The sequence below is a fragment of the Chelon labrosus genome, assembly GCF_963514085.1.
Source record: "Chelon labrosus genome assembly, chromosome: 8".
Classification (NCBI taxonomy): Eukaryota; Metazoa; Chordata; class Actinopteri; order Mugiliformes; family Mugilidae; genus Chelon; species Chelon labrosus.
In genome coordinates, this window is record NC_140358.1 from 27,846,913 (window position 1) to 27,976,491 (window position 129,579).

The following is a 129,579-nucleotide window of genomic DNA, read 5'->3' on the forward strand; positions in this document are numbered from 1 at the left end:
CTGTCTGGATGGCTGGTTAGTTAGTTAGGTGGTTGGTTGGTCAATTGATGGATTGGTTGGTTGATTGATTGATTGGTTGATTAATGCATTGGTTGATTGATTAATTGATGTATGAATTGATCAGTTGGTCCAATATAACTTGTTGTATTTAATCATATAATCTGTAAAATTGTGCCTCTCTACATCATCCATGTTTGTTTACTCTCCGTTGCTTTTGTGATTCTGTGTTTCAGAGTCGGCTCTGAGGTTTGACGAGAAGTCCTACCTGAAGTATCTCCACGGGATGGACGAGGACACCCAGGAGTTCAAACTCTCACTGAGGTTCAGGACCTTCCAGCAGCAGAGCCTCATCATGTCCACAAACAGTACCAATGACTTTGGAACTTTGCAGGTATTTATCTCTCTGTGGCTGGTTTAAAAAGAGGAATATCCAGTTGGATACAGAGGTTTTATTCTCTGTACCGGTTGAAACATACTGTAATGAAACCCAGATGGAGTGTTACCAGAAAAATACGGTTTGTTGTTTTTTACATAAAGATGAAACATAAATATAAACTACTGCGTCAATAGTTGATTTAACTTTACTGAATAATGAAGGTGAAGTCTTCAGAGCACCACTGGTAACAACACATCAGCTCACATTTTGAGTTAATGAAGTTGTTTTTCTGGTGATTATTCAGCGCTGCAGCATTCATTTAAAACCGCTCCAAGGGGAAAAACCAGGAAACAAAAGACTTTGCATTTGAGGATTTGATGGACTCACTGGAGAAATACACCTCTTTGTCTGCTGGTTGGAAATGTCACAACGGCTCAGGCAGACAGAACGAGAGCGAGAAATCATTTTCCTTCATTTCTAGGAAGTGTAAATATTTGCTTTGCTGTTTTCTGTCCCCTGAGCTCAGAGCTAATTTATTTTGCTCTTCAAGTACTGCTGCCGTGGAGAGATTAAATCTTTGCTTAATTTTCATAAACTGTTGTGGTAATATTGTTGTTTGACCCCCTTTTTTACGACTGTAATGATAAAAACTAATTGATTTAATCTGAAGGAGGTCTCACCGGGAAACGCTAATGACAGACTTCAACGTTTCTAGCTGATATCATCTTAAATGCCAGCGTTTGATTTCCCTCTCTGTGCCAGCAGTCATGTTACCAGCGCTGGTGTCGTGTTGTGTTTTTTGTTGTTTTTTTCTAGCGAGCCGTTTGCCGTTCACGTTTTGTTTTTCTCGTTGCTTGTCCTTTTCTGTGTTTACCACAAACACGGATCCCAGAATAGCGAGACTCTGTGTGCTGCGTATCTGGGTCAGCGCCGTCACAATCGCACGGCACCTGTTGACACCCTGAAACTTGGCAAACAGAATCAACTTGATTTTAAATTTGCTCTCTCGTGACAAACGCTGACATTTTCGACGGCGTGGCCTTCTAAGCTGTGAATTAACCAGCCGTGTCCTGGGCCGCTTCACGCTCCCTGTGCATGAGGGCTTTTTTTTTTTAGTCTGTCCCCATCGTACCATCTCAATCCTGCAGATGATCACGTGTTAGAGCATATCCATCATCGTTTTATCTCCGCGCTGCTTCGTGTGTTTTTGTGCCAAATGCCTCTGATTGAATATCAGACGCGCTGCTGAACTCCCAACCCGCACGCATCTGAAGCTCCACATCGGATTACGAGCCCGGCGATACAGGTCCGGCTTATTATTCTCCCCATTCCCAGCATTTAATCAGCTCATCAGTGCCCTTTTAACTCAACTTGTATCGACGGCACGTGAGCCGCATGTTTCCCTTTTTCCCCTTAAAATGCTCCAGAGCAAACCCAATAAAAACCTTCACGGTTTATTGATTGTGTTTTTTTTTTGCGAAACTGTCTGGAGGGAAAGGAAGATTCATCCTGGTGCTACGATACAAGGTCTACTCTACCATATTAAATCAACTCGCTGAAAGAGAATAATGAATTGTGTTCTTTGAGAGGCATGAATAATTCTCTAAACAGATAAAGAAAATAACAAAAAAAAAAAAAAAAAGGCTTGATATGGACTTGAAATGCTGCGCGATGCTTCCCCTCGTGGGCCCGTCTAATTTATGTGACATCCGTGTGCTTCCCAGGCTGAATATGCAATCATTCTGATTCTGGGAAAACTTCAAAAAGCAGCGTTCAGTCTTTCCCAAGGTTCCACCTCTTGGGTTTTGGATCTTGGCTCGAGCACACGCAAGAACGGGTCCCTGCCTAATTCACTGTGAGCAGAAAATGGCTTCAAATGGAATTTCATAATGTGGTCATCGGAGAGAGAGAGAGAGAGAGAGAATCCATCGGTCGGGTTTTGTGATGACTTGAGAGAAACTTCTCGGCGGAGACAAGATGCTGTTTGCGCGCCACGTTCCCCCCGGAGAATCTCGGTGGATTCTTACAAACGATCTGGTCTCATCAGTATGCTCCGTCGAGAGCCTCACCTCTGGAAAAACTGAAGTTCAGGCCTATTTGCTGCTGCCAGTTCCCTTTTATGTCTGCACACATTGTACTCCAGATCGTCACCTTTGAAATGGTAATTCTGCCTGCTCCAATGAGAAGCTGCTTTGCTAAGCTGTGTAGAACGAGTAAAGGTGACTCAGCGGAGGAGGGAAACCGTTGTCCTTGATGAGGAGTGACAGCAGAGCGGTCGGCACGCTCGACACTGAGCCAGGATGTGAATGCACGATGGGGTAGAATCAGGATCATAATTATCCTCAAAACTTAAATAACTTGTTTATAATAATAATAATAATAATGCATTTTATTTATAGGCGCCTTTCTTGGCACTCAAGGACACCGTACATACATTCATAAAAGAAACAGCAATTCATAAAAAGAAACAGTAATTCATAAAAGAAACAGCAATTCATAAAACGAAACAGCAATTCATAAAAGAAACAGCAGAGAATAAAATATGGGGGGGGGGGGCAGAGTAATTGTCATCAAGTGGCGTAGGCAGTTTTAAACAGATATGTTTTGAGTTGAGATTTGAAATGGGGAAATGAATCAATATTTCTGAGTTGGGGTGGTAGTGAATTCCAGAGACGGGGAGCAGAGCGGCTGAATGCTCTGCTCCCCATGGTGGGGAGCAGAGCATTCACTAACCAGTGAATATCTACGATGATCTCAGCGTCTATACCGTTCTTCCCAGAAAACCTTATACGCCTTTATGTGGATGTTACTCTTGGTACATCCCATCACCTGAACATGGACCACCTTCTTCCATGTCTCCATCGTCCTGGTCTGATGTGTCCATTATAGGAGCTTTCATCAAAGGTCAGAGGTCAGCGTGGACCCCCTGACTGTTCTGCAGCTACACAGCCCCATTCAAAACAAACTGAGACCTACTGAGTGTTCTGACTCTGTCTTTCTATCAGAACCAGCATCAACTCCTTCAATGTGTTGAGCTCCAGTAGCTCGTCTGTTGGATCAGAACCACTCAGGTCAGCCTCCTCAATGGTTTTTTTCTTCCTTGGATCACTTTCGGGCGTTACTGACCCCTTGTCGACCAGGAACATCCCACAAGAGCTGCAGGAGATGGAGATGTTCTGACCCCATCGCCAAAGTCGCTCAAATCTGTCACATCAGCTTGAAGTGCATGATATTATCCATGTTATTTTGATTATAACTGGAACTGTCAATAGATTAAAGTATTTGATCACAATTAACCACCTAATTTGCCTGGAAAGGATGTCTTTCTACTTGGAATTACTCTCATCAATATCTTAGCTGCTCAGAAACCTCCCTGCTCGGCATCGACAGTAAATGCAGATAACTGTCTTAAAAGGAAACTGCTCATTTGTTTGTTTGACGCTTCTTAAGGGATTCTATTGGCAGTTTTGACCCTGAGGGTAAAATGATTTACTACGTCTGCACTTCAGATTCTGCTTGCTTTCCACTGTGTTCCTGCTGCATCGATCGCTTCCTGATTTCCCAAACTACGGTTTAGACCAAAGACATGGTGTTTGGGACAAATTTGCTCGTTTTGACAGCCTTAATTAAAACGGGTCATAATGTTATGGCTTTAAGGGTATAATTCAGCTTTGTGTGTGTACAAAAGTAGCCACAAACGACGACTCTATCTCCACGTTGCCCAGTTTTCCATCGAACCAAGTGGCCACTCTCACTGAGGTGCAGCTTCCTGCATACACAGCATATGCCAGCAGAATCCATGAGTGTCACAGCTGCTGTTGCACGCTGAACTTTGCCCCGCAGCATTCAAGCTCCCCGGCAGGAAGCTTACAGCGTTTGTGTCGGCTCTCGAGGGGGGGGGGGGTCTGTGATTTATGGAGCCATGAAGCACTGATGCTGTGGAGCTTCTGTCCCCGTGGAGTTGAAGTTGACTCGGTGCCCGTGCAGCGTCGGCTGTGCTGGTACTGTAAGAAAAAAATAAAACTCGTCGCTCTACAAATATCCCCCATAAATCACTCCAGAAGTCACGGCAAGTCATGTAAAATAGATTAGAAGACAAGCGACAGTGTTTTCACTTGTTCCTCTGCCAGCGCTTCTGCTTCTTCTCGTGATAAACCAAAGCCCTCGTCTCCCTCTGCCTTTTCCCTGTGCTCTGTCATTGATCCATGAAAGGAATTTTTCTGGTTCATTCCCATAAAAATGAATCATTCCTGTTTGTTTTTCACCGTCCCAGCCACGGGGAATCGAACTGTATCTCTGGCACACGAGAGAACGCAAACAGGCATCACCTCTCCCAGAGAAGCGAGAAGAAATAAAAACAGAGAAACAAGCTCATCGTCCTGCGCTAATTTAAGAAGCAGAGGCCGAGCAGTATCAATAATGCATCGGGGGGGCCTTTGGCGTCCGATGCATTGGGAAGGGGATGCTCGGCAATTTGCAAAATACACACTCCTATCTGTATATTTAATAGAGGGGATATGAGGAGCATCCTGATACATAAAGAAAACATGAGTAGATAAAAGGTGCCGGGAGGGAGGAGGGAAAAAAGCTGCTGCCTCGTTTCTTTTTGGGAACGCTGAGCGTGCAGTAAAAAGCTAAGAGGCTCCCGCTGATGTTGATGAAATGCTGAGTAAATGTGGGACTCTGCCGCTCGCTCGCAGCAAGGGAGCCCGACGGCAACGCCTGGTTTTATTTGTAACACAGAACGCTTGTCAACGGAATAAACCGCCTTAACATCTGCAGTCTGCAACAGGCTGCACGATGTAAACACTGTTTTTGATGTGTGCTGTTTCACTTGAAAGCTCTGTTGCGTTTGCTTTACATGATTCTCTTCTCCCAGAAATCCAAAATAAATCTAGTTTTGTTCGAGTGAATTTAAAGTGAAGCATCGATGAGACGTCTAGACGTCCGTTGACCTGCAAAACCACAAAATCAATCCTTCCGTTTGAAGATTAGCGCCAGCAACAATTACAATAATTAAACACAGCAATCAATTTAACAAGCAAGGAAACATGACATAACCAAAAAATGTCAATTGCTGTTTGTTGTTAAATGTCAAACAGACCTAAACTGTGAGTTCCTGTTAACGTCCATTTTGTTTTGGTCTTTGAGAGAATGACATTTGATTCGGTTATTTCTAAACTCAGATATCCATAAAGAACATACCCCTCCTGGGCACAACTGGCATAGCCTTAAGTGTAGGGTTCATGGTTGGTCTGAGACGCGTTTTGAACACACTACTATTTTTAAAAGTGATCACCTGAAAAGGAAATAGCACCATGAGTGATGTCTGTTCATTCTGATCTTCTTTCCTCAGCTGAACAACGGGGAGCTGCAGTTCAGGTTCAGATGTGGAAACACCTCCCCTGACTCTTTGCTGATCAGATCTCACCTGGTGTCAAACGGCCGCTGGCACAGCGTCCTGCTGGAGGTCAACTCCACCTTCCTGAGACTGACCGTGGACGAGCAGCATCCAGCCTCCGTCGCCCTGACCGAGCCGTGCCGGATGATGAGCTCCCACGGCGCCTTGCTCTTCGCTTCTCTCGCTCGGGACGGCGCTCCGCAGTTCCGCAGGCGTCCGAGTAACTTCACCGGCTGCCTAGAGGGCCTGGAGCTCAACGGGGAGCCAATCAGAGCGGACAGCGACGCGGCGGCCGAGTGGACGGGGTCAGGGAGCAGGAGGGTGTTTGGGGTGTACCAGTGCTGCAGAAAGGTAGAAGCCTGCAACAGCAGCCCCTGTCAGAACGGAGGGACCTGCGAGGAGGACGCTGACGGAGGTGAGTGTTACGATTCTAATGGAGCATTTCCTTCTTGTCTCTGTTTTATATGATCTCTGGACAAAAGCAAAGCCGTATGCAAGATGTGTCAACTACAGATAAAATATTATGGAAATACCACAAATCTCTGGAACAAATGACAACTTTAATTTTGTGAAAAGCTCTTTCATAACTCAGTAAAACTATTTCACAACTAGAATATCTCCAAATTACATGAATAAAATCTAATCAAATCAGAAAATCCGTAGTCACACCCAGCCCTGCTAACAAAACAGGCTTATTTGCACCAAAGAGGTTTAGTTCCAGCCTAGTAGACGCTGATAAATGTTAACACTAGGGCTTTCAATAGAATATTTAGTGCACTTACGTCATGCGCCAACTTTGATTTGACCCTCGTCCCTACTTCTAGTTTGGGAAGCAAACGGCTCCTGAACCGAAAGAAACTAGTCCTTGAGTTACCACTGGAGTACGTAGAGTCTCAGACACTTCTCCAAAGGTGAAAACATGTCTTAGCTCTGAGATAGCCCAGAGTTTTAGGCCATAAAAAGACCAAGGCCGTCATCCCTGCAACAATTTCTTTACAATGACAAGACTAAAACTAACCAGAAACCATGAAAAAACACGTTTCTTCATCACGCCGTGGTCAAATTCGAGTCAATGCGCCATCAGAAGGCTCACGTTATCACATATGGATCCAACCGGCTTTCAAAACAGTTCAGCAACAATCACTGAGCCTTTTCAGGATACCAAACTCTTATCTGTGAGTCTTCTATTAAAGATGTGACTCTTCAGTTGGAACCTGAATTTAGTTTTTTGACTAGAGTGTAAATAATGAATATTCTGAACCTTTGCACATCAGTAATCAGTTTTTATTAGAGGTAGAAAATGTATTGTTGTAAAAAGTTCAACCCTCAGTCAAGGACAACAGAACCAACTCTAAAAAGATTTATCCGACACCCTCATCTGACTCTTGGCCCTCCTTTTATCCATTTAGGTTACCGCTAATTGGACGCATGCGTCACTTCTGGGAAAGATGAAAGCTTTTTAGCGGAGAGGTTTTCAGGGTCTTGTTTTTAATATGGAGTATCACAAAAGAGGCCAGTTTGTTCTCTACGTGAATACCTGGACCAGCAGCTGATAAGCACTCCTGCAATTTTACAGATAAAAGACCAGAAGCTTTTAAATATTACGCTCGTGAGAGTGTGGCACGGAGTGAACTTCTTTTTCTAGCGAGGTGGATGTGAAGCCAAACATGAAGCTGGAGGAGATGCGTATCTGTGTGAACGAACGAACCCTAGAGCCGTTATCAAAAAACCTGCAGCCTGATGTGATTTCTGTACCGACGGTTTACCTGTTGGGTCATATAATTTTCTTATCCTCCTTTTAGTACATTAAATAAAATGTCCACAATGTCTCTTTGGACTCAGGACAGAAGGTTTTTACCTGGTATTACTTTTCCCAGGACTTTATTCATCGTCATGTCACATCACATTTCAGTTAGGCTTCAGGCACCGAATAAATTTTATTTCCCCAAAAAGAACCTCCCAGGTCGAGCAAATGTAATCAGACAGGCGGTAAAAAAAAAAATAGTGTAGACTCAGGATGTTTCTTTCTTTTTTCTTTAACTGCAGAATGTGCAGCCGTTCCCCCGCTGTTTTACCGATCCTTCGGTTTAGTTTGCTTCCTGAGATCATAACAAAGGGATGTGGAGTAAAAAGTGAATACCAAGGCGGATGGAAATAGCTGAATTTAACTTGTTTTTCTTCTTCTTCTTCTACCAGTTTCAGCCTTTTAAGTCCTTGGTTTATTATGTCAAAGATACACGACTTACTAAAAGGAGATCAACGCAACAGGAAAACATGAATTCGTTTTAGTTTAGCAGTTGAAAGCAGTGTCATTGTTGGATTAATCTACATTTCTCAAACGTTTCCCTGAGTTTTTTTTAAGAAAATAGGTGGATGTGAGGCTTTAAATCTTAACTTAGACTATCTCTAATATAGTCTGATAGCAGCCCATTTGGTTGAGTCCATTAAAAGTCAGTAACTGGAGATTTAACCATCCTCAAATGATAAAACCTTACATACCCAAGGTAGAGTAAATGGTAGAACATCTAAGCTGGTGGTGCATCTTGGACGTATCTGAAGGTGCTTCAATCCCCAGTCCTTCATGTCAAGTCATACTTGGCCAAGACTCTGAATCCCAAGCTGCTAAAAATGTTTGTGTATGTGAGTTTAAAAACAAGGAAACTCACAAAAGCTTCTGCCAAATGACAGTGATATGACAATATTAATAACTAACTTCACTCTAAACCAAGTTATTTCCTGCTTCTGTGGTTGTAGAACTTCCTTGCTTCTTCTTCTGTGGTTCTTCTTCTGAACTGACCAGCTCCAGATAGGGGCGACTGATAAAACGTGATGTTTTTGTGTTTTCGGTGAAACCGCTATCAGACTTCATTTGTAGCCTCTGGTCTTGCCGTCACGTGTTGTATACTCAGCCAGAGAGAAGAAAAACAAAAAACAGAAGAAGCCGTTAAATTGTGTGTGTTTTTTGGGGGCTGATTTTTATCCCTTTAAATACCAAACACACTCCCGTGTTCTCTGGCTACATCAGGTTGACCTTTGCTGTGATTATTTTCTGCCCGTAGGGGAAGCTCTGCGTTGCTTTGATCAGTTGCTCTTGTCTCAGATGTCTGGGTGTGTTTTATTTACTCTGCAGAGCCGCGCTGCAGGTGTGCAGGACTCTTCCACGGCGCCCGATGCGAGCTGGCCGACAACCCGTGCACCTCTCAGCCATGTGCCGACGGCAGGGTGTGCATACCCAAGGATCAAGGCTACATGTGCAACTGCTCGCAGGAGAACACCGAAGCAAGGTAGACACAGATCACAGAGCTGGACATGTGTTGAGCTGTCCTTCATTTAGGGATAAAAACATTTCATTAGTCTGACTTCTCTTTGAAAGTGGCCTTGAAGTATAAACATGTTAAATATTCATAATTCCAATCAATAACACTAGCTAATTGACGTAATCAAATATGACAACACGTCGTTGCAGCCCTACATCATTAATGTATATATTTGTGGCAGCAGAACAAGCTTAAAACAAAGGAAGGTAAAGATTATTGCCGTATAAAGTTGACATTTGAGGACAGCGTTGTGTGCTGGAGCTGCAACGATGGACAACCATTAGCCATGGCTAGCCAATGCTAATGGTAATCCATTAGCAATACCTTTCCAATGGATTTACAAGTAGCAAGTTGTTTTTTTTAGCACATATACACCTATAATGGCTAGCCAATGCTAATGGATATCCATTAGCATTACCATAGTGCTTTCTGATGGATTTACAAGTTGCACGTAGTTTGTTTTTTTCACATATAGGGCTATAAAACTAAACACTGTAGATTTCCGTTAATGCCATTAGCGTTATCCATGGCTAGTCAGTGCTAATGGATATCCATTAGCATTACCATGATGCTTTCTAAGCAACCCGTTTACACTAAAGTTATGCGGCAAGTTATCGTAAGCAGATCAATAATACAGCTATGTTTCCAAAACTTAAAATGACAGTACGCAGTAAACAACACGTTTCTTATTTAGGTCGACACTGACTGACTTTTGTTGAATGGTATCAGTTGGTTTGAATACGGGTCCTTCATTCACAGATTTCATGTTTAAAATATGTTACTGAAGCTGAAGTTGAGGAAGTTATGTTTACTATTTAGCAATTAATCAGACCAGAATCAATAGAATAGCCCCACTGTAACATTTTAATCAAAAAATCCAATTAGTGGATTAATTTTATCAGATAACAGCAATAATCAGCAACTGTATCTTATTCTTTTTAAACCGTGAGTCAAAAATAAATTAATAAATGGTCCAACAAATGAGAACAAACAACAAAAAAAGTAATCAGTGATGGAGATAATTACCTGCAGCAGTAACTCTCCAGATGTATTGTTGTCAAACTGACGGATAAGATACCCTGAGGTTTTATCACGACTTCAGCAACCAGCGCAACCCTCATTATATGCAACGCCACTTGCGCTGCATTCCAAAAAAACAAACAAAAAAAAAACAACCAGCGACATGCATGTCCTTGAATGTTCACGTAGATGTGACTGAACTCAACAACACGCACGTCGCCCCTCGACCAGCTCGTTGCATTCCACTCACACCACCAACAGCCGCCCATACGAAATTACAGCCGCATTTGCATATTCCCGCTTTCATTAAAGCCGCCTGTGCAGTTGCGTGGCTCCTTGCGGCTATTAGCAGCCGTACACATTTGCAGGTGGGTGGTTGGGTGGGGGGTTGATTAACGGCGTGAATGAAAAATGACCGCGGCTGGATCACAACTGAGGGAGAGCTGCTGTGTGACTTGTTAAACATACTAGGATGTTTTTATCATGCTGTGATGCAGCTTGTGGTAATCAGTCAGTGCAGTGGACCACAGCACATAGAGGGGGAATGTATATTTATGATGTTCATGGAGAAGTTTGATTAAATACCGTCCACAGGGGCAGATATCCACTGAAATATAAAGAAAGATACAGGGCTTGGTCTCTGTTTATCAAAAAAAACTACTTTTTCTCTCCCCAAATCCCAAAATATGAAAACATATTAAGTGCAGTATTTTGCCCCCTAAAGTGCCGTTGGGCTATACTTTCAGTGAAGCACAGCTGGGGAATTTAGCGCCTGGGAAATGAGAGGGTAAAGCTGAAAACCAGACAGTTTTATGTAAAACCAAATGATAGGTTTTGTCAGTATTGCAGCACCGGCACTTAGCAATCAGGGCTCTGCCAGTAGGTCCTCGGGGTGGTGTTCGGTGCCTGCGCCTGGAAGATGGAGGACCACGGAGAAGCTTTTTAGTATCGTCGGCCAAATTTAGTCTTCACTCCCGGGGGGCAAGGTGGCAGCCTTTGTGTGCCTCTTCCCATTGTAGCGCTCTTGTTCGCACTCCATACTGACAGCCTCAGCGGCCCACAGCAGTTGGGTTTTTAAAACCTTTTGAAGAGAAAACTCTTGACTTTTGACCACGGTTCTGGCAATTTCACGAGAAGCACAACACAAGTGAATGCTTTCTGATGCATTTCCGAGTCGCAAGTAGAGATTGCTTTAGCCATGGCTAGCCAATGCTAATGGATAGCCATTAGCATCACCATGAGGATTTCCGATGCATTCACAAGTTAGTTAGTAGTTTGGTTTTGCCTATATAGGCCTATAAAACTAAACATATATTTCCATTAACGCCATTAGCATTTGCCACGGCTAGCCAATGCTAATGGATAGCCATTAGCGTCATCATGATGCTTTCTGATGCATCAACAATTTGCAAGTCGTTTGTTTATGCACATATAGACCAATAAAACCAAACAACGTTGATTACCATTAATGACAATCACATCAGCCATGGCTAGCAAATGCTAATGGCTAACCATTAGCATTGCCATGATGTTGTTCTTTTTAGCACATAGAGACCTTTAAAACAAAACAACTTGGATATCCGTTAATGTTACGCTCAAAGTTATCGTAAGCAACCTTTAGCAGATTAATAAAACAGTTATGTTTCCAAAACTTAACACATACTCAACACTACGTATGCTAATTAATGACGGTAAATAACACATTTCTTATTTAGGTAACGTTTAAAAAAAACTTCCTTTCATCACAGACTTCATGTAAAATGATTTTACTGTGAAAAAAATATTTAAATAAAAGTTAACAAGTTTAATTGGAGAAGTTAAACTTAAATCAAAGATTAGTTTGGTCAATGTTTTCATGTTTTCAGCATTAAGTGATTCACGACTAAATGATTAATAAAATAATCCAGTTAGTGGATTAATTACATTACAGATTATTAATCAGCAACTCAGAAAACACTTGATTTTTAGCCGCTACTTTGGCAATTTCACAAGTAGCACAACACAAGTGAGAGGAAAGGCCACATGTAATTTGACGTTTTGTAATATTTCAATCTTGTTTTATTAAGATTTAGAAAAACGACTTAATTCTTCATTATTTAAAGCGGTCACATTCATTATTTTTAAACCTTACCTGCTAAAAGTGCCGCACGAAGTCAGACTGATAGTTGTTTATTGTTCGCTGGCTTTAACATGCATAAGCAGTGGTACACGCTGCATCTCATTTACTGAACTTCATTATGCTGCACTGCAAAAGCCATCAAAATAGCGTGGTAAATGCTGCATCCTAAATGCATGTCATGCATCTCAACGACTGTGGGCGTCGGCGCATTAGCATACTTACATTATTATTATTCAGATCCGAGCTCTGCTCCAACCCTCGGTGCAGCAGAGGCAGCGTTAAGAACTGACAAAAGCAAGAGTGACAATGTAGTCCGTGATGTCTGAACTCTAAAATGACCACAGTACTAAAGGGAACGACATTTCATTTGGTGTCGCCCTCAGGCCACAACTTTTAATAATTAAAACCCAGAATAATTTGGGGTTTCAGTGACGTTTTTTCCTCTCAGAGCCTTTATATGTGTCTTTCTTTTAATCATTTAGGTGCCATAATATGCTTGAAGGCTGTTCTCCCAATCCATGTCCTGAAGGGTTCGACTGTAAAGTGACCGGCGGCTCCATCCTCTGTCACCCGCTACCTCAGGTCAGTGGGAACAACAAGAATTAATTTAATTTCTATTTATCTTCTCGTTTAGTTCTGTTTTTTTGCAGGACGTTATCTTAACCACTCTCAATCTGTCACTGTCAGGTGTCACCACTGATCAGCTACGTGGAAATCATGCAGATCGGTGCCAGTGTGCTCGGGCTGCTCCTCTTAGTCGGCATCTTCGTTTGCGTCAGGAAACGATACGTTCAGCAGAAGAAGAAGAAGAAGCCAGTTTGTGTCCAGGACTCCAATGGGTAAGAGTTTCTAGTCTTAAAATCAAACAGCATCCGCTCTTTTAGACGGCAGGTCTTGCGGGATGCTACGTCAACTATAAAATGTTTAAAATCTTAACAAATCTGGAGTTGAAACTATTTATCAGGAGCCGATTTTGAACTAAAACTCTTTTCCAACAGCAACACAAATATCAGAAACTGTCCTGCACCTTTCTTGACTTCTTTCCGTACTGTATTTTTTATAAAGCTCATGCGCATTTAATGAAAAGCTAAGGGGAATAAGGGAAAGTAAATTCTTTTAAATTTTAAAACTGTGAACTTGTACAGACACTTCAGCAGAAACTCACAATTCTAGCCACTAGACCTGGCTAAAAAAATCAATCTGCTCATGTTTTGTTTTTCACTTCTTTCCACCAGCCTGCACATCTCCAACCGTGCTTAAAGTGGAATTCATAATTATTTGGCCACCAGGGGGCCTTAAAGCTCTAACATACTGTAAAACAAACAAACAAACAAACAAACAACGTTATGTCCGTTTGTTGGTCCACTAACTCACGCTGGTGCAACCACATCTCCTTTGACACCCACAGCTATTTCCAACCCAGCCTGGCCAAGGGTCTCAAAGCCGACTCCCAGGAGGTCAACCCCATCGAGATGAGCTCGCTGGTCGGCCCCACCAACGACCTCGACCACACCCCGTTCAGGTCGCTCCGGCCACACAGCCAGATCGGCTCGTCCGGGGGCCGGTCTCCGAAGACGCAGAGGCCGGTCGTGTGCAGCGTGGCCCCCAACCTTCCCGCCAGGCCACCGTCGAGCTCCGACAACGACTCCATCAGGAAGAACCACTGGGACATGGACTATGAAGGTGAGTGTTTGTAGATAGGGTTGACTGAAGTTTTGGTTAGTCGCCAGAAGAATGATTCAACCCTGGGTCCGTGTCATTTTTGGTATTTCAAGTTGTTTTTGGATTAAAAAAAATAAGTGAAAAAAATAAAAAAGTTTACATCTCTAGTTTTAAAAAGAAACTTAAAATACCAAAAAAATGCACGGACCAACCCTGGAGAGTCTGAATTCAGTCCAGTGAGTGAGGTATACAATTTCACACTGGATTAGACTTCGCTTGGTGCATACAGACGAAGAGTGGACATGAAGAAGAATACTATCCCACAGCTCATCGTTAATTTCTCCACCCGTATCTCGGTTTTAAGAGCCAGTAATGAAGAAAAGATCCTTTCATATCCACATGAGATGATGCTTAATAAAAAGGGTTTGCAAATATCTAGAGAAATGTCTTCATGCCGAGATTGAAGCAAACTGAGAAAAGCTCCATCCTCAAGAGAAGCAGGGATGAAATGTTTTAGCCAACTTAAATATTCTTGTACAGTAAACCACCATCTAATGTTGCCTGCTGTCTGTCCAGTCCAGATGTTCAAACTGAGCCGTGAGCAGAAAGGAAACGCTTTTAAAAAATGTTAGCAGGTGATATTATGGACCCTAACAACTGCTGCTAACAACCCAGCTGTTGTGGAGCTGGGAAAATACAGCATGTGGCTGGTCTATTTCACTTTTTTTTAAAATAACAGACAATTTTATAGAAAGTGTGAAAAAACGTCGACTACATTAAAGGAACAAAAACGTCACTGGGCTGTAAACCCAACGTTCACCGTTACGACACTAAAGGTCAGAGCAGGATGAAGCTTTCGGTCATTCGAGGTCTCGATGTGAAGTGTTAAATTGTGATGCAGGGTGGTGCATCATGGGAAACGCCGGACCGTCCGCGGAGAGTCTCGTCTGTCAATACACAAAGCTGATTAAACTCTGGGAGATGAAACATTCACAGATGAGCGCGGCGGGACGCGATAACATCAGGAAACAAAGTGATTTCTCCGTTTCATCGCCGCACGTCTTTTTATTTTCCGCTTTCTCTTCCTGTGATTGCTTCTCTCTCTCATCTTTCACGTCTCCCCTTCTTCCTGTGCGGCTTTGTTCTCTCATTCTCTTTCTCTTTCTTATACGATTCCCTTTCTTGTTTCGTCGTCTTTTGCTCTTTTGTCCTGTCAGTCTCTTTAAATCTTTCCATTTCCCGTCTCTTGTCATTTCCTCTCCACTCAGTTTTGCCCTTTGTGGCGTGTTTTTTTATTTTTTTGTTCTCAGTCTCTCTCTCATATTTTCTCCTGCACTTTTCTTCTGTCATCTCCTTTTTCAGAGGCCGACACATTAATGCAACCAGTGTCAAAAAACAACGGTGATAATGAACTGTTATGTCGATTCTCAGACCGTTGTTTGACTCACAATCCGATACCGACCTTTAAATATTGAGTATCAGCCGATCTGAGTCCTGATCAGATCTTAAATAAACTAAAGTTCATCCATTGTACATTCTTAAAGTCTTTAATGTAGTGTAAAGTTAATGTAGTGTGGAGAGGGTAGCTGGTACCTTGTGTTCTCTACTCCAGAAATGTTCTGGTCATCCAACGCTGCCATAAACTCCCTAACCCTCTCTGGAAGATGTTTCTCCTTGACGCTGTCTCCAGGAAACTTTTCTCTTCTTTTAAACGTTCAGTGTTTGTTGTTGTTGTTTGGGTGCAGCCTTTGTAGAAAACCTTGAGGATGCTGGGGGGGGGGTATCCAACAGATACTTGATCCGTTTGGGATCTAGTGAATTTGGAGGCCAGGTCAACACCTTGTTCTGTTCTTCATGTTTTTTTTGAGTTGTTGCTAAAGAGTTTTGTGGCTGCATCCTGCTGGGGATGGCTGCTGCCATCAAGGAGTGTCATTGCTATGGGGTGGGGGTGCCTGGTCTGGTCTAGGTGGGTGCTACATGTCTAAGTAACATCCACACCAATGAATGCCAGGTCCAGAAGTTTCCCAGCGGAACACTGAATTCTCACAACTGGTATTCTCCTGTCAGTGGTCATAATGTTGTGGCTGACTGGTGTATATATTATTTACACACCAAGGCTCAGGACTTTATTTTGGTACAGACGTGTTTTATAAAACGTTTGAGCAGTCATGAGAATTTTCTGAATCTTTTTTCTTAGATTATTGATTTAGTCTTTTTATCTCCACGTCCTCTTTACTTTCATTCTGTCTTCATTTATCCCTCCATTGATCCTCGTTGGTCTCTCTCTCCTCTTGTTTGCAGGTTTTCTTATTTTTTTTTTATATACATGCACCAGATCAATACCACTGAGCCATGACTCATACCTCCACTCGTATGGTCTTGAGACGGATGAGGGGAGGCAGATCAGGCGTTCTCCATGCCATCGCTCCCCCGGCAACGGCGGGTTGGCAGGTCATTCATCTGCTTGACCTTACGAGGGAGAATAAAGGACACGTTCATGTACTACTTCACTGGTTATCCACCGCATGAAAGGCAGCGGCGTCTGAATCCTCAACAGTCTGTTCACGATTTGAACTTTGACCCCGAGCGCTCAATAAGGCGTCTGTTAGTGTATTGATTTACAAGCCACCATTAAACTGTCAGCCTTCTTCATTAGTAAAATATGAAAAGCTCAGTTTATATGCCTCCGAATTTGAATTGATGCTTACGGACGACAAAAGGAGGCTACTTTCACAATACTGTGTGTTTACGATACCTAATCAGGAATGTTAAGGTTGAGGTTTGCAAAAAGTTGTAAAGCATTTAGTTCAGGTTGTCTGTCCACCTTTGGAAAGCTCCATATTTGTCCGATTATTTCCTCAGTCATGTCTCTACTTAGTTGCAAGTTGCCTGGAATATTGCTGCGTGAGCTGGTCCGTTTTACCTTTTTATAAATCCACGGTGGTTTTATTTCCGTACTGCACAGAGAGCAGATGGCTAGAGATGGTAAATAATGGCTCACTCCAGCTTTAAAGTCCTGATAGAAGACAAAGAAAACCCAATCAAACTTAAATATTATACTTGTGCATTTGTTTATTCAAAACAGTTAATCATTTGTTCATATCTGCGAGTTGCAGAAGTATGTGAACCCTTGTTTTCAGCAATGACATCAACTAAATGTTTCCGGTAACTGCTGATCAGTGGTCTACAGCAGCTTGGAGGAATTTTAGCCCGTTCCTCAGAACAGAACCACTTCAGTTCTGAGATGTTGGTGGGTTCATTGTCCTGTAAATCAACGCAGGCGCCTCCTGTTGCAAGTTGCCTGGAATATTGTTGCGTGAGCTGGTCCACTGTGGTTTTATTTCCTTCACTGCACAGAGAGCGAATGGCTAGCGACTGTTAAGGGGGAACTACTGTTTTTTACAACCTGGACCTTATTTCTAGCATAAAATACTATTGTTTACTCACCAATATCACTTTTATTTCATTTGCACTTGTTCAGGAGATAATTAGATCAGCGTATATCCATGTAGCGGGAGCGCTCAGGGCACCGAGACGCAGCCTCTAAATAACGCATTATCTGCCGCGAAACTCGTTCATTTCACCAATATTTTGTTTTGATACGCTAGTGCTATTCCCCGTTGAGTCCAGAGTTAGCTGTTATCATCATTCGGGGTTGTAAAAAACAGTAGTTCCCCTTTAATAATGGCTTACCCCAGCTTTGTACTAGAGGTCTGTATTAACAGGACAAAGAAAGACAAAGAGGCCTGGACTTATATTTAAAAGAACTGGAGATAAACCCAGCCCTAACTAACTCCAATAACTGATAAACAAATCAAAGGACTTCAACTTTGGAGGCAAAAAGCTAAGCTACCCTTATCAAGCACTTTTGGATGACGCAGAAACATTAACCATGCTCAGGTTACAATAACAACAACAACAACAACAAAGTCCTCGTTAAGACATTTTGCCATCTGAACAAATCACTCCTGCCATTTGTTATCAACGCCTTCGTCACTGAACTGAGTCGTATTCCCTCGTCCTGTGGAGCATCACGGTACGAGCAGCTCCTGTTCCTGACAAGTGGCTGAACTGTGCTAATGTGGAAACAACAGCAGCTCAGATTCAGATGGCTCCCTTTAAAAGTCTGCAGAGAGAGATTTAAAGCTGCTGTCAGCTTTCCATCGCGTCAGAAACATCTTCTTTGTGCAAACACTCTTTTCTTCCTCCTCCGTTCACTTCATCCACCTGTTTTTCCTCCTCATCTATTTTATGTCTCGCTTACCTTCGCCCTCATCTTTCACGCTTGTCTCTCTCCATCTCTTGACTTTCTTCTTTTCCTTCACCGTCTGTCTCTTGTCCTTCATCTCATTCCCACTCTCCCGCTTTGTCTCATTTTCTGTCTCCGGACACGAGCAGCTGCTTAGTATTCCTTGTAACTCTAGTGACAGCAGGAGGGTTTTCTTTTCTTTTTCTATGTTGTTTTGTTAGAACAAACTGTAAGATGTGTCGGCCTTGTTAGTTGGAGATTTTGGGGGATGAAGGACTGGAGTTTGAAGCGGTAATCCTTGAGAATCCTCATTTTGTTTTCAGATTTTTCTGCAGGCTCTTTCTTGTCCGTCACACGCTGTGAGCAGAGATATAACACCATCTAACTCTTACTTTTTTGCTGATTAATATAATTTCTTTATTGTTCATACTGTTCTTATTAGTTTTATTATGATGCGACTATACTTGTTCATTTATTTATTCAAGAAAATTTAAAAAAAACAAGTCGTATGCAACAAAACATTTCCGGTAACTGCTGATCTGTCGTCTACATCGGCTTGAAGGAATTTTAGCTTCATTGCTTCAGTTCTGAGATGTTGGTGGGTTTCCTCACATCAACTGCTTGCTTCAGGTCCTTCCACAACATTTCTATTGGATTAAGGTCAGGACTTTGACTTGGCAGTTCCTAAACATTCATCTTGTTCTTCTTTAACCGTTCTTTTGTAGAACCACTTGTGTTCTTGGTTCTCGTTGTCTTGCTGCATGACCCAGTTTCTCTTCACATTCAGCTCATGGACAGATGTCCTGACATTTTCTTTTAAGAGTTCACTGGTAGAATTCAGAATTCATTGGTCCATCAGTGATGACGAGCCGTCCTGGTCCAGATGCAGCAGAACAGGCCCAAACCAGGACATTAGCACCAACCAGACAACTGGTTCTTTTTGTCTTTGTTGGGAAATCCACTGATGTTCTGAGAAAGACACTATAAATGTTGTAGCCTGGATGTTGGTCTGGAGTCTCTCCGTTAGGAACTGATTCTGCTTCAGCAAAGATCTGCTGGACCAATCGGCTTTACGTGGTGATGTTACAGAAGAGTAGTCATACGTCATCATCATCTAAACGCTATTTTGGATCTCCTTCACACGTCCAACTAAACTGGTTTTGTGAGGCCGTGAGATTTCCAACGAGAAGATGCTGCATCTGTTCTATGATGTGACAGGAATTAGACAATGTTTTGTTTGGAGGAGACAACACTACAAAAGGGAGCTTAAGTTTGAGTTGCTGCAAGGTCGTCAACAAACTGAAATCCTCCGAGATTAATCTCAGGAAAACAACGTCTTCCTCCCTCTCCTCCTGCTTTAATTCCCCAGAAGATGCTTTTAAAATCATCCTGGCTGTAACTTCTTACTCTTATTTAGGATTAGCACATCAAAATTTGTGCAAAAAAATAAATCTATATTCCAAGGACTCGTCTTGAGATAAGTTTGAAGACAACAATAAAGAGCAGACACAAGGGCGAACAAAAAGCTGCGGGAGCTTATTCTTAAGGCTGCCCTTCGATTGTCTTAATGTTAGTCGGCTACAGGAGGAGGAGGAGGATTATTCTGCGTTTGCAGTCTATAGAAGTGTTTCTAGACCTGTCATCTGCCTTCAAGTAAAACGTCTTTAGACACCTTCCCTCCCACCGGTGCGCTAAAAACCCACAGAGAAGGATTTAATATGCAAATAGTCCCGTCTGCCGCGCACAGCTGCCGTCTGACAGTTTATTAGAATTAAAACTTTGAGTGTTTGTGCCTAATCTGACTTTGTGACAGCTATTTAAAATGACATTTGGCGTCTGTGAACGGTCGATGATAAGTTTTTAAGACTGACACAAGACTTTTCTGTATTTGGTAATTAAAGATTAGTGATCAAATGTCTGAAACTGTTGATGAATAGAGAATATTTACAGCAGATCTACAGAGAGTATGAATTAAATCTGATATTTGTCTTTCCTCAGTGTACCCGGCTGACCCAGACTACTACGGCCGTCCCGCCATCAAGGAGTTCCCCCAGTTCGACATCGTGGAGGACACCTACTCCACCTCCACCATGGACTCTCGGAGAAACTCCCGGTTCGGTGGATTCCCGTTCCCACTGGACCGCTGCGACCGCCGCGCCCCTCTGCCGCCGTGTTACAGCAACCAGAACCTGGACGACTTCCTCGGGCCGGACGGGCTCCCTCTCCCCAGCTCCCAGTGCCCCAACGAGTACACCGCCATCAGCTACTACCCCACCCAGCACGCCCGCAGCCTGGACAACGTCTCGGGAGGTTACAAGAGACTCAGCATGCGCCTGAGCGTAGCCATGCCGTCGTACGCGGAGCAGGCCAGCCCGCCGCTGCCGCCGCCGCCCCCGAACCCCGCCCAGCCTCAGACGCGCGCGGCGGGGCAGAACCCACGCAGCTACGACGGGTCGAGCATGGTGGAGAGCGACTATGGGAGCTGTGAGGAGGTCATGTTTTAGGTGATGCCTTCCCTTCGGGGATTTAGTTTCTTAAAGGAACCAGAATCGTGCTACCTATAAACTCGTCTTCCTCCGGTGTACAAGCACACAAGTCAGATGGGTCTCAGTGAAACGACGGAAGTCTGATCCTTTTGTTTCCATGACAGAGATGACGTCTTTGATTTGTTTTGACTTTTTAAAAGTCATGTAGTCCCGCTGTGCCAGACTAGACAGAGATAGAGACGGGGGTACTTAAGGACTGCTTGGTTACTCTCCACAAGAGAAGAAGAAGAAGAAGAAGAAGAAGAAGAAGTTCAGCAGGAGTTCATCTTTTATTTTTAATTTTTTGGATGTCGCTGAGAGCACTGGGTTGAACTTGTGGAATCATGAACAGTATTACCGACTCGTCTGTGAACCGTCTCAAAGTCAGAACAGGCCACAAGAAGAAGTCTTTTTATTTTAAGTCCGTCTTTGAGAAGAGGAGAGCGCTTTCAAAACATGTTCAGTCTACTCTACATTCCCTGCATTTCACCACACGCGTCCGACGAGCCAGACCAACAAAAGACACACGACGAGAAAAAAATCCAGACGTGTGTTTGTGCTCGTATGAAAACAGATTTGGTCCTGAAAGAATCGACAGTAAAGCACTAACGTTGGCCCGCTATTTCAAAAAAAAAAATCAAGAAACGTATTAAAAGAGACATTTCATGGCAGGTTGAACTTTTCTTTAATCTTCTTACCGTTGCTGTTGTTTGTCGTTGGTGTTTGTGACGATGACGAGGGCTGGATCCTCATTAAGAAATAAAAAAAAGAAAACCATGAAAGCTATAAACGGTGATGTTATTTGTGAAGTAGATGTCTTTTAAACAGACTGTTACACTCGTACTAATACTGTAGAAAGATTTAAAAGCCCTCCAACCTGATTACAGTATTTTCTTTATATGATGTTTGATCCCGCCTCTCCTCCGCTCCACTCCGCTCTGCAGTGTTTCTGCCCTCGATGAAAAAGAAAAAATGTCTATGCAGCCATTTTAAATGGTGTGAATATAGTAACGCTCAGATGTGCTCGTAGGCAGCGAATGAAAACGTGAATGTGTTGAGTCGATGAACGGAAATTACTAGAAATAAACTGTGTGACAGTTAAACGCAGCAATAATCTCCGTTTAATTCTTCTTTCACTCGTTAATCTATGTTATTTTCACTATCAGCCTATCTTCTGATTATTAAAAATTATATATAATCACAGTTTCACAAAAAATATAAAAATATACTTGACAAAAAAAAAAGCTTTATTTTTGGTATTTCAACTTTGCTTTTAAAACCAAAACCAAAAACTGGTAAAAAAAAATAAAAATAAAAAAAATAAAAAATTATTTTATTTTTAAAAAACAATTAAAGAAAAATAAACTTTTCTTTTTTATTCTCTCGTCTAAAAACTGATTTGAAAAATAAAAGTGCAACAAGTCAAAGACATCTGGAGTTTCCAGGTCTCTCTCTCTGGTCCAGGAAGTGGTCTCCATGGTGACCATCGGTTTCTTTTTTCATCTACTGAAGGACGAAACGTAAATGTACTTGTTTAGCATCTTTGGAGTCTAAAACAAAGCTTGAAATACCAAAAAAAAGTACAATTATACTAAATGTCCTATTACTATTATGAAGAAACAATCAAACCTTCAAACTCAAGGAGCAATAATTCCACCACTTCACAAATTGTTCAACTAATACATCTCAGCTGCGTGTTTTTCTAAGTAGGTTGAGTGAATATTAATTCTGCACAGATCAGCTGAATTTTAGTGGAAATAAACGAGACACGGGGGATTAAACTAGAACAAGATATTTGCTGTAACGTTGAAGTTATTAACAGACGTCAGGCAGGGATCTGGATGTCTGTCAAAAAACTAAATAAATAAAATAACGTTTCATTCATTTTTAAACCCCTGACGTCCAGCGTAATAGCCCAAATCAAAGCTTACAGTCTGCAAGTATTAATTTTACTGCAGTCTTGCTGAGCAGCTGCTGAGCTTTCTGAATAAAGAAGCGGAGAAGGATTAAGACCTGAAAGCATTTCCCAACGCTTTAACAGAAACTTGCATGTGACTTCCACAGTGTGTCGAAAGAGTTTCAGGCGATGATCGAGTCTTATCCAATAAAAACACAGAATATGATTTGCAATGACAGACGCCTAGAACTTCCAACCAGGATATTTTGGACATTTTTTTTTTACCCAGAGTTGAAGGAGAACCTTTTTTAAATAAAGACCTCTGGTGTGTATAGCTTAGCTTAGCATAGTTAGCAGCAGCTGATACTGTGAGCTCTGGGTGCAGCTTTAATACTCATATTTACTGCTGTTTAATCTGCAGTAAAATCTCATGTAATGTGCATAAACTGTACGACAGATGCTAAGCTAGCAGCTAAAACCTGACTGGTCTCCTGTTCTTCAATGAATCATTTCTTGGTTCACCAATGATTTTATCCAGTTTTTAAGCCTTTTTTTATTTTTATTTCTATCACTGGTGGTTTGACTGTGACTGTTGTTTGTACAAAAGAGATGTGTATAATCCATAGGTGTTGTGTTGTACATAATGTCTGTGCGTTGCTGTTGTTGTGAAAAAAAAAAAAAAAAAAAAAGTATGAATAACTTGAATGTAAGTTGCATCTATAGTTTATTTTTGTATCAATGTGGGCCTCCCCATGTTTTGCTCGGTTGTCGTCTCCGTTTATGAGAGATTTTTATTAAGATGCCGTCTTTCTATTTGTTTCCCAACATTGTAAAGAGAATAAGAATAAAGATATTATCTTGTATAAACGTTGATGGAAGATATCAGACTCTGTTTTCTCCGGTTTCATCAGAGAGAAAACTTGAAGCCCCCCCAGGCAGGATTAAGTGTTATCAGAGGAAATCAGGGACAATAAGAATCTGCCCATGTACAGCAGTGATGCGACTCACCCAGACAGTAGCGTCATACTCTGGGTTAGTCTGGAACTCATCCACTGAGACGTCTCCAAACATTTAGAAGTCTGATTAATCAATATTTAATGAGGGTAGGAAGCTAGCAAGAGCTGCTATTAGCTACGAGGCTAGGAAGTTAGCAAGAGCTTCCATTAGCTGGGAGGCTAGGAAGCTAGGAGGCTAGGAGGAGCTACTATTAGTCGTGAATATTTCTGAAACAGGTTCTCTGCCTGTGATTTTACAGGAGTTCTTCACAGACAACATATCTTTTGCTGAGTGTTTATCCATTTACTACAACTTTTTGTCTGTTTAACCAAAGAACTGTCAGCGTCACCTAAAATTAGAAAAATATCTGGTATGCTGCGTTCAAAGTCAGAGCCTCAGTGAATCCATGTGATGTTATTTTGTTCTTCCAGATATCAGAGCTCAGTCACTTGCACCAGCGCACATAAACACATCGGCATTCACGCTCGCAAGTAGAAACCCATCACACCACGAAGAACACAGCAAAGAAAAGGGCAGGACGTTGATCTGCTTTATTTTCTCCTCTGAAGTTAAAAGCTGAAAGTGTGATTCATTTGAAAGGCACTTCTGATCTGCATCCACTGATGGCGTTCGATCTAATTCCTTATCGAGTTTTCACAGAGCAAAGAAAAATGTGAAGCAGCAGCGTGACGCCGCGTTACTCACAGACAATAAACAGAGACGTTTCCTTGAGTGAAAAAAAAAAGATTGCTCAAGTGTGGCGTCTCAGTTTTTTACATTTTCTTTCACTGAATGCACTGAAGCGAACACAATGACGGAAAGCAAAGTGTGAAAATGCATGAAATAAACTTATAAACTCATTTATAAATCAGGATGAAAAGTGTGTGGACACATCTGTGGCCCACTGAATATCAGAGACACAAACTTTGCTCAAATTTATGTTTGCATGGGGAACAAAATACGCCAATCAGTGTCCATCTTTAAGTTCCTGTATTCACACCTGGTATTAAAATGCGTCTCCACATTCGTCCTCAGCCAGCACTTGAGATCTGATCTCAGTTTCTCTGTGTGCAAATAAATATGGACAGATAAATATTGAGTATTGTGCAAACAACTAATGTTTCTAATAGATCTCTTGTTGCTTCAGAACCACAAACAGCTCAGTTTGTTGTGCCAATTAATGAACAGTGGAGCCATTTGCTCACTGAAAGTATTATTAGGCTAAGTTTAAGTATTATTCAGGCTATTTATTCACCTCCAATCTGACGTAAGTTATTTTCTGATTATGACTCAAACCTCGTTAGCATCCACGGCCTGTGTTAAGAGTTATTAATTAGTGTGATAACAGCTACAAGGACAAAAAAAAATATATCAAAAGGCTTTAACTGTTAATGAACACTTGGGGGACTTCTGCCTTTTCAGGCGATTATTCAAAATAGAGGTTGTGTTGTTGTTGTTTTTCTGATAAGTGAGGCAAATCTGATCACAAGTGTCCTGCGTAAAGAACCTGTGTTCACACCTGGTGTTAAAATACGTCTCCACATGTGTCCCCAGCCAGCACCTGAGATCTGATCTCAGATTCTCTTTATGTAAATAAACAGCAATATCATTTGTGGCGCAGCAGAATATTGTAACAGCTGTTGCTGTCTTTAATGGATCATCATCTACTGTTGTTTCAGAACCATGAACAGCTCAGTTTGTTGCGTTGCTGCCTTGCTATGGCGACATTGTTCAAGCTGCGGCAATTAATAAACAGCAAAGTCTTGTTTGCTTACTGAAAGTTGTTCATCTCCACCCTGGCGTAAGTTATTTTCAGGCTCTGATTATTATTCAAACCTTGGAAGCATAGCCTGTGCCTGTGTTGCTTGAAGGCAGTGAACAAAAAAAATCTCCAACAATAAAAGATCATTACAGCAGCACAAGCCTACTCGTATTCAGTCATCTCATTAGTTAGTTTTCGTTTAGATTTATTAATTAGTTTGTTAACAGCTACAGGGATAAAGAAAATACTTTTTTTTCTGATAAATGAGACAAATCTGATCACAAGTGTCCATCTTAAATTATCTGTGTTCACACCTGGTATTAAAATGTGTCTCCACATGCGTCCTAATGGATCTCTACTGACTGTTGTTTCAGAACCATGAACGGCTGTTTGTTGCGTCAGGACTTTAGATAAATTTAATTGATCCACAAGGGAAATTGCTTGGTCACAGTAACTTAGTTGCACATTTAAAAAAAAAAAAACACTCTTAAGAACCACAAGTAAAAGAAAGATTAAATAGAATGAAATGAAATATAAGTAAAATAAAATAAAAACAGTATAAGCAAAAATGTACAGATTTAGCATATGAACAAATGTGCAAGAAATAATAAATATGGATAAATTTGGAATTCTTAGTTATGTTAGAGACCTGCTCAAAGCTCATATTATTAAAGCTTCCTTACGTCCCAGTCGTTGCAGTTAGTTAACGTTTCCCATCAGTTAATGTTTTACCTTCTTCTTCTTCTTCCCGTCACACACAAACATCCCTCAGTCACATACCCAGCTCAAAGCCTTTGCCTCCTTCCACACAAGCACTCGGGGAAGTGTGTTAATGTCAGATCCTGTCTTTAGACCCCAGCTGTGGAGCTGCCTGTCCTCTGCAACCCGCTGTCAATCACTCTTTCCATCCCTGTCATTCACGGAGAAGCAGACGATGAGAGTGGAAACACAGACAGCGAGGGTGTTAGTGTGTCAGGTGAAAGGTTCATGGAGCAGAAACAACACTCACATGTTTGTGGTCCTGACGGGAGTGAGGCCAATCATTTATGATTTTGTTTTTTTTATGATAGACTCAGGATAAACATGCAGTCAGAGATAATTTGATCCAACAATGATACATTGGAGCATTTTGTGGCAGTTTTCTATAGTGTATTATTATTGTGAAGAGATTCAGGGATAGAGAGATGTAGTTTTTTTAAAAAATGTAATACAGATATTATCACTGATCTCCTCTGTGCTGTGTTCTTCCTGTCAAATTAAATTAAAATAAATGAATTAATAGGCTCTTTTGTCACAGTTTTAATAAGGATTAAAACAGTGACGGTTTGAAAAAGGTGAATTCCTATAATTAACACAACAGCAACAAAAGACACAACATAACATGCACATAATGACGAACAGGCTGAAATGCAACGACACTACACACGGTGTTGTGTTTGTGAAACATCACCTCTGCGGCCTGAAGGCAGAGGTGATGTTTCACCTGCGCCATCAAACCCTCAAAAGGTTTATATTTACACCAGCGTCATGGCAAAGCGGCGGCAAACAGAAATGAACGAGTATTTTTCATTTAAACACAAACTAATTTTCTCAGCTCCGGGGATCGTTGTGCACAAAAGCTCTGCACAATATAGAAGAAGCAACCTCCCAGGCGCTGTTTTAATTGATTTGTAGTCTCTTTACTGGCTCCTCACATCATCACCTGTTTAAGTGCAAACTTCAGATATTCCCACAGAGAGGCGTAATCACAATATGAACCCTAATCACAAAGCTAGTCAGAACTAGTCAAGGGTCAGTGTATTTGTCTGGTATTTTAAGTTTGCTTTTAAAACCAGAAATGAAAATGTTAATTTTATTTTTATTTTTAAATCCAAAGACAAATAAATGTATCTAAAATGAAAACGAAAAAGTTAATGTTAGACTTAATTTTCTTTTCTAGTAGGCTAATGTGAATTAAAAAAAAAATCTAAAAGTCAACCCCCCCCCCCAAAAAAAAAAAAAAAAACAGCTGTTTTTTTTTTTTTTAATGAAACAGGAAGTTCTTCTTCTATTAATAACTGAAAAGGGTTTTGTAGGTGAAGAAGACAATGAAGAACAAGAACAAGAAGTTGTTTCCGTCAGTCAGTGATTTTAATCGTTTTGAAACAACTGAATCAATCTAAAAAATTAAAAAAAAAAAATACAGTACACATCAACTTTTCCCAGTGTGCTAAAACTCACTGATGTGTCCTATATATGTATAAATAAATAAATAAATAAATAAAATAAAATTCTTTATTTTATCATTCTTAAATCACCTAAAAAACTGAATTATTTCCAAATAAACCAAATACAATTGGGACCTTATGAATCGAATCAACAATGAAAAAAGCTGATTGGCTGACCTCTGACCTCTGACCTCTGTGGTTGAGGAAAAACATTTTTCATTTATCAATTTTTTATTTAGTTTGTTGGTTGGTTTTTGTTTATTCTAATAGTTCGAAAGTTTTTATCCTAATAATAAAAATAAAATAATGAATAAATAATTTATAAGGAATTTGTTTAGATATTTTTAAATTATTCATTTTTTAAATTTTTTACAGTACACATCAACTTTTCCCAGGGTCCTAAAATTCACTGATTTTATCACTCTTAAATCACTTGTAAAATAAAAATAAGCTAATAAGTCTCAAACAAATCAGACGTGTTTTTGTGTTAGATATTTCTACATTATCAAAGGTTGGAGATATAAACCTCTGAACTCTCTCTCAGAAACTTGAAGAACTGAAATATTCCTCAAAGGTTTTGCAGGATAATCTGTCATCTGACCAAATACATGAATATGTACAATTCGAAATAATAATTATTAAAAACATCTGCCCCGTGTGAGGCTCGAACTCACGACCTTCAGATTATGAGACTGACGCGCTGCCTACTGCCTGTACTTCTTGTTTTTTCAAGTTTCATCTTAGACTTTAGAGTAAAAAATTTAAGTTCACTTTATTTGATTTTCATAAATATTAAAAAAGCACATCCAAAAAATAAAAACAACAACAACACACAAAAAAAAATAGTAAACAAGTAAATTTACCATTCGTCCTCTAATAAATGAAAAAGGTTTTGTAGGTGAAGAAGACAATGAAGAAGAAAAAGAAGAAGAAGTTGTTTCCATCAGTCAATGATTTTAACTTTAGACTTTCTGACACATGATATCTGATCATCTTATTTTCACAAGACAAATGCTCAGAGAGAAATTCAAAGTCACATAAACTTTTATTTATTTGTGTTTTGTTTTAGAAACTAAAACCAAACTTGAAATATCAAAAAGTACATGGACCCTCAGACTACATGGGTTACATCACACAGTTAAGAAGGAAACTTCACGGATATTCTTCTCTCTAATCTCAGATATATACAGACATGATTTAAAAATAAAAACACACACTACAGGACAGATTATTATCCAGAAGTAAATTGTTGCAGAAATTTCTGAAACCAAGGAAAAACATTTTTCATTCATTATTTATTTTTTTAGTTTGTTGGTTGTTTTACATTCATTCTAATAGTTCAAAAGTTTTTATACAAATAATAAAAAATAAAAGAATTTATTTTGTTTAGATATTTTTAAATTATTTTTTATTTTTTACAGTACACATCAACTTTTCCCAGTGTCATATATATATATATATATATATATATATATATATATATATACATATATATTATTATTATTTTTAAATCAGTTGCAAAATAAAAATAAGCAAGTTTCAAACAAGTCAGACATGAAAATAACAGGCTTTTGTTTTTGTGTTTTGACATATATTCCTACATTATTGAACCCTAGATAAAACATATTCAGAGAGCTTCTTTAATTCTTCAACTAGTTCATGTTTATTTGTTCAGGAGAAATCTCAGAGATCTATTTCACCAGAGAGACCATGATGAACATGTGTCTGTGTCATGTGACATGCGCAGATCTGATCTTCAATCAAACATGGACGTCTACATGTCCACTTTAAAATGAGACATTACAGCTCTGAATATGTACAATGTTTGTGCAGGACACATCGCAGTGGGTCTAATATTGATCCTTGATGGACACCTTGATTGATCTGAAACCAGCAGCAGCAGCAGCAGCACCAACTGTTTGAATTATATCAGAGAGGTATGATGTGAAATAGCTGTAAACAAACCTCAGAGAAAGAAGGTTAATGACAATGTAGTAAATGTAAATGACTTTACAAACTCTGCTGTGATCTGATGTCACAGTTACTACATCTGAGCTCAACGAAGGACATAAATATACTGATGGTTTCTAGTTCATACACAAAATTTACATTTTCGCAGGATAATCTCTCATCTAACCAATTATCTGACTACGCATATTTATTTCTTACAGGGACCATGCACAAAATACATTAATAACATTTCCATCTGCAGTCCCAAGGAAGGTAGGATTATTAGAAATAATTATAGTGCTCCCCTAAAAGGATCTGCCCCGTGTGAGGCTCGAACTCACGACCTTCAGATTATGAGACTGACGCGCTGCCTACTGCGACAACGAGGCCATATTCAAAAACCTCATCAGGGCAAATCGCAGTGGGTCTAATATTGATCCCTGATGGACACCTTGGTTGATCTGAAGCCAGCAGCAGCAGCAGCAGCAGCAGTTATATCAGAGAAGATGTGAAATAGCTGTAAACAAACCTCAGAGAAAGAAGGTTAATTACAAAAATGTTGTGATCGATGGACTGACAGTCATGAAAGGCAAACTGTAAAATGGTTCGTGGTGAGAACAAGTCAGGTCGAAGGGTTAAACGCTCAGGATGACTCATTTCATACTGATGGGGCGATAATAGTGCTCCAGTTTTAACAATGGGAGATTGTTCTAATGAGCGGATGTTCTCCAAGTTTGATGTCACGCTGTCAGAGGCTGCGTTTACTTGGAAATGAACTGAAATCGTTCTGAACAGAGGTTTAAACTGAAGTGTGTTACATGGACGTTCAAAAAATAAAATTATATGATCAGAAAAATGTGTTTAAATCCAACGTTGAATGATGAAGTGATTCTGCTGCCGAGGAGCATCACATCTACTGGAAACAGAACAGAAGAAGAAGAAGAAGAAGGAAGATGAGGTAGACAGAGTAGGAGCCAAAAAAGGGAGGAAAAGAAGAAGGACAAAGAAGAAATGGAAGAGGAGGCCGGAGGACGAGGAGAAGAAGAAGAGGGAGGAGAAAAATAAGTAGAAGGGGAGGAGAAAGATGAGTGTGGCGTTTTCCGATGCCACTGTGGGTTCTTTCAGCCAGGATTTCGAGAGCAATGATGTTTTCGTTCTTTATTGTTTCGATCACAACACAGTTACACGTCTAAAGGTGTCCTTTGCAGGCGTAGTCTCGCGCTGCCACCACTGCCAAGCGTGTCGTCTTCTGTGTCATGTCTCATCTCTCCCAGGTCCAGCACGCTACTGTGTTTAAAAGGAGAGAGTGATTAGTCTAACAGGATGCAGGTGTGCCAATCACTCTCACCTGGTGCTGCTCTCATGAGCCCTCTCCACACCTCTCTCCTGCAGCCGATGCACCACGCCCCCTCCACAATGAGGAAGAAAGAGAAGAAGAACAAAAGACAGAGCAGGAGGCATAGACATATATAGATAGACGCGACATTGACTGTGGAGGGACATGCCTAAAGCGCCGCCATCTTGGTACAGGGCTCGCAGAGGCAGCGGTGCATGTACATACGAAGGAAAGAGGTACTCCTCAATCTCAAAGTAGAATTATTCGCTGAATTTTGGACCGATTTCAAAACGTATTGAACTGTTAAAAACGTCACACATGTAGCTATGATAAAAATATGGTTTTACTACCCAAATACAATTTTTACTTAATGTTATCAGCAGACTAGCTTCTGACAGAGGATTGTAAAGAAAAGATGCCGGACTTCAACTGAGCGATTTATTATCACTTTTATTGTGTAGAAACCCCATTCCTCCATAGATGTAATGCACTGTAGGAGCGAGTGGCCCTGTTCCAAGATGGCCGCCCTGTAGGCACGCCGCTCTGGTAGACGGCAGCGCTCAATGTCGCGTCTATCTATATATGTCTATGGCAGGAGGGGGCGAAGAAGAAGAAGGAAGAAGGGAAAAGAGGAAGAAAGGGAGGAGGAAAAGAAGAAGGGGAGAAGGTGGAAGAAGAAAGAGAAGTTGAAGAATTAGAAGAAGAGCAGAGGAGAAGGAGAAAAAGATGAAGAAGAAATGGAGGAAGAGAAGAAGGAGGAGATGGATGTGGAGAAACAGAAGTAGAAGGGGGAGGGTGGTGGAGGAGGAAGAAGAAAAAGAAGGTGGAGAAGAAGGGAAGTATGGAAGAAGGTGAGGAAGATGAGAAGATGAGGAGGAGGAGAAGAAAAAGGTGGAGAATAAGGATGAAGAAGAGAGGGAAAGAAGAAAAGGGAAGAAAAATGGAGGACTAGGAAGGAGGAGGAGGAGGAAAGAAGGAGGAAGAAGAGAATGAAAGAGAAGAAGAGAATAAGGAGGAGAAGCAGGCTGAGAAGGAAGATGAGGAAGAAAGAGAAGAAGAACAAAAGACAGAGCAGGAGAGGGAGAAGAAGAAGAAGTAAAATGAGAAAAGGAAGAGGGTGGAGGAGGAAGAAAAAGAAGGGAAGCGTAGAAGAAGGTGGGGAAGAGGAGAAGACGAGGAGGTTAAAAAGAGGAAGAAAAGGAGGAGGAAAAGAAGAAGGGGAGAAGGTGGAAGAAGAAAGAGAAGTTGAAGAATCAGAAGAAGAGCAGGAGGAAAAAAAGATGAAGAAGAAGAAGGTGGAGAACAAGGATGATGAAGAAAATACAAGAAGAGGTGGAGGACAAAGAAGGCACGGAGGAGAAAGAGAAGAAGAAGAAATGGAGGAAGAGAAGAAGGTGGAGATGGATGAGGAAAAACAGAAGTAGAAGGGGAAGGGTGGTGGAGGAAGAAGAAGAAGCAGGTGGAGAAGAAGGGAAGTATGGAAGAAGATGAGGAAGATGAGAAGATGAGGAGGAGAAGAAGAAAAAGTTGGAGAATAAGGATGAAGAAGAGAGGGGAAAAGATGGAGGAAGGAGGAGGAGGAGGAGGAGGATGAGAAAATAGAAGGTGAAAGAAGGAAGAAGAGGAGGATGAAAGAGAAGAAGAAGAGAATAAGGAGGAGAAGCAGGCTGAGAAGGAAGATGAGGAAGAAAGAGAAGAAGAAATGGAGGAACAGAAAGACAAACAAGGAGCAGGAGAAGGAACAGAAGAAGAAGAAGGTGGAGGAGTAAAAATAGGATGAAAGAGAAGATGTTTTCCCCATCTTCATCTCCAGTCCTGAATGTCTAGAGTCTTAGAAGACGACCAAGATGTCTCCACGTCTCTGTTCATCTTGTTTTTCTACCTCCATGTTTCTGTCCCTCCACGTGGAGCAGACATGCTCAGAGACAATGGATTTATTCCATCAGGAGTTAATTTATTTAATCCAGTAGAGCCTTCTCCTGTAAAAAATACGTTGACTGTTCACTTATGAATTTTCCATGTAGAATAATTATAGCCTATAGGACGTTAAAGACCAGCGTATCGTCATAGACGGGGGGAAGAATGTAAATTCAGACGACCTCACTTAAAGAAACGACCTGAAATGTTCTTGACAGCTTCCTGACACATATACGTCTCTACCCAGAATCCCCTGGATAGCGAATAACTGACCAGGAGTATTTACTTCTTTCTTTATTTAAATAATTTTGAGGTGGACGAAAACGCCAGCGCAAACTTGTAATTGAAAAAGAATAATCATGTTTCCCCCTGAGGCCAAAAATGAATCTCCTCATTCAGATTAATTCCTAATTTACAGATTGTACCATGAGGACACAAACAACAACAACATGGTTGTTAGTTCAAAGAGCTTCAAGCAGACAGTGTTTAAATGCCAAAGCATGAAGTAGAGTGATAATTTAATGGTTAAGGCGATGAAGAGGAGGAGGAGGAGGAGGAGGAGGAGGAGGATGTCTGGGCGTACAAAGCATTTGATCCACATGCTTATCTATACACGCTGCTGAGTGCTGACATGATTACTGACGTGACTCATTCCCTTTGTTTTGTCACTGCTGTCGCCGTGGCTGAATTAATCTGCCGGAGAAACCAGGGGCAAATAAAAAAAAAAAAACTGAGCTGTGACCCTCGGCTCCAGTCTGCACATTATGTGTCAAGCATCACATGTAGAGGAGAGGACACGTGGCAGCGTCATCACATCCGGACTTCACCTGGACCACGCCACAGCTTTGATCTCCGTCTGTTAGTTTGTGGAGATGTGACGTTTGCCTGGGAATGTGAACCATGGAAGCACAGAGGTGTCTGGGTAAGATACTAGACTGTCACTACATGACGTGAAAGGTTTCAAAGATGGTCCGTAGAACTGCTCCTCAAGTGAAGCCAAAGAAAGTAGAGCTCCCCCTGGTGGCTGGCTGCAGTATCCATGTTAGCGGATGGGAACTAAAACACTAAAATACATGTCAAATATTTTATGTTACTGGTGTCCCTTCATGCAACGTCAAGTTAAATCTTTTGGTTTCAAACCATCCTCGCCTACTGTATCTGCGTGTGGTTCTCCAGCTGCACTGCAGCAGACAGGAAGGCGCTCCAGAGGGTCGTCACCACAGCCCAGAGGATCATCGGTTGCCCCATCCCCTCTCTACAGGAACAATATAACTCCTGCTGCCTGAGGAAGGCCCATCCCTCAATGCTATGGTAACCAAGCAACATCCTGAATTCAGTTCTCCCACCATTGTTTCATTGCTAATGTTCAGACTAACTTTAGTCCCAAGAATAAGGCTGCAATCATAGTGCCAAAAACTGCAGTTCCTCTAATGTCCACTAGAGGAACCTCCAAAAGAGAGGGCACTAAAAATAAGTCAGACCTCAATGTTAAAATGTCCAACTTTACAGCAGAAATAAAAACCACTAAAACTATTTGACGTGTATTTTAGTGTTTTAGTTTGGCCCAAGTCCCATCCACTAACATACAGGAGGCGGAGCTTATGACCTATACTGCAGCCAGACACCAGGGGGAGCTCTACTTGCTTTGGCTTCACTTTAGAGGAGCTGTTCCTCCGTCCACCTTCATACTGTCTATGGTTCTTACAGGTTGCTAGCTGTGTTTAGCCTCAGCTCCACCTCTTCGACCTGTTTTAAATTAGTAGAGAGTTAGATGGGACAAGATGGCGACGGCCGGAGACGCCACACTGAGCTTCAAAACCATTTTTCGTGAAACCTATGGTGAGTGTTTGTCTTTTTTATTTTATATGCAGCCAGTGCTATAACTCTTATGAATTATAATCATGATGCCAACATGTTTTATTTTCCTTTATATCCTTGTGTATCTTCATGGATTATCAAGCAGGTGCCTCAGTTTGCACAATTTTAAACAGTCCCATGTGAAATGGAAACCGTGTTTTGCACCAGAGCATGAATTTAGTCATTTTAGCCAATTAGCTCGCTGACATACCGCAGCTAATAACATCTTAAGGTAACTCAGTGTCATCTTTTGGGTTTATCACTATAATAATACTTAAAAACATGTTTTACTCTCTGTTCTAAACTGTGTAGATTTTGTGTAAATACTGTACATTTTGTATTTTTGATGATAAGCGAGAGAAGAAAAAAAAAAAACATCTTTAAATTTAGCATGCAAAGCCCACATGTAGCGCTAGAAATGAGCCAAGTCAGACGACCTTTTAGGGACAGTTTTTGCAAAATATAATTTCAGATTCTGTGCACCCTGCACAACTGCTGCAACATGAATAAGGTAATCTTACACACGGTAACATCACAGATAAACAAAGTTCTTTCTTCTTTTAAAAGGAGCCTATAACCACACAGTCTGCACACATAAACACACACTCCTGTCAGGACGTATTAGAAGCCTGTATATTGGATTTCCCTGAACAGCACCAAGCGCGGTTAAGGTGTCTTCATTCTCAGTCCTGCTGGTATATGAGCGCGTCTTCGTGTTCATTATACTCACTGGAAAAAAAAGGTTAATGCATGTGTGTGCGTGAGAGCGTTTGTGTCAAAGGTGCACGCATGAGTGTGAATAATATTTGACGAGACATCAAACAGCTTCAATTATTTCAGGACCCCGGGTGTCGTCCTCATTATCCACTTAGAGCGACCAGTGTGAGTGCGAGCGTTTCATGGGAGTTAACAATCTCACCTCTGCTGCTGCTGCTGCTGCTGCTGCTCGGGAGGAGAGAGACAATCATCCCCAACAGCTCATTTTAAAAATCATCTCAGTGATCAGGCTTAAGGAGAAATAGTATCTCGATTGCAAAATGAAGATTCACTCTTTATAAAAAGTGTGGATTTGACCTGTATGAGACTATGAACAGGGTTTACTTTGTTTTCAGTCCAATAAACGACAGTGGGGAGTTGATTTAAAGATTTAGCATTTAGGTTTTAGAGCAGGTTTGTCCGCCCATGATGCATTTTTAACTGGCCTGCAGCAAATTCTAAACAGATACTGGAATATATACCACACGTGACCAATACTGACAGAAGCCAAGAGACCCAAGGTGGTCCACCAAATGAAGCACCACTCACCTGAAAGCATCACTTTTCTTTACATTGCTCAACTGTCAAACATACAGCGGTTAATGCACAACAACTATAACATCACTGGGTACAAAACTAGATGAGCCCTCCATGGCATCACCCATAAGTTTCCGGTTTTAAAGCTCAGTGTGGTGTCTCAGGTGGCCGTCGCCATCTTGGTTCCACCTAGCTCGCCCTTAATTATACAAAGCTTAAGCCTTGATCTCATTTAAACAGTTAAATTAAAGACAAACATGTCTTATTTCTGGTATAAAGTTAAGCATTTGACATGAATGTCTATGGTGATTGACTCAAGTTTGAGTCAGCATCTAGTGGCCACTCAAGGAACTGCATGTGTTTTCGCACTTAAGCCCATTTTTCAGCCCAACCACTTGCATCATGCAATAAAAATGTGTTTTTACTCAAATACTGCATCCACGACCTTGTTTCTTTATGACCATCACTTACATTCATTTAAATCAGTATGTTGGTTGATTGTGAGACTATTAATTGAGCAGTTCTTCATCCTGTGCACAGCCAATCTGAACTCAGCTCCTTAAAAGTAGGTGTAGGTAGGTGTTGAACGCTGCAGCTTTTCCACAAAACAAGATTGATCAAGGAAGATTTCACCATAGGTGACCAAAAATGACAGGATCCAAGAAGGTAGCAAGTGATTACAGAAAAGTTCAGACACAGTGGGAAAATATTTCTTCACAGAAAACGAGGGAAAGTGTGTCCGTTTGATATTAAATGAAACTGGTGCCGTGATGAAAGAGTTTATGACGACACCATGAAACTAAAGGTCAGACCTACACTAGTGTAGAACGAGACAAAATGAACGACTGAAAGTTAAACACACGGCCGCTAGTCTGAGGCTCTACAACTGGGATAGCCTTTACCCCGACACTGGAAACCTTTCTCAGATGGTGACGTCATCAAAGAGTGGTTCACTAAAGTCACAGGATTAATGCTCCTGGTAAAAAAATGACAGGCATTCGACAACGTTAGCGTGTCTAGAAACATGTGCAACAAATTGAAGACTTGACGATTGCACAGTGGCGCTTTTTGATCTCGCCATCTCTTCAATTGCATGTGACGAGAGCACAGATTCCACAGACATTATTTGATAATTTCCTAAAACAGCTGGCCTCTGTAGTTTTAATTAAATGCTTTTCAAACAGGGGGACAAACTGCAGCCGTTGGGGGCTCTACACATAATAATATGCTCTGGTGAGTATTTGGTGCAGCAGGATGGATGTCAATGGTAATGAAGGAACACAGCATCGATAACAAGGGAGCTCTGTGGAGGGGAATTTACCAGGCTTTCCCTCTAGCCAAGAAAAATGATGGCTTAGCTCAGCTGAGACCTCGAGACCTGTAATTATGCATCCCCAAAGCCAGTCAAATATAGCATATGATTTGGACTGGATTTGGTATTTGTCCCTGGAATTAGCTCCTATTTTTGAGTTTCCATCGATTCATGAGAACAACAACACGGCATAAAAGTTTGAGGAAGTTAACTTCTACAAAAAAATGCAACCACCGCCTTCAAATGGAAGTCAAGAGCTTGTGGTCGTGAAATTGGAAGTTATGTACAAAAAATGTTTGGCGTTCAAGTGGTAACATCCGCTAAAAGCCATGAGAACGGTACAACGGTTTGTAGCTCTCTTTCGATGAGGAATACAGACTACTGCCACCTGCTGGTAGGAACAATTATATCAGGTTGTTGGTTGTAGTCTTTGCTGTGTGCTCAAGTGCAACTTTTTTGGACACAGGAGACGTCACAGTTGGCTTTCGTTGGTTTGATGTATCCGTACCTTTAAGAGACGCTTTTCCCATGAGCTCTAGATACTTACAGTTCATAAATGGCGTTAATTGTGTGCGTGAAACACCTGCCACACAATCAATGCATCCGCTCACAGCTGCAGACGCACATGTTTAACTACAAACCATGTTGTGGATGGAAACTCTGCAGCAGAGCGTATAGCCGTAGCGCACGAACTCCATTTCCCTGTGTCCGTCTGTTATATTGATCGTCTAAGCACGCGCTGCTGGTTAAAGAGAAAAAACACAGAAGTAATTAGAGTTTGATTGGTTTTTAGAAAACATGCTCATATGTGTCACATGTGTTCTTGTGCAGGATAAAAAATAGACCTGGCTTCTTCAATTTAAAGTGCTGTGGCTGCTCATTGCCTTTAAGCTTCAAGACTAATATTTGATTTACTAAAACGCTGGGGCGACGCAGGCTTCGTAATCAATCACAGAGTCTCTGGAAATCTACTGGAGGGATTACCGTCAGTCTTCCCAAACATATTTTCTCATTTGGTGTTTGGCCTAAAGATGGAGACATCTCCGCCTCCATCGGGTTTCTTCATAGATGATCACACAGAAAAGCTTTGTATTGGTTCGAAGTGCCTTTCCTCAAACTGGACCCAAACCATGAAGGACAACTCATCTGAAAGCATGCTTTACATGCTCTGTAAATAATGTGGTCAGCTCAGTCCAGAAATTCAAAAACCAAAAAAGAGAAGACACAGAGACGAGAGAATAACTAGAAAAGCAAAAAAATAAAAGCAAAAACATCAGGAGTATATTCCAAAGAAACAAAGACAGGGCTATATATACTCAGGGGCTGATGGGGTAAGAAGACACAGCAACCAATCACACAGGTGGGAAAACCCAAAGGATAGAAAGACCAAAGACACAGGGGCAAAAGTCTTTTTTCAAGTAAAACTGGAGAAACATTCAACATGGAGCGTCACTTCAGTTATTTACCTCATTCTGTTATTAATGCTGTTAATTGAGCCAATAAATTGAATTATTAAAGTAGCAACCGGAATCTATCAGAATAACAATGAACATGTTCTGCTTGTTTTTTGTTTTTTTTTTATAAATAGTTGCATCCTGACCCTAGTAAACATATGGCAAGCAGTTGTTTGTTGATCGATTCAGTCAATAAAAAGGGAATTATGCAGCTATTATAATATATTTATGGGGTTTATCTCCTCTCTGCTGGTGGTGACAGACGTGTAAAACACATTTAATACGTATTGAATGACGTGCCACTGTAGCAGCCGAACAGAACATGCACGAACAACGCGGCTAACGTTGAAAAGCTGTCTAAACACAATAGATCCAGTCTCTTACAAATAAATATGCAGCCGTGACATTTTAGTGCCCTCTCTTATTGATTCCATGCATTTCCTGTAATTCAGGACCATTTCGCAGCAGTGAATTACACCTTGTTTCCCCTCGTACACGGTCCCATGCAGGTGCAGAACAATGAGGTGCATTTTAAGACCATATTTCCCAGAGTTTCCTGCAGTCTGAGACGAGCAGCGTCGAGGGCTGCCAAATAGGTTTTTTCTCACCCCTGACCTTCCTCTCTGTCCTCTCGGCTCATTATCGTCCTGGGCTGCAACCGAATTGTTGCGCGAATCGCTGAAAACAGATTCATTAAAGCACCACAGCGGAGACAACATGTGCAGAAACACACATAATTCCTGTAGACACGTGTGTGTGTTTGTGTGTGAACACATAAAGCGCTGTAGTGGAGTACATTAGTGCTCTCAGGGGTCACATCGAGCATGCTTGATTTTGATTTATTTCCAGGAATCTGTGCAGGTATGTGAGTACACAAGAGGCAGAAAAGGAGATTTCAAAGCACTCAGAAAAAAACAAAGCTTTTGATTTAGTGGGAATCTTTATACTCACATATAATCATTTTTAGTCTGTGAAGTGAATATACCCCTGGTAAGGTTTATAACTACTGGTGGAAAATCAATCATAACAGGTGCAGAGGATAATGAGTTTGATCTCAACATGAATAAATCGGGTGAGTCTTGAGTGACATGTCAGACTCATCTTTCAGTACGATTTTGTGCATTTTTAAAACAGCTCTGTTTTGTGAGGCCAGTCTTTTAAGAAACATCTGCTAATTTCTACATCTGGTAGTCTAATTACTGCACACCATTATTCTTCATTTGTAGTAGTGTGTGACTCCAACACATATAGTTGTGTTTTGGTCTTTAATGGAAATAAACAGCTCTTAAGCTGCTAAACGCACTATCACAAACTATCACAATCAGCTAGCTGGGAGGCTAGGAAGAGCTACTATTAGCTTGGGGGTTGGGAAGCTAGGAGGAGTTACTACTAGTTATGGTGCTGGGAAGCTAGGAAGAGGTACTATTAGCTGGGAGGCTAGGCAGCTAGGAGGAGTTATTTCAGAGGCTAGGCAGCTAGCGTTTCGCCCACTGTGGTTCTGATTCACTAAAACTGTCTGCTGCCAAGCCAATGAAATAAATAAATCTAACAAAGCTCAGAATTACCGGAGACAATGAAACCAAACAAATCCAGTAATCTAGTAATTACGGCATGCTATTATTTTTCCTTTCCAGTAGTGTGAGTCCATTAAACGTAGCTGTGTTTTGGTCTCAGAGGGAAATATCTAGCTCTTTAGCTGCTAAACGCTCCACTATGTTCCCCTGCTAGCCTCTATAACTGCCTGCTCCTTGCTGCTCAGCGTGCGGTGTGGATTTGATAGCTTTCTCTTTGAACACAGCCGCCTGCTGTGGCTCTAAATAATGCTACGAGCAGTGAGAGCGGACCAACTGTATCTTTGTAACAGAGGACAGCTAAACAATCAGCTGAAACTTCCTGTAAAGCTCTGGGGCGCTGGAGATCCAGGTGATAATTCTTTCATTACTGCCCACGGTGATGAGTGACCCTGAGCCGTCCCTCAGTTACGCTGCTATAGGCCGATACTGCTGGGGGCGCAGGGCACGGGGTGTGTGTGTGTGTGTGTGGGGGGTGATCTCCCATAATGCACTGCCACCCTCTCTTTCACCTTCCACACTTGTATTGTGTCATTAAACCTGAGTTTATTCATACTTCACAAAATGTTCTGTACTTTGTGACTGTGGCTGGTCTGCAAGCATTACGGAATTATGGGAAATTTCTCAACAGCCAATGACGAGCTGGTATATCCCTTCATACCAGTGGGTGGCAATAATCTGTATTCATCATTCAAAAGGGGAAACAGGAAGAGCTTTAGCTGGAAGACTATGGCACTAGGAAGAGCTACTGTTAGCTGGGAGACTAAGAAGGACGACTATTAGCTGGAAGGTTAGGAAGCTAGGAGGAGCTACTATTGGCTGGGAGGCCAAGAAGCTAGGAGAAGCTACTGTTAGCTGTGAGGTTATGGCGCTAGGAAGAGCTACTATTAGCTGGGAGGCTAAGAAGGGTGACTATTAGCTCGGAGGCTAGTAAGCTAAGAAGAGCTACTGTTAGCTTGGAGGCTAGGAAGCTAGGGAAGTCTACTATTAGCTAAGAGGTTAAGAAACTGGGAAGAGGCACTATTTGCTGGGATGTTAGGAAGAGCTACTACTAGCTAGGAGGCTAGGAAGCTAAGAAGAGCAACAAAGCGTCGTGCAGAGCTGGCCTCTCCTGAATCATACTGATCAATTCGTCTACAGTTTGTTTATTCAAGATGATGTTGTGGAAATATTTGTGAATTTGAATGTTCAGATGAGATGAAGGTGTAAACCGAGAAGAGCCTTCTGTGTGCCCTTTGAACTTTGACGTTCACGATTCAACAGGCTGAATGGCCTTAAAAGACGCCAAACAGCTGTTTCCGACTAGCGCCAAACAATTCAGAATAAACGGAAAAAAAAAAATAGCACAGACATTTCACAGACCTAAAAATAACGCCACAGCTTAATAAAGCAGGAGGAGTTAACAATGAGATGAATCTAGACTAGTGGCATTAGTCCAAAAACAAGAGAAGAAGGAGGAGGAGGAGGAGGGCTGGGGTATAAAAAGACAAGTCGGTGCCCAGAGAATCTGAATCATTTTTGGATTCTCACCTAAACAGGCCAAATACTCTCGCCTGCCTCATCTGACATGCACTTTGTTGGTGCTTTAAACAGTCAAGTCTCAGTGTGTGTTGAATATAACACAACCAGTATATGAAAAATACAATACATTCTTTGGGATGATTGACCAGAACGTGGCAACGCTTTCTGCGCGCGACTGCTGCTGAATGAGAGACGAGGAAAAACAAGGAGATACAAGCTTCTTATTAACATATTCCATCTCTCGCTGCATCGCGCATAAACACCTCCATCAGTGATTTCAGGGCACGTTCACCCTCGGCACGTTCTGAGAGGCTTTATTTAGACCCCGAGGCGTTCGCTAGCTGGCTTTGACACCTGGAAATGAAACATGGACAGTCGCGCTTAGAAAAAAAGAAAAAGAAATAAAGTCTGGGCTGATTAAAGGAGAATTCAGCAAGTTTTTAATTTGTTGATTTATTTTGAAGCAGCAATAGATTCAGTAAGTTTCTAAGCCGTTTAATACACTGCCTGGCCAAAATAAAAAGTCTCCACCTGGATTTAACTTATCAAATAGGTAGGAGCCTCCTATTGGATAATTACTGCATGATTATCTTCAGCAGGCAACAAGTTATTTAACCCCAACTGATGCAATGAGTAGCTTCTCATTTCTTAAAACAACCATGTCTAAAGACACATCCTGTGGTCGTGGAAAAGATGTTAGTCTCGCTAATCTCTTCTGGGTGGAGATCGGCATACTGTGAGTGGGTGCATGCTGAATCCGACGGACACGACTGGCCGACATCCGAAAGTAATGAGCAAATCGCCTCTCGTCGTCCATCTCCCTCATCTCCCACAATGCTTAGCATGTGAGTCATATGCAGCAGTGGACGGGCCTTATGAGGACTTCCCTGGAGTTCAGTTACTTGATTTTCTCGTGAAGTATAAATGACCTAATCAGACAAACTTGTTTTCTTGTTCTCAGAGCCTTAGGAGCGAGAACAAATGTCTTGCTTCTCGTGGAGTATGCAACAAGCTTAATGGCCCTCTACTGCCGTTTCAGAACCACGAACAGAGCTGTTTTGTGTGTGTGTCATGACTTTTGCACAAACGTGAATTTATTTGATAATTGCGTTGAGATCTCAGACTGGCTGCCTCGTCAATCTGTCATTGTGTTGTACGTCAGTCAAATGTCAAATGAGGATCGATGATGGACTAACATCTTAAATTTTTTTTGAATAGGACCCGCTCTACCTGCACCACGTATCTATCAGTCGATTGCGATCAGCGTACTGGACACCCATGCTGTAGGGCAGACATGTCAAACTCAAGGCCCAAACTCAAGACAATTGTATCCGGTTCTCAAGATAACACTTCTTATCTATCAGAACTGGCCTGTAGGTGTACAGTATTGCATGCATCCTTTTGGCGTCAGGCATTTATGTCAATCAGCTCTCCCTCCTAGCTTTATTGACAACCTCATCAGAATTTCACGGTTGCCTCAGCAACGTATCGGTAAAGTACGGCGGTGTGGCGCTCTGAAGCTACATCAGTCTATATGGTTGACCCACAAAAGCTCAAGCCACAGGCATTAGAGGACTAAATACTAAAATATCTGTCTTTTTATCAGCTTTTCTGATAAACGCCCTGCTAACGTAGAAAAAGCTCAAAAAGTGAGATTAATTGAGCTTGGTTTTATTCTAAATTCTTTATTATGGCTTGGGAAAAAATCATATTCATATTCCTGTATGAATGATTTCTGGTAACACATCTGAAAAGACAGATTGTGTCTCATTTTAAATAAATATTCATTCTGGTCGGCCCGTGATTTGGAGTCGCTTCTTAATTTTGGGCCCCTCTCTGATTGACTTTGACTCCACTGGCATGTGGATCTTTTGTGGGAGTATAAACCAAGTGCAGTTCGGGTAATGCCGACATTGACACCCACCCGCCACTAACTGTAGTCCTATCATTTAAACACTTGAGTTTCCTGGAGACAGCGTCAAGGAGAAACATCTTCCAGAGAGGGTTAGGGAGTTTATGGCAGCGTTGGATGACCAGAACATTTCTGGAGTAGAGAACACAAGGTACCAGCTACCCTCTCCACACTACATTAACTTTGACTGAAAGATTTATTGGACTGAATCCAGTCGACTCTAGGAGAAGACAAGGGAAGACTAAAGCTAAACGGTAGCAGTAAAAACATCCTTTACAAAAATAAAACCTTGAGCAGAAATCAGTCCTCCACAAATTTGTCCAGCTGTCACTTTCCAAACATTCAGTGTCAGGAAATGAGGTCAAACTTCACAGAGTGAACGAAGTCCAGGTAACGTATCTGGAGGTGGAATAAAACAAACTCCTTTACACTTTTAAAGCGCTGAGGCCAAATATTTTGAGATATGTCGAGCTCTCGCCTTCATAAATAAAATTCTAAAAGCCGATTTGAGTTCATCTTCAGTTCTTAATCAGCCATTTTCTCCCTGGATGTCAGCCAACGGTCCTCTCCAGGACTATTACAGCTGCATAATGTGAGTTTACATCAGCCTTTAAAATCTAATTTCACAGGAATTTAACACACAAACACAAACACACTATGGCAGAACCTTAAGTGGATATATTTAAGGGAAATGAAACAGGACATGAGAGGATAATGTAATACTAAAAGGTCAGGAAAGAGGGACAATGAAATTAAACAGGAGGCTAAGAAACAGAGCGCACCCCTGGTTTGATGATGTGGACCAATTGTGTCAGAGAAACACTCCAGAGCAGAGAGAGGGAGAGGGAGAGAGGGGAGAGAGAGGGAGTGCATCACTGTTGGATGCTATAAGGCGCGTAAAGCTGCTCTACACGGACTCAGATGCTTTCAGCTGAAGTCACTTTCCGCACCCGAGAGTCTGAATGAGAGCGACACGGAGCGGAGCAGCCGGAGCTGAATGAAGCTGTGACGGTGCGTGAATAACGGGGGCGTATCTGTGAATGAAACCTTGATCCGGGACTCGATTCACAAGATGAAGCGGGCGACACGAGATCTGCAGCTCTCCAGGAACTAGGCGATCCACTGGGGAGGTCTGCGTTGCTCAGCGAAGATTTCTCCTCGTTTTCTCGCTCTGGGCGTCGGCACACGAGTCCCCACAGGCAGACACGTCAAAGATAAAAACCAAACTACGTTACCTGAGATGTCCTACGATGCCTCGTTTGGAGATTTGGGCGCTTAGAGGACGCGTTGCTCCGGTGCCATTGCGCGCAGCCATGCGCACAGCTCCAGGGTGCGCCTAGTCGGACCCTCCGTGCGTTATGCTGAATGGACCCACGTTCCGCGGCCACGAACCGATGCGACTCGTCGACCCGAGGCACCTTCCGCAACTGATGTCCCTTGAGGACCATGAGCCCACCATGGTGGAAGGGACCCTGGGGCCGCGCAACTCCACGCCGGCGGGGGAGGAAGGGGCTCCGGGTCAGCAACACCAGTCCTTCCCGTGGGTGGTGACCCTGCTGGCCGGCGTCCTGATCACGACCATCGTGGTGGATGTTATCGGGAACCTGCTGGTCATCGTGTCCGTGTTCAGGAACAGGAAACTCAGGAAAGCAGGTACAGCTGTTAGTCCAGAAACCAGCTCAACAGAATGAGTTCAGATCATCTCGCTTTGCTTGTGCACTTCTGAAAGTCTGGAGTCCTTGTAGTGGTTATTATTTTTATTATATTCAAGTAGTTAAATCTTTCTAGTAGACATTTTATTATACTTTTAATCATTTTCAGGAAAATAAAACAACATTTCTAAAAAGAAATAAATATAAATATGATTTACTACCACCTCGTCTTAAAGTGGACCCATCTGCACATGCTCACAGTTCAAAAATCATTCATAAAGTGCATCTGTTCCTCCTTCAGGAGATTATACTCGGCAACTTTCTCCATGTGAGTGACTCTAACTGATCTTCTACAAGCTGTTCTGCTGCTGTGGATGATTGCACTCATGATGTTGTTTGACATGCTGCTCAGACAGAAGATTTGTCTCCGTTTGTGTCTTACAACAGTGATTATCCAGCCGGTTGAAGACTTCTGTGATGTGACATTCTGTCTCTCCGTCAGGCAATAGCTGGTAACTCGATGTAATCGATGTCGAAATCTGACAGCCAGACTGTTGTTGTGGATTTGAAACACTCAAGAGCACTGCTGTGCATAAATAACCCAAGTAGGAGGACTAATCAAACATACGCACAAAGAGAGAAAATCAATTCTGGCTCTAATTCATGTTCAGAAGGAGAAAATAATACTTTAAAAGGTTTTGGCGAAGATGTCGATGAGTTATTTTGGAGCAATAATGAAGCTTAACTTCTCTAGGCAGGAAAATCAATTCACAATGTTGTCCCAATCAAAAAAGACAGAGGTTTGTGAAAAAGGTCATAAAGGTCACCGGGTCAAGTCGTTTCTAAATCAGCTAGGAGATCATGGAGGCTACAGCCAGTCATTGAACGCCAGCGAGGGATGCGGCAATTAGCGAAGCACTTAACCCAGCGTCTGTGTTAATGGACACGGGGGAATCAACAGGAGGATGGTGTTCAGGGGCGTTAATGCATGAGTGAAGGTTTGTAGAAGTTCCCATTCAGTTCAGAGAGTCAAATTTACACCTCTGCTGTAGAAGAAAAATCTTTTAGTTCATAAATCTGTGAGGTAGGTTTGCAAGATTCATAAAAGATAATCAGAAATATTCACAATAAACAACATAATCCTAAAACTTGATCTCAGTCTCAGATTTTATTTGAATATTTTCTTACTTTTTGATGATCAAACAGTTTATAGTGAGAGGAACGTGTTGCGTTCGGATCCTAGGGAGAAAAATCCATCATCTAGAAGTTAAATGTGCAGAATTACAGATGATAGTCAAACATGGATTTTGTGCAAACGCCAGTATTGCCAGTGGTTTTGTAGAAGGTTTGCTTGTTCTCTCTGTGCCTGCGTGGGCTTTCCCTCTGGTTCTCCAGCTTCCTCTGGTTAATCTGTGATTCTAAGTCTGTGTTTGTCTCGTTGTGTGTTCGCCCTGTGATGGACTGGCAACCTGTCCAGGGTCTAACCCATCTCTCCAATCCACCTTGTGACTCTCTACTGCATAATCGATTCCATGCAATGGACGGAAATAAGTTTTGGATCTTTGCAGAAATACATCTTTGTTAGAATCCACAGCTACTGATTCAAACACCTCGTAGATCGAAAATAAACTTGGATTGAAACTTTATAAAATAAGGTCAAATAGAGTCACACCAAACTTCTTCCCCTTCCTCTGTGCAGCTTGGAAGCTTGGAAGTGTCTTGTTCCCATGTCTTCTTTAGATCAACCTGTTTTCAAGATTATCGTAGAATTAATGCGTAACGTGCAGAACAAAAGAGGAACTAAAGGAGAAAACGTAGCAGTGAGTTGTGTTTCTAGACAATTTGTGCACGTACAGGGTGTGTTGAAGCAACTTTATGTGCTAGTTGATTGTCTTTAGCCCAAAAAGTTGCACTTAGAAGACATAAGACTTTAACTCTGGGTGAAAACTGCTTCGCACTGAATTGCGTTTATTGTGAAGCTGCTGAAAAACTGTTTTGCGTCGTCTCAGCCTAAAGCAGACATTAAGAGTTTTTGTTGGAACGTGCTAGGAGGGTTAGTTTAGTTGTAGACGTCTTGGCTGCAGAGTGATACATACAAAATAAAAAGGTTAGCGCTGGCAGGTTTCTAAGTTTCTTATCTTCATCTCCAACCAAGACCATTTTTCCAAGTGTTTAAATCTGCCACCTCGGTCTCAGTCATGCCTCTTTGTCACGGTGATAAATTAGCCATGCATCAATACATAAAAGCTCCTGTCCCGTCATTCCCTCTCCTGTCAGAGCTGACAAACGGAGGATCTCTGGAATCCGAGAGTGGGAATGTAACGATTGAGGGTGGAAAAAGCCAGATGAATTGCTCGCCTCTCGTTTATTCCTCAGACATCGTTTTCTCCCATCCTTGTCCTCTCTTATCTCCCCTTCCCTCCCTCCTTTCCTCCCTCATTCCCTTCTCTTCCGTTGGCCCATCTCCTCAACTCTCGGCTCAATTTATCTCCGGCCTTTCTTGTCCTTTCCTTTTGATTCATCCCTCCGGACTCTTCCTCTTACCTTTTTCCACCACTCTCCTCTTCTTTCAATGACCTCCCTGTCCTCTCTTTATCACTCCACTCTTTCTTCATATCCATCTCCAGCCCTCTCATCTCTAGGATTTTTCTCATCTTGAGTTCGACGCTTTCTTCCCTCTGAATTATTCTCCTCTTTCCTCCACTTTGCAGCCCTCCCACTCAATTCATCTTCTCTCTCCGTCCCCACCCCATCAGACCTTCATATACAATCTCCACCCTCCCGTGTCGCCTAAAACACCCGTAAATACGAACTTGTTAGTGTATTCTTGGTGAGGAATCATTGCTGTAACCGTCTGAAAAAGGCAATTAAGTCTGTGCAGTCAGTTGAAAAAGGTTGGGGGGATTGCATTGTGTCTCGCGTCACCAGCAGTCCTGACCAACTGCCCAAACTAAAACCCAACCTCGCTTGCTGTCCCTGAAAGTGTGCAGGAGCTGTAGAAATCAATCTGAATGAGTCAGAGCATTTCCATTTATCTCAAAGGCCGGTGGATCTGCGACGCTCAACCTTTTCCAGAGGCAGAGAAGACAGTCCCATACGGAAACAGTCAGCCGCAGAAAATGTCACTCAGATAATACATCTTTCCTTCATTAGTGCTGCAGTTATGTTTGGATTAGGGGGCATAAAAAGGGCTGACACATCCGTCGCTTTGTCGTCTTATTTGCCTTCCTATAATGGGAATAAGAAAATCTAGATTTGAGCGATGATATTTCCTCGGATCAGAGATGAACTATTTCCATGGGCGCTAAAAAATAAAATGATCTGATCAGATACATGAGCGTCGGATCTGTTGGAAATATAAGCAAAGAAGAAGAAAGAGAAGGAGAAGGAAGAGGAGAAGAAGAGGGAGAAATGGGGAGGACAAGTAAAAGATGAAGAAACAGGAGATGAAGCAGAAAAAGAAGCAGGAAAAGAGGAAGGAGGAGTCTTTGTCCAACTTTGTCTCCAACCCTGAATTCATTCAGTAGAAGATGATGAACCAAGATGTCTCCACGTCTCCATCATCACATCTCCTGGAAACAGAAGAGAAGAAGAAGAAGAAGAAGAAGAAGATTAGGTAGACAGAGTACGAGACAAAAAAAGAGGAAGGGGAGACGGAGGACAAGGAGAAGAAGCGGGTAGTGTAGGAGGAAGATGAGGAAGAAGGAGAAGAATGGGGAGAAGGTGGAAGAGGAAGAAGAAGAATGAGAAGTTGAAGAAAGAGCAGAAGAAGAGAAAGATGGAAGAAGAAGGTGGAGAAGAAGGAAGAAGAAAAAGGAGGAAGAGATGGGATGGAGGAACCGAAAGAAGGAACAGGAGAAGGAAGAGAAGCAGAAGGCGGAGAAAAAAAGAAGGTGGAGGAGTAAGAAGAGAATGAAAGAGAAGATGTTTTCCTCCATCTTCATCTATAACCCTGAATGTCTAGCGTCTTAGAAGATGAACCACGATGTCTCCACGTCTCCAACGTTGCTGTCCACATGGATTCCAGCTTGGTTCATCTTCTCTAACACTCTGTGTGAACATGTTTCTGTTCCTCCTGGAAGATGTTTGAAGCCACTTGGATGAAACGTCTCCAAGAAACCTCAAACTAGTTCTAACCTTGTTTCAGATGCGAGATTCCAGCCAGAGAGAAGCCAGCAGATCAAGTGTTTATATGGTTATTAGGAGGTCAGAGTTTACCATTTATATGCATCATCAAAGAAAGTTGGTCTGGAGTCTCTCCCTTGGGAACTGATTATGCTCCTGCAAAGATCTGCCGGGCCAATCAGATCGTTTGGGACTAACTGGATTTGAGAGCAACGTCATACTTGAAAGGTGATTGGATGACGACAGAGAAGAGCTGGACAAAAGCAAAGACACATGAAAGATGAGAAACTAGAGGGAAAATATTGTAAAAATATCACAAATCTCTGGAACTAATCACAACAATAATGTTAGTTTTAGATAAAATTGTTCAGAAACTGACATATCTCTAAATGAATTGACACTGAATCTAATCAGGATCCTGTGAATCAGATTTGGAATCGATTCAGGAAATCAGAAGCGATCACATCTTGCAATTATATCTTGTTTCTCTTAGTTTATTCTACAAAATCTGCCTCCGTTTCTTTCTTCGTGCCTCTTTTTTATGCATTGCTACCAACGCTCACCCTGTGGAGTTTTCTTGCAAACAAAGATGTGATATTTATTCACCAATAAGGCGTGCGTGGGTCTTTCCATCTGTTGCAGAACATTTGGAAAGACAACTGGTGTTTTTTTTTTACATGTTTACACTTTGGTTTCTGCTTTGTGTGTTTGTATTGCCTTATATGCTTTTGCACACGCGTGTCCTCCTGTCTCTGCACAATCCAAACCAAAATCAACTCAAAACTCCATAATTCTCTATAATACAAGTAGTGGTCCAGAACTTAAGCCTTAAGCCTGCCTTCTTGTAGCATCCACACAGAACTAATAATCTCACAAAACGCTGTTAATCTGCTCTAAATCAACGGGATAACACTTCATCTTGAAGCCTGTGATATCCAAATATCCTTAATGTCCTGTGATAAAAGTTATCATCCCTCACAGATGGAGTTTGATCAGTTTTAAGTGTCGGGATGATGAGCGGCTTCGCGAGGAGTAAATCTCAGCAGATGGCTTTCGGTGCCGAGGCTTGAACCAAACGGTTGCAACAGCTGGAAAGCAGCGGGAAGGAATCCTGCGCCCGAAATGCCACCAACCGAGGGGATGTGCTTGTTTTAAAATGAGCTTGTGATTCTTCTTTGACCTTCATTTTCATCTCGACGCCTCACTCTGAGGGATCTAGACGAGCCCCAGAGCTCCCGTCTGCTTGTTGTGTAAACCAGTGAGCTCTCTTCAGAAGGTGGCAATGAGTTGTTTGGTGGTTTTGAAGTGAATCCATTCATTAGTTCATCATTTCAGGGCTCTTGTCAAATCTATTTCGCGTTAAAACCCAAACCTTTTCAATCCTAGTTGATTTGGGCGCACCTGTGGCAGGTCACAGGTGGTAACAACTGATCAATTTGAACCTCACGACTGTCAGTAGAGGAAATCTGCTCAATTTCTCTTGCTCCAGCCCAGCTTATCTGGTAATGTGAGATGTTAACAGATCCAGTTTTAAACCAAATGAACCTCACAGACTCATCGGGGTCGTCACCAAGATTAAAATCAAACATGTTCAGTATTTAGGTTTTAAAAACTGTATGACTACATCAGTATTTTCCAATAAGAGTCTATCCCTCTAGGCTAACGTTAGCTAGCATGCTACTGGTTGGTTCCAATCTTAGAATTTTCTTATCCTTTTGTTTGCTTCGTTCTCACTGCAAACTTTTACGTTACAGTTGGTTTCATTGGCGATCGGCAAAACTGCTTACAGGTGCACTGCTGCCACCTGCTGGACTGGAGTGCAGGGTGCAGTGTTTTGTTTATATCCATTAACTTGTGAGATCTCATGAAGTGGTGCGTTCAGTGCTCCCCGATCATTCAGGATAATCTAATTTCTGATTTAATCTAATTGTTTGGGCTACGAGCAAATAAGTATTGTGGGTGGAGGATTGTCGGAGCAGTTTGAACAGAGATCTTCAACACAAGCAATTAGAGCTTTACTTGCTCAGTAAACTGGAAAATGCGGTTACTTCTACTCCTTTGCGTTTATTTGACAACTGTTGCGTTGGTTAATTCGCTGCTCCTTGTTAATTGATGTAAACTAATGCGTCAGTAATTATAATCTGATATCATCATCATTCACGCATAATGAGCGATTGATTTTTTTTTTTTTTTGTTGTTGTTGATTGAAGTTGACTCCAGTTGGTGTCTTCAGTCGTAGGATGAGTTTAAGTCTTTTAAATGTCATTTTTTTAGAAGATAGAGAACGATTATTTGTTTGGGGACAGACATGTTTAATTTTTGTCCTATTCATCAGCAGTGATTAGCTTGTTTACCAATAAATATTGTGCATAAAATAGAGAACTTTACAGGCTGCAGCATTTTAATTACATAATCATAAATTGATTTTATACATTGCAGGTCTCAGGGGGGAGAAAGCTTCACTACTTCTGTCTCGTTTTATTTCATCCTACTTAGTGAATCCTGCTGGTTCATTATAGATTTCAAGACATGATGAAGATTGGAGAGCAAAGCCGAGGCTTCATTAAACCTTTACAGCTCCGAGTGACAGCGCTGCTCCACGAAGGTCACAACTGGCCAGCAGGCCAAAGAAATATTTATGGAAACTCCCCTCTGGATGTTCGGATACTGCGCCTTTAGAAAAAACTGTGTGTGCGCTCGCTGCAGGAAAAGCAGAAATGGACAATCTTGTGTCATAAAGGGCTGACACTGACTTCTCTCTGGGAAACGATGGGTTGGAATTAACAAGGACTTAATGCAGCTCTGGCTGTAAACAGTGAGGCTGATTTCAGTCAAATACAATACAGATAAATATATTAGCTAGAAGGCTAGAAGGGGCTACAATTAGCTAAGAGGCTAGGAAGCTAGAAGGAGCTACTATTAGCTGGGAGGCTAGGAAGCTGGGAAGAACTACTATTGGCTGGGAGGCTAGGAGGTTAGGAAGAAGGCTAGGAGGCTACTATTAGCTACTAGGAAGCTAGCTATTAGCTAGGAATAGCGTCTATTAGCTGGGAGGCTAGGAAGCTAGGAAGAACGACTATTAGCTAGGAGGCTAGGAATAACTACTATTAGCTGGAAGGCTGGGAAGAGCTCCTGTTAGCTGGGAGGCTAGGAAGCTAGGAAGAGCTACTATCAGCTAGGAGGCTAGGAATAACTACTATTAACTGGGAGGCTAGGAAGAGCTAACCGTTGTAAGGAGCCAGTCTATAGTTTATTCAGACAGATGCTGTGTAAATGTTTGTGCACCGTTTGTCCGCGACCGACCGTCAGCTCGATGCGTCCAACCACATATTGATTTACTTAACTCTAACTGGACCAGTTTTTATTTTGATATTTATTATAACTAGTATAAAAAGAGGAAGTCCAGAGACATAGATTTGTATCGGAAGGAGGTCTGGGTGGATGGACCAGTCAAAAAAACATCAGACTTTTTTTTAAATTATTTTTTTAAGTGCAGACTTTCAGCTCTAACTTGATATTATTCAAATGTGAAGGAATTGCAAACAGTTTTAAACACAGTCCCCTAGATTGGACAAATGAATCCTAAATGAAATGTTGGAGGACTTTGCTCTGATTAAATGCATTATAATAACATGCAGTGCATCTTATAGCTATATATTATATCAGAATAATGAGGCATAATAGTAAAACTCTCTGAACTGCAACGAACAGAGACGTTATGATATCAGCAACAGCTGGTGGGAAGATTAACAAGCCTAATGAGTGCTGTGGTGGAAGGCTTTTCCTCTGTTACGGCCTCTCTTTGCTTCCACGTCTGACGAGGGTTGAGCTTAGACGACCCGCCGCACCTTGGTCTACTGCCGCCGCCACCGCTACCATACACCTGCCTGAAGTGAGCTGCCAAAATACTGTGATTTATTTTGTCTAATTTCCTTTTAGCACTCAGATAGTTTGTCACCGGCTGCTTTCAGAGTTGGAGAGGACGCGGCTGTTGCTGCTGCTGGAGGCGTTAGAGATGCAACAACAAACCTGTTCAGCTTTAAAGTCTGCAGCCTGAGATCATGACTCTGGAAATAAATTTGTTTTCTAACTCGATCTGCTCTGTGTGAAATCTCCAAAACTATCTTTGGGTATCAAACACTGACCGTCTGCAGATTTAAAGGCAGCCACACAAAGTTTTCATGGTTTAAAAATGTGGATAAATGCACAATTTAGTGTGCATAACCTGTCGGGAAGCGTTGCACTCTTGAGTATGTGTTTGAGGAAGCAACGGTTTGATTGACGTGCTCATGAGCCAATCATTAAACGGCAACAAGAAGCAAGATTGCACTGGGACTCCCAGTGGAAGAGCTGCAGGGCAGGTAGCTTAAAATTCCAGTTACAAGGGCTTTCATTTCTCTGAAACTGCCCTGAACTGATGCACCTTTTATGTCATGATGGGTGACATAAAAACAGACAAAATCCATAAATGTCATGAATTAAATTAAGTGTTTTATGACCTAAATCAATGGTTGATGTCAGAGGTTCAGGCACTTCCATGTTGTCAAGTCGAGTTTAGAAATAGTTGTATTTCTTGCGCGACCTCACCTGCTGCAAAGGTGTGTGAATGAGTTAAAGAAATTCTAGGAAGGTCAAGACTCGAGCAGCACTTGTAGTAAATAGAACAACTTTATTAGACCGACACGTTTCAACTCGTGGCTTTCACTGCGGGAGGCAATTTAAATAATAAACGACATTTACTTTATTTAAATTGTCCTTTGTTGTGCGTTCCTCGCAGTCGTTCCATTTACTTACAAGTGCTGCTGGAGTTAAGTCGCATTTATCAGAGCTTTCAGAAAAATCTGAGCTTCTCAGTCACAACGGCATCTTGACATGAAGGGTATTTACGAGGCTGACGTGACAGGAATGCGGAATAACCATTGAGAAAAAGGTTGCAAATGCTCGATGCTGCAGCAATTGTGCAAATCAAGAAGATGAAGTACAGATGCAGTAAGACAACATATTCTATCAGATGACTGTAGACATATGCAGAATAACGTGAACAAAGGTGAACAGGTGAGGCTGCCAGAGGACCAAATATTTACAGTTTGGTTCGAGAGTGATTAGACTCGGGTTTCTGTCCCAACATCCGTCCCGGGGAACCCGATCGCAAGTGACCAGCTTAAAGCGCAGGTGTGAATAAACCCAGGATGCATTTGAGAGATCGGATCTGGGAGGTGGACTGGGAACTCATTCCTTTGGTGGTGTGAACACACAACGAGACCTGGGTCACTATTCTATCGAAGGCGGCACTAAGATGGATGAGTGTTGACTGGCTGTCTAATATTTACCATGACTTAGATGACTGAGAATCTTCACAGACGGATTCAGAAGTTTAAATGTGAAAGTGTCAAACAACATTTTACAAAAAAAAAGAGCTCTGATTGGTGGCTTTGCTCTTTTGACCACAGACCTCAACCCGACCCTTTAAATGACCGATATCAGCTCCACAACCACCGACCCTCGTGCGTCATTTTCGTCGTCCCAGATCCAAACATGAAAACAGGAAAAGTGTATTTTTACCTACGAGCTGAAACCTGTCAGCGGCGCTTGATGCTGCACCTCAGCACAGAGCCGGCAGCAGTCGGGAGTTGACGTCAGGATCAGATACACCGGCGGCAGCTCGTCCTTGGCGAGCCGAGAGAAGCAAACAAAACACTGAAGGAAGGGAGTCGAGACTCACACATCAAAACGAGTGCGCTCTCTCTCTCTCTCTCTCTCTCTCTCTCTCTCTCTCTCTCTCTCTCTCTCTCCATGGTTACCTGGAAGCTCCTTCATGCTGCACGGTCTGCCTCAACCTTCAACGCAGAACTGCAGGAGAACAGTTCATGGAGCTGCTCCCCCTGCGAAACAGATGATCTGATTAGATATTGGAACCATTCGCTGCATAAATCTGCATTTCAATGTCTTTGAAACTACCGTAACTTCTCGGTACGTTCTGGGGGCAAAGATCACACCTCGCTGATGAAAATCTCTGCTAATTAAGTCGTCGTTTGTCTTAATGAAGGGCCTGATTAACATCGCTGGTTGTGTTTCATTCATCATGAGGGAGCTCTCTGAGGGTAGGATGTGAGTTTCTCTCAGGATTAAAAGAGCACTTTGGCTGTTTAGTATGAGAAACCCTACACTTCCCATAATGCAACATAACCCTTCTCGCACAGACACCCCTCCCCCCAAATAACAATTAAAACAATTCTTACAATATTAATACTCAATAATGTATTTACCATTTGGACTTTTAACAGATTGTGCTGCAGACATTTACCATCCAATATCTGCAGCACAGTGTAGGTGCTTTTAAAGCTCCAGCTAGTGAACTGACATCAAGGTATTTCTCGTCTCCGTTTCTGTCTTTCAGTCTTTGTTTGCCAACATTCATCCAGTATATTTATTCTGAACAGCCTCAGAACCCTGGCGTCCACTGCGGTGTGCTTTGTATCGCTCCACCCTGTGAAAGTAAAATCAAATCAAATGCATTTAAAGATAAAACTAAAGCTACATCAATACATTTTCTTGGTAGCATGTCTTCTCCGGACCCTTTAATTAGTAAACAGATCCTAGTGATTTCTTGTTTCTTGATTTCTTTTACTTTTTACCATCCAATATCGTAGAATGAAGGTTAAATAAACACAAATATAGGTGCACTGAAAGCTTCAGGTGGTGAACTAACATTGATGTGTGTAAATAAAAATCCTTGGTAGCATCTGGAATTTGTTCACAATAAAATAGCTCTGATTGGTTGGAGGACTGATCCAGTTGATGCATCGTTCAAAGCTTTACTCCGACCTCCCTTCACTTGTCCGAGCTCCTCAACCTTTCCCCAAGGCTGAGTCCAGCCACACTTTGGATTTGTCTGCAGCCTCTTTATCGATCCGGTACAGTGAAGAGGAAGCTGACCTGTAAGGCTGAGCTTTCACTTTTCACCTACAGTCAAGAACTTTGGGTAGCAACTGAAAGAATGGGATCACAAATACAACATCAATCCCTAATGATAAATAAAAAATTAAGACTTTGCTGCAAATAATTGAGTTTTTAATATGATTTATTCTTGAGATGCTGAGAACCAACTAAAACCACCTGCTATCAGACGCTCCTACAACCATTAATCTATACGTTTACAGCATGAACGCCTCTAATGAGTTTTCCTCATGAGTCAGAGAATTGAACCTTTAACCCCGGCGGCATTTTTAATTCATCAATCGTTAACACACAGTATGTCTGTAGCTGACACAATAGGAAGGGGAAGTGCAGAAAAGGGCAAACGTTGTAATAAAGAGAGCAGAACCGGGGTCTAACACATATCGACTGGCGGTTAACAAGTCTCTTGCCTCAGAGCTTGGAGCCTCGGCTCTTCTCTAACTATCCTCCAGCAGGCAACGAGGCCGTCGTCCAGAATATCAACAACGAAGCTCCTTCATAATGAAGATGGAGTCGCGGGGTGATGAATGCTGAACGCAGGTAGAACAAGGTGTTATTAAGGCTGCCACGGTTAACGACCACACCGCCTCAGCGTGCACTCTGATAAAAAGCTTTCAACAAGAACATATCCATTACACCAGGAGCGGCACGGAAACAGGAGGGGTTCAGAGTGATTTTATTTCAAGAGGTTTGCTTCAGGTCTAAAATTTTGATGCCGACAGATCACAACTACACAAACATTTAACTTTTCACAGTTAAACTTTCCTGACATGAAATAAAATGAGTTGAAGACTTTTATTAATTCATTCGATCTACATAAAGACAAACTGTTGTTTGCAGGAAAACCATGACCCCATTCAGACCTTCTGATCTGATCACAAGTGTCCAGGTATGAATACTCCCAGGACGTGTTGAGGACGCATTTGAGTAATCTGGTCTCAGTCAACATGTGGAGGTGGTCTGGGACACATGTGACCTCCTTCCTTTGGTAATGTGAACACACAATGAGTCCCGGGTCACATTAAAGACCACCTACTCAACAGGGCTGATCTGTGGAAGAGGAGTTTAACTCATTCATTCAACAACTATTAGAAATGATCATATGAATAAGTGATAAGAGCCTTTTTCTGTCCTTCAGATTCTGTTCTTGGTTATGAAACAGCAGCAGAGATCCATAAGTGGCAGCAGCTGCTAATCTACTGACCAGACAATGGCGCTGTTTATTTATATACAAAGAATTCTTCCTAGCTACCTAGCTAATAGTAGCGCTTTCTACCTTCCCAGATAACAGTAGTACTTCCTGGCTTCCACAGCTAATAGTAGCCTTTCCTAGCCTCTCAGCTAACAGTAGCACTTCCTAGCTTTCGAGCTAACAGTAGCTCTGCTTAACCTCCCAGCTAATAGTAGCACTTTCTAGCTTCCCAGCCAACAGTGGTACTGCCTAGCTTCCACAGCTAATAGTAGGTCTTCCTAGCTACCCAGCTAATAGTAGCACTTTCTAGCTACCCAGCAAACAGTAGCTCTACTTAACCTCCCAGCTAATAGTAGCGCTTCCTAGCTTCCCAGCTAATAGTAGCTCTTCCTAGCCTCCCAGCTAACCTCTCCCCCTCTGAATGACACATACCAACTACTGCCACCTGCTGGCACAAAGAGTTATTTCAAAATGAGACACACAAAAAGCTTAAGATGCCTTGCCACAACATGATATTTCTACACAATTCACGTAGTTTATAGAACGGCTGTAGAAATCAGTCGTAACTATTTTTCTTGCTAAATCAGCTGAGATGATTGTGAAAAGCAAAAGAGAATTCAAATGAGCAACTCGGGCCTTTTGGGAAAAATTAAAACTTTTCTCTACAGAAGCTGCCGCCATTAAATCAGAGGGTAAATACTGTATTTCTGAGACAGAGGACATTCCTGCAATACTAATGACAGCTTCATGAAGGCAGCTCTCCACAGCGGCACTAATGGCGGGAAGGTATAATTGAAATGCAGCACGTCTCGCTCGGGGCGGCAGGTAAATGTTAAACTTCTAAATCAGGCCCTCAAACTTGACTCCCCCGTGTATTAAAGAGAGAGGAAGACCTTTAGAGCTCATCAGCAGGGCCAGAGAATACAGTATTTGTCCGAGGCGAAGTACTGGAATAAAATCGAACCCAGCTGCAACTGTTTTTACGGCTCTCCTGGGGAACAGCGATACTCCATTATGAACTTTCTTGGACGAGGTGTGCTGTCTAAAGTAGTTAGAGAGCGGACTGGACAGTTGTATTCATTAGCCCGTAATGACGGTGGAGCCACCAAAGCGGCGGTGATGAGATTTGGAGAGCGCAATGATCCAGATGCTGTTAAAGTTTTGAGGGGAATGTGATCTGACTGCGAGTTCGGCTGTGAGCTTTTCATCTGTTTACTTGGAGACTTGTTATTTTTGTTTTGCTGCAACACCGTGTTCCCGTTGTTCTGCTTTTTGTGTTTGTTCTGTTCAGGAAACGACTTGTTGTTGTGTTGGTTTTACATTTGTTGGCCTCAAATCCTGTGAGTTGCTTCTCTGCGTCTCTAAATAAACCATGAAATACTGGCGGGTTTTATTTACATCAGGGTTGCAGCTAACAATACATTTTCTTACTGATAATCTTTCAATGCTTGTCCAACTTGATGTCTTTAAAATGCTTTAAAACTCAACTTTAAACAATTTACAACGATATAAAACAGAGAAAAGCATTCCATCCCCAAACTGGATAATCTGGGAGGAGATGATTTATGTATATACAAAGCAGACCGCCTAAGAAGCTAAGAAGCTACTATTAGCTGGGACAGTTTCCTTATACTGGTCAACCTGGAAGGAGATTGGCTGAAGTTTGGATGATTTGTTTTATCTTCGTGTTGTTGATCTGATTTGTCCAGCCGTTATCTATGACCACTTATCTGTAGAAGGTCATGGAGGGCTGGAGCATCTACCAACTGGCACTGAGGAAGAGGTGGATGTAGTTAATGTGTAGTTGTGTTTTTGTTGTACTCACAACTCATCTTCCTCCTCTTGATCTCCAGGAAATGCCTTCGTGGTGAGTCTGGCCCTCGCTGACTTGGTGGTCGCCATCTATCCCTACCCGCTGGTCCTGACCGCCATCTTCCACGACGGCTGGATCGCCGGCTACATCCACTGCCAGATCAGCGGCTTCCTCATGGGCCTCAGCGTCATCGGCTCAATCTTCAACATCACCGGCATCGCCATCAACCGCTACTGCTACATCTGCCACAGCCTCAAGTACGACAAACTCTTCTCCAACAGCAACACCATGTGCTACGTGGTGCTCGTCTGGGCACTCACCATCCTCGCCATCGTGCCCAACTGGTTTGTGGAGTCGCTGCAGTACGACCCGCGGGTTTACTCCTGTACCTTCGCCCAGTCGGTCAGCTCGCTGTACACCATCACGGTGGTGGTGGTGCACTTCATCCTGCCGATCGGCATCGTCACCTACTGCTACCTGCGCATCTGGATCCTGGTCATCCAGGTGAGGCGGAGGGTCAAGCCAGACTCGCGGCCCAAAATCAAGCCGCATGACCTCCGCAACTTCCTCACCATGTTTGTGGTGTTCGTGCTCTTCGCCGTCTGCTGGGCGCCGCTCAACCTGATTGGCCTGGCGGTGGCGTTGGACTCCAGGCTGAGCCTAGCCATACCGGAGTGGCTGTTCACGGCCAGCTACTTCATGGCGTACTTCAACAGCTGCCTCAACGCCGTCGTCTACGGCGTCCTGAACCACAACTTCAGGAAGGAGTACAAGAGGATCGTCCTGATCATCTTCAAGTTCCACTGCTGAGTCGAGACAGTTTAGCGGCGGCAGAGGGCCGGGTTATTTTTATCTCTAATGAGAAGGAAAGCTATTAAAGCCATGAGTGCAGGAAAAAGACCTTGACCTTGACAAAGAAAAAGAAGAAAACAGGATTAATGAAAGAGAAAGGAAACAAATAAAGGTACGTTGGAAGGAAGGAACAAAAACACTTAGTATGAGAGAGAGAAAAAGAACTTAGCTGGAGGAGGAGGAGAGGTGGAGGTTACAGACGGAGTGAAACAAATGATGCCACACTGAGAATTATCAGTGATGCCTTCAGGGACTTACAATAGAGAGGAAGAGACTAGACTTTGGGAAAAGCTCTTATCTTAGTAATGTGATTCGTCGTGACTTTATTCGGTAAAGAAGTCATGAACTACTGTTCAAAAGAGAAAAATCTGTTGTTACCGTTTTTAACCAGTTTTCATAATTTGATGTCGGGCCAACCAAACGTTGTGATCATGGTCTTGATGGACGACATCCTTTGTGAACTACTGTGAATTTTGTTTCTGTTTGTTTACAGAAGACAAAGGTGACAGAACTGGTGCTTTTGGACGTATTGAGAAACATTTGAAGGTGATAAAACTGACATCATTCTTGTCTGTAAATTATATTTATTTGCAAAAAAAGTTTTTGAATATTTTAATGTTAATAATCTTTTGAGGGAATGAACCAAACTCTCACTGGTCCCCAAGCATGTCCCCAAGCATGAGAGGGTCTAACTAATGACGTATGACTTAACCATTTGACTTTACAAAAATTTAACACCTTTCCCTCCATTGTGAAAAGAAGAAAGTCACATTTTAAACCTTTTTCATAATAAAGCATTAGCTTCAAGTATCCTTTACACATATTCAGTAATCTCCTCTAGCCATAGTCAGTAGTCAAAGTTGTGGAAAACATACAACACATCCCTGTGGTGCTGTCAGCCAGAAACTCTTTCGGCAACAACTATAAATGAAAAAACTGCAATTGTTTGACTTGTTGTGTCAAGTTCAATCTAAACTCAGAGCATTCAAACTGGACTCCAAGATTTAGCTCTGGAAATCGGATTCAAAGGTTTGCAGGGGACACCACAGACATATAAAAAAAGCCCAAAGCCAAAACTCTTTGTAGCAGGCTCCAAGCTATCACCATCTCCAGTAGTTTACCATTCAAAAGTCAGCAACTTGAATACTTGATTACTTGATTGAAAAACTGACGACAGTATCTAATATACTTTTTATGAAAACTTGGCTGCAAATGGAAAACATGGCATCACCGAGTGTCACACGTTGCTACGTCAATCTTGCTACATATCTGGTAACTCCAAAGGCTCTGGCAAAACATGCATATGCTAGTAGCCACTCAAAGCAGACAGCTAATTAGCACATGGCTAATTAAATAATAATCTTGCAACAGCAATGATCAGTGTCTCAGAAAGCTCCTGCGTGCTTGTACTAAAATATCATTATGCTTTTTGATTAGGAAGGGAAACACCTTGCACTCCTTGCATGAAAGGTTGTGACTCCAATTGCAAAATAAGTCTCTGGTAATGAGCTCCAGTCTTCGGCGCCACACCTCACTATGTCCAGGGTTAGGTTCAAACCTTATGCAATGCTTAAGGTACAAGCATAGATTCCCTTTTAATGTGAATGCTATTTGCCTCCTGTCTAATGAACTCCTGGGAAGTAATTGGACCTCCTGAATTGTAAAGAATCATCTCACCCATACCTGTTTGTTTTCTTTGTTTTAGGACCAAAAATACAAAACAATCAGTCTCTAATATAAACCTATAATCTCATTGTCTACTTAGACCTCCGTTAAAAACACATTTGACTTGTTCAAAAATCAGAGTTCAGGACTCAGGACTTGACTTTTTAGTGCCAACAACTCACGACTGTGACTAGAAAAACAGACTCCTTCAACATCCGGAGTTCTTCTTCTCTGGTGGAAACAGCGTTTTTGCAACACCTCGTCTCACCTCGTCAGCTTCTTCTACCCGTCACAGGAACAGCTCAGGAGGGGGAGGATTCTCCAACCTCTGCCACATCCTGCACTGATCCGCTCACGAGACAACGTCCTCAACACTCATGGACCAGACGTGTCCACGTTTGGGGAAAATAACAAAAGATGAAAACATCCCATTCAGAAGCAATACTGTGTCCATGTTCATTCCACATGCATTGAAACAGCTTGAGTCCCCCAACACCAAAAAAAAACAAAAAAACCCCACTGTGCTTAATTCTCACATCACACCCTCCCAGCAGCGATGCATTTACTTTACAAAACAGAAACAGACACATGAAAATGATTAATTAAGTTGCAGCTGTTCTGAACAGTATTCTGACCACATCACTGTGTTTCACACTCCCAGAAAGTGGAAGATGAATGTTGTATATGTATGGACAAGCGGAGTGTTGCTGCTGTGATAATCTGCCTGTGCTTCAGACCCATTTTAATGAGCTCACAGTGTTTGTTTGTTTCCGAAAACCAGTTCTTCCTCAGTTCCCCTTGAATTGGAAACAGGTTCCAGCGGCTGGTTTATATTTCTGATAAATTTTTGTTTGTGCCAAAATGTCACTAGCAAAATAATCTATTGCTCAAATCCATTAAGCCCTAAAAGACTTATTTATGGGCCAATGAAGACACTGGTTTGTGAGGCAGATTTAGATGTTGTTGGTTTCTCTATACCCCTTTGTGGGTGGGGCTTAGCTGGAGGCAATCCCTTATGTTAGTCAACCCTGGCTAGCAGTTTGCGTAAGCCTTTATTTTATACAATGGTGGAAAACAACACAAGATATTTTTTTTTTTTATCTGAATATGAACAGGACTTTTACTTGAAAAAGTTAACAACAGCTACATCTTGCCTCCAGTTCTCGATTGTTTTGCCTCCAGCTAACCTCCTTAAAGTAGTCGGGGCGTAGGATGTAAAAGGGTCCAAGCCAAACTGTTCCCTCCTTGTTTCAGCAGGCTAAACCAACTAACTCTTTTTCCATAGACCCCTTCTTTTTGTTAGTAAACACTGTGACATTTTTTGTGGGTGGAGCTTAGCTGGAGGCAATCCACATGAATATGTTACCCAACCCTAGCTAGCAGTTTGTGTAGGCTTGTTGTTAACAATGGTGGAAGCAAAGCTGAGATTTTCTTATCTGAATATGTACAGAACTACAAGTGTTACTTGAAAACAACAAATCCAACATCTACGTCTTGCCTCCAGCTAACCTCCTTAAGCTAGCGGTGATATAGGAATGTCGACTGGACAGAGCCAAACTGTTGTCTCCTTGTTTTTACAGTCTTTATGCTAAGCTAATCTAAATTGAAATTAATTTAAATTATGTGATATCAATTTTCTTAAATGCATTTACCAGAAAAGTAAAATTGCTTCTTTAAAAGATGAGCTAAATAAAAGCATTAGTTTGCCGTTTTTGAAAATACATTTATTGCAGTTGTGATTAGCTTTGACTAACACAAAGGCTGGAAGCTGAAGGAAACTCCTAGTTTGGCTAAATCCGAGGACAAAAGAACCAACTACAAAGAAAGCTTTTTCTAAAATTGTATTTCTTGGCCTTATTTTTTCCATTTTTTTTTTTTTGTACCAGAATTTGTTTAAAAGCAACAAGTTACGAGAGCACAGCTGCTAGGCAAGTGTTGGCATTTCGAAGAAGGCTAATTATTAGCTAGCTTGCTAATGAAAAAAGGAGGATTTTCATCAGACTTGTTAAAAAAAAAAAATATGCCCAAATAAGAATACATTAACCGACCATCCACCGCCACTGACTGTTCATATTGTCGTTTTCTTGTGAACACGATCAACACGAAGCCATTTAAAGGTACCAGGAACAGTGGAGAAACAGTTTATCTGTTTCCCTCGTTTACAGTGCTAAGCTAGGCTACGCTAACTAGCTACAGCCTCATGTTTGCCACACAGACTCCGGATTTGTGTCTTTTCTTACTCTTTGGCAAAAGAAGCAAATAAGTATTAAGTTGCATTTAGCTTTTAGGACATGTACATTCTGAGGTTTGTAAAAGTAGTAAGTTATGAATAAGAGAATGAGCCGATGCAGTAAAAAACTCCCCTCCCACTGCGCATAGGTATGGATTTACATTCTTAGGAGCTACCACTGTTTAGTGAACTTCAGGTGAAGCTCACTGAGGATAGCGGCAAATATAATTGGCCCACTGAGGATTTAAAAATATTAATATCAGCCTTTTACCTGTGTACATCGGAAGACTTATTTATTTTATCTTTAGTGATAAAAATCAATGCAATGAACTAAGCTTGTTGTTGTTTGTGTGTGTTGGAAGAAAAAAAATATAATATAATAAATGTGTCTGTGGCTGGAAGTCGCCGTGGCAGCCAACAGTAAAAATGAGAATGTACCCGTTTTTCTTTTCTTACGCTGTTTTGCACATCGCCGTGGAGAATGTTTCCTCTGAATGTCTGTAATGTTGATGAGACAAAAGACAAAACATGTCTTAATAAAAGAACGTTCACTGTGAGACGCCTCCGGCCTCCCTTTATGTCACTGCCCTAAAAAAATTAAAAAATAAATAATAATTTGAGGTTTTATTCTGAAAAATGCTGAAAATATTCTTAATCTGGAAGATTTGGAAACTGAAAAGTTAAATACACTGTCTATGCTTACACTGACGATATTATCTTCCACCTGATCAATCGTTCTGATCAGAGATGAACTGTTTCCATGGCGACTGAATGAAATGATCTGATCGGATATATTTGTTCACATGAAAAGAGGAGGAAGAGAAGGATAAGAACATGGAGAAGAAGGAGAAGGAAGAGGAGAAGAAGAAGAAGAGGAAGAAGGGGAAGAAGAAAAGGGAAGGGGAGGAGGAAGAGGAGAAGAAGAAAAAGGAGCAGGAAAAGAAGAGGCAGATGGGAGAGGAGAAGGTAGAAGAGCAGGAGGAGCAGATGAAGGAGGAAAAGATTAAAAAGATATATTTTTTTACTTTATACACAGTTTTTAATGTTGTGTCATTTAATGTAGTATTATTCTTCCTCCTCCTCCTCCTCCTCACTTCTCTGTTCTGTAAATGTTGTTTGACTTTATCTTCAACACAGTCTGACCAGGTATATACACGACAGTTTGTTGCTCCTCCTAGCTTCCTAGCCTCCAAACTAACAGTAACTCTAATAGTTGCACCTCCTAGCCTCCCAACTAATAAACTAAAAGTAGCCGTTCCTAGCTTACTAGCCTCCTAGCTAATAGTAGGTCTTCTTAGCTTCCTAGCCTCCTATTTAATAGTAGTATTTCCTAGCCCCCCAGCAGATAATAGCTCTTCTTAGCTTCCTAGCCTCCCAGCTAATAGTAGCTCCTCCTAGCTTCCTAGCCTCCCAGCTAATAGTAGCCCTTCATAGCTTCCTAACTTCCCAGCTAATAAACTAATAGTAGCTCCTCCTAGCGTCCTAGCCTCCTATTTAATATAGTAGTGATTCCTAGCCCCCCAGCAGATAATAGCTCTTCTTAGCTTCCTAGCCTCCCAACTAATAAACTAAAAGTAGCCGTTCCTAGCTTACTAGCCCCCTAGCTAATAGTGGCTCTTCCTAGCTTCCTAGGCTCCCAGCTAATAGTAGCCAATCCTAGCTTACTAGCCTCCTAGCTAGTAGTAGCTCATCCTAGCTTCCTAGCCTCCCAGCTAATAGTAGCCCTTCATAGCTTCCTAACTTCCCAACTAATAAACTAATAGTAGCTCCTCCTAGCTTCCTAGCCTCCTATTTAATAGTATACTTCCTAGCCTTCCAGCTAGTGTCTCTTCTTAGCTTCCTAGCCTCCCAACTAATAAACTAAAAGTAGCCGTTCCTAGCTTACTAGCCTCCTAGCTAACAGTAGCTCTTCCTAGCCTCCCAGCTAATAAACTCAAAGTAGCCGTTCCTAGCTTACTAGCCTCCTAGCTAACAGTAGCTATAGCTGTTCCAATCAAGAAGCAGTGACATCAAAGTCTCTCTCCCTCTCTCCCTCTCTCTTTTGATTTCTTTCCCCCCTCTCCTCCCCTTCTAGGTGAGACGTGTGGACGGCCGGCGGTGTTGCCCCCGGCGACATCTCGCTTGAGCCTCCTGTCAGATCTTCCCGTAACCGCGGCAACCGGCCTCAGACTAAAAAAGGTGTAGGTAAAAAAGGGATGGATGCCGTGTGAACTGAGGAGAAACCAGACAGCTGTCAGCCAGACGAGAGGTTTGAGATCACAGACAGACACGAAGAAAGGTGATTTAGATTTAGTCTCTTAAACCAGAGCTCGACGTCTCAGTGTTCAGCCGATACGACGACGCGTCGATTCAAAGACGATCTCTGGCTTCTTCCTCCTGGTGAAGAATTTAAAATAGTTTACGTGGTACGAAGCGCTCCTTGGTCACCGTCGTTTTCAAGCACGTGTTTCAGCTGTGGAAAAAGAAGGGATTCAAACCAGTGACCTTATGCACCAAAATCAGCTCCTCTAACCACTAGTCTTCATACTACGTCTTCTCTTTCTTGTCCCCTTCTTCCTCCTTCTTCTTGTCCTTGTTCTATTTCCCCCTCCTCATCCTCTTCTTCTTCCTTTCTTTCTTGTCGCCCTCCTTCTTCTTCTCCTCTTTCTATGTACCCCTCCTCATCCTACTTATTCTCTTTATTGTCCTCCTCCTTCTTTTATGTTTTCAGCCTCCTCTTCCTTCTTCTCCTCATTCTATGTCCTCCTCCTTCCTCTCCTTCATGTCCTCCTCTTTCTTCTTCCATGTTCTTAGCCTACTCCTTCTTCTTCTTCTCCTTCTACGTCCTCCTATTTTTTCATCATCATCTTCTTCATCTTGTATGTTTTTGGGCCTTCTTCTTTTTCCTTCTACTTCTCCTTCTATGTCCTCACTCTCTTTCTTCTCCTTCTATATCCTTATCTCCTTCTTCTTCTCCTTGTCCTCACATTTCTTCTTTTTCTTTCATTCTCCTTCTAGTCTTCTTCTTCTTCTATGTTCTCCGCCTCTTCCTTCTTCTCCTCATTCTATGTCCTCCGCGTCCTCCTCCTTCCTCTCCTTCTTGTCCTCCTCTTTGTTCTTCCATGTTCTTAGCCCACTCCTTCGTCTTCTCCTTGTCCTCTTCCTTCGTCTAGTCTTCTTCTGTTCTCTGTATCTTCCTTCTCCTCCTCATCCTACTTCTTCTCCTTCTAGTACTCCTCCTTCTTCTTCTGTTTTCGGCCTCCTCCTCTTTCTTCTCGTCATTCTATGCCCTCCTCGTTCTTCTTATTCTTCCATGTACTTAGCTTACTCCTTTGTCTTCTCCCTGTTCTATGTCCTCCTCTTTGTCATCACCATTGTCATCCTCCTCCCCCTCCTCCTTCTTCTATGTTTTCTGCCATTATGTTTTGCCTTCATTAATGTGGAGGTGTTTTAGAGGTGAGAGGGCAGGAGGGATGAAGATGGAACAGAGAGGAAGATTGAAAACATCGAGGGGCAGAAAGTCGGGGAGGGTTTCAACTCAGGTGATATGAGATTCAAGGCGAAGTGAAATCACACGATGGATTGAAAGACTCATGCGGAAATTCATTTATTCATGTGTCTTGAGAGGAAAATTGAAAACGGGGAAGAGGAAGCGCACGTCTCATCATCTCGTCTCTTTTTCTGTTCATTCATCTCATCAGTTTTCCTCCCACTTTCATCTCTTTTCCATTTCTCCCGCATAAACAACTATTAATCATCCGAGCAGTTTCTCTTTCTGCGTCTAAACAAGTTCAGAAAATGCCTGATTTCACAGCAGTAAAATAAAAATAAAAGGCTCTTATATTTGTTTCAGGTGAAATTCTTGCTTCAGATTGTAAAAAAAGGACCAATTGTGCAAAAGAAAGATGTAAATAAATAAAGAGTCTGTACTTAGGAAATAACAAGGTTATCTAAAAAAAAATCTACAAAGGCAAAGAAAGTACAAAAAGAAGCAGCTGAGGCAAAATCCAATAAAAAAAAAAAAAAAAAAACAGGCAAGGTCAAAACCACCATCAGGATCAGAGGAGGCAAAGAACAGAAAGATAAAGTACCGACACAAAGACAGAGAGGAAACAAGGCTGGAGACAGGTGAAGGTGCTGATACTGGAGGGAAAGGCGGTGTTTGTTTGGTTCATCATGGGACGATGAACCGGTGGAATAATTTAAACAGAGTTCTGTGAAAACAATCCCTGTATGGTTGGAACAAGTGGATAATTTAGCTTTAGAGACCAGAAATGGGTTTGTTTGGACATTTGAACTCGTTTTGGGGGTCAGCGTTGATTTATTTTTCGGGCTCAGAGGTTTGCTGAATTTGCTTTGTTTTATTTCCTTGGAAAAAACTACAAAACTAGCAACAATCTAACAACATAACGAGAAGTACTTTGGCTTTAAAGGGGGAAAAACATACAACTCACATTTGTGAAGGTTCTCAGTCATCCAGGTCACGGTACAACCAAATAAACTAAGGTGAAACAGAAGCAACTCGACATGTAGACTTTCTTGAAGATGTCTTAGCTAAATGCAGCTCTACCTGGCTTTCTAGCCTCTCAGCTAAAAGTTAGCACCTCCTAGTTTTGTAGCCTTGCAGCTGAAAGCAGCTCTTCCTAGCTTTCTAGCCCCCTAGCTAATAGTAGAGCTACCTAGCTTTCTAGCCTCCCAGCTAAAAGTAGCTCTACCTAGCTTTCTAGGCTCCCGGCTAATAGTAGCTCTTCCTAGCTTTCTAGGCTCCCGGCTAATAATAGCTCTTCCTTCCTAGCCTCCCAGCTAAAAGTAGCTCTTCCTAGCTTTCTAGCCCCCTAGCTAATAGTAGCTCTTCCTTTCTAGCCTCCCAGCTAAAAGTTGCTCTACCTAGCTTTCTAGCCTCCCAGCTAAAAGTAGCTCTACCTAGCTTTCTAGCCTCCCAGCTAAAAGTTGCTCTTCCTAGCTTTCTAGCCCCCTAGCTAATAGTAGCTCTTCCTAGCTTTCTAGCCTCCCAGCTATAAGTTAGCTCCTCCTAGCTTTGTAGCCTTGCAGCAAATAGTAGCTCTACCTAGCTTTCTAGCCTCCCAGCTAAAAGTAGCTCTTTCTTTCTAGCCTCCCAGCTTTAAGTTAGCTCCTCCTAGCTTTGTAGCCTTGCAGCAAATAGTTTCTCTTCCTTGCTCCCTAGTTAAAAGTAGCTCCTCCTAGCTTCCTAGCCTCCTAGCCAATATAAGCTTTACCTATTTCCCCTTTTGAATTAAATAAATAAATACAGACTACTGCCACCTGCTGGTATGGAGTGTTATTTACGTTGCCTTTGTGGTGCTTCACGTGCACTTGTTTGTCCAGACACAGGTGATGGTTTGTAGACTCTACTAAGGCATTACTGCCCTCCAACCAATCAGAACCATGTAAATCAAATGATCCGATTGGCCTGGCAGGTCTTTGCAGGAGCAGACTCAGAGAGACTCCAGACCAGACCAGGAATGTTAGTCTGGCTTCCAGTTCATGTAAATAAAAATGGTTTGTCTTGATGCCTAGTCTTGTCTAGATGCGTTCAAAGACAAAAGCCTTTTAGGATCTTTTGTTGCAACCAACTACACAGCAACTCTTTAGGAAAGTATTATTAATTTAAACAGGTTTGTCTAAAGTGCAGTTTCCTGAAAAAGAGTCGCGGTAATGAGCAGATTTAAACAGAAAGTCAGGTAAAGCTTTTTTCAGTTGGTTCTTTGCTACATCAGTGGTTTGTTTTAAGGTCAGAGTTGCGAGCACAAACATCAGGAGTTGTTGAGCAACCGACTGAATGTATGAGCGGATCCTTTTGTAAGGTCAGACCATTAACATGCAGCTGGAGAGCCCTCCACGATGGGAAGTGAAGGACTCACAACTCTCTCGAATCATGTCTGAACTCGCCGACAAACCTCCCGATCAGCTGAGTGACTTAGTGGCTGATCCCCTTCAAGGGTCTGAAATGTCAAGAATGATCCCAGGCGTGTTGCAGGTTGATGCAAACTCATGGAAAGTAAATTTAGGTAAGGACGAAAACATCTTCTCAAATGTAGGGGCCATTCCAGTTGACGTCCAGTTGTGGATCACAATTGGTTTAGTCCTATAACGTAATATGGCGTTAGAATAAACGTGACGCTTTTAGATGAAAACCGAGAATATTATCTGTGTTTACAAACCCGACTGAGACCAACCTGACGACAGAGAGTGTCTCACAGTCTCACAGTTTAAAAAAAGCACCGCGATCAACGAACAAGTGAAGAAACAGAACAAAAGTCAGGTGTGAGAACGGCGTCCGTCATCACCCAGCCCGGTAGAAGCAGGAAGGTCACGGAGATAAAGATCACAGCGGTGCTGACAGGTGAGATTCAGAGTGGACGGCAGATAAAAAAAGGGTTATGAAAAAGAGTTATAGATGCAGACTTTATATTTGTCTCCCAGGGACTGTTTTTAATTTCAACTTAATGGTCACGTGGTTAAATATCAGCTGCTCGGATCTGATCTACTGTATAGTCTATGCTCCAAAACTACAACTTGTTAAAGGAACATCATGGAGAGAAACCAAACAATTGAACAGCTGTTCGTTGTGTGGTGCGTCATGACTTGCTGAGACGATTCGTATTTTTGAACAAGCTGTAAAGTTATTATTTATTTACTGATGTCCAAACTCAAAGCCTGTTGAGTAGGTGGTCTTTAATGTGACCCAGGACTCATTGTGTGTTCACACTACCAAAGGAAGGAGGTCACATGTGTCCCAGACCACCTCCACATGTGGACCGAGACCAGATCTGTGTGTTCACACCTGGACTTGAAGATGTACCAGAACAACAACAAGCTGCAGATGCAACAAAATTGCATGTAACACCTTTACATATTCCAGAAATGTTTATATATATTTATATATATATATATATATATATATATATACATACATATAATTTAATTTTGAACACTGATTATCTTGCAGCGTTCTGAAACTCTTCCACATCAGGCTGATGCAATTAAAACTGGCCGTGGAGCTTAAGGCGAAGCCGCCACCCGCCGCTTCTGAAGAAAACGATTGTCTTCTTCGACAGAGAATCACATCATCCTGGGCTCGTCTCTCTCTCTCTCTCTCCCGAGTTTTGAAATTGAAAACGTCTCTGTAAAGACGAGGAATAAAAGTGGAGAATCCTTTAAGCCGAGTGTCCACAGGGAAGCTCTCCTTATCTCCCTGTTCTCAGTGAAGCCTGAGCCACCAGCTCCCTCCCCCCCAACTTCAAAATACTTCAGCAAAACGAGACTCCTGCAGGTTTTCCGGGGGCTCGGATGGAGGAATCAGGATTTTGATTTAAATTTTGTCGTGTGGTATTAAGATTTATGTCCATAAAATAAACCTCAGAATCTGTGAAAACATCTGTTAGCTCAGGTCTTTACTCCTCCGTTGGTGAACATCATGTCTTTGACCTGATCAGTCTGATCACGACAGAAATATACTGATGAAGGAGTTCTGATGCTGTGGAGCATCAAATCTGCTGGAAATAGAACAGACGAAGAAGAAGAACGAGGAAAAGGAGAAGAAAGAAAAGAAGGAGAAAATTTAAAAGAAGTAGGAGAAGGAGGAGGAAAAGGAGAAGAAATAAAACAAGGAGAAAAACAAGGGAAAGGAGTAGTTGGAGGAGAATAATGAGGAAAGGAGATGAAAATGAGTAGAAGGTGATTAATGAGAAGGAGAAGAAGGATGAGAAGAATAAAAACAAGGAGAAGAATGTCAAGAAGAAGGAAGAAGGAGGAGGAAGAGGAGAAGACAAACAAGAGGGAGGAAAAATGAATAGGAGTAGGAGGAGGAAATGAAGAATGAGAAGGAGTGGAAGAAAAGGAAAAGCGAGGAGAAGAAGAAAAACAAGAAGGACAAAAACAAGGAGGAAAATGAGAAGAAAGTTGAGAAGAAGGAGAAGAAGTAGGAGGAAAGGGAGACCAAAAGACAAGCAGAAGGAGAACGATGAGGGAAAGTAGTAGTTGGAGGAGGAGAATAAGGAAAACAAGAAGGAAAAAGCTAGAAGGAGGAGGAGGAGGAGAAGAGGAAATAGAAGACAAAAATGAGTAGAAGGTGAATAATGAGAAGGAGAAGGACAAGAAGGAGAAAGTTGTGAAGGAGGAAAAGATAAATAAGAAGGAAAAGGCTGGAAAGAGGACAGGGAGAAGAAAGTCAAGAAGAAGGAAGGAGGAGGAGGAGGAGGAGGAGGAGACAAACGAGGTAGAAAAATGTATAGAGGTAGGAGGAAAAGGAGACGACAGACAAGCAGAAGGAGAAAGATGAGGAATAGTTTTAGGAGGGAAAACAAGACAGAAATAAGATAGATGGAAAAAAATACAAAACTGATTAATGAGGACGAAGAGGAGGAGAAGAAGAAAAGCTAGGAGGAGGAGGAGGGGGGGGACAAAAACGAGGAAAATTAGAAAAAAATAAACGAAGAGAAGGAGAAAGAGGAAAAGCAGATTTTTTCCTCCATCTTTCTCTCCAGAAGATGAACCAAGATGTTTAAATTCAAACTGACGCAGTCCACGAACACGATCAGATCAACAATGAAATAGATCCGAGTGTGACCTCCACCATCTATATTCATCTCTGAGAAGCTAAATGAAAGCATGCACACAGTCTATATCACTAACCAGCTCATCTAACATGCATGGTGGTGTTGTCTGAACACATCCCTCTACATTAGAGACTCCCTGCTCCCGCTTGGGTTAATGAAATTCCATCTCTGGCTGACCGTAAGTGCAACGCCGGCGTTTTACTGAGGAAAATTAACCCCGGCGGACCTTTTTCCCCCTCTGTCCTCCTTAATCCAATCTGCCTCACTCTCATTTGTATCAATTAGGCGGCAAGGAGGATTACTCTGAGCCGCATGGGTGGCGAATGCTGAGGAGCGTTCGCGCCACAGGGACGCTCGGATTGGCTTGGATTTAGTTTCTGCAGATGAAAAAGGTTCAAATAAAATCACAGCAAGAGTTGATGACAGCTGCTTTGGTTACAACCAACAATATACGTGTGCATTTGAGATATTTGCACTAGATGTGGTGTCCTGGGGAGGAGGGCGGCGCTAAGAAGGAGGACACCTCACGGCTGGACAAGTGCTGTACAAGCAGAACAATTTAAATTAATCAACAATCCTCGTTAATATGAAACAAATATGAGTTAAAATAAGCAATAAAACATTAAAATAAAACTGTGTTAGCAAAATAAAATCCAACATATCCTGCTCAACTTGGACTGAAGGCCAGCGAGAAGATTTAAAATGCTCCAAACTCTGGGCAGCTTTGATTTAAAAGGTTCAGCTGGTCCAGAGTCTGGGGGCCACCATCAAAAAGGCTCTATGGCCCCTGTATCTGAGCCTGGATCTAGGGAGGACCAGGAGCAGCTGGTCTGTTGATCACAGAGCTCTGGGTGGAGTGCGGCGACGAAGATGGTGGCCGGCCATTGAGACTGAGAATGAATCCTAGAATGGACTGGAAGCCAGTGTAGGGATGACAGCACCGGTGTCTTTTCCCAGTTAAAAGACGAGCTGCTGTGTTCTGTACAGCCTGCAGGTGGCGTACTAATGACTGGTCCAGCTCCATGTACAGAGAGTTACAGTAGTCTAAATGAGAGGTGATAAAAACATGAATTATCCTCTCAAAATCATGTGCGGGGAGGCAGGATGTCTTGACTACTGAACTAATCTGCTTCTGTCAAATTTAAAGGTGGAGTCAACAACCATGCTGAGGTTTCTTCAGACAGAGTGACAGTAGGAGGCTAGAGGGCCAATGGCGGCGTCAAAACCATCTAAGAGGACAGGGCAGCCTGTACAGAGGCGTTGCTGTTTGTATTGGCAGATAAATTTGAAAATCATCTGTGAAAGAATGAAGTGAGATGTTATAGTTTATAAAAATGGACTAATTAAAGACTAAAGTAAATAGAAAAGGTTACATAAAGCTATTTAAAACAAAAATACTAATGTACACATACATTAATCATTCTATTTTGGTGGATTTCAAGTCATATTCATTTATTAATTTACTTATTTACTTTGACGGTCATGGTCCGCCGTACACAGGAGGCAATGTTAAAAACAGACGTAAAAAAGTGACGGCACACACACGCGCGTATTTGTCCTTTAAATGTTATTTATTCTGAGAAAGTTATAAAGAAATGAAAGAGTGCTGAAATGAAAACAGGTTTCAATCCGTTGAAAGTCACCGAGCAAATAAAGGTGTGAAGGTTCCAGCCCGTCTAATCTGAGGATCAGACACGTTTAATCTGAACTTCTGCTAAACTACACAGTTGATTAGTTGAATAACGACGGTTTAAGGTTGATTATCTGCAGCCCTACAACAACACAAATCAAGTCGTTCCTCTCATTTTAGCACATTGATCGAACCGCGTGGAAGAAAAATGGGCTTGAGTCCACAGACGTGTTTATCTCTATATATACACACAGGAAACGACTTTAAATCTTTACACATAAGGCCCATAGATTCCAAAACTAAAGTCTGTTTTATACTGCCACATAAATACTGAAGACATACGACAGGACGGAAGCTTTACAGTAAACTTACAGTACATGTCGGATTTAATGAATCTGATAACAGCCACAGCTCGTTGATTAAAACCTCTAGATGTATTATATATATTTATATATATATATATATATATTACATACATGTTGCATTATCTAACAAGCAGAGCATCTCTGTGATTTAACGTAACTTTTAAAGTTAGTTGTTTTTAAAAATGCATGCTGTTTAAATAAAAAACTCTTATTTAAAACCATTAATTCAGTATAATACATCATCAACATAAAAACACAGACAATAAAATAAAAAACAGAATCAAAAAATAAACGTTTTTTTTAAAAGACGAGGTGTTACACAGAAGAGCTCCTACAAGAACAGCAACTGAGTTTAATGTTTTGGTTTTTGGAAAATCTACTGCGTGTTAGAGTCGGGTACCGTTCAGGAGCTCATCGATTGTGCTCGTCAGTCTGGGCTCTTATCAAATCCTGGTTCTCAAAGTTTTCAAAATCTGTCAAATGTAAATCATGGCTACTTTTAATTCTAATCTTGAGTGACTGTTGTTGTTTTGTATTTAAGTTTGTTTCCTCTGGTATCGTCTGACTGCCACGTGCGTCTTCTTCTATTTTTTGGATGAAAGTGTCGACAAGTTGAAGACGACCAAAGGAGGAAAAAGAGGCGTCAAACGTGTCCCAGCAACTCAAAGACAAACATCCAGATGTGTTCATTTTTAACGAACGACATGTCGTCACCATTAGCTAAAGCTGACGAAGCGAATCCACATAACGTGAGACGGTTCCAGCTCCAGTTGGACCATGTCTGAGAAGTTTCTCAGTGATCCAGGTCATGGTTTATCCTCCCAAAAAGCTGAAACTTGAGATCAAACCGGGCTGTATATGAGCCCTGAACTAAAATGAGTTTGACCCCATCTGGCCTTGGTGCTTGGTCAAACTGGACATGTTGTTCTGTTGAACCCCAGATCAGCAATAAATACCAGTGACCACACTCATTGCTGATTTCATTATTTCCTTAACTTAACTTTTAAGTTATGAGCAATCACAGCTGTAGTCGAGGCAACTTTGTCTCGATTGCCCTGTGAACACTGTGGATCGTGAATTGTTGACGATACTGGCGACACCATCATGCGTCAGCTGTGATTGGGATCATTCTCAGCCAACTATACGTGAAGGACGGACAGATTCGATAAGAGAAACTGAGAAGCACAATTTCTTAATCATTTGGAACTGGTTTCAGTCCAGAGCCCCTTTCATACCCGACCCTGCCGTTCTATAAAAACTAAATGTGTTGTTTTGTACTTGATTTAAAGTTTTCTTCTCTTCTAAAGCTCCTGGCGCTGTCTCACTCAATAAGGCAAATCAAAGTGCAACAAATGTTCTGTTTCTTCCTTTTCTAAACAAAGGTGGTTAAACTACTCAAAGCTGTGAGTGAGAAGTTGTCTGGGATGAAGTTTAGCGACGGAGTCTAAAACTGAAGCGAGTTATTGAGGTAGTTTCTGACGGAAACATTTACCACGTGAACATACTTAGCCTGTTAAAATGATAAATTACCTCTAAAAACACTCTAATCTACTACCTGAAGGAATTATTCAGTTATTTTCAATTAAATATGTCCTTGTTAGATTGCACTAAATGGATAGACTGGATAAAACGTGACTGTAACAAAACACAGCAGACGGCTTCGTACGGCGTTACTGTGGCGCTGATTCTTTCTAAAAATGTCCACGGTGTCCAACAGCAGCAAATTAAAGATAAAATAATGAAATGTGCCCTAAAATGGTTTCACAATGGGCGTAGTGGGACACGTCCACCTGCCAAAAGTCACTTCCCTCCCATCACTGGACCATGTAGGAGGAGAACGTCTCTTCGTGTTTTTGTGCGTTACGTGCAACGATTTCCACGATGGCGATGTAGGTTCCCGTGACGAAGCCGATGAGTCCGATCAGGCTGATGATGACGTTCTTGATGGTCACCAGCGGCGACAGGCCCTCCGTGTGGTACGCTAACAGCTGGAGGAGGGGCGGGAAAATCAGCGCCAGGAAACTGCTGCTGATCGAGCCGACCAATGAGATGACGAGGTCCAGCTCCGGGATCAGGACGGCTAGGGCACCTGGGAATGGACAGGAAAGGAGAAGAGACTGAGACGGAGATTCACCAAAAAACACTTCACCGGAGAAGCTCGAGTGAGTAATTCGTTTTTTGCCGTTTCCATCAGCTACGCACCACATGGTGACCTGCCTGACAGAGTCTGAGCCCTGTCACTCAGTTTCATACACGATCCTTTGCCTTCATCTAGAGGGCTAACGGTTATACTACACATAAAACATAAAACAGCCATCAGGAGTGAGTTAGCTTTGCACTAATGTGTAACATACCTTGGTGTCAGGGACTCGTTTCCCCGGGGAGTTACATGAGTGTACGACACCATATGGAGGAAATATCTAAATCTTTTATGAATTCTATAATGTGCACAATGGAAACACTTGATGATGGACAGGCTAATTAAAATATCCAAAGGCTGAACTGTGTGTACACTGTATCCTGTAAAATACTACTGATTACCACAATCAGTAGTATTTTGTAGCCAGATTCCATTTTGAGAGGTAAAAACCCAAATGTAGAGTCGGTCTGATTCTGTTTTTACTAAAACCTTTGTAGAATATTGTACTTTGTGGTATTTCTATTAACTCAGTTCTGGTCAAGAGGTTGCTGAATGAGTTCAGTGGCATCTCCGTCCATGATACCACTGCTATCAAGATGTTTTTTACTATTTAATTTTAAGCAAGGAGAAAAATGTTCAGGGGTATCCACACTTTTTTGGCTTGCATGCTACTTTTACAATGACCAAGTCAAAGTGATCTACCTGTATATTATATATATACCCTACCCTAAGTTATATTAATTGTTGCTGCAGTGTTAAAAGCTCTATCCATGTAGGCATTGGTCTTGAGTTATTGTTGTTGTTGAGTCTCCTGCTGTTTCCCTTACTGATGCCAGACTAAAGTGTGTTTCAGTAGCCGAGCCTAGAGGTCATGAATGCATGTATGACTTTTTCTAAATTTGGAAATCAAATCTTGAGAGATTAGCCTAAGAGGAAGGAAGCAGCATTTGTCACCAGACAGTTAAAAACAACTCTTCACTATTTATGCTTTGTTTCTGTAAAGATCGGAGGCTGTACGGCCAAATTAGTTTGCTCAGAGCGTTCCCTCCTCAGCAGCTTTGAAGCAGCCTCTCTCTCTCTCTGGAGACGGCAGCCAGCCTTTTAGCTACAGCCTTGTGGTTTATTTGCTATGAAGTGCTCAGCATATTCTTTAAGCAGGCCCTGCTCCTCCTCCTCCTCCTCCTCCTCCTCCTCCTCCTCCTCCCGACCCTATGTTTGATGGCTCGGAAAGCTTCAGATGTAGTTTGAAGAGCAAACCTTCGACGGCCTGCCCCCTAGAAGTGACAGGTTTACTCCCCGGCGTAACGTGCCACGTGGCGGCAAAAGCTCGACCTTGCCGTCGCCTCTCGTAGGTTAATTTGACAGACCTGAACGCGGCGAGCAATTGATTATGGTTCAAAGAGTCTTTTATCATCAGCTGCTGCTAATGGGCGCCCGGCGCACAGAGAGGACAAGAAGACCTGACTTATCTCGTCTTCTCACTGTGGAGTAGATGCTAACGGACAGAGCATTTGTTTTATCAGATCGCGACCGGTTGTTGCTGTTTGCGCATAGAAACTGAAGGTGAAGGTGACTCCTTAGCGATGCTTGCAAGCGTGGTCGCCTCTTGACACGAGAAAAACAATCCCCACAATCAAGGCTTTATTCTCACACAGTGGAACCCTCTCCTTCCCTCTTCTCCCATTGCATCGCCATCTTTCCTACCCCATCCATCTCCTTTATTCCTCTTCCTTCACCCTCCCTTCACCCCTGAGCACGTTTCACTCCATTTCTCACCAGATTCATCTGCTCTCCTCCCTCGTATGTTCTAATGTTCTGACTTTCCTGATTCCTGAGATGATGAAGATGAAGACAGAAAGATGCTCTGGTCACATTTTTTGTTTTTTTTCTTTTGAAATCAGACCTTAAGAAGTTTAGATTCCTTTTCAGATGAGACGAAATATCAAGAGCAGGGAGAAGAAATAGGGGAGATGAAAAATAATTTCAAAATCTGCTTTATGACCCTTGCAGCCTGCTTTTCTAATTATTCATTCATCCATCTTCTGTAAGCGCTTGTCCTGTGCTGGAGCCTATCCCAGCTGTCGTCAGGCGAGAGGCGGGGTCCACCCTGGACAGGTCTCCAGTCCGTTGCAGACACAGGAAGAACATGCAAACTCCACACCACTACCACCACCACACCACTGTGCCGCCTGCTTTTCTAATTATGACACCGTTAATCTTGAAAAACATTCACAAGTGTGGTAGGAAAAATGTCAAAGGTTGTCTTTTATTTTTCAATATTTTTGTACCAAAGTAAAAGACATTTAGTAACGTAAATACCCCTATGAAGCTAACACAATGAATCACTTTGAGTTAAAAATGTTCCACAACGAGCTCACTGAGATGGGTTTGTGTAAATGTAGACTCAGACTAAAGAGGTTTGGAGCTGATTTATCACCTGATTCACAGTCCTAGCTGCCTAAGCCTCCAAGCTAGGTTACTTGTAACTTTATTTAGAAATATCTATATAAATAAAGTACTGTTATTCTAATTATAGACCTTTCTTTCTTTTCAGTATATCTTGATCAGAGTTACTTCAGGCAACAAAACTATATCTGCCATGTCCAAAATAAATAAAAACAGAATTCCAGCACATTATCAGAGCTGCAACAATCCAGCAATATCCATAACTTTTGAACTGAAGAAGTAGGGGTTCGCTCTATTTTTATCTCCAACATTTAGGACAACACACTATTGAACAACTTGAAACTCCGGGGCTTTTATCTCAACACCCGCCAGCGTCAACAGAGACGCCGGGCAGAGCTAGGCCAGTTCAAATAAAAGGCCGGAAGAAGGAAAATAAAGGACAGACTTGGAGGGATGAAGAGATGTGAGGGTCAGGCTGCCTTTTTACTATCAGCAGGCAATTTCTGAACCAAGCCCACAGTTTTTAAATCCACTGAGAGAGACAACTCTTCAACCAGACGGAGTCAATTACCTCCAGAGTCAGAAAGCTACAGCGAGCAGTAGGGGATGCTCCGAGGTTGGATCAAAGATTGGTAGTCTGAGTTTCTTTCTCACCACAGTCAACCAGAATGAACGAGACACTCTTCTACTCTCTCATTTATTCGCCTCGCCGCCAGCGGACACCAACCAGGACGGACCTGGCTGCCTCCAGCTCAGGGCAGGCCAGAGCAGACTTTCATCTGCCAATACCCAAGCTGGCCGATCGTCTGCTCAGTGGACTGGAGCTCATTAAAGATGGAGAGGAGCACAGTTTGCCCAACAGACCAACAGCAAGTGAGAAGTCATGGTCTGCATATGCTAATGCTGATTAGCTGGTGGTGGGTCTACTCAGCATGGAGCCAGAAGCAGCAGCAGCAGCAGATAGATTAACATCCACTGAACCTCCAGAGAGGAAAGCTCAAATAGCTCAAACAGCTCAAACAGCACTGATGGTTCAGTGAAGAGTTGTGATCCAAAGTCTCTAAAGAAAGGTGTGACTTCTCTAGAGACAGACACTTTAATAGCACTTTGCCCTCGTTGCTCAAAAGTCAAAGCAAATGGAGATGAGAACTTCTTAAGTCGATTAAGACTTTGGCCCCAATCAGACCTTACATTAACATTCGTCCTGGGGAGTCGGAACACAAGTGACCAGCTTAAGGTACCGAGATTAATATGCGTCCCCAGCCACCTCTTCAGATCTGATCTCAGTTTCGAGCTCTTTATGTATCAAGATTAGAAAATAATCATTCAGATAATCAGGGAAGAACCTCAGTGATAAGCGAGGTCTGGACTGTAGATTGGGGAATCATTTGAGGAAGAATCAAACCAAAACTCCTGTAGTCTGAATATGGCATTGAGCAGATCCAACACTGTGAATAATGTTATATGAACCCCACATTTATTTAATTTAAAAGAACATAAAACGAAAACCTCCACACGATCATATGCATTAAATTATAGATGGACATGAGTGCCTCCAGTTGAACTTAGCTTCTTATCTAGTTCAGCTACTTTAACGTTTAATGAACCATCTGAGCAGCAAGTTGACACTAGACTGGAGCATTGTCCAATAAAGTCTGCATAGGTTGACTATAAAATGCATATAACACTAAAATGAGGCATTTTAGAGCTGTAGCTGAGCTGAGATGTGTGAAAAGGCAACTGTTTTCCTAGATGACCCTTTTACCTTTTTGCTGGGCTGGCTAAACCTGCAGCGCCATCACAGTGATTTCATGGAAATTAATGAATACGCTGTTGTTTTTACTGGCCTTGACATGGCTTTTTTGATTTGGGATTTTAAGATGGCATTAAATGCAGTTACACAAACCGCTCACCCCAGGTTGTTCAGTAATACACAGAGTATCATTCTTTTGTGTATGTAGAGAAAAATGACTTTGCCTTAAGTTACCTTTGTGCATTATTCTATCTTCTATAAATCCTGCAATGCCAAGTCCTTGCTGTCAGCTACTAAATGATGCACGTCTCTCTCAAATAACCTCAATTAATACACTGTAGAGGATGCTCCACAGAACGGGTGGAGACATGTTGCAGTCTCACACTAAAGAAACGCTGTTTAGACAGTCGATCTGTTAGCTGTAGTATTTTGCTGATGTTCCTGTCACAAGGCAGTCAATCCAAGTCCACCCTGTCAATGACAAATACATAAACCATGCTAATAAAACTCTCAAAATTGCTGATCTGCAAGTTGTGTATAATTAAACCAAACAGTCCTGATAGCTAATGATCATTAACTTGGCATCAAACACGCTCTTCCTCTGAATAATTTCTCTCCCTCCATTCCTGAGTCTTGTACTCCCTTCTTTATCAACATAACCTCTGGCTAACCTCCCTCTTTTCCCACCACTTCATCACTGTATCCAGTCAGCAATTAGCTTTTCTCCTTAACCTCAAGCGCCGACAGAGGTGGACATACTTGTCTCCAAACCAAGAGACAGCAATTTGAGAAGCAAAACTGCAGTTGCACCAAACGTTTTTCTGCTACAACTAAAATAACTGAGACATGTTGCAGACGAATATAAGCTGCATTGATAAGATGATTATTAGTTTCAGCTGTAAAGAAAAAATGTCTTTGTTGGCAGTGGATTGGACTGCAATGAAACTCTCCACAGGATAAAACCTCAAGACCTTGAATTCTTTTATCTAGTCCTTCCATGAGGCGGACAACGATCATCTGATGAACTGCTAGGGCAACTCGGTACATTCATGTTCCACAAACCAACTGCTACTTTTTGAATTTCCGTAATGAGGTCAAACTTTTTCTTTGGTTTCCAATTTGTGGAAAATCTATGGCATTCCAGTTTGCCCTTGCCTTACATTTCATGCTAATAACAAAGGGTAAAGAAGCTGCTTCTTGGGCTTTGGAACTTTGAAAGTGAATAATTAATTGTACAAATGGCAATGGCAGCCAGTTTGACAAACTCTCTTTTTTAACTTTTCTATTAAAAGGGAAAAGTGTTGTGGAGCTAAATTTTCCGGACTGTCCTTTGTGTTACCCTTAAGCCAATCTAAGTCAACATTGCTTCATGGCCAAATAAACAGAATTTTCACCTTACTAAGAAGCATTATATGTCAACCTGATGTAGAGTTATATCTAGGGGGAGCAACAGAAGTGGATGTACTCATTTCCTTGCTACGCAATTACACACTTTTGTTGGGGGAGATAGATGCATCCTTGCTAAACCCTCCCTTCTAGATCCTCCAGAAAATGACCGGAATTTGGGGGAAATTAAATGAATTATTTCAGCCTTTGAGGCACTTTGTGCGAGTAAGTGAAACCGTTGGCAAAGCAGAAACAGGACTCACAATTCCAAAGTTGCCAATTCAATTTATTTTGGCTCATGGTTGTTTGAAATTACAAAAATACAAGGTAACAGGAGGCTGTCATTGCAGCTCTTTCCTATGAGCGTGTTCGGCGAGGATTCATTTAATCAGGAGGTGACAGTTGGCTGGAGGGGCTGTAATTAATTTGGACTGTGATGATTATTTATTTCATTTTTATTTAATCTTTATTTCACCAGGGAAGCCTCAGTGAGATAAAAATTATCTTCAAGGGAGATGGCCAAGTAACTGATGGAGGAAAAATACTGTATAAGACAGATAACACAAAATTAATGTGATAAATTAAGTGATTTGTGTTTCTGATTAGTTTAAAAAGTTGAGATCTTCAAGTAGCAGTTGTAGTACTGCCTAGTAGCAAAAATATTAAAAAATATAATATATCCCATTGTTGCTAATTTTAGCAAATTAAATCGTCAATAAATATTGCTCCTCTACAGGAGAAGATATGAGTGGATCAGTTTTAAATATCACTGGATGAATTTGAGTAGAAGAAACAGCAACTGAGCTGTTAGATAACAGCTGCACCAAAACTTCAACATGTTATCAAGGTAAACAACACCTTTCTCAGTGCTATCCTGTCTCAAAGAAAACCATTTCCACCATGCCATCGTGGGTTGAACGGTTGCTATTACCCATGGGTCAGTTCACTGCGAGTATCCTCCTTTCTTTAAAAATAGTAGGAGGTAGTTCCCTATGGTTCAAGCTCTACATAACTTGTGGAAGGCAGAAGGACAGAAGCTGTTCATATTAATGTCTAAATTTCATATTTCTGAACTCCTCTGACCAAGATTACATCTAGACCACAAAAATATTCACGATTACTGTCACCAAAAAAAGAGTAAATGTATAAAACAAGGAATGGCCACAAGACACCAACAGCTCACAATAAATTCCAAGAAAAAACAAGGAAATATTTATTTACTGGAGCATTTTAAGAGGCTATGAAGTATGTGAAGTACCCTGGCATATGAAAACACACACCTCAGTGTTGATCTTACATAAAGAGCCTTGAACAGTTGTCTGGATCTATGTGTGAGCAGAGTAATAAGCACCCAAAGAGACAGTGTTGGTGAGAAAAGGCACCTCATGGCCTTCAAGATGGAATTACAACAAATGCAAGACAAGTGTTTACCTTCTGTCTCAAAGACAATAACTGTAGGAAATTATTGCTCTAAATTGTATAGCTGTGAGGGGAGGTATGATAAACAAGGACGTCTGCTTCTAGTTTAGACCCTGGCTTCATGAATAAATGCATACCAATCTCTTCTGAATCTATGATTTTAAAATAATTGACGTACATCTTGAGCAAAATGGAAAGCGGGCCACAAAGTGAGCAATCATGTTCCCTGGGTAAGATGGAGGAGGTCACATTGTTCATGAGTACTAACTGGTCATGAGCAGGCAGTGAGTGGTTTAAAGGAAGCAGTTCCAGCTGTAAATCTGCAAAATCTGAGCAGATAAACAAATTAAGACTCTTGTTTCTGGTGATCCCAAAAACAATTGTTGTTTTTAAATACAATTACATATCACACAAAAGTGTACTTTGACTGCTCTGACATACATGATGGATGGAAAGAGCAGAAATGAAATCAAAAGGGGCAAAAAAACCCAAAAAACAAACAAAGGTGATTTTGATAACACAAAATGCCACATTCTGGTACCACAGCATGATGAGCTGCCACGGAGCATTGTAGGACAAGAAAATGTCACGAGGAGACCTTTGTAACCTGCCATGTCATCTGTTGGAAATGGAACATTTCATTGTCTGAAACCTTCTAGACGCCAAAAACAAATAACGAAACACACAAACAGGTAGTGGAGTCATTCCAATGGCAATACGAAAAACGGGAAGTCTAAAAGCTGCGAAGTGTTTGAGTGCCTTCCTTAATCTGAAAGAGGAAATGGAATGGGAAGTGGGCAAGTGATCATTGAAATCAAAAAGGGTTTATCCTCTGGAGTGCATGAAGGTTACTGTTCTGATCAATGTCAAAAGGCTTTGCTGTTCTTTTTGTGAAGTTATACTAAAAAAACAAACTGACAAATTTCAAGAGTCTTCCTTTGAACAACAAACACATTAAGCTGTAAGCATCCTCTGAAAATACAACAGTGAAAAGAAGAAGAGTCCAGCACTGGAGGCAAAGAGGCTCCCACTGGACACTTAACTTCAGTTAGGCTGAGGATAAACAAGCAATAGAATCAGAGAGAGACTGTTGTCCTTTCTCAGGTTTGACATCACACTGACCCGTTTGTATTTGAGAGTCCTCGTGTTCTTCTCTTAGTTTCTAAGAGGCTCTGAAAGTGGAAGAAAGGCTTCAATGACCACTGCACTTTCTCAGTGTCGACCTGTATGTCCTGCTCTCAAAACAATTTTTATCCAGTTAAAAGGACACTGACGATATACAGACTGTTAAAAGTACCTGCATGCCAATGGATTTCTTAATACAAGTCCTGGTTTCGAGTTCAGACTTTTGCTTTCCACCAGGGATCTGCTGATCTGTCTCTGAAGATTGACATCTGGGCCGATCCAGGTATTTTTTAAAAGGATCGGATTGGATCAAGCCAAGCCTGATCTTTTGTAGGTCTGCCAAAAACCAAAACCCTGTAGCGTCTAAACTTCTTCTTGTGCTTCAACGACAATTGCCTAGCCGGTTGCCAAAGGTTGCACCCAAACAACAACAATAAACACTGAACGCTGCGTTTAAAAGAAGAGAAACATTTCCTCGAGACAGGAAAGAGAACACAAGGTACGAGCTACCCTCTCCACACTACATTAATTTTGACAGAAAGATTTATTGGACTGAATCCAGTCAACTCTAGGAGAAGACAAGGAAGTCAAGGACAGACTTTAGGAAGCTACAAGGGAAGAACTTTTGATGCCAAATCAGCTGATACTGAATATTACAAAGTCGCTATTGGATTGGAGGGCAAAAAAAATGTTAAATAAAAGCAGTGGGTTTAGAAGAATGGTGCGCAGACAATCCAAAGATTTATGTGACTGATACTGACCACTGAATATTAAAAAATACCTTGAAATACGTCATGATTTCAATATATTTTAAGTTCCTTCTTTAGACACAAACCAAATACAAAAATAGCTCTCTTTCAAGCATAATGATAAAAAAATACTATGAGGAAGAGAAGAGGGCAAAAGGAGAGGAGGAGGAGGAGGAGGAGTGAAAAAGAAGGAAGATGGAGTTGGAGGGTGAGCCTGACCTTCCCCGCCCAGCAGGAAGTCCATGCTAAAGACAGAGATCCTCAGGCTGACCTGTCTGCTACTGCAGGTCTGGCTGTGCTTCTTTTAGCTTGGCTGACACAGTAACAGTATCAGAGCTGCTGCTGGTTTGGCCGTCTGAGGACAGAGGTTGTCATTTAAAGAAAAGGCTAGTTTAAAAAAAAAAAAACATGCAGCGCTTTGAGTCTCGGATGTAACCTTTAGGGCGGATTGTTCTTCCTGTCACTTGAGGATCAAGAACATTTTCATCATCTTATCTTGCCACCAGGGGATGTGATAATGACAAAGGCTGAAGCAGATGAATGTAATGTGCCACCGTTTACGCCACAGCAGTGAAGTTGGTTTAATTCAGAGACATTCAGGTACTTCTGGTTTCCATTTAAAGAGTGGTACCTTTAGTGGAGTTTGAATGCGCTATATGATCAAAGGTGTGTCAACGCAACTAAGCACATACTATTTTTTCGTAGTCTGGGCCCAATAGCTGGAAAAATGTCTCTCAACACTTTTTGTCTTGCATTAATACCAAGTTACTGTATGTCGACTTCTGACGGCTTATTACAGGTAGCAAGTTTAAAATATTCCATTTAAATGCATATGTATGAGGCCTTAAGAAACTATATGGCATTAACCTAAACTACAAGGAAGAAGCCACAAATAGAAAAAACTGTTTTCTTGTTTCATATCCCGCAATGTAAACTTATCATCCCTTAAAATTAAAAGTTATACCCTGTGAGATGCAGAGTGAGGGGAAATAACTTTTGGGTTTTTAGCACCCAAGTTATTCTTCTAAAAGATAAACTGGTAGCGTTAGGACTAGCGAAGGAGCTAGGTAGCGCTACTAACCACAGTACAGGGCAGACCTCGATATCAGTCGTTACACAATGTAAACGCCAACAACCAACTGTTGGCTTGTTGTGTTATGGCCCTTAGAGATTAATGACTCTGTATTATGCTCTGATTTACAAGCAGTTGTGTGTGTCACAAAGCCAAATATAGGTTGCTTTCACTTGTTTTGACTCAACAAACTACAGATGTCAATGTCAACAAATGGGTTTTAAAGTGAACAGAACAACATGAGAAGGTTAGCTAAATGCTCAAAGGTTGCCTTGCCTCCTCAGGTGAACATGTTAGCTCATAAAACACCACACTCATTGGCAGCAAAGTGCTTTTTATTTTGGAGATATTCTCCCAACGTGGGTGGATGAGAGGTTGGCAGGTGTAGTTGGGGAAAGGTGTGTGAGTTTTCATGAATAACTCCCCTATTAGTGGAAAGATAAGTTGTTTTTGAGTTTTTAAGTGCCACCTTGTTCAAATACGTTTAAGAGAAGGCTAACATGTAAAATGTCTTATGGTTGAGAACTTGTCAAATCACAATAAAGCAAGCTACGTGAGTAAACAACGGTGGTTCAGGATACAGGATAAACAAGTATACTTGATTTTGAGGTGAAATGATATCGACAACCTCACTGGGAACCATAATTTAAGACTATTTTTAGCTTCAAACACTGTGTTATCCCTTTGGCTATCGCCCTTTGGGACCATTAAGAGGTTGATTGGAAGAGCTTCACTGGTATTCACTGATGACTAGTTCCAACACCTTTGCGAAAACTGGGACAAGCCAGGCCTTATTGACCAACATCAGGATCTCACTATTTCTCTTGAAGCTAAAAAGGAAGAAAAAAAAAATCACTCCACCTTTGTCCACCAGTGTTCTGGGAATGACGTACAAGGAAAAAAACAAAACAAAATCCAAGAGACGAAGAGGAGGCTCACGCAACATCCTCATGTCCTCTCTTGTTCCCATCAACAGCTTAACAACACACGCTAGCTGCTCAGCTCAGGCCTGTGGCAAAGTGACTCACAGAAAGGAAGTGAAAATGTAATGACCAGTGGAGGCAATATATAGCTGCCACACTGAGAAGAACAAAACATTGATCTTTTTTCATGGCTTGTTTGTCAGCGCTGTGAATATGGTTAAAGTAGGTTAAAGTTTGATTAGTGAAAGCATTAAAAGTTACTGAGAGACCCTTGTTGTAAACAATCTTCAGAAAACAAGGCCAGTGAAGACTCTAGCTCATCTAGAGACTCTAAGTTTCTTCTGTAGAAAGAACACGGGAACAGTCAGGTTCAGACAGAATGACTAGAGTTTATTGAGTACAGTAAGTATTCACATATAAACCCAAGTTTCCCCTCGTTCAACTAATTTTGACAAAGATTTGCTATGTTTACATGGACTAAAGTATTCCTCTAATAATAGGAATAAAACTACCTGATGTAACCACCTCAATCAGAACAGACTAGCCTGATCAGAAGGAGTTTTCAATAATCAGATGTAGAGGTGGTGGTGTAAACCTTTTCTAACCATGTAAACTCTTGATGTGCTCGTTTCTCTCTGTTTATTGGAATAAATCCATTCTCTCTGAGCATATGTGCTCCACGTGAGGTAAACATCAGGTGAGGAGGTGGAAAAGATGAACCAAGCTGGAATCCAGGTGGACAACAACCTTCGAGATGCGGAGACATCTTGGTCATGTCTCTTAAGCAGACAATTAAGTTGGAATCTCTAATCAGAATTGGAATCTCTAATTTGAATTATTTCAAGCAGCTTGAAGACATATTGTGTCTCCTGTCTCTCAGGCTGACTCAGCGACATTAAGGTCAGGGCTTGTTGCTGAAGATGGTTCTTTATGACTCTAGATTCATGTTTGGTTGGCTTGTTGTCATGTTGCAAAGTGAACAGATGGGACGCATGATGGATGCAGATCAATACTGAAGTATGACTCATCAATATTTCTATTTGACTAATGGGTAACGTGACTACATGTCTGCAGCTCCATTAAGTTCCACAGAGTGTTTCATGGTGTTACGGCTCGTTGTAAAATGTACTGTTTTGGTTCATCAGCATTGTTTCTAAAGTCCAGAGCACTGAAAGCATTCGGTGCATTACGAAACGACAAACACCACAGAAAAACTGAAGTGTTGAGCTCTGCAGTTCAACATTAACTACAAAACTTCTATAATCTCTGATAATAAAAGGAAATAAAGACACTGGTAAATAAGGAAATGCTCAACATCAACATGACCACATCAATAATTAACAACATGCCACTTGAATGAGGTCAAATGTGACCCAGACCACCTCAACATGTAGTCAGAGCTGAACACTTGTGATCACATTCCCCAAGACAGATGTTAATGCAAGGTCTACACGGGGCCACAATGGAAAACTCTTGTAACAGCGTCTTTGAAACCAGTTGCTGGCATCAGATTCAACATGAGTTTCAACAATTTATGTGTTCTCTTGGTGCTATTTTCAACTAAATTCAGGGTTTTTAAATGATTGCATTTTGTCTTTGTTCAATGTTTTGGCACCATGTTAAAAATAACCAACAGTTGAGCCAAAAGAACCTGTAATCAGGTGTTTCAATGTCAAATATTTGTGATTTTCAATGTGTTGTAGAACCCCCACGAGTAGCCAAAGCTTGATTAATGCAGCAAGATTAATGGAGGTAAAGCCATGTAACATTTCTACTGCTGCCACTCAGAGGCTCTCTGATCCAAAACAGCACTAACGGCAACAGTAAGCTCCTCCACCGCTCAGCCTATCTCAAGTAAATTAGAATAGAGTGCTCACTTCAAAAGAAATATCCCTGCACTGAAATGAACTGACCTTTCGAGTGGGAGTACGAGTCAAAGCTGAGCATCGGCAGCGAGCGGGAGCTTTTGCTCACGGCCGGCGTCTCTTTTAACTCTTATCTGACTGTTTTGGCAAAGCTTTGTTGTTGGAGCAACTAGTAAGATCAAGCTTCTTTTTACTATTCTGCCAATCGAAAGTCATCTTGAGTAAAGAGACGGGAGAGAAAAAAAATCCATTCAAAATTAACACTGCACTAAAGATTTAAGACATTCAACTCTCAGCTCCTGAAGATTAAAACTTTGAAGAGGAAACATCCTTCAGGTGAATGTTAGGGATACACTACTCTTGTAAACACTTTTTTGAGATGTATTTTTCATCTCTTTGTAACATTTAGAAGATTAAAAACTAAAATCTCTGTCCGTCTTTCGCTAGACTCTCATATAACTTTGAGACGCAGACCAATCGCTAAGAGTACACCAGCAGGAGGATAACAACGAAAAAAGATTCTCTCTCTCTCTCCAAAGAGCATAGAACCAACATCTGCTCTTGAGGCACCCTCCTTGAGATTTACCCTATGCATTCACAGATGACAATGCTCTGCTTCTGTCTCATCTTATATTCCAATTCAAAAATAAAAGTAATTTCATGCTAATACTAGTCCCTCGCCTCCTTCCTTCAAGCACTCATCAGTGCGATCCCACTGGAAGCAGGTCTTTTCTTGTTGCAGCACCGTGTCCACATCCACAAACACTTCACGTGGCGCCAGTGAAACCAAGGGGCTGCTGCCTTGCAAATGACCTGCAGGCATGAAGCGGCACATGTATGCATTTATTCCCTTTCATTAGCTTATCAGCATGCATGTGGAAGAAACCTGTACGGCATGGTAAATGACTTCTGCATAATTCTCTATCAGGCCCAAATCAGAGCTAATAAAGGAAATGAAGATCTCGGGGCTAGTGAGCGCTACGGTTATTTCTATGATATGCAGTAGCGAAGAAGGGAAAAGACAATGAAGTGAGGCTGGATATTACTTGGAAGGGATAGACTTTTCTATTTACCCTCCAAGTTATTGCCCCCACACACATGCAGCACGGTCCAATGAAGCATATACAATTTAAAGACTTCAAGCACTCGAGAACCAGCATCTGCGTCAAACTCAAGTGAATCTGCCACGTTCTGAACCCTTCACATCTCCCTACAGGCTCATTTAAACTGGGTTTTGAACATCCATCATTCTGTAGAGGCTTTTATGCAAAGCACTTCACATCTTAAAGTGCGTAGGACACAAAACACACCTACAGAGAGTGTGGAACCTTTTGCATATTGTTTGTTATTCGGACTGTGTGCCGCTGTATACCCACGAGCTCATGTATGACCCTTACACATGATAAATATGACAAGAACTCATTGTACATGAAAGCGCCTCTGATGCAGCGGATCCAAGTTTGATACGAAGGCTTTACAGGCTGCAATGACAGAGTTTATAAAACGTGAAACCTTTTAGGCGTCTTTAAATTCTCGTCAGTCATGTCAGCTTAAAGGAGCAACCTCCAAGGCAAAACAATTACGCTAACACAGAAGGCTCAAGGGCTGCGCTAGAGTCTGGTTTAAAAAGCAATATACATTTCACCTGCTTAAATGTATATATAAAAATATGGGCACTGGTGCTTTGAGGGACAGGTGGGTGTCCTCACAGGTTGCTCTACCTCTTTGACCATTTTTGTGTTAGCCAGGGGTTAGTTTGTGTCAGGCGCTGCCAAGATGGAGACTACCAGAGACGCGACACTGAGCTTCAAACCTGCAGGAAACCCTATGGGCGACGCCACTGAAGGTTTGACCATGTTTATATGCCGTCAGTGTGCTTGTAATCATTTATCACAGGTGTCTGTCATGATTTGCCTTGTTTGACTGTTTCATTGGAAGAACTTGATGACTACATCCAATATTTGAGAAGAAAAACATTAAAAAGCACTAAAACATTGTGCTCTGCATTATGGATCACTTAGTTTTCCACTTGCAGACAAATTTATAGAGGTATATAAACCTTTATTGTTGCTGTTAGGGAAAACATTACGATATAAAGGGATGTCTTAGGTTTAGATATAGATAATAAAATATCAGTTTCATGAAAGATGTTAAGTCTAACTACTTTAAATAATACGTACTCTAAGTCAATAATTAATTTGATGCTGATTTTAATGTTTCTTCTGCAGGTTTTTATAAAGAAGAAAATGTGATTCAGGTTATCAAAGGATAACTTGAATTAGTATTCTGCTGAAAACAAACCACTCTCGTCCTGATTTGATACCGGAGCCTAAACCTAAACTCATTGTAAACACAATGAAACACGGACCTGAGCTTCCATCCTCCTCATTACTTGCAGATTGGCCATCGATTTCACTGCTGCCTGCTTGCAAACTCGATTGCATCTTCAGGACCTTGTTTTTGACAGAGTAAGCTGTTTTCAAGGCCTCGTTTAGTTTTTCTTTCTTGTCAACAAGAACAACAGTGAACCGCCTCGAGGCACTGGTTAGCATCGTGTCAGTTTGCAAATCACGGTCTATCCATCCAGGATTCATTAGTGCCAGTGCTCAGATTTTTGCAACAGAATGTAATCAAATAATCCAGTTTTTTGAGCGCGCTGACTGGACTAAACTGCGTCGGTCTTTTAGATCTCTAAGGAACATGTGAGCCTCTCTAGACATTTCAACTACACATTTTAAATGTAAGAGAGCAGCAGTTGTATTATGGCCTTCTTCCAGATGCTCTGGGTTTTCATTCTGTGCCAAAAGGATGAGCCCAACCGCCCCCAGAAAGAAACTATCTCAGCCCCTTGTCTTACGCCTTCTGTAGCTACCCAAAGCTCATTAAGGGTTGGTGAGGACTAGAATTTGTTCATTTATGAACCTTTACTTCGGTATGTGACACAAAATACGAAGTAGATGTTATTCCCCCACCCCTATAAAGTGGTTAAAAACCCAATGTGGCACACTTTGGGTATTTTGGTTACCCAAGCAGCCAAATGGTTGGCCTGGTACCATTTTAACTAAAACCTTTGTAGTATTCCTATAAACTGTTGGTACAGTTATAGTAAAGGGGTTTTTAAATGTGTTCAGTGGCATCTCTGTGCATGATATCACTGCTATTAGGGTGTTTTCTACTATCTGATCCGTAAGAAGGATAAAACAGTTCAGTTTCTCCTTTCGTTTATCACCAATTAAACAGCCACAATGTAGAAATACATCCACTAAGGTCTTTCCTATCCACAGAGGCCATAGTCATTCATATGGACCTGAGTTTTGGAGCTATTCCTGATTTATTTGGGAATTTTCAGCTTTATCTGCCAGCACCGTAAGGTTACAGAAGTTAAAACTGATCAAGCAGCCATCAAACAAATCCAAATGAACAGTATCATCTTTAAAACAATGATGTTAAAATGAATAGTCTATGTTTTTCAGTGTTCATCGAGAGCTTCTTCTTCTTCATTGCCATGGCCATCCAGTACAATGACCAATTTGGCAGATAACAATTTTGTTTTCGAACATCAGACACAAGACGGTGAAACCAATTTTTCTCTCAAATGTTGAGTAAACACAGTAAATACAATGCACGCTTCACTTGAAATCCTGTGCATTTGAACAATGACTGTCTACACAAAGACGCTACTACTGGTGAATGTTAAAGGGTTTAAAGGATGTTCCTCTGTAATTAAATATTAACCTCGGGTATGGAAGAGCATGTTTCTGTTTGATAAGGGTGGATTTTATGGTTGGGAAAGACAAAAAAAATCCATTCTCATCTCACTGCCATCTTCCTGCTTCCAGAGATTGGAAATCTCAACCCCAGCAGCTTTAATGTGACTATAATGATGCTTAAATAAGTAGGTATAAGTATGCCCCCTGCTGACTTCAACGTGTTTCAGCACCTCCACAATGAATCATGAGAGGACGGCGGAGTTAAAGAATCCGCAGTCCTGGCTGGATGGGAATCAATAGCAATTGTAGGAGCACTGGTGCTATAAATAGTCTAGCTGGGCTATTACAGGAACTATTTGCTGCTGAGAGGAGGAAGAATGAAGAGACGGGGGAATGCACGTGTCTTTGAGTTTCGTTTTCTTTCTCTTGCCAACTCACACCACAAAGGAGATGACCACAAACACACACATACATACATACATGGCTGGAAGGGCATGAATGCAAGAATCTACAGTTCGATCAATTGTTAGAAATACCTGAAGAAGACACACACACTTGTTGATGTAAGATCACAAAACTGAAGATCTTAATGGGGCAGCTATGTAAATATAAACTAGGTAGACGTTGAGGGTTTCACTATAAGGAATACACACACACGCTAAATGAAACTGCTGGCTGATTGTGGTCAGAAATATAGTTTTAAAGAGCAATGTTTCTCCCTGTATGGTTCCCGTTTCAGTCAGAGCAAATTATGACTCAATTAAAAATCGGATTGGCTCCAACAGAGCTCCTAAAGTGTCTTAAAGGAGATTCTGAATGACACTGGACAGCGTTCAGTTAATTCGTCTTCCAAATATTAAATTATTGCCTGATTAGCTACAAAACAAAAGCTGAAAAGCCCTTCAGTACTGTACAGTGTGCACATTTTAGGATGAAGTCTGGACCTTATTAAGTACAATTTAAATGCTTTTTTTCTTGCAATCTGTAAACCTACCACTAGATGCTGCTAAAGCCAACAAACTGGACCTTTAAATAGAAAAACACTGATTGACTGCTTTATACTTACAGGTGAAGATGACCAGGACACTCCGGAGCAACAGGTCGACCGCCTTCTCCCACCTCTCCGGCACGCGAGCCAGTACTGTTGGTATGAGGATCTCTGCCGGGACGTAGAACTGCAGCGCGAAGGTGATGAATATACCGAAACAGTACAGCAGCTTCACGGCCTGATATGTCCTGGACACGAAGGAGAACATAAAAGCAGAAATTTAAAAGCACGCTGAGCTGCAACCAATAAAGACCTTTGATGAAAGAGACAAGGCGCCAATTTTCATGTTTATGATCTGTCAGAAACATATTAGGAGCTGGAGAGGAATCCTTCAGCGGTCCTTGTTAAACAACAAACATGTCTTCTGCTCAGTGTTTCAAACGGAGATGCTTGTAATTAGAGGCTTTGAGTTTTCAACCTCATTGAACAGCCAATCTATTCCACTAATTAGTCCCATCAGTCCAGTCCCGGGAAGCATTTACACAGACGCCTCTCTCCCACAGCTGTGATGATAGCAACAAGTAATGAGCAAACAGTGTTTGGTTATACTAACTTTATTAGAATAAGAATGACGCTTCAGTCGAAACCACATTTGTCTCCGTGTGTTCAGCGCGAATGAAGATCATCTTCCTACCTTGTCTCTTATGTGTGATTAGAGCAGATTTGTGATTAGCTTCCTGTCAGTGTGTGCTCAGCTCCACAGGGGACAAGTCATAATTCGGGGAGAAGTAATAATCTGAGATGTCTGAATGTGCATTTTAAAATACTCTCCATTTAACACACTTGATCACAGAGTTAATTAAACACGGGATTGGTTATATTTGATTTTCTGAGTGTCTGAAAGAGCCTCTGGTGAAAGGGGAGTGTTGTTTCCAACATAAAAAATGAATAGACACATTTAAGAAGAAGAGCGGAGTAACAACATCCAGCCAAATAAAACTGTTTATCTACAAAAACTTGAAGTCTTCTTTTACTTTCTTTTTACCCATCCCTACTACAGGACGTTATTTAGACTATCAAGCCAGATCGAGGAGCTTTAAATTAACCACCTCATGTGTCCTTAAAGGAAATTCCTGATGGCAACGCACCTTTAAGTTGGTTTGCCAATTAAACGAAAAGAAGAACTGGTATGGATAAGAAAATGTTAAACTTTCAACTGTAGGTTTTAATATCTACTACAAACATCCTGAACAAGTTTTGTTGAATACTGAATATCAGTTAATTCAAGTCCTGATCTGATCTGAAATAAACTAAATTTCCTCCCCTTGAGCTTGGCTGATCATTTTAAAATGCCTGGACCGACTACAGGACCACGTGGGACCATATAATCACAGATGATTATGATCCAACAGCTAATTTAACCTCTTTTAACATACTTCAGACCCGTGGCGCTCAGCGGTTGATGCCAGTTGAAGACTAAGCCAAGATTCTGTCATATTCAGGACCCCTAGCAGGAAAACACTGCAGCTACTGAATGTGTTTAATTATTTACAAAACTTGAGCTGCTGTTATTGTGTTGGACAGCAGATTTTCTATAATGTTTCTCGCCCCCAGTGCTCCTTCAAATGTAAAGCTATCGTCTCCACAAAATTTAAATGTTGTGCCTCCGACTTTTACTTTTTTTTATTCAAGAGTCACGCCTGGTCAAGGTAAATGTTGACCTCTAACCCATAACATCAGCTGATGAAGTAATTTGGTTTCCGGCAACAGGACTTTCTGGCCAATTTATCCGTGAATACTGCCTTCTCAACAATCTCTCGGTATTGACAGGTTTGACCAGATTACCTAGTAAACATGAGATGTTGACAGATCTGCTCTTAAACCTAAAACATGTTCGATATTTAATATTTAAAACCTGGGTGATTATGTCAGTACTTGTACAATAATCAATGTTAGAAACAGGTCTACACAGACATGGAGCAGCTCCAAGCAACAGCAAACATTTCCAGCCCTCTAGGCTAATGTTAGCGAGCATACTGCTGTGGGTAGATGTTAGGGATGTCCTGATCGGTGTCGGAGCCAACATTTTTAAAATGGTTGGATTGGGCTTCAGCCAAGTCTGATTTTTTGTAGTTATTTATTTTAGTTCTGGCAAGGAGACAGCGTCAAGGAGAAAAATCTTCCAGAGAGGGTTAGGGAGTTTATGGCAGCGTTGGATGACCAGAACATTTCTGGAGTAGAGAACACAAGGTACCAGCTACCAGTTCATCCGATCACCACTGATCAGGTGTCTATTTTTAGCCCAGAGATCAATGACTCCATCTTACCAGCAGTTTGGCAGATTGAGAGTGATGCTCCCATCTATGTGCTCTCCAAAGCACATATAACCAATAGTACCGAGGCTGATGTAGAGGAAGGTGACGATGCCCATCCCCAGATACAGAACCAGGGAGAAGCTCTGAGGCCTCTGCATCTTGTTCTCCAGAGGAAGGACCTGCCGACCCACAGAGACAAACACACAAGCGCACTGTTAGCAAAACAACAGTGACAGTTCTGCTTCTTTTCAGCTTGTGTATTAATTTTTGGTTTGTAGATAATAACTCCTAACTAAAACACATTTAAAAGTATAGAAGAAGTAAGATAACCTGTTTTTCTCTAGTTCCAAAATAAATAAAAACAATTAACTGATAGGTATAAAAAAGGGTCCAAGCAGCATTCTTGCTTTCTTTAGATTTATTATCAATAATCAGCGACATACCACTCCAATCCCTTCAAAGGCAAAGATGGCCGTCCCGAAGAAGAGCGGATAGTCTTTTGCTCTGCCGGATTTTGGTAGGTCGATGGGGTACGGGATGTTCTGTGGAGGGAAGAGAAGAGAAATAAAATTATAACTCTTAGTCTCTATATCTTGATAATATAATCCAAGACAAATGGGATGCTCACACAAGACTACTTCACATCTAACCGTAATAATCTGCAGTTGAGAACTTCTCTCTACAGATAATTGGCAATCACATTAAGTAATAAGACTTTGTGCCAAGAGGACGCCGCTCCTCGGGCCTGTAGGACTCAGAGCTTGCAAATAACTTGTAAAATAATTATTTAATATGGATTTTTTACTAAGTAGCTGTGAAATAAGCAGGGTCATATATAAACAGAGAGAATAAGATGTAATGTGATCACTGTAGGACAATCCCAAGCTAAACAATGACTTCTGGTTTTAAATTTAGAAGATGGAGAAGAATCAATAAGTTAAATTGTACACAATTACATCTAACTCTAAAAATAAAGCCTTTAAATCATGATGTAGAGACATTAAATACCACATTAATATGAGTATAAGGTCCAGGGTTAGAAATGGGACCAAGCTAAACATCAACAAAAGAAAAACACAGAGTTTTTGAACTGATTTTGTCTGCATGCTCTAGTTTCCACCTAAATTTGTTGCTTGGGTCATTCATCAGTGATAGAAACACCTCACGGAGAAAGATACATCTCGTTGTACTAAATCTGTGTAAAGTTTCTGATGCAAGAAATTGCTTTTTTTTTTTTTCTCCAAGGCAAGGCCAGTCCTCAGTGAACACGACTGCTATATATCAGTAAAGCGCAGGAGCAGCATGATGAAAACACCCCCTCAGCCAGAAAACAGGTAATCTAGAGACTCTGTCGCTACCAGTTGCTCTGTTATCCATAACATGCCCAGAATCCAATCAGCTGGGCAGGAACAGAGAGGCAGAGTCCAGACAGAGGAGAAGAGGTGTGAACTTGTGATAATCTGATCTCCCGATAACTATGTAAACTCCTGATGCTGCTGGTTTCTCTCTGGTTACTGGAATAAATCCATTCTCTCTGAGCATGTCTGCTCCACGAGGGGGAAACATCAGGTGAGGGACAGAAACATGGAGGTAGAAAAACAACCAGTTGTTGAAACAAGAAGTGTCTGAAAAGCTGAACAAAGCTGGAATCTATGTGGACGGCAACGTTGGAGACGTGCGGACATCTTGGCATCGTCTTCTTCTACTCTAGCAATTCAGGACTGGAGAGAAAGATGGAGGAAAAGATTCTTCTCTTCTTTTTTCTCTTCTTCTTTTCCCTTTTCTTCTCTGAAATTGTCTCTTCTGGAAACGTGGAGACATGCTGCTCATTTTCTTCCGTTGGATCAATTCAGTGTTGTCAATAACGTTAGGACAAACTTCTCCTTCACTTCTTCTCTGCCTAGTCTTCCTCCTCCACATGCGTCTTCTTCTTCTTCTGTGATATTTCCAGCAGATGTTATACAGCATACAACTGTTTTGTCAACGAAGTTCTACAGTGATTAACCATTTAACTCAGTGTCAAGATTTAAGTTGGAAAAAAGCAGCAGTAAAGCAGCGAGGGTAAAAAGAGAGAAGAGACAGAAATGCGTTTGTTACCGTGAGCGAGTAGAAGTAGATGAGAATCAAACTAGCCGTCATGACCAGGTTCGCCACCAGAGAGAGGGGGGCCAGGTACTTCAGGTCGGGGGTGAAAACCAGGAGGATGACGAAGGGCAGGAAGCAGAGCATGTAGAGGCGGGAGTCGAAGCTCCGGACCAGGATCTGGGTCTGGTTGGTGTTGTTTATTTGGCAGCTGACGGTGGTGGCGTTGGCTGCTTCTACCACCTGGAAGAAGGCAGGAGAAAACGGAGGGGGTCAGAGAAATCAACAGCTCCTCATCTCATCTGTTTAATTAATAAATGAACCTTGAGCTAAAAAGTTTGATTGTTTCACTACAATGTGCAACTGAGGAAAGGCGACCATAAATATAGACAGACACCACCATCTAGTGGGAAGAAGCTGCAGTGCTTAAATTAAATCTAACCTCACTTCCATTTTTAAATCCAATATTTACATTGCAAAGAGCAACAGATAAAAGAGTGTGATTTGTGTTTAATTTTATGGGAGCTCCTCAAAGTGCACTTGACATTATGCAAACACAAAAGAAGTGCACATTAGAGTTTGTTACAAAACACACCAGACGGGATCAATACGTCAAACAGAGAACGGGGGTCGAAAGTCAACTAACAACATTCATGTGACACGACAACGAACACAGACGATAGCACGCTTTGGTGAAATTAAAACCACACTTTCTTCAAATCAGTGTGTTTTATAGTAAAGACATTTTCCAGTCAAATAAAAATGATTTAACCGTCTTATTGTCTTTCCATCAACCATGCGGCTTTAAATATTTCATTATAAACTGTTGGACTGCATTAAACAAATGCTGTAACGTGGGATGTGAGTGTCCAGAGAGGTTTTTCTAACTTGTTTTATTGATTTATTGTGCTTGTCTGGCCAGGTAGTGCAGGTAAAAGGTCAGAGGACAGTCATCTGTGTGTCGTGCTGACGGAAACAAACAGTCAAACAGTCTTGACGGTTTAAGATGTGGCACAAATGTCCTGGAGGCACGTGTCCTGTTTGAACAAAGGCTTGCACTTTGACTTCCTGTTTTGTCTACGTTCGTAGGAACCAAAAAGGCCAAAACCACAAAATAACGTCTTTAAATGAAGGTTAAGACTTAAGGGTTATAATTGGGATTAAGTTATGGTAAGGTACTAACTTTAGAACCTTTTACTGTTCATGAGATTGAGCTCTGAGTATTTTCTGTGACCCAGTTTGCTTTTCTTGCATTTCCTGTTTTTATTTTGTAGGCTTCATCCTTGGTGTTTTGTTTCCTGCTTCATTGCCTGTCTATGTTTCCCTCTGATTATATCATTGGTTTCTCCTGTGTTTCGTCAACCCATCAGCTTTCGTGTGTGCGTGACGTAGATGCATTGTGACATTAAAGTCCTTTCAAAGACAGAAAATGAGTTTGTGCGCGTGTGTGCGAGATCCTGACCTGCTTGACGTTGTCGCTAAGGAAGACAAAGTAGACGCAGCAGAAGCCCAGCTGGGTGATGATGAGGAACAAGTTCACCGTCCGTCTGAAGAAAGAGATGGAGGAGGAGGAAAGGAGTTGAAAGAGATGCTGAGACTGAACTGGTCGGTACATGAATGATGGTGAACATTTTCTACACTTTACTGTCCACTGTGCTTCGTTACAGGTGATAAATTCCTCTCTCACAACCTCCACTCCTCCTAAACTGACTGACATATCTGCAGATCACTTTTCTTCAGGATTATTTAGGGTTACATTTTACGTTCTTTATTAGCAAGCGTTAAAATCTGTATTTATATATATTTTCTTGCCTTTAGACAGAGCCTGGCTAACTGTTTACCTACACGTGTGTACATCAGTATTACATTAACCACCTAAAATGACAGAAACCACACTTGAAAAAGATTTATTTGACGAGTATTTTAGTGTTTTAGTTTGGCCTAAGTCCCGCCCACTAACACGAAGGGGGTGGAGCTTATGAACTATATTGACGTCAGCCACCAGGGGGAGCTCCACCTGCTTTAGCTTCACTTTTTAGGAGCCCTCATGAAGTCCTTTCTTTTTGTTTTTACAGTCTGTGGTCCGTCCTCTTAGACGTCCACGTTAAAATGTCCAACTCTACAACAGAACTAAACATGTTTACGGCCTGACACGAAAAATAATTGGCTGAGAGTTGGCGACGGCCGGAGAAGCCACCACTGAGCTTCGACATTACTCTTTGGGAAACATATGATTTTGGGTTTGGGTCTCTTACTTTCCCCACTGTGAGTGTCTCCTCAGCCATGACACATTCTCCATCCCGTACTGCATCGCCTCGCCGTACGTCAGAGAAGGCCTGTCCACCCTGGATGGAAAAAAATATTTTGATTTTAGGGCAACAACTTCCAAGAACATGTGAATAAAGACATTCTTCAGCTACCACTTAGATGACAGCTGTTGTCTTTTCAGTGCCTCCTGTATTTTGTTTGACGGACTCATAAATTGTGTGTTGCCTAATACCACAAACAACCACAACCACACCAACAAACAAGTCTAAACATCGTTTTGATCTGATTATGAAATGATAATCAACCATGACCAGCGGACATAGTTGAGGTTGGGAAAGAACGAGCGAGATAAGTATGTGTCCGGTGGGTTCAGTTAACGTGTCTCTGCGTCTAAAGGAAGAAGGAAGTGATGACCCTGCAACATTGAAATTTCTAAAAACGGGAAGAGCGGCCCCTTTCTCCCTCACGAGCCCGTTTTCTCTCTGCGTCTCAGACTTGACTGCGCAGAAGTTATTTCTGACGGCTGCAGAAGCTCGTCGAAGCTCTTCATTCATGCTCTTGATCTGTTAAATCCTTCTTAGCGTTGGCTGGGGCGGTGCTGCTGTGGATCCCGGTGAGAACTGACCAAAGGGCGGGAGACAACGTGGACATACCTACACACACATACACCCACAAACACTAATTGAAATCTGATAACGAGTGTGTTAATCTCCTTGCTTGTCACACACAAGCAGCAGGAGAACAGATACCGGGTCATACTTTGGGTTTATGACAACATTGGCTCAGTTACATAATCTAATGGTTTAAAACTGGACTGGTGGCAGTATTTACAGCAGCACTGATAATAGTCTCAGTGTGTGCGCTCTAAACTGCACATATGCTACTGATTGCTTAGAGGAATATAGAGACGAGGCTAAATAGAGAGTAATCTGTTCAAACGAGTCATGGTTGACACAGCAGGCAGCTAAGAGAACGCTGTGTGTGTTTTACTCTGTTGCAAAATGAATGAATGTAGAGACAAACATTTCTGGAAAGCAGGTTTTTTATCTAAAAGTGACTTTTCCTCCGTCTACTTTAACCTGAAAAGAAGATAACCCCTAAGGCAAGGAGACAAACCAGCCGATTCAGACAACTTCTTCCACCCGTGGGACGAACAACAGGCTCGACATGTCTTTTAAGGTTGTCTTTTAAGGTTGTCTTCGGTTTCTGCGGTTCATAAATACTTCACTGTCTTCAAGAAACCAACCAAAGCCATGGTGTAGACGCTGCCGTCACTCAGAAAGGGGCCGCTCGCTAGTTAGCTAGCTATTACAGAAAAGATAAACTTCTCGAATCATGGCTTTTAATAACTTTAAAATCAAACTTTAGTCTCAAAAAGTTAGCAAGTAATAATGCCTCTGCACAGATCTGCTGAATAATTTGAACGGGGCTTCATGTGGTGAAGGACAAATGAGTAACAGTAACAGTAGTCGTACACGTCATCTGAGCTGAATATATTTACAACAAGATGGCTCTGATTGGTTGGAGAACTTTCTTTCTTTCTCTGTATCAACTGAAATACGCCTCATAATGAAACTGAAGTCTCATATTCTGATAAGATCTGAGTCTACATATGCTGTTAACCGATAAGCAAATATTGACTTTTGCTCTCATCCTGCTTGATTGTTTGGACTGATTCATTGTGTACTTAACTTACACTGTTTCAGTCATTTATATATATATATATTATAAAACTGTAAATGTCAATTTTATATCCTGAAAAGGAGAGTTTGGGAGCTATCTGGGCTTTATTACAGGTCATGGTATATTCCAAAAACTGAAGCAAGGTTCAACTGGACTTGTAGGGTTTCTGCAAGACATTTCACCCGAGTGTCTTCTTCAGTTCTCAGAGACAGGTGGAGCTGGGGTTTTATTTGTTATCTGAGGGTGGTGCCCACCTGAAACCTCCCGTGACTAGAGACTGTAACAACCAGAAGTATCTCTCACGTCAATAATAGACTGCGGCTGCACTGCATTTGTGAACAGATAAAATAGATAAATAGTGTTTGTTTGTTCTTTTACTTACTTTGCACTGAGGTGGTGGGAACATTTCACCAGTAGCCTCATGCAGTGGACTGCAATGACACCCATGATCAGAAGACTGATCGGTCCAACCTGACCACAGGAAAACAGTCCAAGGTTAAAGGTAAAAATGAGCTGCATTAACAGTAGACAGGTGTAATTAAAGACCTACAATCTCAAATAAGAACGTGGATTAATGAGCTGCTGCAATAACAGGTCGATGAATCGTTAAACTGGTCCAAAGCAATCATAATAAACTGAATATTAAGGAGGTTTTAGTTTTCTAATGTTATATGGATCAAACAATAAATCTAATAATAGATTAAATAAGTGGCAGATTAATCGTTCCTGTTCTAAATTAAACCCTTGTCTCATTGCTGTACGCATTTATCACATATGAGGAATAGAAAAGAATCTGGAGTGTATGTTCTTAGTCTTAATCATCTGATCCCTGAGGATGTTCTAATAATTAAGTTTTCTTTTAACCTTTAAAATGAATCCAATAAATCATAAAGTATAATTAAAACTACCCAGTCTAAATGTTCTTTTAGATTTAGTGGATGTTGTTTCACTCAAACTGTGAATCAGAACATTTATTAACGTGCAAAGCAGCACAACTAGTTTTCTTTCACTTTGTAAAGGTTGTCATGGAAGTTTTGCAGAGTTAGTCAACAACTGAAGTTTAAGAACGACCCTTGATAATCTGTTATTGAAACATCATTCATGAAAACATGTTACAGATGTAATTAAATTACACCTGCTTGATTGTGTCTGTAAATTGCAGCAGAATCTAATTAGCTGCGTCCAGACCTGTCATGTGACGTGGATGATAAAGATCTCCGTTTGCTTACCACCAGCCCTGCGTTCTTGACAGCCAGAGGCAGACCCAGCAGCCCCGTACCAATGTTCCCCTTCAACAGGTGGATAAGCGTCTGACAAAAACTGGAGGATGGGGGGGAAAAAAAAAAATACAGAATAAAGAACTTTTATTTCTTTTTTTAATTCATACTGTTGAGTGGTTTACTTACGAGGTGCCCGTCCTTCCTCCGATCCTCTCATAGTTACGTTGGGGTCTGGATGGTCCAGAGGGAGGAGATGGACACAGAGCGTCCATTTCTGACGGATTTTGGTCGGAGAACAAAGAACCTGAGACAAGATTAAAAAGAACAAGACGCTGATTACATACAGGCACGGTTAATGACTTAGCCCACATATTTGATAGCATCGTTTCCCAGAAGCAATATCTAAAGTTGTTAGTAGGGATGTCCTGACATCTAGACAAAAAACAAAACACAAAAATAGAACAGCTGAACCGAAACAACAACAACAAACACTGCATCGCTGCTTTTAAAATAAGAAACAAGTTTCCTGGAGACGGCATCAAAGAGAAAAATATTCCAGTGTGGCTGCATTACAATAATATGTGTTCACAGCTTGGCACAGCTTTAAGGGAAATTAACCGGCAACGTGAAAAACAACACCAGGCTGACATTTTGCAGTCTGTTACTTTTATTTTTAACAAAGCAGAGTGTTGCAGCGTCGATGTATAATAGAAGAAACGATAATTCAATCATCTAGGGTACAAAAACAAATTAGAACTGAACCCAGAGATCTATGTGACACCATTAAGATCAATGTGGCAAACATTTTAATGTCACTGCATATCTGAACAACATGTAAATAAGCAGCTGTTTGACAGAAATTTGCATTTGTTCACGTCATGAAAGCAAATCCAATATTAACTGTCCTTTATCTCCGCCAGCTCCTGAAATGGAAATATCTGTTCGGGTGCTGAATGTGTCACCAACTAATCTTTTAGGCTTTTATCTGAAAAAGCTGCTGAGGAAAGCAGTGGAAGTGGAACGATACGGTGAATCTGTTTAAACAGAAACCCCAAAACACTAGGTTGAAAGATGCCACAAATGTCCGAAGAGCTGAGGTGAACAGTCAACTTCAACAGAGTGACAACTTAAAAGAACCATTTTGTTCTCTGTAGGTTTTAAGGTCTAACCCAGATCATCCACAACAGAGCTTTATCTGCCCATAAAACAATCTCATGACCTTCAGAAAAGATTCTTCTCTTCTCCAAAGCAGCTGACTGTAATAGACACATGACAGCAATTATGTAATTATTTTCAAAAGAATACAGAAACTGTCTGCACAGTAGACAAGACGCCCTGCAGCTACATTTATGTCCTGTGTTTAAATATCTAGCACACAGTCGACAGGTGGACTTCACACTAGTTATTACCTTTTAATGAGAACAAGAGCGGAGTACTCAATATCACATGAGCAGGAGGAACGTCTACTCGTAGTGTGAAGACAAACACTCTAATGAAACCGAGACCCATCTATGACTGTGACACCCACGACTACACAACACAAAACAAGTATTGTCAATGATGTTGCTCTTTAAAGGTACAGACACACACACAAAATAAATACTGGCAATTAAGAGGAACTGTGATGTCGACTGTGTCTGGCAAAAGGCTGCACAAGAACGAGCTGCAAAGACGACAGCCAGTCTGTGTTCATCATTCAAAAGCAGAAACTTAGCTGAGAGGCTAGGAAGCTAGGAGAAGCTACTATTAGCTGAGAGGCTAGGAAGATAGGAGAAGCTACTATTAGCTGAGAGGCTAGGAAGCTAGGAGAAGCTACTATTAGCTGAGAGGCTAGGAAGCTAGGAGAAGCTACTATTAGCTGAGACGCTAGGAAGATAGGAGAAGCTACTATTAGCTGAGAGGCTAGGAAGATAGGAAGAGCTAATATTAGCTGAGAGGCTAGGAAGATAGGAGAAGCTACTATTAGCTGAGAGGCTAGGAAGATAGGAAGAGCTACTATTAGCTGAGAGGCTAGGAAGATAGGAAGAGCTACTATTAGCTGAGAGGCTAGGAAGATAGGAAGAGCTACTATTAGCCGAGAGGCTAGGAAGATAGGAAGAGCTACTATTAGCCGAGAGGCTAGGAAGATAGGAAGAGCTACTATTAGCCGAGAGGCTAGGAAGATAGGAAGAGCTACTATTAGCCGAGAGGCTAGGAAGATAGGAAGAGCTACTATTAGCCGAGAGGCTAGGAAGATAGGAAGAGCTACTATTAGCCGAGAGGCTAGGAAGCTAGGAGAAGCTACTATTAGCTGAGGGGCGAGGAAGATAGGAGAAGCTACTATTAGCTGAGAGGCTAGGAAGATAGGAAGAGCTACTATTAGCTGAGAGGCTAGGAAGATAGGAGAAGCTACTATTAGCTGAGAGGCTAGGAAGATAGGAGAAGCTACTATTAGCTGAGAGGCTAGGAAGATAGGAGAAGTTACTATTAGCTGAGAGGCTAGGAAGACAGGAGAAGCTACTATTAGCTGAGAGGCTAGGAAGATAGGAAGAGCTACTATTAGCTGAGAGGCTAGGAAGATAGGAGAAGCTACTATTAGCTGAGAGGCTAGGAAGATAGGAGAAGCTACTATTAGCTGAGAGGCTAGGAAGATAGGAGGAGCTACTATTAGCTGAGAGGCTAGGAAGATAGGAGGAGCTACTATTAGCTGAGAGGCTAGGAAGATAGGAAGAGCTACTATTAGCTGAGAGGCTAGGAAGATAGGAAGAGCTACTATTAGTTGAGAGGCTAGGAAGATAGGAAGAGCTACTATTAGTTGAGAGGCGAGGAAGATAGGAAGAGCTACTATTAGCTGAGAGGCTAGGAAGATAGGAAGAGCTACTATTAGCTGAGAGGCTAGGAAGATAGGAGGAGCTACTATTAGCTGAGAGGCTAGGAAGATAGGAAGAGCTACTATTAGCTGAGAGGCTAGGAAGATAGGAGGAGCTACTATTAGCTGAGACGCTAGGAAGATAGGAGAAGCTACTATTAGCTGAGAGGCTAGGAAGATAGGAAGAGCTACTATTAGCTGAGAGGCTAGGAAGATAGGAAGAGCTACTATTAGCTGAGAGGCTAGGAAGATAGGAAGCGCTGCAAAGCGTCGTACAGAGCTGGCCTCTCCTGAATCACGCTGATCAGTCGGTCTACAGTTTATTTATTCTAGGAGATGTTGAACATCATCATTTTGTTTACTGTTGTCACTTTCTGTTTCTCTTCTCGTTCTGTGAGATGATCATAGAGAGTCTCAGATATCTATAGTTTCAGTTTTAAGAGGTGCAGCTTTAACATTCTAATATTTCTTGATGATCTGGAGACACCGGACTTTTTAAGGCGTTGCTGATCTGCAGAACAACCGGACTGTTTTGTTGTGACCTTCTGTCAAAGAAGACGCCAGCCGGAGTATCAGACTGATAGATGAAGTAAAAGCTGCTTTGGTGACTGAGTGTCTACCTGCCAACTGGGATTACAAATAATCCTTCTGCGACAATGGACACAGTTAATCCACGGGATCATTCCTGCTAAACATTGATTGTGATCAGATATCCGAATAATAAAACAAAACTGCGTGCTCGATTTTTTTAATACCTTCTCCTCGGATGTCTACGTCGCTGGAAGCCATCATGCTGGGCCAGGTGGCGTCGTCTCTCTCAGCCTCACAGATCCTAACGCAGGGAGATCAGGGAGTCCAGCGTCGACTAGTTCCTACTGGAAAAGAACAGAAACTAGATTCAGCTCCAAACATGAAATAAAAAAACCTACATAAATAAAATTATCTTATACTGGACCTCATATTTGTTTGTGTCTTAATGTCTGCAGCTTGGTGTTTAGTATAATGTTAATAGTAGTAGTATGACAACATAATAAATATAAATTCAGCTTCTGACAACGTAAACTGAACCTGTCCTGAATCCAGTGGGCGTTTTTATTGAGTAAACCTGACCAGAAGTACAACATGTTTATCAGAGAGTTAGAGGAAGTTCTTTCATTGGTTCAGTTAAACTATTCTGGCTTAAGTCGTTCTAATTGTGTTCTATTTCCAGCGAAAAGTCATTTGCAAAGCTTCATTTAGGTGTGAAACTTCACAAATGCGTTAACGTCCTGGCCAAGACATGTTCACCTTCACTGGTTCTGATCATTATAACATAAACACCCTCCGATAACTTCAGTCACTGTGAGATAATAATCTTATATTCTGTACTGTTTCTCCTGCAGCCTGATATTAAAAGATGTAAATAATGACCTATTTTCTGCTGCAGTATGTGCTCTGACAGCCTTTGAGCAAGGCAGCCCGGCCCGCTATGCTGTGATGTGACGTTATATAAGAATAACGTCTGTTCAGCTAGACTTTGTGACTTGCCGTGAGCTCACACACGAGGTTTTGCACCAAGGCTTTGCTGCCCTTGCAAATAAAATCATGCGGCATGAGTTCACCCTGCCTCTACCTCACATTAAAACAGTTTAACAACTAAACAAATGTGTTTTCACCTAGAACTAAAAGGCGTCTCATGCGTCCAGACAAAGTGAAACTTGATTTCTCCTGGCAGTTCCTCTCCGGGATGACAAGTCAACGTTCAGCGAGCGCGCAGGAACAAAGTGTGGCTTCTAAAACCGCCGCAGTGTAACTGTGTGCGGGTTCAAGTGTCAGCATTACCAGCTATTCAGCAATTTTCCACAGTGTTTCATGACATGAGGGGACTAAACCAAGAACCAGGGAGATACAAAGAGCACTGTGTGCAGTTTCTACCATTATAAATCTTAGTACGTTAGGTATCTTTATGTTCTTTACAGACTTGTCAGCAAAAAAAGAGGCTGCGGCAGTGTTGAAGCCTACTGGCTAAATTCAACACTGTGGCTTACATTTCAAAACTGACATCAAGTGTAAATACACTTGTCTCGGTGGTTTATCATGGGCACCCTTCTTTACTCAACTCAATTGATAACTCAAACTATTTATAGAGCACTTTAAAAACAACCGCAGCCGAAACAAAGTGCTGTACGTAGGTAAGATGATAAGAAGATAAGACAAATGATTAAAAACAGTAAAACAATAAAAACACTAAAACAGGGTCTGATGCTGGGGTGAAGGCCAAGGAATAAAAATGGGTTTAAAGACATGTTTTAAAGATGGACGGTGAGGGGGCTTGTCTGACGTGCAGTGGTAGACTGTTCCAAAATCTGGTCCACGTAGACCTCGGTTGGACCTAAAGCTTATCAGTTAATCTGATTTTTCCAATAAAGTATGGGATGTCGACGCAACGATAACACTGATTTCTTTTAACGGCACTAGTTTGGTTGATGCACACAAACAGTAGGCTACAGTACGGACGGAAAAACAAACCTCATTTTGCAGAAATGGATAAAGACAAAGAAGCTTCAGCTTTAAATCCCCGGCACATTTTTCTCTGCAAGTTATCTGCATTTACTGTCGCTGTGAACCGAGTTTCACCCGGAGCATGTTTAGACTGAAATACCACTTGCTGGCCAAGCACACAGTTGATACAGAAAGCCCTCATCCTCCTCAACAAAAGAAGATCACATGCTGGTTATTTTTTGCAAAAGAGAGACCTTTGAAGTTAATCTGAAGAACATTCTCGACTGTATTTGTCTTTATTTGGGGGAATTTATCAATAATAATAACACGTATTTGCATAAAGCAAGCATATTTGTCCACTCTCATGTCAGTAAAAGCATAAAAACAACCCCTTAAAGTCCATTTAAAACAGATAAAATGCATTTAATATGCGATTAATCTCAGAAATCAGGCATAAAAGTCAGTTAGTGACCTTTATAAATGGCTTCCTTTGTCTAACTGACACTCCAAAGGCAAGAAAATAATTGTGTTTTAGAAGGTGGAACCTGAAAATTAAAATACTTTACTTTTTACTCTTCTGAACTGATTTTAAGGTTAATTTACAAAATCAATTCAAATCTAAATGGAAGTTTTGACAAGACATAAAGTTAGAAACGCATTTTTGATGTATTCTCAGCAACTACTTTAATTCATAGTATCTAATTCATTTTAAAATAAACCAAGACGCTATTTTTTTCCTCTTTACAGCTAAAAACAACAACTAAAATGTGTAAATAATGACCTTTTACACCCAAGGGGTCGATTATTAATGTGTGGTTTGCTGCTGATAAAACTCTCACACAGCACATTCCGTGTTTAACCAGGGTGCGGCCTAACTCAATCAGCTGGTACCCTTTTTCTTCTTTAATGTACTGTTTTATAAGAAAGCCGCGTTTATAAACGACAACAACAACAACAAAAACACAAACCACAAGGTCGATAATCCCATCATTTTAAACCTATCGCTGGCCGGGTGATGTGTCGCCTCAGTAACACACGATAAGACAAGACAACCGTGACAAACATCGCTGGTGTGATTGAATCAGTTTATCAAATGAATTAGCTCATGATTAATTGTTACGGGCTCGGAAAGGCGTTAAATAGGGCTGTGATAGCCGGGTCAGTTGCTGTTTACCTCCGGGAAAGACGCACAGGCAGTCGGCGCAGACTAGGAAATGAAGCCGAAGGAGGCTAATTCCCTCTCTACTAATTGTTTTAACATTTATTTTTAAGAATATGATAGCTTATGTGTAATTTATTTAGCTTGAGCTAAAGCTAGCTTAGCTGAATGTTATGTGTCATATCTCGGGTTAGCCAACGTTAGCTATCGGCTCCGATGCCATCTTTAACTGCTCATCGCGAGCGCCAGTCTTACCTCGGAGATACGGTGCAGTGTGTCTCTCTCCCCCTCCGCCTCCTCCTCCTCCTCTCCGGTATGTGTCGAACCTTATCTGGCTAATAACCTGCGCCGCAGACCTCTTATTTTCGTATCGTACTCATATCGGAGGGTTGAATCCAGCGCGGCGACGCTGCACAGATTGAACTCCAACTAACCGACGGACGGGACTCGGCTCCGGCTCGTCGGGCGTCACGCACAGCCAGCAGTTGGTGGTCACATGACCCGACCGAGAACGTGTCGCACCAGTCGTGTGGTTGCCATAGAGACGCGTTATTAACGATAACGTTAGTAGCCCAAATAAAAATAAAATAAAATAATAAAAAGAGTAATAAATGAATGAAATCAAATATTTAAACCTTACAAGTAAAAAATAAAATTAAAAGAAATCCTAATCGTGGCGGAAGCACATTCTGTGATATCAGAAACGTGTCCCACCACAATAAATTCATAATACAAATTGCTTTAATTTAATATCAAGTGTTAAAACTGTCAAACATTTTAACAAATAGAGTTTATAAAGTTACGTTGGTGAAAGAGCTCGGTCTCACTCTAAGGGCTTTTATTTTGGAAAAATCATGGAAGCTTTGCGCTTGCGCACCGGGAGTATTCAGGCTAAACTCAGGCTACGTTTGTGGGTTATACGAGCAATGTACTTTCAATTACTGTCTCTGTGAAATAATTCATTATAAATAAACCTACTCTTTATTTAATCTGAGGAGAAATGAGCCCCGAGTTAGTCATAACTGTCCTCAGAATAAAGCGGAAGTGAAGGAGGTCAGCCTTCAGCTTAAAACTAAAACATTTTTATTTTTATTTATATTCTTTGTTCTATGTATTCACAATTAGAAGTTGTTCATGTTTTATAATTAACTTAAAAATGTGAAATATAAAAAATTATTCCGACAATTTTTTTCCCCTCCAAACCGGAAATGGTGTTCTGTTGACGACGGTTAGCTTAGCTAAACAGGAAGTTAACGTTACTGAAGCTTTTCTCAGCACTTGCACTACTTCCAATCAGTCGAAGGCAAAAGTCCACATATTTCTGATCACCAGGTTGTGACACATCACTTCAGACATGACCGTGAGTTCTTACGAGACTTTTTATTTATTATTATTATTTGATGTTAAGTTTTATCTTCAGCTCGCGGCTAGCCAAGGTAGCATTTACCCTCCGTGTTGCTATCCAGACTGTAAGCTAGCTTTAAAACTTAGTTGGGTCATCATTTTCATTGATTAAACTAAGATCATGAATCAGCAAAAATCGATTATGGTCACAGACCTGATTGAGCAATACTGAGAATGGAGGACCACATATAGTTAACAGTAACAAATCAGTTCAATAATAAGGTTTTATATCAGTTACAGTGAGATAAATGGTTGTTAATGCTGAGACTGATGATTTCCCAGCTTGTAACATCATATCAGTCAGATATAGATTGCTTATAGGCTGCAGCTGTACTGAATAAAGTGTGTAATCATTCGACAAATTAAAGAACCAGTCCTCCACAACATGTCACGTCAAGATGAATATTAAGATGATTTTAATCTGCTTGCGACAGAAGCACGAGTTTGAGGTGGCGATGACGTGTGAGGGATGTTCAGGAGCTGTCACCAGAGTCCTCAACAAGCTGGGAGGTGAGACTGACGCCTCCTTCCTGTCTTCTCCTCCGCCACAACGACACATCTAAGAACAAAGACCTGAGAGGCTACACAAACCATCAGACTTACCTCTGAACTGGAGCAAAGATCAACCGCACACATGAGTGGAATTTAAATCCAGCCGGTCCCACTTTGGGGGGAGACATCTACAAAAAAGTGTTCAACCCACTTTGATGTTTTCCCCCTTTATTGCTTTTATAAACGGCAGCAGGCTGAATATAGTTTGGCTTTTGTTGACAAGAATCAACACAACAAAACGACAACAGGATAGATAGATAGATAGATCTTTTATCGGAGAGCCTTTTTATCTTTTAATTTAGGTTTTAATTGTGTATTTTATTGTCTTTGTTGAGCACTTTTACAATGTGCATATTCTTCTTTATATTTATAAAAACAATAAACAGGGAAAACATTCAAGGGTTAAGAGTCTAGGTCTGGCTCCTCATTATTACTTTCGATAGATATTTCACAGTGAAACTAGTGAAAGTAAAAGTATTTAGTAGCATCACATGCAACTCATGACTTCTTGGCTCTGAGCGTCGAGTCAGCCAACAGGTCACCTGACGCTCCAGTACTTTTATTTGGTTTAGTCATTAAATTGTTGAGTGGCCAAGTTGTGCTTCTGTTTTTCTCACATTGTCCCAAGTCCAACAATCAGCGACTTTTTCCTTTGGATCTAATTCGCCCTTAAAGTCATTTTGTGGTAAATAAAAATATTTTTGCTTTAGAACTGGGACCAGAAATAACGCGCCGGTCGTGTGTTTGCACAAACCACTTCATCACAGGTGTAGTGTGCCACGAGGTGATGCTCGGTGATTCCCGGAATCAAACAAAGGGACTCTTTGTTTTTGTTTTTTTTCCCTAGATGTGAAGTTTGAGATCGACCTGCCAAAGAAGCTGGTCTGGATCGAGTCTGACAGAGACGTGGAGGTTCTCATGGAGACGCTGAAGAAGTGCGGAAAGGAGGTCAAGTACAACGGCACTAAATGAACGACTCGGCTCCGCGTAGATCAGGTGACATTTGTTCCCTATGTGTTTAACTTTTAGAAAGTGTTTGACTAGTAACAAAACAAACATCTCTTCGTGCACTAGTAAATCTAATCCAAATTCACATTGAGTGTGTTTTTTCCTGCAGGATCTGTTATGAATTCACTAATATAATGACGTGTGTGTTCTGCAGGAGAGATCTTTGCTGCTGCCACAGAGTCACAGATAATGACACATCTGACGTCCACCTCCCTCAAGCTCACATTCACAAATCAAACACGCCTCGGATGCAGACCTTCTCTCATTGTTAGCGAACGACAACAGACGTCGGGTCTTGTTGTTTGCAAAAAAACCTGAAAGAAAGCTCCTCATCTATGTTCAGCACTACGTCCAACATCCTCTACTTTCTTTGTTTTTGTTCCACAATGACGTCCTCCTCCAGGACAGGTTTCTATCGCCAAAAATTTCAGTTCTCTCATCGTCTAAGAGAACCACACATTAAGAGAAATAGCTGACAGTAACTCAAACCTGCGGTCTAGTGCCTGAAAAAAGGTCTAAATCTTAAAGCTGTGAAGCATAACTATGTTTGGCACATGTGAAGTACATTCCCTGGGTTGTAAAAATTACAACAAGCTATCGTTTTCTGTTTGAGTGATTCCTGACTCAGTATTAGTGACGTTTTTGGATCTAAAATAATTAAAAGTCGTCCATTAAAGCTCAGAATCTGAAAGTGTTTATAGAACAACTGTCTCTTTGTCCACGTCTTCCTTCAGTGACACTCTGCTTCCTCCATAGTTTACAATGATCCACCACGGGTCAGATTTATCATGTTGGGTTTTTTTTTTTGTTACTTTGGTAAGAAGACAACCACCTTATCCTGAGTCCTGAGGTTTCTGATCATTGTCTGTCTTTACATGTTGAACACGCACAAATAAAAAAGATTCTGCCTCAGTCTCTGACACTTTCACTCTTTTATTGCTTTTTCTTTGTTTTTATTTGCAAAAGCTGTTTATGAGGAAGGTACTCAGCATTTTACATTATAATCATCTATACACCGATCAGCCACAACATTATGACATCTGACAGGAGAAGTGAATAACATTTAAACCATCTTGTGACAATTCAGTGTTCTGCTGGGAAACTTCTGGACCTGGCATTCATTGGTGTGGATGTTACTTAAACATGTAGCACCCACCTAGACCAGACCAGGCACCCCCACCCCATAGCAATGACACTCCTTGATGGCAGCAGCCATCCCCAGCAGGATGCAGCCTGACACAGACACACACACTTCAGTAACAACTAATGCCCACACGCCACCCTGTACTGTGACGTCATGTTTTACACACATCCACCTGTTTGTGCAGAAAGATAAACTCTCAGAGGGATCTGATGATGAACGGTGGTAAAGGCATTGGTCTCATAAACCACAGCTCATGGGTTCAGTTCCCGTCCATGCCCTCTAAAGTTAACTGTTAAGATAAATTGGTGTGAAAATGTTCAGGTTTAATTATAACCCAATGCTTTGGCCACCAGGAGGAGCTGTGTGATCAACACGTCTTTCTTTAAAGGCAGGATTTAGCTTTTCTTTTAACCTGATGAGAGCAAGGACTCGTTGAAGGAGTCGCACAGTTGATTTTGTGCAAGACATAGTAAAACAGATGATAATATATGATTGAGAAGAGCAGGAAAGTTCCTGCATGAGTTTCAGGTTTAAGAATCATCACGTCTTGACCGGGGTCTCAGTTTTAAAGGCAGGTTTTTGAGACAACATATGTCTCCTTAAATGGTTTTCTTTTATTGTGGACTCACGGAGAGGGCTACAGTCAGGCCTGACATATTAAAGACACATCAACATGTGCTGAAGACACAAATGGATCTGACTCTTCATCAGGCTGCTATCACCGATAGACCCCAACCTGCTCCTCCGACAGCAGGCACAACCTGGGACCCCTCACCGCCAACGGCGCCCAGCAGGACGGACACCAACAAGCCGTAGAAGAAGGTGGCGCAGCAGAGGTAGAAGGTCCAGCCGAGGTGGTGCAGCAGCTCAGGCTTCTGCCGCTGGATGGACACCAAGAAGGTGATCAGGGCGGCGGCGCAGAGAGCAACTGAAGAGGAAGGAGAGACTCTGAGAAGTTGTGTCTTTCTGTCCTTTAATATGTTAACACCAGCCCTGATACACACCTAGAAAGAAGGGGAGAGGACGAGGACCAGAACCCAGTTTTCAAAATAAAATAAATAAGTTTAGTTTGGACTATTCTTATTAATCATTAAAAATAATCATATATGAGGCTAAAAGGATTCAAACTAATTCTCTCAGCTCGTTAAACGATGTTGAGCAAAGGCGTGGTGGCCAAGTGGTAAGGCGTCGGTCTCGTAAACCAAAGATCGTGGGTTCAATTCCCATCCATGCCTTCAAAAGCAGTTTACCTTTAAGGTCAATTTATGTTATAGTGTTGATCACTGGTTTAAATCCCTTGAAAGATGCAGCACATGGCCCAAACAATCTGAATGACCCCTCAGGCTGATGACACAAAACTAAAGCTGGATTAGAAGACGATGTGCTAAAAATTGCAAAATCTGCGCATCATACCTGAGATGATGTTGAGGAGCAGAGCAACGATGGCTTTCCTTCCTGTAGTCAAAGCAGGTCTGACAGTCACCAGAGCGATCAGAGACAGCAGACTGGAGGCAGAAAGAAACATCCAGGACAAGCTGTAGCTACCTGAAAATACAAGATTTAAACTGGATTAAAGAAAAACAGGTGACGGTGATTTGCTCAAAATGTCAAAAATATCCTCAAGATGCCGTTTTAAAAAGAAAGCTTTAGCATCCAACATAGCTTGTTTTTATGGTTCAGTGCTTGGGATGCTGGCATATTAGCTGGCTAGCTATTAATAAATAACATTACACAGTGTTTTAACAAGTCAGAGGATACAACTGCGACAGTTACTGAATTTTTTTTGGGGGGGGGGCTTAGCTGCTGCTTCATTTATAGTCACTGTTTGGACATTACCGGCTGACTGTGACATAATTGTTTTTGTTTAAACACTTTTCATGATTTATTTCTGCAAAAATTACACATTTCTATGACAATATATATTTATATGTTATGATGCACTGTCAGAAAGTCAGGTTCTGCTCTCAACTCAACTTTAACCAAATATATTGACTATATTTGGGGTTTTTGCAGCAGTGTTAATGGGTAGCAAAGTCCTGAGTAGCTCATAAGTAACAGGTTTTTACAATAAAACCCTAGAAGGCAACATTAAAAATCCAAAGATAACATACTGTAGACTTTAAATAAACTAGTTTGAGTCTGAATAAACTATTCTGCAAAGAGTAAAATGCATTATTTATACTGTTGTCCTTCCAATTACATCATTAAAACATGAGCTCCATGAATCAGAACGTCCAGAAACAGATGACGGCATCGTGGATAATGGATGCTTACCCAGCCACGCTGGAAACATGGTGCATCTGGAGAAACCTTCGTAGGCGCTGCAGAGGGCAAAGAGTCCCACGCTGGCCCCCTCGGCCTGGACCAGCCACTGAGGGGAACAGAGACTCATTGTATAGAGAGCAAACTCCACAGATAACAGGGCTGTCAGCACAGTCACTGGATTCTTCATATTACCCTCCCACGCACAAACTCTTGGCTCTTTCTCTAACGGTTTGTAGAAGAAGTCTGGAGTCAGGGTAGTTTGGTGCTGTGGGAGATGTTTGGTTTAAATGTGTAAATTGATTGAAGGTTGATGAAAAGGTTTCTTCAGCAGCATCCAGGAGCAATCCTCTAAAAACCACTGTCAGAGGCGTCCAAACTAAGTGAAGCTGGACAACAAGGGAAAGTTCATTTTGTGTATTCATGTTCACCTTAACTCCTGACACGCTCTGTGTAACTAGGTCTGATATAAGTGTGCATTCACCGCGTGTCCGCTGGCTTCTGTTGTTCCACAGTTAATACAATTAATGTAATATTCTGAAGCAAATACAGCATGTTTGCTTTCACCATGAAGCTAATATTGACCGGCTAATGGTTGCCACGCTGAGCCTCTGCTGAGCTATGAAATGAAATGAACAAACAACAGGTTTGACCTTTACATTGACTGAAAACACAGCCCAGATAACACATTTTACTTTTAATTCAACAGCAGCTACAGGAAAACGGGTAAAGCTGCTGTCAGAGCTATATGGCCATATTTTTGGTCTTAGTTTTGGTGAATGGGCATCTTTATGCTACAGTACACAACTTGCAGGACGTTTTTGATGTAGTGCACAATACATAAAGGAACTAGCAGCAATGTGGTGACAAAGAGACCATAGAATTGTTGGACTTGTAGGGGTGCAAGACGAGAAAACATTCAGCGACACAAAGTGGGTACCAAAGTGAACAAACTTTGAGGCGATGACCAGCTGGAGGGACTCACACTGATGCCAGTTGATTGAGATATGACACAAACACTCTTTCCTAAATGTTTACTGTAAAGAAAACGTCCATGACATGGCAACATTTGGAGATTCAGGTGAACCCAGATGACGATATTTTCTTTTTAAAATCGAAGATGAGCTAGCTCCGTCCATGCATTATCAGTGTTTTTATGTTTTGCTTTTTACACTTGGAAAAACTTGGTTAACTAATCAACCAAAGCCTGGAACATCCACTAGCATCCAACTGTCAGCTACAAAGAGATAAACAACGATGAATCCAGACTTTGTTGAATATCACACAAAGCTAAGAGACATTGCTGTACCAATTGCTAGCTTGTCAGTCGTTGTCAGGGCACTTGAAGACTACAGATGTGGCAGTTACAGAAATATTGCTAAGCTAGGCTAGTTATCTTTTTGTTTTGTTTTGTTTGAGCATTATATATGCGATCCAAGAAGTCACATAACTGTCAGGTTATTGGTGTTAAAATAGATTTTTATAAATTCATGAAACAGAGATGAAGTGGTAAATGTAGCAAGCTTCCCCACTAGCTAGCTAGTTAACATCATGATTTAGTTTCTGAACAATTACAAATTTCCAAGACAAAGCTATTTTTAAAGGTGCAAACTGAATTTAGGTCTAAACCCAGTTTTGACTAAATATTTGGTCGTGATGATGGTTAACAGGGTCATGACATTGTTTTTCATCAAGGCATCAAGTTGGTGAATCATTAAAATAATGGTTTTCTACCTGTTAAAGGGTCATTTCACCTGTCTATGTCACTTAATATTTCCTACTGCTGGTGTGAATGCAGACTCAAATCTATGTTGTTTTTGGTTTTCGTTCTGAATGTGCCTGTTTTAGGGCCACTTGGTGCTTCTTACAGCTCCATAGAGAAATGTTTTGGTGAAGAAGAACTTGGTCTTAATTGCATCAATCAACTTTGGGATGATCAGTGTCTCAATGGGAGCGAATCCCAACTGAGACCAAGCGAATGGAGGTTATTATGACAGCAGCTCAGTGCCAAGGTGTCCACTTCCTCAGCAGTAAAGACCCAGCTGTGCTAACGGTAGCATATCGGTATGTTAACGTGCTAAAGCTCTCTCTCACAGTGTCCTCAGTTGACCAGTAATCAGTAATATATATGTCTGTGCATGCGTGTTTGCGTCCCATGGGTTGGCGTGAGGTGGGGTGAGGTGTAGTTAGGGCTGTCACATCCTGTCCAGGGCGCCAAAGCAAACACACCCATCAGCAGGAGGTTACAGCCAGTCGGGGAAATGTGCCGTTTTACTGCCGAGAGCAAACAGCCCGTCAACCCTGCGGCTTCGTGACTCTCCGCCGTGTATTTCCTCTCTGTTCTGGTGGAACTTTATCGTCCTGTTCTGGGTGGAAATTCACGCGGAGCTTTGCCCAGAATTTATGTAGCGGGACGTAAATAAATAAATGAATACTTTTTGTTTGTGGACTTACATCCTCCTGCTCCATCACAGCACTGAGAAAAGGATCAAATACAGGTTTAGGTTTATTATCCGAACAGGTGAAAGTGGAAAATCACAATATTTGTGTGGAATAAATTGAAAATTAAATGGATTTTAATGCGAATAAAAATGGATTGCCTTCTCTAATGCTGCCCAGCAGGAAACCAGAATATTGGCTGGATATATGGCTGAGACCTCTAGTCTTTATATTTGACAGTAGAAAACAATTTTGTTGGATGAAGAAACAGCTTGGCTATTTGTAGAGGTTTACAAGTGCAGGAAATAACATTAGTAACCTGTCAGACTTTTCAAATCAACATTACAAAGATTGAATTAAAATCCAGGAAAGGCTCTCCATGTCACGACTGTACAAGGTTTGAACCCAAAAGCACGACTCAGAGAAGACGTTCAAATTTACTCAGTCTTTATTTCTGAGGAAAAAACTAAAAATCAATCTTCATGAGGCAAAAACATGATAAGAAAATCAATGACTAAGGAAACACAAAATCTCTCTCCTCGAGGAAAAACATAAGCCAAGGTAAAATAACAAAACAAAGAAAACTATGACCTGGTCTGAACAAGGCTGGTTCAACTGAATAGGACAGGACAAACGGAGACACAGGCAATATATAGATTCTGGGGTAATTAAGCACAGGTGAAAACAATCAGGACAGGGAAGACAATCACAAAGGCGGGAACAGACAGGAAGGACGAGCCAACTATAACACACGTTAACAAAATAAAAGCAGAAATTACAGAAAAATAAAACACAATGTAAAACATGAGAAGCTTTACCTCCTTAGTATGACATGATAAAAGTATGATCCTGTTGCACATTGAATATTGTATTACATATTGGTCGCTGGCAGGTGGAAACACATGCAAAATCATTGAATCACTCTAAAAAAATCTTTAAAGGTCTTTGATAGAAAACCAATGTCATTTCACGTTTGTAACATCTTAAAAAAGCACAACTTACTGAGCCTCGAGAATTTTAAAAATCTTAAATTTGCTTGTTTGATGTACGAGGGGTTATATGGACTTGCCTCAACTCCTGTGTCTGACTTTCTTAAAAAAAGGTCTCCCAGCGGTCTCAGGACCAGGGCCTCCTCTAGAGGGGACTGTGAGGTTCCACACAGAAAAACAGCCTTTGGACAAAATGCTCTTTCTGTAAAGACCAGTGAGATCTGTAACAGTCTTCCACTCTCCATAAGGGAGTGTCCCACTTTACAAACCTTCAAAACTCACCTCAAGCAGTGGTTGAAATCAAACCAGCCTTGTAACCTTTTATCTTCTTAGTAATGTACTGTTCTTATTGTGATCTATTGTCCTGTCCTGTGTCTTATCATGTTATTGTGTTACCTAGGACTGCGGATGCAAATTAGCATTGTTGCTATAATCCGGCATATTTACGTCCATTGCTGTCTGAATGGATGTTCATTAATGTGAACTGTCCCTATCAAATAAATAAATAAATAAATACATAAATAAGTAGATAGTAGACATAACTAATATAGCTAGGGACGTGGCCTAAAACATACTTGCCCTAACCCTAACCCTAGAACCAAACCCTAATCCATGGCCAAAGGAGTAGACTCACGCTCCTGCTGTTGTCGCTGCATTGTTTTGTATCTAAACTCTTAAAATGTTCTTCACTCTTCTTTGTATTTTCGACTATGGTGACTGCAACGTCTAAGCTCATTACTGAAATTGCCACAACACAGAAAAGAGAGAAGAGTAGATGATAGAAGGAGAATTTTTTGAGCTTGTCCAGCTACTGAGTAGAGGAAATTCCTCTCGGACCAATCACACCCACATGTAGGTGCATGTAAATGGTCTTGTGTTTATTTAGCACTTTTCTGCCTACTGTGAAAACTTCATTTGTACTGACAGCAAACAATAAAATGTCTTCTGGGGCTTGATCCTGTAATACCACCTGTACCCACGACCAAAGCTCTTTAATCGTCTCAACAGGTGCACTGATAACTAACAAATCGTGACACGTTCAAGTCGCCTTGTCGCCTCGTTCATCTCGTCTTGTTTTGGCGCGCTTGAAGACGAAGATGATGTTCCCGGCTTTGATGTGCGTTCCAGATTGAGAGGAGACAGAAAAGAATGTGATATACGTATATATATTTTTTTCCCATGGTCCTGATCTTGTCTTTAATCGTCATCTACAGAGAGATGAATGAGATGTTACGTATAGGAACATGAATGTAAACACATGTACATGTACCGTCTGTGGTGTTATCTGATGAGAGGGTTCAGGCTGAAGGCCTTGCAGCCACCAGGACGACACCGCAACAAGCCTGCAATGTCCAAATATACACACAGGCAAAGATTAATTACACTAATAAGTCTCCAGAAGAGCCCATAATGTCAGGAGTTGCCCTGAGCACGAGGTTGCGCAGTCAGTTATTGATTGAATGCTGCATCAGCAACTCTCTGAAGTTGCTGGTGTAAATGTGACTCCTTTTACTTGAAACTTAAAGTTCATTTCTGTGTTCTGGACTCAAATATTGTGACATTTAGCGGCCTCTTGGCATTTAGCAGGAGCCCTCTCCGTCTGCGTCTGTGCTGATGTAGATTAACAGCTCAGATAGCTGCTTAGAGAGTTTGCTGACAAAGCAGAGAAACATGTACGAACCTGTTCGAGCTCAGTAATGAAGAAGTGTTTTAAAATTCATTTTTAGTCCCGAATACAAGGAAAAATTACATGCTGATCTCTGGCTCTATATCTTTATCTTTATCTTATTTATCTTGTTTCAGATGAAGATAAGCATCACTTCATCTGTGTGGTTTATTACCTGGAAATTTACTGGAACAGAGATGAGAAAGGAGATTTTAATGGTTGGGTCTCAGTGATGGGTTTCACAGAGAAAGTACAGCCATGTGACTAAATTAGCATAAAGACTTAAATCCCATTGACTGTAAATAAAGACGAACGTCACACATATGTTATCCTAAGAGTAGTTTTGAAGCTCAGTGTGATGTCTATGGTAGCTGACGTCTTTTAACTCCCAGCTAATCCAGAAATGGTCAAAGAGGTGGCGCGTGAGTGGATCTGAGGCAAGCACATAGAGCATGTGGTTAATGACTGAAGTCATCATGTTGATGTATAAGGTGTCTTTAATTTCTTTTATTACCAGATATTTTCTTCTGTCACTGCTTCAGGTAGCACAGCAGTGAAGTTACTGTGAGAATGGAAGCTTCCAGGGTTCAGTTCTAATCTGAATTTTAACTCTAGAGATAAATAAGTAGTAACAAAACGAGTGAGAGACTTTACAGCTTGTTCCAAAATACGTATCATCTCCCCAAGTTATGACGTACACACACACAACAATCAGCTGTTCATGGTTCTGAAACAGCGGTAGGTAGAGATCCATTAGAGGCGGACATTTGGCCTTGTTAAAGCTGGCCACTTGCATTCAGATTGATTAGATGATAATAAAATATCTATTTTACATACTTGTTATATTCTTAGACTGTCACACACTCCAATATTTCATTGGACCTCTTTTAACTTTGATAAATATATCTTGAAGATCAGCTGTTTGAAGGCACGGATGGGACTTAAACCCATGATCTTATGTTTACAAGACCAACACCTTACCACTTGGCCACCACGCCTGGTTCCTTTTGCATTATTTTTAAGGAATGCAACGTAATATTTACTTAATAAGAATAATTCAAACTACAAACTCTAATATTTGATTGGACCTCCTTTATCTCTGATTCCAGCACATTCTCTGTGTTTCAATAATCTTCTCCAATGTCACCAGATTTATTTCCATCCAGTGTTGCATTCATTTCTCACCAAGATCTTGTATTGATGATGGGAGAGTCTGACCACTGCACAAAGCCTTCTCCAGCACATTCCAAAGATTCTCAATGTGGTTAAGGTCTGGACTCTGTGGTGGCCAATCCATGTGTGAAAATGATGTCTCATGCTCCCTGAACCACTCTTTCACAATCTGAGCCCCATGAATCCTGGCATTGTCATCTTGGAATATGCCCATGAACATCAGGGAAGATGTTTCCTTAGATGTTTTCTCTGCTTGATGCATGCCAATGATTTGACCCTTCTCAAACAGACTAACATCTTCTCCACCACCACAGGATGTGTCTTTAGACATGGTTGTTTAAGAAATGAGAAGCTACTCATTGCATCAGTTGGGGTTAAATAACTTGTTTCCAGCTGAAAGATAATCACCCATGCAGTAATTATCCAATAGGAGGCTCCTACCTGTTTGATTAGTTAAATCCAGGTTTTTGTTTGGCCAGGAAGTGTCACTTTGATGCAACACAATCTTGTATATTCTTGTATAACAAAGACTAATCTTGTCTAGATTAGAGTTTAATCGGCACATAAAATGTTTAAAGACCCACAATTGACAGGTTATTGTTTTCTATTTTAAATATGAACAGAAACTCCTGAGCTCTTCTACTTTACGCCTGGCTTCTGTTCTCAGAGGCGAAAATAAACGTCTGCTGTTTGTCAATCCACACTTCACTGTAAGAAAAAAAAAAAGAAAGGAAGGAAGAAAGAAAGAAAGAAGTGTTTTGTGAGTTTAATGAGAACTGAAAACACTTTAAACTTTTTACTGCCACGCCTCAAGTCCTAGCCTCAGATGTGTGTGTGTGTGTGTGTGTGTTGAAGTGTGTCGGTACAGTATGTCCGAGCTGCAGCTCAGCTCTCCGGTTTACACGTCACCAAACTCTGTCTGCTGCTGACTCAAAGGTTTCATCCTTTCACTGAGACCAGATAACGTTGACAGGGAACAGAGGATATTAGATGTATTTTAATAGACTTGAAATAAACACTAGTACTGTTTTAATGCACTTTAAAAAGACACAGCATTATTTTTATGACTCTTTTACTTCACTGCTTTACAAAATAAAGATAATTTGACTAAGAAAATATGAAAAAATAAGCCGAAAATCAAATTATTGATCAAATAATAAAGATAATTTGCATTTATTGATGCAAAAAATGTCTCAAAGTTCACAGTTCCTGCATCTAAACAGTCAATTTTATGACTTGTCTTTAATTTGTTGCATTTACAACTAATTATTTTAGTGTTTGCACCGTTGCTCATTGGATTCTGATTAAACGTGAAGACATTTAGACATTTAGTCAACTGAATTAAGCCCTTGGCACATATTTTTGATCACAATTTCAGTAGTTTTAAAATTAAAACACTGATCAATCCATGACTTAAATAATCTGGTGCAGATAAAACTGTCAAAGTCAACCTCAAACAACTACCACATGCCGCTTTTACTTTAATCAGTCTAACACAGTGATAGTATAGCAGAGCACTGACATTTTACATTTTGAGATAAATTACAAAGACCAATGTGCCTAATATTGTGCATGTCCCCCTTTTGCCGCCAGAACATCCCTGACCCGTCAAAGCCTCGACTCCTTTAGAGCTCTGAAGTTGTGCTGTGGTATCTGGCGCTCGGAAGTTAGCAGCAGATCCTTTAAGTCCTGCGAGATGAGGGGTTGGGCCTCCAAAGATCGGCCTCCTTTGTCCAGATCATCCCACAGATGCTGGACTGGACTGGGATCTGGAGGAATCAGGAGGACAAGGCAGCACCTTCAACTCATTCTTGTTGCTCCTCAAACCCTTATCCTGCTGAAAGAGGCCATCAGGGAGTACTGTTTCCATGAAAGGGTGGTCTGCAGCAATCCTTAGGTGGGTGCTACATGTCAAAGTAACATCTACATGAATGACAGGACCCAAGAAAGAACACTGACCAGTGTAGTATCACACTGCCTCGCCCAGCTTGACCCGGCTGACCAATGGGAGGAAGTGGAGACTCGTAGTCCACTTTTTCTACGCTCTGTTTCATTTACCACATCTTCAAACTACACCCATGTACAAAGTCTAACCACATGCAGCACAAACACGTTCGGAGACGTCTTCAGACCGCTTTGTTTCCGTTCACAGTCTCTGATTTTGGACACCTTTCTGCAGGCGATAGCGTGTCCTTTACAGATCCACTCAAACCTGAACTGTAATCCCGACGGTCGACTCTGAGCTCATCTGCCGTTCCTCTGAGTCGGTGTAATTACAGCCTGAAACCCTCCATCAGTGGCTTTGGCTCAGCCTGGCCGGGCACAGGCAGACTGTTTTTGAGGAACGAGTAAATAACAGACTTCCCTCGAACGCACCAACGCTCTGACGCACTTAAAGCATTCACCCAGCCTGAAGAACGGCTCGGTACATTTAGACTCCAGTCAAATATTCAAGATATAAACGATATTGCATCTGAATTTACTCTCAGATCTAATTTAAAACATAAACTCATAACACAATGTCTTACAACCCACAGCGCAGGCTGACTCGACTTATTTACAAAAATAAACAACGATGGAGAAGCGTGCGGCCTATAAAAAAAAAAAAACGAAAACAAAAAACTCAGCTTTTTATATTTCTTGAGGCGGCTGTGAAGTTTTCTATTTCTAACTTTTTGGTTCGTAGTTCGAGGTGCCGCAGCAAACGTGTGATTTACACTTTAAAGTGTATTACTTTGTGCAAGAAAATACCGTATAATTTCATATCTGTGTGTGTTTATACTGCGTAGAGCTGCAGCAGCAGGAGGAGGTGGAGGCGGAGGCGGAGGAGGAGGTGGAGGCGGAGGCGGAGGCGAAGGCTGAGTGAAGGCAAAACATTTATCAAAGTGAAAAGGCCTCGTGTCTGTACAGTAGTCATCATTTTAAGAGGCGGTGTGACTTTATGGAGGAAATAGTGGTAAAAAAAAAGGAGCTTTGATGTTTGTTATTGGGTTTAAATATTCTGCTGCCTCCGCCTCCGCCTCCACCTCCACCTCCACCTCCGACGCTCTCATTTACACTCTGAAAACCTCACTGTGAGTTTAGGAGAACGTTTTAGCCCAGAAATAAAACAGAGGAAGATTCATTTCTCTTTTCTCTTTCTCCAATCTTTACGAAGATGAACCAAGATGTCTCCACGTCTCCATCGTCTCTGTCCACATGGATTCCATCTTGGTTCATCTTGTTTTTCTACCTCCATGTTTCTGTCCCTCACCTGATGTCTACTCCACGTGGAGCAGACATGCTCAGAGAGAATTATTCGAGTTACCAGAGAGAAAAGTAAAGGTTTACACCAACACCTCTACATCTGACCACACAGGATAAATCCTTCAGTCTGGACACCAACACAGTCACATAAATTGATCTTAAAGATCAGTGGTTTAAAGGCATGGATGGGACTTGAACCCATGATCTTTGGTTTACGAGACCAACGCCTTACCACTTGGCCACCACGCCTTGTTTCAGGTTTATTTCCATCCAGTCTTTCATTCATTTTCCACCAAGATCTTGTATTGATGATGGAGAGTCTGACCACTGCACAAAGCCTTCTCCAGCACATCCCAAAGATTCTCAATGGGGTTAAGGTCTGGACTCTGTGGTGGCCAATCCATGTGTGAAAATGATGTCTCATGCTCCCTGAACCACTCTTTCACAATCTGAGCCCCATGAATCCTGGCATTGTCATCTTGGAATATGATCCATTGATGGAATAACCTGGTCATTCAGTATATTCAGGTAGTCAGCTGACCTCATTCTTTGGACACATAATGTTGCTGAACCTAGACCTGAGCAACTGCAGCAACCCCAGATCATAGCACTGCCCCCACAGGCTTGTACAGTAGACACTAGGCATGATGGGTGCATCACTTCATCTGCCTCTCTTCTTACCCTGATGGTTCTCCACTATCCTTCCAGTTTTTAATAATGCCTTGGACAGTTCTTAACCCAGTTTTAGTAGTTTCTACAATCTCCTTAGATGTTTTCTCTGCTTGATGCATGCCAATGATTTGACCCTTCTCAAACAGACTAACATCTTTTCCACGACCACAGGATGTGTCTTTAGACATGGTTGTTGAAGAAATGAGAAGCTACTGCAGCTGAAAGATAATCACCCATGCAGTAATTATCCAATAGGAGGCTCCTACCTGTTTGATTAGTTAAATCCAGGTGGAGACTTTTATTTTTTGGGGCCAGGCTGTGATCTAAACTACATCTGCTGTATGTGCAACAGTCAACAATAAAGTGTTTACAGTCAAGTACAGAGACACGAGGTCGTCCATCATTATAAAGTCCTGTCAGCTGTTTAGGTCGTGGGAAAAGTGAGTTCTTTAGTCTAGAACGAGAGGGTTGCATGTTGCAGTAAAGCCTCTGATTGAGTGATTTACTACAAAGGAAGTTTTATATATTGCAGAGATATAAAACTCTTACTTGGAAGACGAAGAAGAAGGAGATTAAAAGCGTGTATCTGTGTTTTCTCTCTTCTATCCAGACACTTTTCTCTTTGACCTCATGACGTGGCACAGATGAGTCTGTCATTATGTTTAATGAATGCAGCCTGAACAGAGACTGATATTAAAGTCTTCCAGATCTGAACACAGTTAAACCTGCAGCGGGATAATTGAGCTGCAGGAGAAGAAAAAGTGTTGAGACATGTTGTCAAGACAAAAGTAGAGAGACGACTGCCACGTATGCAGAGAGGGAGAAAGAGAGAGAGAGAGAGAGGAGAGGAGAAACAGGGGGAGAGGGGGAAATAAAAGAAAACGTTCTTCAAAGAATAAATGATGTGGGAGGAGGAGGTCTCACGTTATAACAACACCTCCTCCTCCTCTTCCTCCTCCTCCTCTTCTTCTCTCCATCGTCGGCTGGACTGTGGCTTCCAGGCAGAATGGAAAACGCCACGTTGCATTGCAGCTATTTGCCCCCCCCATCCTCCCTCCTCCTGCCCTCCCTCTCATCCAGCTGTTCACATCTGCTCCGTTCTGCAGTGTGGGAACAGTCCGAGGCGATCCAGAGGGAAGAGAAACAGCGTTTGAGAATCTCGACCGCTTCTGTCTGTCAGCAGGACGGCAGGTGTTTCCAGACCGAACCGAGGCTGCGTTGAGTTAAAGGCTCCACGGCCCGGAGGTTTTCCAACTGAGTTACTGCTTTACAAGAAATGAGACTGAATCCTGAGAGCGCTAACATGCTCATGAGTAATATCAGTAACATGTTCGGTATCTTTGAGATAATAATAATCATCATAATCCATCCTGTAGTCATCAAAACATTTAACTCTGGGCCAGTGTTGGGCCAAAACACCCGCTCAGGATTCAGCTAAAAGAGGCTAAAAGTTCTTGCGTTGCTTTAAAAGGGTGCTTGCCTGATTTTGGTCGGGCTTTAAGAGTCTAAGAGTCTCCAGCGCACAGCGATGTTTTCTAGACTTTGGTGGAAAAACTCCACGAAGAAACGATTTTCACAGTTTGCTGTGGAACAACTTGACTGACGTGCAAACAGCCCTGACCTCGGCCCCCGTCCGGCGGCTTCGAGATGAAATTATAGAAAAGTCTTAAAACATGTCTGGAGGACGGACAGAAGCTGCATCTTAGCAAAAACTGTAATAAAAAGTTATTTTGGTGTTTTTTTAGTGGAACAATACTTTTCCTTCTGACTCAGTTACACAACATTTGTGGATGTGAACTTGCCCCGCCCGTTTTATCATCACCTCCAGATATCCCAGAATGCATTTCACAGGAGTTGAAATGACAGTTTACCCTCCTGCATCCTCCAGCGTCCCTGGACCTGTGTAGTCCAAACTACCAAGTACACAAGATTGAAGTTTAGTCTTTGTGGTTCAGAGCATAGACTGTATATAAATATGGACACAACGTCTCCACTTCCTCTTAGTCTGATCAGTACGGTCTGAGAGTGGAGCCACGATATCGATGCCCCACCCACACTTCCTCCAGACTCACTCACATTTTAGTTTAATTAATACTACGCTCTGCTCTACCTCCACCAGTTACAAGGAAATGTTGGATTATACACTGAACTTATCTTTAAAAATAGTTTTTACAGCTCTCACGTTGCCAACAGGACCACTTTACGGAGCAGTTGGCACGGTAACTGGTGGTCGCCATTATGTGACATCCTGTTTCTATAGCGTCAAATAACTGAAACGAAACTTATCCAAAAAAAATGACACTTGAACATTCATCAACATTATATTAACTACCTAAAATGACGTGTGTCGTGTATTTTAGTGTTTTATTTAAGCCCAAGCCCCGCCCACTAACATGAAGGGGGTGGAGCTTGTGACCTATGCTGCAGCCAGCCACCAGGGGGAGCTCTACTTGCTTTGTTCCACCGTCCATCTTTATACTGTCTAGACGTGAGGCAACGTCACACTCGGCCTTTAGTCCAGTCCCCTACTTTAGTCCAGATATGACTGAGTCAGTGGCTAACGTTAGTCAGCTCACAGATCTTTTCCACTCCACTGAAGGAATAAAGTAATCTGCTGAATCATCTCTGAGCTCGATCTCTGACCTCTGACCCCTCCCCCCACGGACCAGGACAAACTGGAAATATAGATGAGTAAGACAAGGCATGGAAAACGTTTCCTTAAATTAGATCCATGCAACT

The 129,579-nt window shown here is 41.5% G+C and overlaps 4 protein-coding genes across 5 annotated transcripts in view; 3 read left to right on the plus strand and 1 right to left on the minus strand.

Annotated features, from left to right (window-relative positions):
• fat2 (FAT atypical cadherin 2) overlaps positions 1-23,439 on the plus strand; it is a 109,015-nt gene extending 85,576 nt beyond the window's left edge. For both annotated transcript variants that reach the window (XM_084549966.1, XM_084549965.1), the window contains 7 exons: positions 234-391; positions 5,733-6,192; positions 8,908-9,061; positions 12,716-12,815; positions 12,921-13,072; positions 13,642-13,916; positions 20,143-23,439. In XM_084549966.1, the coding sequence (XP_084406092.1) occupies positions 234-391; positions 5,733-6,192; positions 8,908-9,061; positions 12,716-12,815; positions 12,921-13,072; positions 13,642-13,916; positions 20,143-20,648 (1,805 nt within the window). In that variant the 3' untranslated portion in view covers positions 20,649-23,439. The remainder of the gene's footprint in view (positions 1-233; positions 392-5,732; positions 6,193-8,907; positions 9,062-12,715; positions 12,816-12,920; positions 13,073-13,641; positions 13,917-20,142) is intronic.
• Positions 23,440-45,007: 21,568 nt separating this feature from the next.
• mtnr1al (melatonin receptor type 1A like) lies at positions 45,008-60,242 on the plus strand. The gene is made up of 2 exons (XM_084549770.1): positions 45,008-45,307; positions 59,434-60,242. Exons 1-2 carry the CDS (start codon positions 45,013-45,015, stop codon positions 60,201-60,203), a joined length of 1,065 nt encoding a protein of 354 aa, XP_084405896.1. The 5' UTR covers positions 45,008-45,012; the 3' UTR covers positions 60,204-60,242.
• A 14,008-nt stretch (positions 60,243-74,250) lies between these two features.
• slc36a1 (solute carrier family 36 member 1) lies at positions 74,251-110,733 on the minus strand. Its single transcript, XM_084549566.1, has 12 exons — positions 110,541-110,733; positions 107,401-107,520; positions 103,984-104,101; positions 103,807-103,897; positions 102,960-103,048; positions 100,882-100,971; positions 100,089-100,173; positions 98,642-98,869; positions 96,988-97,086; positions 96,557-96,723; positions 94,308-94,477; positions 74,251-76,782 (listed from the first exon to the last, which is right to left on the minus strand). The coding sequence occupies exons 2-12, from the start codon at positions 107,435-107,437 to the stop codon at positions 76,508-76,510; spliced, it is 1,449 nt and encodes a 482-aa protein (XP_084405692.1). The 5' UTR covers positions 107,438-107,520; positions 110,541-110,733; the 3' UTR covers positions 74,251-76,507.
• A 795-nt stretch (positions 110,734-111,528) lies between these two features.
• On the plus strand, positions 111,529-114,164 carry atox1 (antioxidant 1 copper chaperone). Its single transcript, XM_084550602.1, has 4 exons — positions 111,529-111,645; positions 112,124-112,199; positions 113,089-113,237; positions 113,404-114,164. Exons 1-3 carry the CDS (start codon positions 111,640-111,642, stop codon positions 113,211-113,213), a joined length of 207 nt encoding a protein of 68 aa, XP_084406728.1. The 5' UTR covers positions 111,529-111,639; the 3' UTR covers positions 113,214-113,237; positions 113,404-114,164.
• The last annotated feature ends 15,415 nt before the right edge of the window (positions 114,165-129,579 follow it).

Bases quoted from the DNA above. Each gene is read 5' to 3' on its own strand.
- mtnr1al (XM_084549770.1), top strand. From the start codon at position 45,013: ATGCTGAATGGACCCACGTTCCGCGGCCACGAACCGATGCGACTCGTC. The intron at 45,308-59,433 runs GTACAGCTGTTA...CTTGATCTCCAG, and splicing joins CAGGAAACTCAGGAAAGCAG to GAAATGCCTTCGTGGTGAGT.
- slc36a1 (XM_084549566.1), bottom strand. From the start codon at position 107,437: ATGATGGCTTCCAGCGACGTAGACATCCGAGGAGAAG. The intron at 104,102-107,400 runs GTATTAAAAAAA...ATCTTGTCTCAG, and splicing joins CGTAGACATCCGAGGAGAAG to GTTCTTTGTTCTCCGACCAA. The intron at 97,087-98,641 runs GTAACAAACGCA...TTCCCTCCACAG, and splicing joins TCTACTTCTACTCGCTCACG to AACATCCCGTACCCCATCGA.
- atox1 (XM_084550602.1), top strand. The intron at 112,200-113,088 runs GTGAGACTGACG...TTTTTTCCCTAG, and splicing joins AGTCCTCAACAAGCTGGGAG to ATGTGAAGTTTGAGATCGAC.